The 142,575-nt window shown below is 36.6% G+C and overlaps 13 protein-coding genes, 5 long non-coding RNA genes, 1 other non-coding gene and 1 pseudogene across 22 annotated transcripts; 15 read left to right on the top strand and 5 right to left on the bottom strand.

The window, feature by feature from the left end:
* Positions 1-4,167: 4,167 nt before the first annotated feature.
* LOC108169748 (uncharacterized) lies at positions 4,168-5,268 on the bottom strand. Its single transcript, XR_011577260.1, has 2 exons — positions 4,557-5,268; positions 4,168-4,485 (listed from the first exon to the last, which is right to left on the bottom strand). It is a non-coding gene; the product is annotated as an uncharacterized protein (transcript).
* Positions 5,269-9,215: 3,947 nt separating this feature from the next.
* On the top strand, positions 9,216-12,069 carry LOC103416452 (uncharacterized). The gene is made up of 4 exons (XM_008354695.4): positions 9,216-9,613; positions 9,693-10,039; positions 10,150-10,192; positions 11,301-12,069. The coding sequence occupies exons 1-4, from the start codon at positions 9,496-9,498 to the stop codon at positions 11,828-11,830; spliced, it is 1,038 nt and encodes a 345-aa protein (XP_008352917.1). The 5' UTR covers positions 9,216-9,495; the 3' UTR covers positions 11,831-12,069.
* A 2,541-nt stretch (positions 12,070-14,610) lies between these two features.
* LOC103431814 (beta-glucuronosyltransferase GlcAT14A-like) lies at positions 14,611-18,668 on the top strand. The gene is made up of 4 exons (XM_008369983.4): positions 14,611-15,560; positions 17,333-17,408; positions 17,500-17,615; positions 17,715-18,668. The coding sequence occupies exons 1-4, from the start codon at positions 15,077-15,079 to the stop codon at positions 18,227-18,229; spliced, it is 1,191 nt and encodes a 396-aa protein (XP_008368205.1). The 5' UTR covers positions 14,611-15,076; the 3' UTR covers positions 18,230-18,668.
* Positions 18,669-18,850: 182 nt separating this feature from the next.
* Positions 18,851-19,809, top strand: LOC114821967 (pentatricopeptide repeat-containing protein At1g71060, mitochondrial-like; annotated as a pseudogene).
* A 1,810-nt stretch (positions 19,810-21,619) lies between these two features.
* LOC139192888 (uncharacterized) lies at positions 21,620-21,978 on the top strand. The gene is made up of 2 exons (XR_011577423.1): positions 21,620-21,778; positions 21,856-21,978. It is a non-coding gene; the product is annotated as an uncharacterized lncRNA (long non-coding RNA).
* A 432-nt stretch (positions 21,979-22,410) lies between these two features.
* On the bottom strand, positions 22,411-24,010 carry LOC103403216 (putative fasciclin-like arabinogalactan protein 20). Its single transcript, XM_070815400.1, has 3 exons — positions 23,919-24,010; positions 22,977-23,357; positions 22,411-22,930 (listed from the first exon to the last, which is right to left on the bottom strand). Exons 1-3 carry the CDS (start codon positions 24,008-24,010, stop codon positions 22,525-22,527), a joined length of 879 nt encoding a protein of 292 aa, XP_070671501.1. The 3' UTR covers positions 22,411-22,524.
* Positions 24,011-30,558: 6,548 nt separating this feature from the next.
* On the top strand, positions 30,559-32,125 carry LOC103402609 (heavy metal-associated isoprenylated plant protein 20-like). Its single transcript, XM_008341349.4, has 3 exons — positions 30,559-31,005; positions 31,181-31,256; positions 31,619-32,125. The coding sequence occupies exons 1-3, from the start codon at positions 30,934-30,936 to the stop codon at positions 31,909-31,911; spliced, it is 441 nt and encodes a 146-aa protein (XP_008339571.1). The 5' UTR covers positions 30,559-30,933; the 3' UTR covers positions 31,912-32,125.
* Positions 32,126-39,760: 7,635 nt separating this feature from the next.
* LOC103402610 (heavy metal-associated isoprenylated plant protein 37) lies at positions 39,761-42,003 on the top strand. Its single transcript, XM_008341350.4, has 3 exons — positions 39,761-40,176; positions 40,348-40,423; positions 40,721-42,003. The coding sequence occupies exons 1-3, from the start codon at positions 40,138-40,140 to the stop codon at positions 41,773-41,775; spliced, it is 1,170 nt and encodes a 389-aa protein (XP_008339572.1). The 5' UTR covers positions 39,761-40,137; the 3' UTR covers positions 41,776-42,003.
* A 3,851-nt stretch (positions 42,004-45,854) lies between these two features.
* On the top strand, positions 45,855-48,929 carry LOC103402611 (multicopper oxidase LPR1-like). Its single transcript, XM_008341351.4, has 3 exons — positions 45,855-46,179; positions 46,872-48,326; positions 48,490-48,929. Exons 1-3 carry the CDS (start codon positions 45,964-45,966, stop codon positions 48,541-48,543), a joined length of 1,725 nt encoding a protein of 574 aa, XP_008339573.1. The 5' UTR covers positions 45,855-45,963; the 3' UTR covers positions 48,544-48,929.
* A 1,628-nt stretch (positions 48,930-50,557) lies between these two features.
* Positions 50,558-54,009, top strand: LOC103402612 (uncharacterized). Of its 2 annotated transcripts, XM_008341353.4 has the most exons (10): positions 50,558-50,773; positions 50,857-50,985; positions 51,086-51,202; positions 51,282-51,410; positions 51,659-51,838; positions 52,454-52,594; positions 52,770-52,952; positions 53,065-53,136; positions 53,384-53,549; positions 53,701-54,009. In XM_008341353.4, exons 1-9 carry the CDS (start codon positions 50,654-50,656, stop codon positions 53,534-53,536), a joined length of 1,224 nt encoding a protein of 407 aa, XP_008339575.1. In that variant the 5' UTR covers positions 50,558-50,653; the 3' UTR covers positions 53,537-53,549; positions 53,701-54,009. The 2 variants fall into 2 exon arrangements, with proteins under 2 accessions (XP_008339575.1, XP_008339574.1); XM_008341352.4 differs by having other exon boundaries at positions 50,559-50,773; positions 53,384-54,009.
* Positions 54,010-68,440: 14,431 nt separating this feature from the next.
* LOC114822068 (uncharacterized) lies at positions 68,441-70,053 on the bottom strand. Its single transcript, XR_003770124.2, has 2 exons — positions 69,629-70,053; positions 68,441-68,687 (listed from the first exon to the last, which is right to left on the bottom strand). It is a non-coding gene; the product is annotated as an uncharacterized lncRNA (long non-coding RNA).
* Positions 70,054-71,229: 1,176 nt separating this feature from the next.
* On the top strand, positions 71,230-73,571 carry LOC103416449 (transcription factor MYB8). The gene is made up of 3 exons (XM_008354691.4): positions 71,230-71,712; positions 72,038-72,167; positions 72,601-73,571. Exons 1-3 carry the CDS (start codon positions 71,583-71,585, stop codon positions 73,052-73,054), a joined length of 714 nt encoding a protein of 237 aa, XP_008352913.1. The 5' UTR covers positions 71,230-71,582; the 3' UTR covers positions 73,055-73,571.
* A 12,595-nt stretch (positions 73,572-86,166) lies between these two features.
* On the top strand, positions 86,167-88,982 carry LOC103402608 (U-box domain-containing protein 11-like). The gene is made up of 4 exons (XM_008341348.4): positions 86,167-86,802; positions 86,905-87,021; positions 87,164-87,529; positions 87,656-88,982. Exons 1-4 carry the CDS (start codon positions 86,449-86,451, stop codon positions 88,706-88,708), a joined length of 1,890 nt encoding a protein of 629 aa, XP_008339570.1. The 5' UTR covers positions 86,167-86,448; the 3' UTR covers positions 88,709-88,982.
* A 4,787-nt stretch (positions 88,983-93,769) lies between these two features.
* Positions 93,770-96,165, top strand: LOC103402604 (uncharacterized protein At1g66480). Its single transcript, XM_008341344.4, has 2 exons — positions 93,770-94,534; positions 95,964-96,165. The coding sequence occupies exons 1-2, from the start codon at positions 93,911-93,913 to the stop codon at positions 96,030-96,032; spliced, it is 693 nt and encodes a 230-aa protein (XP_008339566.1). The 5' UTR covers positions 93,770-93,910; the 3' UTR covers positions 96,033-96,165.
* Positions 96,166-96,619: 454 nt separating this feature from the next.
* On the bottom strand, positions 96,620-103,943 carry LOC103402606 (putative 1-phosphatidylinositol-3-phosphate 5-kinase FAB1C). The gene is given in 12 exon segments (XM_029096167.2): positions 96,620-97,390; positions 97,576-97,842; positions 97,976-99,499; positions 99,625-99,789; positions 99,910-100,036; positions 100,117-100,448; positions 100,542-101,288; positions 101,457-101,801; positions 101,933-102,086; positions 102,181-102,975; positions 103,154-103,606; positions 103,608-103,943. Coding segments are annotated over 12 exon segments (5,268 nt in total). The 5' UTR covers positions 103,712-103,943; the 3' UTR covers positions 96,620-97,135.
* An 8,423-nt stretch (positions 103,944-112,366) lies between these two features.
* On the bottom strand, positions 112,367-116,794 carry LOC103402607 (quinolinate phosphoribosyltransferase [decarboxylating] 1a). Its single transcript, XM_008341347.4, has 11 exons — positions 116,582-116,794; positions 115,648-115,790; positions 115,365-115,498; positions 115,221-115,284; positions 115,067-115,149; positions 114,407-114,490; positions 114,140-114,292; positions 113,695-113,871; positions 113,273-113,340; positions 112,789-112,904; positions 112,367-112,712 (listed from the first exon to the last, which is right to left on the bottom strand). The coding sequence occupies exons 1-10, from the start codon at positions 116,686-116,688 to the stop codon at positions 112,808-112,810; spliced, it is 1,110 nt and encodes a 369-aa protein (XP_008339569.1). The 5' UTR covers positions 116,689-116,794; the 3' UTR covers positions 112,367-112,712; positions 112,789-112,807.
* An 8,376-nt stretch (positions 116,795-125,170) lies between these two features.
* LOC108171263 (uncharacterized) lies at positions 125,171-129,895 on the top strand. 3 transcript variants are annotated; one of them, XR_011577641.1, is made up of 5 exons: positions 125,171-125,246; positions 127,660-127,855; positions 128,006-128,081; positions 128,870-128,932; positions 129,524-129,843. It is a non-coding gene; the product is annotated as an uncharacterized lncRNA (long non-coding RNA). The 3 variants fall into 3 exon arrangements; XR_003769962.2 differs by lacking the exon at positions 128,006-128,081 and having other exon boundaries at positions 129,524-129,895; XR_003769960.2 differs by lacking the exon at positions 128,870-128,932 and having other exon boundaries at positions 129,524-129,895.
* A 2,329-nt stretch (positions 129,896-132,224) lies between these two features.
* Positions 132,225-132,888, top strand: LOC139193227 (uncharacterized). Its single transcript, XR_011577640.1, has 2 exons — positions 132,225-132,457; positions 132,615-132,888. It is a non-coding gene; the product is annotated as an uncharacterized lncRNA (long non-coding RNA).
* Positions 132,889-133,410: 522 nt separating this feature from the next.
* On the top strand, positions 133,411-134,033 carry LOC139193226 (uncharacterized). Its single transcript, XR_011577639.1, has 2 exons — positions 133,411-133,645; positions 133,776-134,033. It is a non-coding gene; the product is annotated as an uncharacterized lncRNA (long non-coding RNA).
* A 2,161-nt stretch (positions 134,034-136,194) lies between these two features.
* On the top strand, positions 136,195-138,469 carry LOC114822113 (uncharacterized). Its single transcript, XM_029096202.2, has 2 exons — positions 136,195-136,456; positions 138,011-138,469. Exons 1-2 carry the CDS (start codon positions 136,319-136,321, stop codon positions 138,317-138,319), a joined length of 447 nt encoding a protein of 148 aa, XP_028952035.1. The 5' UTR covers positions 136,195-136,318; the 3' UTR covers positions 138,320-138,469.
* The last annotated feature ends 4,106 nt before the right edge of the window (positions 138,470-142,575 follow it).

The following is a 142,575-nucleotide window of genomic DNA, read 5'->3' as shown; positions in this document are numbered from 1 at the left end:
TATTTCTTGATCTCCGATCCTCACCCCTAACTCGTTTTGGCCTCCATCTGCACTAAACTTGCACTCCATATATTCTGTCTTTGATCGGCTTAGGCGAAGACCTTTAGATTCCAACACTTCTCTCCAAAGGTTAAGCTTTGCATTTACCCCTTCCTGAGTTTCATCTATCAACACTATATCGTCTGCGAAAAGCATACACCAAGGAATATCATCTTGAATATGTCCTGTTAACTCATCCATTACCAACGCAAAAAGGTAAGGACTTAAGGATGAGCCTTGATGTAATCCTACAGTTATGGGAAAGCTTTCGGTTTGTCCTTCATGAGTTCTTACGGCAGTCTTTGCTCCTTCATACATATCCTTTATAGCTTGGATATATGCTACTCGTACTCCTTTCTTCTCTAAGATCCTCCAAAGAATGTCTCTTGGGACCCTATCATACGCTTTTTCCAAATCTATAAAGACCATGTGTAAATCCTTTTTCCCATCTCTATATCTTTCCATCAATCTTCGTAAGAGATAGATTGCCTCCATGGTTGAGCGCCCTGGCATGAACCCGAATTGGTTGTCCGAAACCCGTGTCTCTTGCCTCAATCTATGCTCAATGACTCTCTCCCAGAGCTTCATTGTATGACTCATTAGCTTAATACCCCTATAGTTCATGCAATTTTGTACGTCGCCCTTATTCTTGTAGATAGGCACCAAAGTGCTCGTTCGCCACTCATTTGGCATCTTCTTCGTTTTCAAAATCCTATTGAAAAGGTCAGTGAGCCATGTTATACCTGTCTCTCCCAAAACTTTCCACACTTCGATTGGTATATCGTCTGGGCCTATTGCTTTTCTATGCTTCATCTTCTTCAAAGCTACAACCACTTCTTCCTTCCGGATTCGACGATAAAAAGAGTAGTTTCTACACTCTTCTGAGTTACTCAACTCCCCTAAAGAAGCACTCCTTTCATGTCCTTCATTGAAAAGATTATGAAAATAACCTCTCCATCTGTCTTTAACCGCGTTCTCTGTAGCAAGAACCTTTCCATCCTCATCCTTGATGCACCTCACTTGGTTTAGGTCCCTTGTCTTCTTTTCCCTTGCTCTAGCTAGTTTATAGATATCCAACTCTCCTTCTTTGGTATCTAGTCGTTTATACATATCGTCGTAAGCCGCTAACTTAGCTTCTCTGACCGCTTTCTTCGCCTCTTGCTTCGCTTTTCTATACCTTTCACCATTTTCATCGGTCATCTCCTTGTATAAGGCTTTACAACATTCCTTCTTAGCCTTCACCTTTGTTTGTACCTCCTCATTCCACCACCAAGATTCCTTTTGGTGTGGGGCAAAGCCCTTGGACTCTCCTAATACCTCTTTTGCTACTTTTCGGATACAACTAGCCATGGAATCCCACATTTGGCTAGCTTCCCCCTCTCTATCCCACACACATTGGGTGATTACCTTCTCTTTGAAAATGGCTTGTTTTTCTTCTTTTAGATTCCACCATCTAGTCCTTGGGCACTTCCAAGTCTTGTTCTTTTGTCTCCCTCTTTTGATATGTACATCCATCACCAACAAGCGATGTTGATTAGCCACGCTCTCTCCTGGTATAACTTTGCAATCCTTACAAGTTATACGATCCCCTTTCCTCATTAGAAGAAAATCTATTTGTGTTTTTGACGACCCACTCTTGTAGGTGATCACATGTTCTTCTCTCTTCTTAAAGAAGGTGTTGGCTAAGAAGAGATCATATGCCATTGCAAAATCCAAGATAGCTTCCCCATCCTCGTTTCTCTCCCCAAAACCATGGCCACCATGAAAACCTCCATAGTTGCCTGTCTCCCTGCCCACGTGTCCATTTAGATCTCCTCCTATAAATAACTTCTCCGTCTGAGCAATTCCTTGCACCAAGTCTCCAAGGTCTTCCCAAAATTTCTCCTTCGAACTCGTATCCAACCCTACTTGAGGTGCGTACGCACTAATCACATTGATAAGTTCTTGTCCTATTACAATCTTGATTGCCATGATTTTATCTCCTACCCTCTTGACATCTACAACATCTTGTGTCAAGGTCTTGTCCACGATGATGCCAACACCGTTTCTCGTTCTATTTGTGCCCGAATACCAAAGTTTAAACCCTGAGTTTTCTAGATCCTTTGCCTTACTACCAACCCACTTAGTTTCTTGTAGGCACATAATATTTATCCTTCTCCTCACCATAACTTCCACTACTTCCATAGATTTTCCCGTTAAGGTTCCTATATTCCACGTTCCTAAACGCATTTTGCTCTCTTGAACTCTACCCTTCTGTCCTAGCTTCTTCACCCTCCCCCGTCTAATAGGATCAAAGTACTTCTTTTGTGTGTCCCGTGTAAAGTTGATAGGAGCATATGCTCCCAAACAACTTTGAGTGGAGTCGTTCGAAAAGAAGTTTCTACGGCCCCCTTGCTCATTTAACACTGCATCCGGGTGCCGATGGAGATACAGCGACCCTTGCTCACTTATCACTGTGCTCGGGCCACACAGCGCGCCACTTACGGGTGACGCCCTAGCTTTAGCGCGATTTTGTTCTGGATTCATTTTCATAAGTATTCGACGTGATCATGGAGTGCCGGCTGTCGACTACCTGACGCCCTCCCCCTCCTCCTTTATCCGGGCTTGGGACCGGCAATGTAAAATTACATAGGCGGAGTTATGTGTATCTATTTACATGAACTAAAAATGAATATTCCCACTTGCTAAGATCCCCTTGAAGATGTCCAGCAATGGGAACATCAAAGCAGCCGTGGATATTGGCACGCTAATTGTAACAAGAGCTAGCATTCCCAACGCCACGCTAGGCCTAGTGTTCATCAATTGGGATTGCAACAACCCCACGCCTTCGCAGATGTCCCAGTTGTAGTGTGCATAATATTGCTTCTCCCACCGCATCCAGTTCGACGGCGGTTGGTGATTGTCTTCCTCCAGCATCTCCGCGTCGTGAATTCGCATCCGAAGCACAATCATGTCCTCGTCCACAAGTCTACCGTCGTAATTGTCATGACCACGCGACGACGCATAAATCGTCAGAGGACGACGCCTACGCCGCATTTCCAGCAACCCGGTCTTTCGGTTAACGCCGGAAATGAAACGCTGCGGCGGTGGCGGAGCTGAGAGAAGAGCAGAGGTTAGCGTTGATGTAGACATGATGACAAAGCTTGCACCTTCTCGAAAGTTTGATGATTAAGATTTTGATGTGTGTTTTTGTTCGACAACGAGGTACGTACATGGTACATATATATAGATATAGAACCATAGATGCTACAAATCAGAGAGAGACCGCGTAGGAATGACACGTGGCAATTTGCGCGCGGCTTTTTCGGTGTTGGCATGTAGCACGAGCCAAGAGATGAGAGCGAACCCTCCAAGAAGTTATTGTGACGGTACGGCAACCCAAACCTAAACCTTTGATTTTAAAGAAACGGTAAGCGAACTATCTTAAAAATAGAATTCTCCATAGGTTTTTTTGTCGGCTCATGTTTTTGGATTTTTTATTAACTTGTATTTTTAGTGTAATTTTAATATTAATATTATAAAATATTATGTAAAAATACGAAACGAAAAATTCATACAGAATTTGACTTTAAGAGCGTTTATTTAGCATTTCTCTTGATTTGATACCTTCTGTGTAAGTTACCGCCGTTTATGCGTGTCAGCAGCCATCTCTTTTTTTCACAGGCATTGCTTTTCTTTACGGCACACTTTCGGGGTATGGTTGGTAGTGCCTGTGTCATATTTTAATGGTTAATATCACATGTTCCGAGGGTATTTTGGTCAATTTAGCAACGTGTTCTATCTTTTAATGATGTTTGAACAAATCTTCGAAGCTACAGAAACATACGGATTAGAACAACAACGTGACAAACGTTACAGGGATTTGCTCTCCACGTTTTATGTACCGTTGAAATAAATGCACGTTTTTTTTTTTCTAAACTTTTAACTTTTTTTTTCTTTCTTTTTGTTTTTAACTTTTAACTTTTTTATTTTATTTTTTATAATGAGATTTTTTAAACTATAATGACTACAATGTAGAGACTCGAATTTAAGTGCAAATGAGGTATTGTGCGATTTTACCTACCTCAGCTAACTGGCCTAACCTATATTTACATAAAAAACAATACTGAATAAGAAACACAACCGACGGCTACAAATGTCTAATAACATAGAAAAGCATTTGCAAGATGAGTAATTAACAAACAAAAGGATGTGCAAATCACGCCTTTCTCTGGATACAAAAAACTGAAAAAAATCCCAGTGAAATTCATGTCCAAGCCAGATTTCTACGATCAAATACGAAAGGGCATCTTCATTATACGTGAGATTTCTAAGTTGATTTGGATATACAATAATGCAACACGATTAAGCATCGTCAATCGTCTTGTTGCATAGAAAATATGGCTCATTGGGTCGGAAAAGGCACGACGCTCCCTTATTTGCTAAGATATCTCCTCTACTTATCACCTGCATGAAATAGATCAATTAACAGTGGCACGTCTCATAACAACACTACTAATGCCAAAGAAATCACAAACCTTCTAGGACAAAGTCAATTGGCGGTGATTCACTTGGTGGCTGGTTTAATTCGACTGTTCCAACTGTTACGGGTTGTTCATTAACTTCATTTGGCACGTTTTGTTCATCTTGTTCGGTATTTAAGAGCTCAAGCTGCACCGCTGGTTGGATTTGGTCAAGAGGTGCGGCCTCCAGCAGCTGGTATTGTGGTTTGTTTTTCTGAAGGAGAAGGTAAGTGGTGCTATACCAAAACAACACTATTCTACTTTGAGCTACCATTGTTTTCCTAATGTGACGTCCTCCGAAGGAGATGCGGTGCCTGCAAAATAAGGAGGAAACAGAGCCGAAGGTATTAGATATAAAATTATCTACCTCACGAGTAGTAAGAATATTCATGACATAGGATACTGATCGCCAAATCCCAACAACTATAGCAAGATATGGCCGTAGAGGAAGCATGTCTCAATCAAACGATAATACGTTTGTTGATGCACAAAACCGGGGTGGTCTTGGAACAACGTAAATCCGACCGTGAATCTGCAAGAAATGTAAATAACACAAGATATATCGTGGTTCACCCCAAGGTTTGGGCTACGTCCACACTGATTGTATTGTATTTCTCTGTTGAAGAGGGAGAGAGAGAGCTTAGAGCTTAGGGGGTGTGAGGAAGCTTTGAGAGGGGGTGAGAGGCTTCAGAAATGGCCTCTGAGAGTGAGAGTGAGGCCTCTCTCAATTGTTAGGGTGAGGAGTCCTTTTATAGAATAAGGGCTCCTCACTTATTACATATTTGCCCCTTCCTTTATCACATAATTACATTTAAGTCCCCCGAGTATTTGTACGAGATCTAAATACGAGGCCCTAAATATGGTATAAACAGTAGTCCCCTAAGTCTTCAGTCAAGAGAGTCTTTTGGCTGGAGACTTGAAATTCAGTCCATGTGTGGGCCGAAGTAACTAGATGTCGTCTAGAACTAATGCTTGATATGAGGCGGTGCCCAATCTGAAATGATGCTCAACTAGAAGTAGCACATGTTGCGAGGCCGCTTTGCTTGTAGCTTGTGTTGCCTTGGTTGGCTCGGCTTGTGGCGTTTGAAGGTGAGGGAGTCCCTTTTATAGAATAAGGGCTCTCTCCTCAATACATAAGTGATGAGTTAGAGTTGATGCTCGCAGTGAGACGGTTGCTCAGTAGGCGGCGATGCTCTCTAATGGTGGTGAGGGAGTCCCTTTTATAGAATAAGGGATCGCTCCTCAATACATAAATCATGGGTGATCTTCAATGAAAGTGAGGGAGTCCCTTTTATAGAATAAGGGTTCGCTCCTTAATACATAAATAATGGGCTAGAGTCCCCCAAGTATTTTTCATGAGGCCCAGTTGAGGCCCAATATGTGGTACATAATGTAGTCCCCCAAGTCTTCGGTCAATAGAGTCTGTTGGCTGGAGACTTCAAATTGAATCCATGTATGGGCCGAAGTGGCGGTTGGTCAGAGGCGGTATTTGTATACCCTGCACTGAAGTTTTGTAGGTGAAGCTTTGCAAGTGAAGCTTTGTAGCTAGAGCTCTGTAAATGAATCTTTTGAAGTTGTTTGACATGAGTGATGCTCATGAATGTTTATGTTGATTGACATGAGTGATGCTCATGAATGTTGTCATGAGTGATGCTCATGAATGTTGACATGAATGATGGTCATGAATGTTTATGTATGATTGTCATGAGTGATGCTCATGAATGTTTATGTATGAATGACATGAGTAATGCTCATGTATAATTTGGAGTACTGAGCGTACTTTTGATCACCTGGTTGAAGCTATTTTGGGCTTATGGGCATTTGCCCTACACAACATTCCAGCCTATTTATTTTGGGCTCTTTTTTTTTTTTTTTTTTTTGTTTTTTATGATTACCCTCTGATGGGGTTTATACAGATGTCTCCGAAAGATAAGAAAAATAAATTACATCGGTAAAAAAAATTAAATCCGACGATCAATGGATCAGACCCATAATTTTCTTTTCTCTTTTGCAAATGGCAGACAAGAAAATCATGTGGAGTGTCTCTTTTCCCCTTCTGCTTTTGCAGATAAAATCAGTGGAGTCTTCAGATTGCAGATGGCTTTTACTTTCTTAGAAATCAGAAAATGACTTTCCTTTGCTTTCTCAGAAATCAGGAAATCAGTGGAGCATTTTTTCCTTTTGCTTTCTCAGAAATCATAAAATGATGGCTGTTTTCTTTTGCTTTTGTTTTCCATGTGCTCTTGCAGAGCAAAACTTCTCTTTTGCATGTGGGTGGTCGACAATGGAGTGGGTGGGCAGCCACGCTTGCTTTCTACTTCCTTTCCATTATTCTCATACCTTTTCTCTTTTTCTTTACTCCAGTAAGATCGACTTGTCCTTGATTTTGCATTCTCAATCTCGGCATTGATTTCAGCCACGGTCATAAACCCGCCGGTAGCCGACCTTCAACATTAACTTCAATATTTGAAAGAACGGTTGCAGGAAGCTGCTTTGGATCCCTAACCTGAAAATGTGGATCATCTGCAACAACTGCACGTTCATCCCAATTTAAACGACCACCAAATATATTCCAAACACCATTTTGATTCTGATATTCTGCACAACGGTGATTTAGAACAGCATCTCCAAGAACTTTTAAACTGGTATCATGGAATGTCTTCACAGTCTCCTTTAGTTCGTCCATATTTCCATATCTGGAGTTCATATTGTATAAATCCCTCGGCATGTACCCTTGAGGCGACACAAAATCTGTAGGAGGTGGGACCCAAATCACAATGAAACATAGTGAAGCTAATTCTGCAACTTTACTTTTGAGTTCCTTGTACCGTCTTCCAAATTTACTAGATTCCCAGTTAAAACCTTGGCACAATATTTCAAAACCTGTTCTTGTCCCCGAGCATATTTTGGCAGGGGCGACTTTCACTCTTCAGTTTCTGCAATGATTTTCTCCGGTATCTAAGCATCTTCAGACCGAACCTCTCTTTGCCGAGAACATGTTCTTGAAAAACGAGCTTCTCGCCGACAAGACGCCCCGGTGTCGAAGTTTGAATCCCCGAAGTTGAAAACCGCCGGATAGCTGAACTTTATCGAACTCGCAGCCGGTAAAATAGTTGCCAGCAAGGCAAACATTCTGAGAATAATGTAGTTCTTGGCAGCCATGGACGTTGAAATATGAAAGCTTAGGACAAAGAAGCTGCATGGTGGTGGGCATGCGACGAATGGTTCGCTCATGGCTGGAGCCTAGAGGGAGAGAGAAGGAGATTGTGATGGTGCTATGCCGTTTTTCTGGGTGTCTGATCTCACAGAGGCGACGAGAGCTAGGAGCTGCGAAAAGGATCTCGTCTTCTTCGTTGGGGACGTCGACAGCGATCAGACGATGGAAAGATTGGGGTGCGGCGGAGGATTGGCGGGGCTGCGGAGCAGATGATGATGATGGTTGAGACGATGGAATCTCTTTCTTTTTCTTCTGGATTTTTTTTTTGTTTTTGCTGAGGGATTAGTTTAGAGAGAGAGAGAGAGACAAAGTGTGTTTGTGTATCGAGAAGTGGGGTTTTTGTTTAGCTTCAATGTGTTTTCCAGAGAGAGAGAGATGAGTGATTTTGAGATCTGGTTTCTGGGTTTTTGCAAATTTTTGCAGATTCACGACGGAGATGAAAAAATGAAAGAGAACCGACACAACTTTTCGTATCGATTCCCACAGACGACGCCAAATGTTGATGCACAAAACCGGGGTGGTCTTGGAACAACGTAAATCCGACCGTGAATCTGCAAGAAATGTAAATAACACAAGATATATCGTGGTTCACCCCAAGGTTTGGGCTACGTCCACACTGATTGTATTGTATTTCTCTGTTGAAGAGGGAGAGAGAGAGCTTAGAGCTTAGGGGGTGTGAGGAAGCTTTGAGAGGGGGTGAGAGGCTTCAGAAATGGCCTCTGAGAGTGAGAGTGAGGCCTCTCTCAATTGTTAGGGTGAGGAGTCCTTTTATAGAATAAGGGCTCCTCACTTATTACATATTTGCCCCTTCCTTTATCACATAATTACATTTAAGTCCCCCGAGTATTTGTACGAGATCTAAATACGAGGCCCTAAATATGGTATAAACAACGTTAATTTTAAGAACCATATACATATAAGTTTAAAATTGTAGATAATATCGTTTGTTCAAATAAAAAAAAATTTGAGGTGGTAGTGCTAAAGGGTTTACCCTATGCCTCTTACATGGTATTATATTGTATTAATACAGAGAAGACGCTTCATTTTCTTGAAAGTTCAAACAGGAATTCTCCTTGTACCTTATTTCCGTTTAGAATATCGTAAGAATGCTGATGATCAAATTGAAGACCCCTAAACTCATTGATGCAAAAGACCTTGGAAAGCCCTGAAAGTGTACAAGGAAATATACAACCGTAAGGTAAAGGAAACAATACTTAATTGTATCATTTGATCTATCTAAGCAATCAAAACTTCTCTTTCGGGCAAATGGCAAGTGATCTTTGATCTTACCATCTAATTCTCTGCATTGACATATAGCCTCCAAATACAAGAAAGCTGTCATAAGTGAAGGTCCCGGCCTACCCCGCTGCCGCCGATGCCCAAAACCATCTGGCCCACATTTTGCCCGCCTAACTGAACCATTTCATTGAAATCGCTCTTGAGCGACGCGTGTCCCTGTCGAGGATAAGAGGAGAAACGAAATAAACTTCTGGTTGGGCCAGCCCAAAACCGCATCCGAATCGGGTTGTTGCGAATCGAATTTAACAGTTGTCCCCAGTAGACACGCCCGCTGATCGTGGAGACCAGCCGTCGCCATCTCCTTCTCCCACGTTCCAGTTCCAGTCCCGACCCCTCCTGAGTTTCCATCGTCACTCCGATCATCTTACCATGTCAGCAAGGTGTGGGCCCCACCTCTGTCGTCCCACTTTCGCCTGAAACATTCTCCACAAACTAACAATGGCGAGCAACTCCAAGGAAGAGCCCAAGACCGGCCCCCAGTCCAATTGCTGGTACAACCTAACCCTCGGCCCCTCCTTCAGAGACGGCTCCGAGAACAAGTACTGCACTCTTCGATGTAAGTATTTATCCGATGTAAGTATCCTATCCAATCTGCCTCTTTTTTAATCCATTTCGATTTTTGATATCCATCGCAGACGACTTCAAGCCGGCGTCGATCGACAAGACTAAGCCCGGGGCGCTGAAGAAGACCAAGGACAATAGGGTTACGGTCGAATTCCAGAACAACCAAGTGGGGAAACCCAATGTCACGTTTAAAGGGAGCAGCGAGGAGTACAAGGGCAACGACGCCGTATTATTCTTAGACGGCCAGACGTTTCGGTTGGAGAGGCTTCACCGCTCCGTGAAGCAGCTCCGGCATGACCGCCAGCCTGGGGAATCGGCGGCTGGTATGGCCGTGGACCCGCAGCTTTCTCCGGTGGGCAAGGCGCCCAAGCTAACGCATCAGTATAATCCTGCTAGAACTGCATTCCCCGTCGTGCCGGTGAGTTTTGGTTATTAGAAATATTATGATTCAAGATTGAATCTTTTGTTTTTGGTTATTGAAAAGCAGCTGAAATTTGCACTCTTTTGGTTCCTTTTCTGCTTCATCAGGTTGAGGTGGAACGGATAGATGTTGGCGTGCCTGAGAATCCAGGTTTGTTTTTATGATAGTTCTTTTCTGTTTTGGTTTCGAAATAAAAATATACATCGGATTTTTCGCTTGTCAAAGAATGCTTTCCATTCCCTCGAGAGGATCGGATTCAAACTTCAGAATGCCATGATTAAATTAAGTAGACATTGCCTGTTCTTTAGTTGCATTTCACTCCGTGAAGCTCCGTATGCAAGTGAGAACAGTATGGTGTTTATTTACTTCCTCCGACAAAATCAATAGGATCACGATTTGGTATTGTAATGACAAAAACATTTTCACCAAAAGAGCTTTCAGTTATTTTAAAAGCACTTCCAAACGAGCCCTCAGCTCTAACAAACTAAAATTCAAAACTTTTTCCTGTAATGACATTTGGCTTGGAATCTGGAACCTTGACGAGTTAATTCTTTCCTAGAGGAAAGGAGGAGCGTATTTTGTCTCAGCTTACCTTCCTGTCAAGTGTTTTTTTTTTTCCCTTTCGTAAAGAATCTATTTCTTTTGTCCCGCAGAATGGGGTGCGTAGTTTCTCCATTCTCCGGTTGCAAACACTTTTGGTGCACAATTGTGATTTGATACTTAGATATGCACAATACCTTTCACTACACATTTGAGGTAGCCAAACCCAATGTAGATTTAATTGGGACCGCTCGAAGAGTCCACTCAGTCTAACCCCAATGGTTCTACCTTATATTACTATGTCTGTACTGAAATCATTTTACCAACTTGAATATTACTGTGCCAACCCCCATCCTAAATGTTAAAAACTTTCGAGCGCTGTTCTTGGGCTGAGCTTTTTCTGGACTCTAAGAAACTTCTTTTTACTTGTTTTTTACTGCATTAATCAAATGGAAGCAATCGAGTAGCTAGATTCTTGGTCACATGATTAGTCGCCAGTTGTCCGCCTGACTACTTTGGCATGCGTATGAATTTGCTAACATGACCTTCACCCCGCCTTTTCGAAGTCTACTGAAAACAATAAAGAATTTCATCTTGCAGATGTCTTCATTCCTCTATGCTGTGTCTTGTCCAAAAACTAATGATGCCGCTACTGTTTTTTTCTCTATTTTGTTTGTGCAGTTATCATATATCCTTATGTTTTATTCATAATCTACAGGTGCGAAAGCTGCCAATAAAGGTGTCGTTGATTACTCATCTGATCAACCAAATGTATCTGCTGCCTCGCCAGGCCCTAAGAATGAAGAAGTTGACAACAAACACCAGGATATAGATATTGAAGACCTTTTCGGTAGTATATCACCCGATGATGGGAATGCTGCCGAAGATGAAGCCAATCCTGGATTTGATACCAATGTGCCACATCAGAATGAAAGTGATAATGAGATTGCTGATGTAGATGATAGCGGTGATGAAGTTGACAAGGGGCCAAATGCCGCAGCAGCCCTTCGAGCCCAGGTGATGAATGCACAGGGGAGGGAAGCACACTCTGATATTTTTGGAGACGAGGGGAATGCAGAAGGGAGGAAAACCGAGACTTCTAGTTCAAGTAGCAGCAGCAGAAGTAGCAGCGGAGGTGCGAGCAGCAGTAGCAGAAGTAGTAGTGGGAGCAGCAGCAGCAGCAGCAGCGGCAGCGAAAATGGTGGTAATAATGCAGGCAGTGATGACGATTCAGTCAACTCCATCTGAGATGTCGGGCAATTGTAATCTTTCAGGAAAGTTTGTCGAAGACAGTCAACAGTCCCAAAGGATGATTACGCAGGCAACCGGAGCTTGAAGAAAAACAGAAGATAATCGTACTGTTATTTGTACATGCTGATATTTTGTGAGATTAGATAATGATGCCACATAAGTTTTGTCATAAGCCGATACCTTGTATGGGTTACAACGTAAAAGGAGAATAAAGTGTTTAGGGCTTTTTTAGTGTAGTGAAAGCTTATGAAATTTGGTAGAATATGAGGTATTTATAGGGGATGGGGTTGGCCATAGTGTTAGGGTTTTACCTTACGCATGGCGGCATCCTATTGGCCAATGTTTATAGAGAAATATTGTCAAGATATTAAACGAATTAAAACAGCTGAATTCACATAATAAAATTGGTCTCTATAGAATTTACATTAAGAATAGAGAAAATAGTATTTAATAAACAATTGATTGAATCATATTATTGCTATTGTGAGGCTAAGCTCATACCACTCCCTCTTAGTGTAGATAATATCGTTTGTTAAAAAAAAAAACAATCATTTGATAATTAATTTAATCACATTATTATCCGTATGCGAAATGTTTTTTTTATAGTTGGTATTACACGCCTCTTAAAATGTTTTAAATGTGTTTAAATATATAGAAATTAAATCACATTATTGTTAGCCTATTGTGAGGTAAAATACTCCTGCCTTATGTGATGCCTTTGAAGTTTTTTTGTCTTTGGGGTATTTTTGTCCAAATATTTTTGTTAAAGCTTGGTGACACCAAAATCACTATTTACAATTTCCATTGACTTTATATATAGATACCATTGGATTTCATGTTCTTTTGAGACACTCTTATGGCACGTTTACGTACCCGTAATCAGAATCAATTTACGGAATTGGATTCCGATTACGGGATACACATTTGTTTACGTAATCTTGGGGAATCAAAGTACATGTGGGGTCCACAAGCATTAAGTAATCCAACTCCTAATTTTGGAGGAATTGGACTCCCTACATAAGGGAGGTATTTCAATTCCTTGTGACTTGAGGAATCCGGAATGAAATTTATTTACCAATTATGCCCTCACTTGTTTCTTATTATCCCAACATTGCCCTTCATTTGATACTCATTATGCCATCTTTTAATAAATAAATAAAACCTATTTATATATTTTTATATAGATGAATTTTATTATATAAATTTAATTCAATTAATTAGTATGAAAATAATATATTTATGTAAGGGCAATGTAGTAATCAACCTAGTTTTCATTCCGATTGAAGTGAATTAGTAAACAACTTATATGGATTCAACATCATTCCTACCTTCTTTTAATAAATAAATAAAACTTATTTATATATTTTTATATAGATGAATATTATTATATAAATTTAATTAAGAATTTAATTTAATTAATTAGTATGAAAATAATTTATTTATGTAAGAGCAATATAGTAATCAACTGAGTTTTCATTCTAATTGAAGTAAATTAATAAACAACTTATATAGACTCAACATCATTCATACTCCGATTTCAGACAGTTGTATTAAACAACTTCAACAAGAATCTAATTCTGATTCCACCTCATTTCAATTCCTCATCAATCAAATTCCTCCTCAATTCATTTCTTCTCAATTTGATTATGGATTAGTAAATGCGCTCTTATTGGATTTATGAGTTATCTTAATCAGGTAGTCCTACAAAAGGTTGGTTCGCTGTTTTTCTAGAAGCATGATACGATGACGGCATCTTGTTGAACTTCAAATTCATTATTGGTCTTGTTTTAAAATTGAAAACCTAACTTACTAGTGTTATTATTGTATCATAAAAAAAATATTTTATTGTCAATGACTCTTAATTGCTCGTGACATTCCTTAATCCGTAAAATTTCATAAAATGCCCCTAATTATAAATAGCACTTAAAGAAAACAATTATGCTTAAGTCATCTCCATCTGTGGGCCCAATAAATCACCAATCTTGAATCTGCCTTTGAAAAACCCAATACATCACATTATTTTGACAAGAAAAATCGTATCACCTCATCACACACGTCACCCAATATGCAGATCTCTATTTCCACCCACCAAATTTGCTATTTACAATAAGAAACTCTTAACAGAAGTCAAGAGTTTTTATAGATTTTTTCTACTTTATATTTTCTTACACAATTATTTATAATGTTGTTAAGAGTTTGACGTTAAACGATGGAATGACAGAAGTTTATAAAGAGCTCCTTAGCATTTTTCATGTACAATTTGTACCTAGGAGAAAAAATGAGCAAAATCTTTTTTTTGTAAACAGGAAACACAATTAAATACGTCGAATCATACTACAATTAATTCAATACACCAAGTCGTACTGAAATGTATTCCCAGCAAACTAAAACATTTCTCAAAACGAAAGTGGCCCGCCGCCCCCATCTTCCAATGGAATTGGATCCTCTTCGAGGGAAAGGCTCGGGATCCTCCTGACCTAACAACACGGATCGTTAAATTTTGATTCAATGACTACAATTATTATAATTTTTAAAATACTTCCTATTTGTATCAGTTGGATCAAAATTTAATTACCTATGCTGTTGGGACAAGAAGATCCCGAAGCTTTGCCTCGGAGAGGATTCAATTCCTATGCCAATCGCCTTAAACACGTAGCCAAATCGCCAGTATGGTCAGGGAACGTGCGGTCACGCGCGTTTGACGAGCGTGGGATGTTTTTCAACCCGAAAGTTTATTATTTGGGGCCACACGACAAATTAAATTTAAAATTAAAGACAGAGAGTGTGAACATAAACTTTTATAAGATCATGTCAAACAAATCAAAAAATTCCGCAGGGAAAAAATCGATGAACTCTTTCTTCTTCTTCTTCATTGCAACAAAATCCAACTTGGAAACCCTAACCCTAGCTCTGTTACACAGCCAGAGAGAGCAAATTTTTTAGAGAGAGAAAGTGTGCGTTAGAGAGAGAAAGAGCTGAAATTTACGGTTGTTGATCCAACACATAACGAATAGTTGAAGACAGTTACTTTTTCTACAGCTCAATCTTTAAAGACCCAATCTTCAAACAGCTTCCCCACCATTTTTGCAAGATCCTGACCGACCCATTACCTAAATCCGTCTGAAAACCCTAATTCCATCAAAACCCACATCCCAATTTCCACTTATTTGACTCAGCAACCGACCCATATGCCCCAACTCCGCCACCAACAACCAGCTGAGCCGCCAACATAACCGACCCATTATGGGAGCTGAGAAGAAATGGCTCCTAACGCTCTTCTCAGCCACATTCCTCTCTCTCCTTCTCCTCCTTCTCTCCTCCATCTCCGCCTTCAGCTCCCCCAAACCCTTCCCTTCAATTGTCCAGCACGGCTCTCACTACCCGCCCGCTTTCGCTTACTACATATGGGGCGGCCGCGGCGATAGGGCTCGGATCTTCCGGCTGCTGCTCGCCGTCTACCATCCCCGAAATCGATACTTGTTGCATCTTTCGGCTGACGAATCTGAAGAAGAGCGCCGCCGCCTTGCCGCCGCTATCAAGGCTGTGCCTGCAATTCAGGCGTTTGGGAATGTGGATGTGGTGGGCAAGCCTGATCGAATCACTTACATGGGGTCCACAAATATTGCCACCACGTTGCGCGCGGCGGCGATTTTGTTGAAGGTTGATAGTGGGTGGGATTGGTTCGTCACTTTGAGCGCCATGGATTATCCACTTATCACCCAGGACGGTATGCTCTTTGTTTTATTGGCCATTTTTCCTTAAACTTGCTTGGGAATATAAATATGGTCTATAAAAAGATTGGATTTTGTTGGGGAATTCCATTTATTATTGAATATTTTGTTTAAATTGACTGAAGGAATCTGGCTCTTTGGGTTGGGGAAAGTGTTTTTCTGGGGAAGTACTTATATGTAGTCTCAATTAAAGCGAAAAGTTTCCATTTTTGCTAGAACCATTTATGTATAGGAGGGAGGCTGGCATAGCCCAGTTTGGAGCAACTGCGAAAAGTCAATACTTCAAATCCCCCTCCTCCAGATGTCCTAACTGATTCTTGTATAGGAACAACTGCAATTATTTTTCGTATACAATTGGGAAAATGGTATGTCGGATGTGCCGGGTATTGAGAAACTTGATGTTTTGGCATAGGAATAGAATGCTGTTTCTTTGACCTGGTAACACCAAATTTAGTGAACTTAATCTTGTCATGTCAGCTCCTTATGCTGAACCTCTTGGCTTCTGCAGCTGTCATTCTGAAGTTGACTTTTGAGCTAAATTGTTCTAACGTTTAGGTGGCTCTCGTCGACTGTCCTTTTTTTTAATGGATTGGGTATAGCCGACCCCACTTAGTGGGAAAAGGCTTTGTTGTTGTTGATTGGGTATAAGCTTCTGCTAGTATAGGCCAAAAAACAACCCAATTATCCAGGGACCAGATCCTTGACAAACAAATCCCCGAAAAGAAAACACGTATCAGGACAGATATCTAGAACACTTATTCGGATTTCACTCGAGAGGTTTGATGTATTTCAAGTGTTTGATTTGATGTATTTGATTAAAGTCTAGTTGATTTCACTTGTGATGAGAGAGTTTTTTGGGGATTTTATGGGGAGTTTAGTTGGTCACGATTTTATTTATGCAGAAAGATTGGATATTGGTTTATTATCTTTAGTAATTGCCCGAGTTTTAACATTAATAATCTGTACTGCAGAAAATGCTAAAGAACTTCTTTTTTAAGTAGAAAGTGTATGAAAGTGAATATCAGTCTTTTGGTCTTAAAGACATTTCCTGTTCATACTTGGTTCTAACTGCAATAGAGCATATAAAGAATACTTAGGTTGAAGGATTCTATTTATTGTCACTTCTTCCAATGAACACGAAAAATTGCATCGAGGTTGCATACAATCTACGCGGATAGTACATATGGAGATAAAAGGAATTAAAATGCTACGCCTAGGACGTTACCTGGGCCAAGAGCCATGGTTAGTTGCTATTTCCATTTGGTCGTTTTTCTTGTTGGTGATACCGGCAAGACCTAGCCAGACGATGTCTGCTGGTTGGTAGTGAGAAGACTCTTAGTACTTGCATACCCAAAAGGGGCGCTGATTAAAAAACAATCATTTGATTTAGTTTCTTGCTCCCCCTTAGCAATGCTTAGAGATTTTACCAAGGGCAATGCTTTTAATGTTTTACGATGAAGTTGTCCAGGCCACCAACTTTGTGCCCGCTTCTTGCCTTGGTACATTTCACAATGTGAATCAGTGACAATGCACATCATGTGCATCTTTGACAATTCTGTGAAGGTTATCTGTCCAAGGGAGACGATAATTCACTTATTTCTTGTTACTGTTACTATTCTTATAGCTTTATTCTCAGGCATTTCTTTTAAGTTGAAATATGTACTCTAATTTCACTGTGCTGTTTTTTTCGATAAATGATTGCATTATGTTGTTTTTCTTGATAAATTACACCAACTAATTCACTTCTGCTTCTGTTTTGTACTTTCAGATCTGTCTCATGTATTCTCATCTGTCAGAAGAGATCTCAATTTTATTGATCACACTAGTGACCTTGGATGGAAAGAGTAGGCAAACCCTTTCGCTAATTTTTCTTTAGCTTTCGGGGCAACATATTTCTGATTGAACCTGAACCCATGTTTTTAATATTTGATGTAGGTTGCATAGGGTCCAGCCAATAGTAGTTGATCCGGCAACATACCTAGCCAGAAGGAGCCAAATTTTTCATGCTACAGAGAAGCGGAAAACCCCTGATGCTTTTAAAGTATTCACAGGCAAAGTCTTAACACACATTTATATAAGATTACCCATATCGATATGCTGTCCAGATGTTGAACTGCTAATTAGAAACTATTTTTTTTCCTGATTTGCAGGTTCCCCATGGGTCACTCTGAGCAGATCATTTCTGGAATTTTGCATTCTTGGTTGGGATAACCTTCCCCGGACCCTGCTCATGTACTTTACAAATGTGATATTGTCGCAGGAAGGATATTTCCATTCAGTTATATGCAATTCACCAGAGTACAAGAACACAACTGTGAACAGTGATCTAAGATACATGATCTGGGACACACCCCCAAAAATGGAACCCCACTTCCTCAACACCTCGGATTTTGATCAAATGATTCAAAGCGGAGCTGCTTTTGCCCGACAATTCGAGAAAGATGACCCTGTGATGGACATGGTCGATAAAAAGATCCTCAAGCGTGGGAGAAATCGAGCTGCCCCGGGGGCATGGTGCTCGGGCTGGAAAAGCTGGTGGATGGATCCTTGCACTCATTGGGGTGACGCCAATATCTTGAAGCCTGGGCCCCAAGCAAAGAAGTTTGAAGAGTCGATTACTAACCTTCTCGATGACTGGAATGCACAATCAAATCAATGCCAATGACGATGTCTGTGCTGAAAATGTCTCCAGATACCCAGTGTGGTTTTCCTGTGAGCTAAACTTGATTAGTTTAGGAGACTGGCAACCGCGGAGATATATTCTTTGGCCCCCAAGAACACTTTTCGTTTTGTGGGTTCTTCCAGTCTCATGCTTGACTATTGTTTATAACGGGGCGTCGGGGCAGAGTAGAAGGGAGAAACATAGTGAGTTAGCTTGAGGTATTGCCACTTACCGTAGCATGGCGGGCTGTTACCGACGGTATTGCCACTTACCGTAGCATGGCGGGCTGTTACCGATGGTATTGCCACTTGTAGCTTTTGAGTAACTGGGTTAATAAGAGGCTCTCCCTCTTTTTGTGCTGCCATTGTATGTCTACTTCGGATTCGGATTATGTTCGGACATGTTTGAATGTTGGATCACAAATTCATTCTTTCACCTCTCATCTGTTGTATCTCGTTCTAAATTCATAGTGAATCTCTCCCCCTCTGGTTTCGAACTCGCCACTCATGATATTTGAATTTAAGAACCACGAGATTCGAACTCACCCATCACTTGTAATGTGTATTAACTTTAAAATATCATAATCTAAATCGTTCATTTTATAAGTAATAAGAATAAAATAAAATGGATCTCTCTCGAATTTTCCCTCGTGTATCAAAACTATCCATAAACTTCACTCGCAATCCAACACTCCCTACTCAAAATCCATCTGGGTTCCTATGTGTTCGCGCTGGTAGTTTTCACAGAGCAATCCACGACGGTCTGGAAAAAACCCGAGTGCTGGATGACGCCGGTGACAAAACCCCACTTCTCAAAAACCCCAAAGTCTCAGAAGGCGCTGATAAAATCTGCAAATTTCTATCCACCAGCAGCTCTAGTTCTCCAATCGAGAGCTTACTCAACGGTGCTTCAGTGGACGTCTCGCCGACGCTTGTGGTGGCGGTCTTGAAGAAGTTCAGCAACGCCGGCGTCCTCGCGCTCTCGTTCTTCCGGTGGGTGGAGAAGCGGAAAGGGTTTAAGCACAACACGGAGAGCTACAATGCGTTGATTGAAGCTCTGGGTAAGATCAAACAGTTCAAGATGGTGTGGGAATTGGTGAACGACATGAAGATCAAAGGGCTGCTGAGTAAAGAGACTTTTGCGCTGATTCGCGGCGATATGCGAGGGCGAAGAAGGTTAAGGAAGCCATTGATGCGTTCGAGAAGATGGAGAAGTTTGGAATGAAGGTGGAAGGGTCGGATTTCAATAGACTGATTGATACGCTGAGCAAGTCGAGGCAGGTTGAGAGAGCACAGGAGGTGTTTGATAAAATGAAGAAGAGAAGGTTTGAACCCGATATCAAGTCGTACACGATTTATTGGAAGGATGGGGCCAAGAACAGAACTTTTTGAGGTTGAATGAGATTTATGGAGAAATGAGGGACGAGGGTTTCGATCCAGATGATGTGACATATGTTGTGATTGGCTCATATTTTGAGCTGTTAACAATTAAGTGACTTTGTGTGTTATGCTTTCGGAATAGTGACCAAATGTGTCCATATCTCATTTTGGCTAATAGTGGAAGACAATGATGATGTTTCATTAGATTCTTTTGTTTTGGCCTTTTTATTGATTTCCCATTTGCATGCTACGAAAGTGGCTTTGGGTTTTGAGTAAAAGGCAAATGGAGCATGATGCATCATCATTATGTCTGTGCAAAAAATGAGAGGTTGATTCATTTTCTTTCCATTTAACTGCAAAGAGCCGAAGTGGAGAGAGAGATAGAGAGAGCATTCGGCTCTCTCCTAAGAAGGCATCAGAGAGCATCCAAAGGGAGAGAGCATTCGGCTCTCCCATGGGAAAGCATGGTGAGAGAAAATCAAGAGAGCTAGAGTGAAAAGTATTCTAGTGAAAGAACTCTTGGGGTAGAGTGAGGCTACTGAGAAAATTCTATGAGTGGGTGTGCAAGGGATTTGGGATTGGGTTATGTTGATTTAACTCATGTGTACTTGTACTGTTATTCTCATCGTGAAGAGCAATATCTCTCCGGGGACGTAGGCAGGATTTTTTGCCGAACCTCGTAAATTTCTCGGTGTCTTTATTTCTTGTATTTTATTCTGTTTAACTGAGTGTGATTTTGGTGAGGTTGTAATCTGAATCTCGTTTCCGCACTAACGAACGGACCAAGGCACAACAATTGGTATCAGAGCATCGTTGGACGCTTGGTTCGTTGAAGGTCCAGATTTGTTGTTCACCATGGAATTGTCAGTTGAGCAGTTTAATGGGAGGGGCTGTTTTACTCTTGGTAAAGGAGAGTAATGGAAGCCGTGTTCAGGGATGCTTAGATCAACTGCGAAAGTTGATGTTGAGGAAGAAGCCAAAGGCCTCTTTCTTCTTAACTCACTTTCAGATTTGTACGAGAACCTTGTGAAACTTTACTGCATAGAAAAATACAGTAAGTTTGGAGCAGGTGCAAACTTCTTTGGTGTGGAATGATACACAAAGGAGACCATGGATGATGGTGGGCACAAGACTGCTTAAGTTATTAAAGGTTGGAATCGTGGAAGAAAATTGGAAAGAGGATCTGAGAGAGACAGCAGGTTCAGATCTGGTTCCGGAGGCAAGAGTCCACAGTGCTACAAGTGCAAGGCCGGGTTGTAGCAAGTTTGTGGCGGAAGACTTTGAGTATGTCATCTAGGTACTCGAAGCAACACTTCTCCTGGTGATGTTTAGTCTTGAGTGTTGCAGGGGTTTTGCAGCAGGTGGAGCTATGGGATTCACAGGTGATGAGATGGTCCTGAGGTAGGAGGAAGTGTGGGAATTTTGTCTGGCTCGATGGGTTGTTGCTGGAAACGGGCGCGCTGACGAGTTTCCAGGTTGCAAACAATGAAGAGGAGGAAAACCTGCTGGAGGAGACGAGGATGTGTCGAGATCCTGTCTGAAGCTAAATGGTGATTTTTAGCTTGCAGCAGCTGCACATGCATTGGCAGTGACTGAATCGAAACAGGACCAAAGAGGTTGATTCAGGATGTGTATGCTGGTACGTAAGGCCAATGGACTTTGGTGATGGGTGCAAGGATTTTTGCACAGTATATTCGCCAAGGTGGAGATTGTTGTGATTGGCTCATATTTTGAGCTGTTAACAATTAAGTGACTTTGTGTGTTATGCTTTCGGAATAGTGACCGAATGTGTCCATATCTCATTTTGGCTAATAGTGGAAGACAATGATGATGTTTCATGAGATTATTTTGTTTTGGCCTTTTTATTGATTTCCCATTTGCATGCCACGAAAGTGGCTTTGGGTTTTGAGTAAAAGGCAAAGGGAGCATGATGCATCATCATTATGTCTGTGCAAAAAAGGAGAGGTTGATTCATTTTCTTTCCATTTAACTGCAAAGAGCCGAAGTGGAGAGAGAGATAGAGAGAGCATTCGGCTCTCTCCTAAGAAGGCATCAGAGAGCATCTAAAGGGGGAGAGCATTCGGCTCTCCCATGGGAAAGCATGGGCACGGGTGAGAGAAAATCAAGAGAGCTAGAGTGAAAAGTATTCTAGTGAAAGAACTCTTGGGGTAGAGTGAGGCTACTGGGAAAATTCTATGAGTGGGTGTGTAAGGGAGGGGTAGAGTGAGGCTACTGGGAAAATTCTATGAGTGGGTGTGCAAGGGATTTGGGATTGGGTTATGTTGATTTAACTCATGTGTACTTGTACTGTTATTCTCATAGTGAAGAGCAATATCTCTTCGGGGACGTAGGCAGGATTTTTTGCCGAACCTCGTAAATTTCTCGGTGTCTTTATTTCTTGTATTTTATTCTGTTTAACTGAGTGTGATTTTGGTGAGGTTGTAATCTGAATCTCGTTTCCGCACTAACGAACGGACCAAGGCACAACAACATATGCTATTCTGATCAATGCACATTGTAAAGCGAAGAAGTACGATGAAGCGATTGAGTTGTTTCGTGAGATGGAATCGAAGAATGTCAAGGCTACTCCTCATATCTTCTGCATTTTGATTAATGGGTTGGGTTCTGAAAGAGGTTGAGTGAAGCCCTTGAGTTTTATGAGCTGAACAAAGCCAGTGGTTTCGAACCAGAGGCACCCACGTACAATGCTCTTGTGGGGGCTTACTGCTGGTCGATGCAGATGCAGGATGCGTTTAGGGTGGTGGATGAGATGAGTAAATGTGTAATCGGTCCCAATGCCCGAACTTACGACATAATCTTGCACCACTTGGTAAAGGCTCGAAGAACAGAAGAAGCTTACTCCATTTTCCAGCAAATAAGTAGGGAGCCTGGCTGTGAGCCAACAATAAGTACACGAGATTAGTCCCACGAGATAACCGACACGTCGTTGAGCTTCAAGATGTCATCGGTGATATTGATCGAAAACCCCACGAGATTAGTCCTCAGAACCGTCCCATCATTCAAGCTCACCAAATCGGTCCACAAAAGCCGGCAGGTCACCACGTGACGATGGAAGATGGAGGAGTACTCGCTCAAGTTTCCGACCCGGTTCATAAGAACTTGGTCAAGCGGAGCAAAGGCAGTCAGCATCGTCTGGAACTTGAAGAAAGAACCATGAAATTGCAGCTCAAGAAACGACGCCATGACAGAGCACCCCTTGGATCTCAGCGCGGCGGAACCGTCTCTGAGCTCCATCCTCTGATCTGGGTTCTCCTTGGGGGCCAAGCAACCGAGGTTCTCGGGGGTGTAGCTTCCAATCGGATATCTGAAAGTACGGATCCAAGAACCTTTTGATTCCAAAAATGATCAGCGACCAATCGTCAAAAATTGGGGAAGCAGTGACGCTAACGTTGGTGACGGTGAGAGTGCGGTCGGAGAGTAAAGCTGCGATCTTGGCGCCGGAAGGGAGGGACTTTAGGGATCGGCGAGAGAAATAGAGCGGGAGGAGGTTCAGCGGCGGCTGGCCGGAGTGAGAAAATGTGGCGTCGTTGGGGGCGAAGAGGGTGACGGAAGGAGAGCGGGAATGGAGGAGGGAGCGGAAGGGGAGGTCGAGGGTCAGGGACATGGAGGTGTAGCCCGAATCCGAGAGGATTTCGACGGCGTTGGCGAGGGTTTGGGTGTGGAGGGCGGAGGGCGGAGGGCGGAGGGCGGAGGAGAAAGAGAGGAGTGAGAGGAAGATCTTGGAGGCGGCCCTTGACGAAGGTCTTTTCGTTTCTTGGTTGCAGAGTCGGGAGTGTGTGAATTTGTAAGGGTGTTTTTGGCGGGGTGAAGTTGGGACACGTGGAGGTGTGGGATATATTGAGGAAGGAAGGGAGTCAAAAAGTTAGTTAAGGGCGTAGGGAGTTTGTTTTGTGGATTAATTGATAAGTAATGGGCCGAGACCATAAAATTGCCAACGGCACAAAGTTACACAAAAAATGGTCCAAAGACAAATAAGTATAAACAAAATTGGACCTACAATGCTAACAAAAAATGGTCCAAACAAGAGTTCAGGTCGAAACTGGAAACAAACCAAAAGAAACTCGAGAGGTCTATTGCCACTCCCTACTACAATGCATCTCGACCAGCAGATGTCCACGTGCAACGCTGGCAAAAAGGTAGCTAGAGAGAAAGTGGTGGTGTTGTGAACACCCTAGTCGGTAGGAACACCAAAACTCTTAACTTCTCAATGCACCACAACAAATCGCGGTAAAGAGTGACTGCAGATCGAAGTGGAGAAGATCTAGGAGGAGGGACGCCCATAAAGGTCGTACCCAGTGCACAAGGCTCCCGCTTTACGCAGGGTCTGGGAGAGGAGGGACGCCCATGTGGTGTGAAAAACAGGCCAAACCAGGACGGAGAGCATAGGAAAAAGCTTCATAAGGAAAGAAAGGGGAATTTTGTGGATTAGGACAGTTCTCACGTTAGTTGAGATTACTTTGAGATTGGGTGGGATCAAAACATAAAGGATCTCGTATTTTTAGAAGAGTTTTCTTAATAATGGTGTGAAGTCGGTCAGTGGTAGAGTTGGAATTTTCAAATAATGGAACAATGATTTCGACCATTAAACTTCATTGGACCATTTCGTCGAGCATCTAGTGTAGGAACATGTTGATTCTTGTCAACATCTAATGAAGGCTTATCCCGACATATGTCAACAATAACTATGATATGTAAAGGCTTGTCAAGGGTGGATATAGGAAACTGTAGAGTAATGTTGAAGACTGTCAAGGCTTGTTAACTGAGGCATTTCATCGAGCATTTGGTGCAGACAATAGAGTCGTACACAAGAAGAGAGAAAACAAAGACAAGGATGATAAAAAAAATAGAAGAAGAGGAACTATGAGGAGGAAGTTCTAATTTAGTTTTCCCTAGCTGTTTATAGGGTCAAATACAATACCATTCAAAACTACAAATACTCATAGGTTTTGAAAGTTGCAAGTGGCCATTTACCACAGTAGTGGAAATATGTTAAGCCCTTATATAACGGCGTGGGTTTGAACCCCTTCTAACATCTAACCTAACAAATATGTTTGACAAAAAAAAAAAAAAATGTTTTGGAAGCTGTTGGGGCCATCAACAACCAATGATCTCATGCTGGCTCTGCCATTGAAGTCGGTGAGAACAAAAAAAAAAAAAACAGAAAATTTTGTATTTTTGTAAGAGATGTTTACGGATGGGGTGGTCCGAATGCCCCGATTTTGAAGGAAAATTTGTCTTCGTCGATCAATAATGCACGCAATTGCTTAGAAGCCACTTTAAAGAATGAAATAAATGAACATTTGATGGAAATTTCTTGAGTAGAAAGTCTCTAGGACTCTATATATAGCTGCTGAGTGCCAAGCATTCGAAAACAAAGGAAAGGAGACAATTTGACCACCGTTATTGCTACATATCTCTTGTTTTCAGCCCTCACTTACATAATTAAATGGTTTGATGTGTACTTAAATCTACTTAATGAAGTGATTAGCTTGTTTAATTCGATGGTCGCACAAGCAACAAATTATTTTATTTCACTCGCTATGTATTGACTTCCCGACGTAGACCCATCTTATATATTTATCTATCCATCATGCAGTTTTCTTCCTTAAATACAGATTCAAAATTAGCTTGAGTGTCTCTCACGGTTATATATGTTACCTGCATAATGTAATTGGTGACTAATCCAACGCGATCGTTCTTAGAATATGGCATTTCGATATTGTCATGGGGCATCAAATTTGAAATTTAGGATGCAAGGGTGAATTTTGTTAACTAATTAGTTACAAGCCTCTTTCGATATTGTCATATGATTCAGTGTATTGTGTATGTTACATCCATAATGTAATGGGTGACTAATTCAACGTTCTAAGGTTATATTTGTATCCAGCACCTTATAAAAATAATTGGTTACGTAGTTTTCATCTTCAACCCATCTGATCAAGAAATTAGTAACAGGAATTTGTATGGTTGTGTGTGTCCTAAGTATGACTAACCTTATAATTAATCCTGCTACATTCACAATATATTTACTGATACACAAAAATACACACTCAAATAAATAAACGGGAAAAATATACTTGGAGCTTGAGGTGATCAGCATCTTATATATTATGGGAAGGGAGGTTGTCACGTTGATCATGTGATGATCTCACCTGTATCAGATGAAAACGAATGCTGATCAAGTTAGAGTTTCTTGTACGAAAGATCAAACATTTTTTTTACAAAATACACACACACACACACACACACACACAAAATGACGGATGTACATGGGGACTAATGTGGTCTAGGAGGACCATTCAGAGTACAGAAAATATATATGTGAAGGTCTTCCGAGGATCATCCAAATGACGGCAACAAGTCCACCAAATGTTCGAGGAAAAACATAGACCTTTAAATATTGGAACCACCTAATGTTTGAATCCTGGATTAGCCAATATATATATATATATATATATATATGGGTGAACTGCTAATTTAATCCCTGAATCATCACATGAGTAAAAATTAGGTTCCTAAACTATTTTTTCAGAAAAATCAGTCATTGAATTATAAAAATCTGCCAATTACATCCCTAATATTAGATTCGAAGATACTATATTTAATTTTTAGTCAATTTAAGTCACATTATTTGCATGTGATACACATTGGAGGTTCAGAGACCTAATTTTTACTAAAGTGATAGTTTAAGGAATGAATTGGCACTTCACCCTAATATATATATATTATAACTTATAACGTTGTATGTACGTTACATAAGAAGTATAATCCTAATCCCATTCCATTCCCTCCCTTCCTCTCACACTTTATTTTTGTCTTATTATCTTTATAAAAAAAAATTAATATAAAATATTAACCTGATTTTATTGTAAATGTTCACATAAAAAGAAAAAGAATGAGAGAGAGACTAATGAGGGGAGATATTTCTTATCCATTACATAATGACAGTAGCAGTCTAGGGATCGAGGCGCGTACAAGGACGTTTACCAAAAAGTCCAACTAACCCAATCACCTCAACATTCGATCATGCATCATCACCTCCAGTTTGCATTGGCCGTACGTTGTTTCCAGTGAATTTCCAACATCTCTGGTCCCATGTTTTTATTTCAAAATTACAATTTTTTTGCAAGAGATTCCAGAAGTTGTTCAAAGGACTCGCAATTTGTACTATATTTTGTTGTTAGTGTTGTCACGATGATGGCAGTGGATCCTTCAAAAATCGAACAGCAAGATAACTTGCTTTTTTATTGTCAAAGATAACTTGCTCAAATTAACGATTCTTTTGCACTAAAATTAATAATTTTAGTCAATCTACAGCACGTAGTTCACAGATTGTCGTGGCCGTGTAACTATAAGTTGGTAAGACTTTATCTCTTCATGTTATAATTACACGGTTTAAAGCAACTTACACGCCCATGAGTCCTTAATTTCGAATTTTACTTCTCTAGCTAAATATCGCTTGCTTGCGTACCTAAAAAGTTTGAGAAATAAGAAACCAACATGCAAAGTCAGGATCAAATGGAAGAAAGAATCAACATTCCTGGGCTACCACCTACATAATAATTGAACAGCTAGCTTTTTATTTCCCTACTCGTTTTCATGCTTGTGTACCATTATAATATATATATACTTTTGTTCTTCCTAAATTGTTATACTAAAAGTAATGGAATAAAAGACAACCGATCATGAAAAATATGTAAGCAAATATTTCCTCAATAATGCATGTAAATTTGGAAATTTTAAAGAATCCCTTGCAAGGTAGGGTTTCCGTCGTGCCAACAATCATCACTGCATGTTGAGTTGACTCATGCCACTCACTCGACTGCATGACCCCAAGCTAATCAAGATCCCCGGTTTGCTAAGGTCGGAGAAAACGTGTATTGTACACAACATTACTCTTATTTTGAAAAAATACTGTTTTCATGACTCAACCTTTACTTTGCAAAGAGCTTTACCCTTTCCGATGCCACTCATTCGACTGCTTAATTTCTGAAAACGACATGCATGTATACATACATGAATTATGGAGCTGGAAGTCTGCAAACCATAAAAATTTTGAATTTCAGAAAAACAAAAAAGAAGACCATGAAAATTTCCCCTAGTGGATGTGATATAAGCCTACGTTTGGCTAGCGATGTCTCACCTAAACTCTTGACTAATTGGACCCGTCCCATAAATTCGATTGTTTTGATCGGCTCGTTCTCAAGAACCATACAAATTGTAGATTTTTGCATGACATTTATTATTGCAGGTTCGTTCTCTCACACTCAGCTTCCATTATTGTGTTTTTCGTCTTTGTGGAAGATATGTATTGACCGCAGTAGGCTCAGTTGTTTTACGTACTTGTGGTTTAGAGGTTTAAACTTTTATTTGAATAATATCTTTGCAAAGAACTTGGCATTAATTAATTAGCAATAAGGAGAGTAATCCAAGCTCTTATAAGCCTTGTAATGTTTCTCATTTCGCTATTGTAAGATTCATTTAGTTGAATATCAGAGTGCGCAACGAACAAGACTAACAAAATAAGAATATTATTAAACAAATGAGAATGCTGAAACGGTTACAAAACCCTAAAGGCTACATTGCGAATGACTTGTTATTCTATAGAGTTACAAAGTACCATGTATATAGAAAATTAATCTAACCCTAATAGGCAAGGTAACGAAATCCTAATACTAACGGGCTAAGCCCAAAAAACCAAACATTAAAATAAATCTAAATAATAATATTTTCCAACACCCATCTTCAAACTCATGGCGGTACACGACATGAGTTTGCCAACAAGCAGATGTGGATGCAAGCTTCATTATGCTAATTTCCGATGCCAATTTCTACGAAAATTTCATCGGTGCAAGTGCTAGATTCTAAATGCCAATGCCAATGTCAATACCAATACCAATGTCAATGCCGATGCCGATGCCGATGCCGATGCTAATTTTTTTCCTTATGTGCAAACCAACAACATCAGCCCCTTTTTTTTTTCGCGGGTGTACGGTTGTGGACAAATCCAGATGCAGCTGTGAGACTACACAATTTCAGACTTTTTCCTAGCCAACAATCAATACCAACTAACAAATCTAAAACGAAAACACAAATAGCGGAAGATGACTAAAACAAAACTGATACAAATAAATTGGCACCCATCAACAACAGATTAAATCTCGAATGATCCAACCTGCTCTAATACCAAGTTGAATATCAGAGTGCGCAACGAACAAGACCAACAAAATAAGAATATTATTAAACAAATGAGAATGCCGAAACGACTACAAAACCCTAAATGCTACATTGCGAATGACTTGTTATTCTATACAGTTACAAAGTACCGTATATATTTTAAACTAGCCTAACCCTGATAAGCAAGGTAACGAAACCCTAGTACTAACGGGCTAAGCACAAAAAACCAAACATTAAAATAAATCTAAATAATAATATTTTCCAACACTTTTACTTTCACATCCTCACATGCCTCCTCGCTTGAGGCAAATTTTTAAGTCAAATACGTGAACAACACAAATTAGGTGACATTAAATACGTGTGTCCCGTTGGCATTCACATGTGAGCCAACATGCTCTGATACTATGACAAAATTGACATTCAATTATAAAATCAAGCAATATAAAAAGTGGCATAACCTCTTATAAGCCTTTATCAGATTTCTCTTTTCGCCAAATATAACTTTTTAACCTTTACGTCTCACACTTTATATTAACTACGTGGTTCATTCAAAATTCTAGAAGTAGCCGCGCCTTGTATGATTTGAGAAAAAAGGTGGCTGATGTCCAGCAATTAACACTGGTTTCATCCTAGCAAATGATTCAAGACAGAGGGGCTCCAGATCATTTAATTTTTTATTCTTTGAAAACTCTTTTGGTGTCAGTGAGAACCGTCGCCATCTTACAGCAAACATCTGCAACAGGTTCATCAATCATCACCTCCATACCCATCCCCCAACCCCCATCCCCAACACCAACACCCCGCAATAAAACATGTGCTTTGATGCTCATTTTGACCTACTGGTATTTTCTTGGTATGTTTAGTTTATGTATTTATTAAGCTTTTCAGCAAAAGAGAATTGAAAAAAAATTAAAAAAATTATTTATTCTCGTACATATACATAATGTGCCTTAGATTCATATTGTTGTACAATTTCACTAGTTTATGAAAAAATTATATTAAAATACTGAATTAAGAAGTCTCGTTGCATTTTTTTCATAGGTCTCCTTTTGCAATGGGACTATTTTGTTCTGATTATTTAAATTGGATGCGCGTAAACCAAGTTCATGGTGGACATAAACATCAGTAATAAATTAATTGCCACATTTTCAAACCTTCTTTTGTCAACATTTATGCATGATTTGGCTTTAACTTTCATTTAGGAGGCATACACTGTATAGTAGGCCATTGAACAGAACAATCCCTTTTCTTTGGGCTCAAGAAAACAGCAAGACGACAGCCTCCAATTAAGCTGTCAAACATATACAAACCATCGAGTTTGCATCCTTCCAGATATCTCCCTTTCATTTTTCTCTTTTTCCTGTTTTTTAAATTAATAAAAAAAGTTGCTAATTTGATTTTTCTTTTTATTTTAGGTGGTGCTATTCATACACTTATTTCTATCTCTCACACATTCTTCTCAATTTTTGATTTTCAAATCGAATAAATTGAAGAAAATCAATTGACAAAAATTAATAATAATGTATGAGAAGTTAAAATAAGTTTGTGAATAGTAGAATACTTTATTTTTTTTCTAATTTTTGCCAAGTTGTTGAGCATGAGCGCGTGATATCTTGAAGAATAGCAGGAATTGAGGACACATGTCACTATCTTTTGCACTATGTGAACCTTTTGGTTAAGCTCAACTTGCACCGCCCATGAGCCTTAAAACTCATATTTGAGTTTTGAGGCAAAGTGAGATTCAAATTTCAGTTTTAATATGAGATTACAGTTTAAGGTGGAGCCATTGCCAACTAGAAATTTTTTTATTCAACCAAGAAAAATGAGATTAAACTTTGAGTCGAATAATCTTCAATAAACATAAATAAATTATTAAAACTCAAATATGAGTTTTTAGTCCAATATTTTCTTATCAATGCAAACACTCAAAAATGAGTTTTAAATCTTTGCATTATTAGATGAGGACCAAGTCGCACTACATTCTGATTATAAATATCTTTGTTCTCGCCCCAAACACAGTGCCTTTGCAGCAACACACTCCCTTTCCCTCTCTCTCTCTCTCTCTCTCTCTCTCTCACTAACAAAAAAAAAACTCAAAAACTCAGATCAGAATTATCAGAGTGGGGAGAAATGGGTGCTCTGGATGCTCTTTCAGACTATTTCACAATCTCAAAACCAAGGAAGAAACGAAAGCCAATGCAGGTATACTATACATCATCAAAACCTTCAAAACCAAAACAAAATCTCTGTTTGGCTTGTGATATTCTGCTCTATGTAGTAGTTTGCATGTGCCTTAATCTCTTCTGATTACGCTTTTTCATGGCTAAACACGTAACAAATCACATCTCTCTGCTCTTAATCTTGTTTAATTTTGCAGACGGTTGAAATCAAGGTGAAAATGGACTGTGATGGCTGTGAAAGGAGAGTAAAAAATGCTGTTACTAACATGAAAGGTTCGAACTTCTCCTTCTCTATACATGTTATTTACCCATACTCAACCCTAACTGCAGCATGATTAGGTACTTGATTAGGAACCCATGATTAATTTTTTATGATAAGAAAGAAAAAGGAAGCATATACACATGCATGTGATGATCATCAAAGCCTGGACACCCAGAGTGTCTGAGCATCCTCGTAAAGCAAAAGTTTTCTGCGACTGACAGAAAAATTTACTTTGACTCTCTCTTCTCCAGTACTCAAACATCTGACATAATAATTGAATCTTAGCTATAATATGTGGGACGGAACCCTTGTTAGTTAAACCTAGTTAGATTAATTAAATACAATATTAACGTGTTATTATGTATAAATTCAGGGGCTAAGCAAGTGGAGGTGAACAGAAAGCAGAGCAAAGTGACGGTGACGGGATACGTGGAGCCAAACAAGGTGTTAAAGAAAGTGAAGAGCACAGGGAAGAAGGCAGAGATTTGGCCGTACGTGCCTTACAACTTGGTGGCATATCCTTATGTCGCCGGAGCTTATGACAAGAAGGCTCCCTCCGGCTACGTGAGGAACGTGACTCAGGCACTTCCGGGCCCGAATGCGCCGGACGACAAGTATACCTCTATGTTTAGCGACGAAAATCCACATGCTTGTTCTATCATGTGAAGTGATTTAGAAGTAATTAAGAAGGGTTGAAATTCACTGGCTTAATTAGATTAGACTACTGTTAGTAAATTATTGTTGTATGCTTACTATGATCGATCTATGCCACGTTGTGCCTTGAGTTTTGTTTGTATTTAGGTTTGTTTGTGTTGTTTAATTTTCTCCTTGATGTTTAGGTTTGTACGTAATTAATTTGATGATGATCATTTTCGGTAAACTTTTTTAGTGTTCTCATGTTATCACGTAAAATTATTATCATTGGTGCTGTATTTCTTTTCTCTTGTTCTATGAGGGGTTAGGTTTATGTCCCCCCCTGTCTAGGTGTATCTTCTTTTTTCTTATCAATAAATTTCCCTCGTACCGCCGAGGTTCTCTAAAAAAAAAAAAAAATATATATATATATATATATATATCTTTGTGAAAAATATCTTTGAAATGGAGGAATTCTAGCGTGTGACATTTCAGATCATTGTCCATGCGGAACTAGTCACGCCAATAGAGAGCCTGTTGTATATTACTCACCCTAAATTCACCCTATTTGATGTCAAATACGGAAGGGAATACAAAAAAAACTCATCTTACAAATAAGGTGATCAGGTCGTTGTATGCAAGTTTTATCTATATTATTATCTTTCCGTGCTCATTAAATATTAGATTAGGTATGTTTTGTAACACTAAAAGGGTAAAATAATACCCAATTAACAATATAAAATCAAATCATTCGACGTATGTTTGCAAATGAAACAATTAAACAATCAAATCACTGTCTCTTAGATATGTGCAATAGAGTGGCGGAATCTTCAAGCCTTTTTGTGAATTTTTTGAAAATATTCTTTATGATTATATTTGATTATTTATACACTGATGTTGCATTTGTGCCCTACCAACACCAATCAACCATCTATTTTAAATTGTTTTATATCCAGCACTTCCATTGAAGATGGAAGAAAGATGCATCGGTACTTTTCATCCTCTTCGGTTGGGAACTTTGGGATAAGGTACAAGTGCTCCATATGCAGAACAAACTTCTCCTACATTTGGCATTATTGGGCAAAAATATATTGGGAAGAATTTGATCAAAGATTCATAATATAATATAGTTTTTTAGTCAAAATAGTTCATGAGATTAGTATAACTCTTTACTTTGGTTCTCAATATTAAAAATTGATAGAAGTGGTTCATGAGTTTGTCCACCATAAATCATTTTGATCTTTTTCATGAAAAATCTTCATTAAATAGAAAAGCAAGTAAATAGGTTGATTGAACAAAAATACCTTTAATTTTAGGGAACTTTAACGAAAAACACTTGGTACTGTTTACTTTAACGAAAAACCACATTTTTACACTAAAAAGTCAATCCTGGTACTATTCACTTTACCATTTATTTTGTCTTTATCATTAAAACTCAAAGTTTTCAAACCTTTTTCATTAGTTTTCCTTTAATTTTATACTAGTCACCATAAGCGTTCTAGATCTAGCTTCATAATAATTATAGCAAAAACAGAATACGAACTTTTAAAATTTGGTCATATATATGTGGATACATGTCCAGTAAATCGTACTATCCTAAGCTTCTGGGTAGTTTCCACGTGTAACATGTAATCGCACTTAGCTTATCTATAGTCCACTTCAAAGTTTTAATCCGAATTAAGAGTAAGATTCTATAAGAGTTGCCACCTGGTAAAATCACAACTCAAAAACAGCACTGAAAGGATAAGCTCCATGTAACTTTCACTACTCCACCTACTCTGATCAGAATTCATATACAACTATAAAAAGCATTGAGAAGATAAGCCTTCATGTAACTTTCACCCCCAAAATATATGCTTAGCTGCATGCATGAATCAATATGTTATTATATATAAAAAAAATACTCACTTTTTTGGGTCATACCATATATTTGGAACATCACCAGATTTAGAAAGAGCCAATAGTATTGTGATTTCGAAACCAATAGTCTTGTGATTATATTAGTTATTCCGAAAATACGAAATCAACATAATTGACCCTGTCAAAATGATAATTAATATTGTGTACTACATACCCTCTTTCGTTTGAGAAAATTTATATACATTCGTTGCATGCAACATCTTTATAGTGTATATAATCATGGGCAGCTTATATTCAATGTCGCAGAACGTGAGAGAGATGTTGCATGCAACTGCAACAAATGCGTGCGCGAGGTTTCTCTGCTTTCGTTTACTGTACGTGTTCTTCAAAAAGTGTACCTTCACCATCAGATGAAAAAAAAAAATGCTCCTCGGAAACTTAAGGGCAAAGACTTGATGCTCATGAATCAATTAGTTCCTTTATAAAAGTTTAAACGATGCTTATGGTGGATACTTCATGCTTGGTCAAGATGCAGGTCCTTTGGCATGTTATTTTGGTTGAAAAAAAGAATATCGATCACAAAGTATAAAAGGAAAGGGAGATTCCTTGCGTTAGTCGGCTTCATCGTCTTTGGATTTTGGAAGTTTGAATTCAAAAAAATGGGTACTTCATACATACTTGTACAACATGTTCACTTCATTTATGAATATTCTTTGAAGAATGGACCTGAACACGATATCGTTTTTAAGCTTTGCCATCTTGATTTCCTAGCTTTGTTTCTTAATTATAAGTTGTAAGCCAAAAATGGACTTTCTGTCATCTCACAGTTTAACGTTGATTCTCGTGCTAACATTTGTTCCACAAATATGAGGTGACAGAGAATTCATGGAGAGTCCAACTTTTGAGAGAATATTCTTAGCATTTCTCTAATCTTGATGGTTTGAGCTAATTATAAATTCCACTATTTTATGCCCCCATTATTGCAATTTAACTCCCGTTGTAGTATACTCATTGTTGCAAGTCAAATACAAAGTTAGATTTGCCATTTTTTCTCGAGTTACATACGTAAAAGGTAAATTAGACGTTTTTGCGGTGGAAAAACATCATATGCATGCCTGGACCTCAAGTGCTGAATCCGTAGAAATTATGGCGGAATTCAACCTGTTTCGAAATTATAACAATTAGTAAGCTACAACGATTAATTGCACCTAAACTACGACCATAATAAAACTTGGGCCTAAATCCTAGGTTCATTTCCTTATGGCCTAGAGTAACCCGGTAATAAATCTGGGCCGTTAGCATGGGCCCAAGAAAAAGAAGAAGAAAAATGGTGGTCGAATGGGACCTTTAAATCGATGCTTTAGGCATCACCAATATAGATTCTAAATGGAGTCTCAACAACCGTATAGTTTCTAAATATATAGACAAAAGGCTCTTAATAGGCCGGAATTGAATACCTCAAAGTATCTCAACATATAGAGACTCAAAGAGTGGACCTCCTACTAATTTTGAGTAGGAACGATGATGCTCTTTATGTTTTTTTCCTTGTATTTTGAACCCATCCACATGGGACAACTTCTCATTTAACCTTTTTCTTTCTCTTGAAAAATGAATGTTTATTTTTATCAATGGTCACAATACTCCAACAAAATAAACAATAATTTTTTAATATTTTAATCCTTACATTTAGGGATTATAATATAAGGATTTCTCATTGCAAACAATATTCTTTTAGGTATCGTTTGGTATGTAGACAGGACGGGACAGAACAGAATGGGACGGGACGGGACGAGATAGGACGAGACGGAACGGAGAGGGAGTAAAGATGCCCTCGGATGGAAACAAGGAGGAAGAAGAAGGAGATGGAAATGTTATAATTTTGTGTTCCACATATGTGGAACGAGTCGTTCCAGGGGGTGAGGAGGAACGAAAATTCACCCAAAATTCGTCCCGTGGAACAGTGCATTCCATCCGTTTTAAGCGCACCAAACGTGGGACATAACGCCTCGTCCCACTTTATTTCGTGTCGTCCCACGTACCAAACGGTACCTTAGGGACTCGAATATTTCTTTAAAGCCTCTATGAGTCCTCAACATTGGTAGTGGGAGTTCCTAAGTATGGACTCCCATTAAAGATGCTCTTAGTGTCTATGATAGTGTATTGCATTGAAAAATGGGTAGGAACAAGCACGACGACCTAAATATCGAAAATTTTTCTTATATAATAACATATAACGTACTGTTATGTATTATGGACACAATAAAAATTTCTGTTAGCAATTGCCCACGCACAAACGTTCTTTCAATTTGCTCACCCGTTCTTGAACCCTATTTATCGATGAATTTGCTTATTCGATTCGTAAAAGTTGCTCGGGACCAAAATATAGGGCGTGGAATTGAATGTGGAGGCAATGAGAGCCCTTACTTTCCTTCTTACACAAGAAAAGTGGAATACACACCTTTCACCTTTTGTCTGATTGCGTGCTGCTCTCTCTGTCTGGTTTAAAGCAACTTCAGGACTTTGAAAAATTGCTCAGAAATGGATAAAATATGACCAAGTGAGTTGGGAATTTGTGAACCATTTAAAGGGTAACAAAGTGAACTTTCCCTTCGTCTTTTCGGTTTTTTTCATTGCAATCCCTAGATACATGCTCTATTTTAGTAACTCCCCCAAAATAAACCCTTAGGGCATGTTTGGCATGCCGGATAACACACCGCATAGTACTATTTAATATTATCTGGTGTTTGGTGCTATTCCGTATTAAATTAGCACCGAATTATTTATGCAGTCTGGCCTATTTTATACGACGTACGCCGGATAACTTATACACTCCAAATCGTTGGTATTAATTAGTCTGATCGCTGAAAACAAAATCAAGCTGACTCTTTTTCCATCTCTCTTGCTAATTTTAAATTGTGAAAATTAGTGTCATAAAAGTTCTTCAATCTCCTTTTGAGGAAGTAAATGAACATGATAATCTTTGATGAATTGAGTTTTTAATCCGGTACCTCATCAAACGCCCGATTAAATAGTCAGTACACTCGATTAAATAGTAAGTACTATCCGATGACAAATTATCCTATCCGACTGAAATAATCAGTACAGTCTGAGCTGCCAAACGAGACCTTAGAGCGTCAAAATGACCACATCAACAATAACAGGAATAAAAGACAACGCAAGCATTTTTTAATCGATGTGCCAATTCCTATGTGGCATGATATGGAATGACAGCAAGACAAGATACTGTCAAATTTATTTTTAATTATTTAAAATCAAGATTTTTAATTACCACTGCATATCAGCCAAAAAGAAAACTAATCTCAAAGTATTAAAAACCATCAAACTGAAGATTAGATTACATCTTGCTGGAAGGAGCTCCTAATCGAACAAGCTGAATCCCATATCGTCATCACTCACTTCCTTGGGTTCTTCCTTCTTATACTCTGCTGCAAGAGCAGCGGCAGGCTGGCAGCTAGGGCAGCCCCACCGACACCTGAACCGGCAATGGTAACAGCAGCACTGCGGCTGCAAAACCTCAACACTTTACCATTTTTATTATGGCCTTATGGGTGGTAGAGAGGTGAGGGAGACGAAAGGAATGATGGGTGGTAGAGAGCTGCGCGGCTGCAAACCTCAACACTATCGTCTAGGGTTTTAATCTATTTTTAGTTATGAATAAATACTTTTCTTCATTATTAATTATTTTTACTCGTATTCACCAAAAATATGCTAAGTGATCGTTTTTTTTAAATTATATTTTGCAAATAACATAAGGTAACGGTTGATTGTGGACTCATTGTTTCATGATTTAAAAGAAGCAATTCGATCACCAATTACTAAACCATGTGATTTATATAAAAAAAAAAATTTCTTTAGCTTCACCATTTACAACAATGTGATGAGTTCTTAAAGTCTTATTCAAATTTTGCCGTCCTTTGGCTAACTACCCTTGTCCCTGGAATTAGGACCACTGTTATAGGAGCTCTCACAATGTTGTCAATGAGGTAAAAAATTACTTGGATATATGAATGCACTTCAATTGAAAGAGTAAAGAATCCAACTAACCCTAACTACATCTACTCTCCTCTTTATTACATTCTTAACAATTTCTTGCTTTTAGCAATAGAACGTAAAAGTATCGGCATTTTAAACCTATCACGCATTGTTACGTGTTTTGAATTTTCATATAAGGTTACATAATTCATTTGAAATATCACTATTTTAGCATTCTCGTTTCATATAGATTATTCCTTTTTTCTAAGTTTAAAATGTAAATTCCATTCAATAATTCTTTTGATTTTCATATTTAGATTGCATTTTTACACGTATTTGATATTTAAAGGCTCTACACCGTATGGGTTGAAGCACAAAAGTAGAAAATGTGAGGGAAACTTTCGGAAATAATGGTAAATGTGGGGATCCAAAAAGTGAAAAACCACTACGGTCCAATCCATTCCTCGTAACTGCAACCCTATTTGTCTTGCACCCCACGGTTCACCAACTGTGACCCCACCGCCTCCCCACTCACCGGATACGTGACCAACGGTTCAATTTTTTATTTTCAATATTTACTATTGGTGCCCTGTTTCTTATCATTTTACACAATTTCTCACACTATTTTTCAATTTCTCAGTGCGGTACTGTAACATGGGCCAGGCCGAAAACAATTTATCACGTTACGATTTATCGATGACTCAATTTGAATTTAAAATATTTTTATTTATGAGTGAAAATGAATAATTATTATACTTTTTACTCATATAAGTGAAAATAAATACAACTTAATTATAATTTTTAAATTAATATTTTATAATAAATAAGAGAAAAGAGTCGAACTCAAATAGAAAAGCCTTAATCATTATAATAATTAAAGAAAATTAATGAAAAATGTTTGAAAACTTTGAGTTTTAACCATAAGAACAAAATAAATGGTAAAGTTAATAGTATCATGATTAACTTTTTAATGTACAAATATAATTTTTTATTAAAATAAACAGTACAAAAAGATTTTCGTTAAAATTCTAAATTAATTAATCACTGACAACTTAATTTAAATTAAAACGTTTGACCTTTTAGAACCAGGTTTGGACATGTGTGTTTTTTACTTACAAAGCCCGATGGGACTTGGAATACATTATTTATTGTACCACAATTAAAATACAAATATATATGTATTGTTATTTCACAACAATTATGCCCTTTTTGAATAAAAATAAAAGAAAATTAATGAAAAGTATTTGAAAATTTTGAGTTTTAATTATAAAGATAAAATAAAAGGTAAAGTAAATAGTACTATAATTGATTTTTTAGTGTAAAAATATAATTTTTCGTTAAAATAAATAGTATCAAAAACTTTTCGTTAAATTTTTATAAAAATAATAGGTACATGTGACAAATGAGATATTTTAGTGTGCCTGCCTGATGCATGGTTATTTTTTCCTATAATTATTTTCAGTGATTTAAAAAAAAATCTTTGAGTACATTAATAATTTTTTACACTAAAAAAATATGAATTTGGACTAAAGCACATAATGAGTAATTTAATTTGATATTAAATTCGTCATTCATGAGATTCGAATCTAATATCTCTCACTTTCAAGGGAAGAGGAATACCACCAGACCATAGTACTAAGTGGCATTTTAAAACTACTTTTCAATGTTCTTGGTAAGATTTTTCTTTAAGTTTTCAATTACCTATATTATTAAATTTGATGTATCAAACTGTGTTCTTAGAAAGAAAGTATAGAAATTCAATCTGCCAAGTCGTCGTTCTTTTACTTTTTTTTAAACGAGGAGGATTATCTCCCTCCTCTTCACTCCCCTCCTACTTGAATGGTTACAGTTAAATCACGTTAATATCTTATATTAATTTTTTTATAAAAATAATACGATAAAAAATAATATGTGAGAGGATGAGAGAGAAGGGAATGAAAATATGAAGATAGAGAATCCTACTCATTTTTTTAATTTATTTTCTTTTCTTGTCCAGTATTTAACGTTAAATCACATCATTTGAATATTCAAACTTTTCTCTCCTTCTTCTTTTGTGTACCCTCAATGTTTTTCTCAAATAAAATATTGAGCTTCTGCCCTCTGGTGATAAGACCCATGTGCTTTTCTTTTGTTTGCTTTTGAGGAGAAATAAAAAAATAATTATATATAAATAAATTAAGAAGCATCTTTTTCTCTCTACTTCCAGTCTTCTACTAAAAGTTGCAGGAAACCCAAAAAAACAGTAAACTCACTCACTTACTTTTTATGTTTTATTTTGGTCAATACACGCCCAACCTTTTCAATTACGCTACCACTTCAAACCACGCAAGCTCCCAACACCTCAAAGAGTGAGAAGAAAGAGTGAGAAAGTGAACTTTCTTACCATCCAAACAGAGTTTTGAAGAAATGACCAAAGACGATGACTTTAAGCTCCTCAAAATCCAGGTCCTTTTCTATTAACCCACATTCTTTCCTTTCACTCTCTTATTTATTTATTTCTTACTAAATATTATTATTTTTATTCAGTCAACATGTTGGTCTTTTTCCGAAGGATCTTTGTTCTTGTTTTAGTTGTTTGGTTTTTATTTATTTATTTTTGTTGTTGCATTTTTACAGACTTGTATTCTCAAAGTGAACATTCACTGTGATGGTTGTAAGCAGAAAGTCAAGAAACTCCTTCAGAGAATTGAAGGTACTCACTTTTTGTAGTGTTCTTGTATTTTAATTGGTGACTAACTTACTACCACTTTCTCTTTCTAAAAGCATATTATTGTAAGACTTGTTTGGTTACTGAGAAAAGTAGAAAAAAGGGTAAAATTAAATAAAAAGATTTTACCATTGATGAATTTAGGAGTAATTTTTGCATAAATTTCTCACTTTTTCTTCAGGAAATGATTGAAATTTCTCACCCATTTCTGTTTAAAGTTTACCCTTATGTGCATTTCTTATTAAGTTTTCTTCCTTTTTTTGAAACCCAATTCTCCTGCAGGTGTTTACCAAGTGAAAATAGATTCTGATCAGCAGAAAGTCACAGTTTCTGGAAGTGTGGATTCTGCAACTTTGATCAAGAAACTGCTCAGAGCTGGGAAACATGCTGAGATCTGGTCCCAGAAATCTAATAACCAAAGCCAGAAGGGAAACAACAACTGCATCAAAGATGACAAGAACAACAACAACAACAAAGGGCAGAAACAGGGCATCCTCAAGAACTTCGAAGCCTTCAAAAACCAGCAAAAGTTTCCGTCTTTCAGCTCCGAGGAAGATGATGACTTCTTAGACGATGAGGAAGAAAGCGAGGAGGACAAGCTGCGATTTATCCGTGGGATGCTCAGGCAGCAGCAGCAGCAGCAAGCAAATGATGCAAACAATGCAAATGCAAAGAGAAATGCTGGAGTGATCAACGCAGCTGCTGCAGCTCCCAACAATGTGAAGATGATGAACAACATTGTTGAAAGTGTGAATCCCGGGAAGAAAGGTGGGCCCCCGAATCAGAACATGAAGGCGAATCCAGGCGGGATTGATCCGAAAACAATGGCCGCCCTGAAGCTGAACATCAATAACGGCGAAGCTAAAAGAGGAAACATGAATGACCTGAGTGCGATGATGAATTTGGCCGGTTTTCATGGAAATGCCGCTGCAAATGCTGCTGCTTTGGAGGCAAATCCCAATGTTCTTGGAGGGTTTCAGGCTCAGGCAAACCCTAATGCAGCAGGTTTCCCAGGTGGTGGATATACCACGGGGCAAATTGGTCAACAACACCCATCTTCTATCCTGATGAATCCAAATGGGTACACCCACCCATCACAGATGATGAATATGCAGGCTAGGCAAGCAGCAATGCAGCAACAGCCACAGATGATGTATCATAGGTCTCCCTTGGTTCCTCCTAGTACTGGCTACCACAATTACTATCCTAGCCCCGGCCCTACCTTTTCCCCTACAGCCGCCGCATACCCCTACGGCGGTGAGCCTAGTTACGGCAGTAATAACACTGCTGCTCACATGTTCAGTGATGAGAACACCAGCAGCTGTTCAATCATGTAATTTCATCAGCTAGGAAAAAACAAGCGTGTAGAGGTGTATGGGAGGGGAGAGTGAACTTCTCTGTTTTAATTGGTGGGGTTTTTAGGGCGACGAGTCGTTTGTTGGAGTGAATCTAATCACTTGTCTGTGTAATGTAATCTGTAGTTGTTGGGGTAATGTTTCCCCTTCTTGCTTCAGGACTGACTTTAATCCTACTATCCTAGTAAATAATCTGCATTGTTCTTGTAATTTCGACTTTGTAGTTACATTTCGTTTTCAAACAAGATGCGTACGAAAATAGGAGGCCGGGTGCAATGCTCTCCATCTCACTCAGTAGTACGAGTTTTATGCTAGATATAACAGTTGCAAGATCCCTTACATTGTTCGATGCAAGGTCTAAACAGTTAATTTTCCGGATCACATAGTGAACAAATGGCACTCTCATTGCATTTTGATCTGAATAATCCATTCTTTTGTGGAAGTGATTTACAAACATCGTTTTCTTTCTTTATATACTCTCGCTCACGTCTAGGTCGAAAAATCAAAAAAGAATAATCAGCCAGAAATAAACACGACTGTCCGAAAATCGTTTCCCTATTTCTAAGTCATCGGAGGTTGGGTTTTTAGGTTACGGTCGATTCGGAAATTGGATGAATTTTATGATGCCAATGGGGGGACAAATGTGGCATCGGATGGTGCATTTGTGGTCAGTGGGGAGGACTGAGGGGCATCATGGAATTTGCGCAGGGATAGGAACAGCTGGGTTGACAATGTCCAGTGGTATAAATTGTAAATACAGTATTTGCCACATGAACCAGATTTGCACGCGTATGTCACGTGCGTCTTACTTTTGAATTTTGATGTGTACAAAACTTGTTAACCGACAGGACCACAGGGCTTTATTTGCAATTCTCACTTGTAGCCTTGTGGGTGGTGCCCATCTGCAACTTGCGAAGGTTTGGAACGTGATCAATGTAAGTCAATACAGAAGTTAGACGTTTCGGTTTACAAGTGTTTTTAAAATAACAAAAAATATTTGTAATAAATTTTATAAAAAATGATAAAAAATGGCTACCTAACACAGATGATTATGGCTTAATTACCTAGCACCGAAGCTTTTTGAGATTAAACTTCACACATAGATGAACTTATTGAGCCTGACCCGCCCTACAAACCTAGATGGCTAAATTGTGGACGTATTTGGTCAGATTTAGTAGTGAGTCCATCGTGCAACACATTGTCTTTCTCTGTTGGCCATGGAAGCATATAAACTAAGTTGAAACGCATTATTTATTAGCTAACAACTTTGGTTGATATTGATGAGGCCTCCACCATCATATCATATAATATCATATATATACATTTTGGCACTAATAGTACTCACTGCCGTGAGTGGTAGCAGAAGTGCTTTTACACCCTGGAGGTCCACACTAGAAGAGGAAGGGCCCCTTGTTAATTTTTCCATTCAACCACTCAAGTCATACTCCCCCCCACTAAACATATATAAACTTGTGATATATTTGACGGCCAAAGAAAATAATAGAATGTAATGATGAGCAAAATATAATTATCAGCCAATCGTCAACTCGTGAGTAAGAGCCTAAGACGTCTTAGGGTCGAATTTCGTTTGTGGCGAGTTCAATAACAATTTATTCTTTCATCTTTTTATTATAAATATTTTTTTTATTAGTACATCAATATTTTTACATTAGGAGGATGAAGAGTTCGGCTAAATCACAAAATAAATAACCTAATTTGATATCGAATTTGTCAATCACGTCCAAATACGTTGTTGTATAAAAAATTAGACATAACTCATGCCTATTGTATCACGGACTGAATATCGATCTCGGATCTATATCATAATCAGTGGGGTCACAAAACCACTCTAGATGAGTTTCCAAACTAGCCTAGTTCAATCCAATGTCCACATCCCAATCCAAACCAGCCCATCAAACGTGTGCATTCCCCCATATCAATTTGGCAACCTAATGTGTCCAAACGAGGATAAAACTCGTGCAGCTGCATTCAAACTTCGCCTTATGTAAAGCTATAAGTTTTTTTTTATTTATTTATTTTAAGGAAATTAGTTGATAGTTTTGTCACGTCAATTCACTATTAAAATATCATTTGACAAAATTAAAAGGTAGCCAAGTATTATCCTAATTCTATTTATTCCTAGGAGAGAGTGGCATTGCACTATGATTATTTTCCTTTATTTGCTTTTCAATATATTTGATAAAAAATTTCACCTTTATAAAGAAATATATTAACATCCTAATTTTATTTTTCCATGAAAAAAAAAATTTAACATCCTAATCGAGATTATTTATGGGCCTCTTTGCCTTGGTCCTCATCATGATTCATCCAAAAATAACGTCATTCATTTAATTACAATATTAATTAAAGAATAAGAGCAAAGGATACAATAAATTTCTGTTCATAAGAAAAAAAAATTGTAATATAAATAAAAATATGATAAATAAAGAAATTCCTAACGCCTTTGTGAACACGTCCATGTGCTTCTTTTCTTTTCGTTATTTTTTTTTAATTTTCTGAAAACACTAAACGGAAGGCTCTCTTTATTGACAGCAATTACTTTGTTTATATATACAAGACCGTGGATTGCATTTGTGATAGAAAGAAATGAACACGAAAAGAAATCTATTGCCAAAGTTAAAACTTTTAACTCATTAATTACAGAAGTATCAGATTCAACAATTGAATTACGGAAAAATATTGAGCCATGACATGGTGAGTTAAAACTCCATTGGTAGCTAATCTAACATAATATATCGTTTGACAAAAAAGAAAAAAACAATTGAATTACGTGACAATATTTGATTTGTTTAATCTTGGTATTTACTTTATATTTTTATTTATTACTATTATGCAAAGTGTTGACACATTTTTGGTGAATAGATTTGGAAATAAATCTGGTGATTAACAAATAACAAAGTCCATAAAAAGAAATATGTTTATATTTATATATTATTTTTACTTGCCGTACAACCTCAATATACAAGAAATATTCTCAGACAATCAAGTACTATCCCAAAGCCAAAATGGCGACCAAAAGAGGAGGAGGGAAGAACAAACCCAGCAACCTCAAAACTCATTTACAGGTAAACCGTCACGAGATAAAACCATCACCAAAGAGGGAGGAGGCATTGCTGCCCATCGATATGAGCTCACGCTCAAATTGGCACAGAATGCAGAATCCAAAGGGGAAGAAGGGACCTACAGGAAATGCTGCGTATTTTTTAAGATAAACTAATAAAAATGGCTTGAAAACTTTGAGTTTTAATGATAAAAACAAAATAAATGGTAAAGTGATTAGTACCAAGATTGACTTTTTTAATGTAAAAATGTGGTTTTTCGTTAAAGTGAACAGTACCGAAAACTTTTTGTTAAAGTTCCCTATTTTTTGTAGAGTGATGTTAGATAGATTATCTACCTAAATTATTTTATATACAATGTGATTTGTCAGTTAATGATTTAATTTCTTTATTAAATTATTACAGAAAAACTTTGTATCTAGATCTACCAAAATATGGTTTAAAAAGATAATTTCTCTGTCACTGAGTATTATGATCTAATGATATTATTCTTTATTTGTAAGTGAGAGATTTTAGATTTGATTCTCACCAAAGGCAGATTTGAACCACATTATTGCTAGCTCATTGTGAGGTTAAACACACACACTTCCTTTTAGTGCAAATAATATCGTTTTTAAATAAAAATAATAATTTCCCTAACATTTTCCGTTCTGTATAACATTTTAACAATTTTTTTCTTCTTCCTTTAACATCGTATCCCAACAGACCAAATTAACCGAAGAAAAATAATTAACACGCACCTTATTTAATTTTGATCATTGATTTTATTTGATTTATTTAATATAATGGCCAAAAATCAAGAAAAACACGTGAGAAACAAAAAATAGTATGTGAAAATCATGTCCCTTAGCCAAATACTTTCCTTTTTTCTTCTTTTTTTCCATTATATTCCGAGTCCGACGAATCCAACACATCCAAACAAGAAAACGCTGTCCAGCCTTTTTGCCTTTAAAACAACAGACTCTGTCTGTCAACTCTCAACCTCCTCCTTTCCGCAAAACACCTACTCAGATAAATCACTTTTCCAATAAGCACTTATCTCTCTCTCTCTCTCTCTCCTCCATGCAACCGAGCTAAGACAGAGAGAGAGATGGTTAGTGCTCATCAGAGAGTTTTGGTGTTATTAATATCTTTTATCGGGGTGCTTTTGGAGACTTCAAGGGCGGCAGAGCAGCTTGTAAATCTGACCAGGCTGCACATGTTTGTGGATGAACTTCCCGATATGCCTCTACTCAAAGGCTTTGATGTTGTAGATGGTGTTCCCAAACCCAAGTCATTAAAAATTGGCATGTACATGAAAAAATGGGTAAGCAACTTAGCCATCATCCAATTCGCATTTTTTTTTCTAACTGTGTAATGTTAGTGAAACTGACTATTTAGATCAAATTTTGTAAACTGTATGACGTAATTGTTGATAATTAGATTTTTACATATATGTTGATTAACGCGTTTATTTTAGATTGATGATGAATTGCAAAGGTCTAAATTTTAGGTAGTTAGGTAGACTAAATTTCATATCTATTTTGCAAACTATCACTAATTAAAAATAAACACGTTAATTAACACATAAGTAATAATCCAATTATCATAGCTAAGGTCGGATCAAGTAATAATTTAATATGCACAGAAGGTCACAGAAGGTGGAACCAGATCCCCTCCTGAGCAAATCACACAGACAGTTAAAATTTAATCCAACAACTGCAATTATTATAACTTTTAAAAATGTATTTGTAGTTTTTAGATCAAATTTAAAAAATTATGATCCTTTGCTCTGACTTCCTAAGGTCAGGAGGGGATCCGGTTCAACAGAAGGTCACCAACCCAATTCCATATTCACAGTTGTAAAGCTGCTTCCCGTAATTTAATTATTAGTGAGCTCGTTTAGACCGCGACATAAATTCCGATGTCGTTATTTTGGTCTTTTCCCCATTTTTTATCCATTTTTAGCCCCTTTGTTTGTCAGTGTAATCTTTTTATATTATTTTATTTTCTTTGCAGAGATTCCACAGAGACCTTCCGGCGACGCCAGTGTTCGCCTACGGTACACGTAAGCGCACAGCAACAGTGCCTGGTCCTACAATCGAAGCCCTCCAAGGAATCGATACTTTCGTGACGTGGCGTAATTACCTCCCCTCCAAACACATTCTGCCTTGGGATCCCACCATTCCAACGGCCCTACCCGCTACCAACAAGGGCGTTCCTACTGTGGTGCACCTCCACGGCGGCATCCATGAACCCGCAAGCGATGGTAGCGCAGAAGCATGGTTCACCGCCAAATTCAAAGCCCGTGGGCCCTCTTGGCCGAAGCGAAGATATCGCTACCGCAACCAGCAACAACCCGGGAACCTGTGGTACCATGATCACGCCATGGGCTTGACCAGAGTCAACCTCCTCGCTGGCTTGATTGGGGCCTACATTGTCCGTCAGCCGGAAGTCGAAGACCCGCTTCGACTCCCAAGCGGCGAATTTGATCGAACGCTAGTGGTGTTTGATCGTAGCTTTCGCACCGACGGTTCGATATACATGAACTCGACCGGAAACAATCCCTCCATACACCCGCAGTGGCAGCCGGAATATTTTGGTGACGCCATTATTGTGAATGGGAAGGCATGGCCGCAGTTGAAGGTACGACGTCGTAAATACAGGTTCCGAATTATCAACGCTAGCAATGCGAGGTTCTTCAGATTCTTCTTCGCCAACGGTTTGAGATTCATCCACGTGGGGGCTGATTCGGCGTACCTTGGGAAACCGGTGGGGACCAAGGACATTTTGCTGGCGCCTTCTGAGATCGCTGACGTGGTGGTTGACTTTTCGAAGTCCAAGAATGCCAACGCTATCCTAGCCAATGATGCACCGTATCCTTACCCGTCGGGTGATCCCGTTAACACTGCTAACAGTAAGGTCATGCAGTTTGTGATTGTTGACCATTCAGAGCTGGACACGTCGCACGTTCCAGCGAGGTTAATTCAGTACCCCGTTCCTGATTTATTGAGTGCATCGCGCACACGATACATCGCAATGTATGAGTACACGAGTGACGCTGATGAGCCGACACATCTTTATTTGAACGGGAAATCTTATGAGGCACCGGCAACGGAGATCGCGAAAGCGGGGACCGGTGAGGTGTGGAACGTGATCAATCTGACGGAGGACAACCATCCGTTACACATTCACTTGGGACTGTTCGTTGCATTGGAGCAGAGGGAGTTGGTGAATGTAGAGAAGTTTAAAGATTGCATGAATAAATTAAACGACGCCGTCAAGTGCCAAATAAGCAAATATGCCGTTGGCAAGAGAGTAGAGGTGCCAGCTCACGAGAAAGGTTGGAAGAATGTGTTTAAGATGAGACCCGGTACTGTGACAAAGATATTTTTGAGATTTGCTTACATACACTCGAATGCATCGTATGAGTTTGATCCTACTGCGAAGCCTGGTTACGTGTACCATTGCCATGTAAGTATGGTTCTCTAAAATTTTGTTTCACTTACACTATGTGTGTTTTTATTTTATTTTCGTGTCAGCGATATATTTTGAACTACCTCTAATATGGTGAAAAATTGTTAATATTCATAGGGTTTGACATGTAATGTTAATTTTTTGTTCTATTTTTGTGCAGATCTTGGATCATGAGGACAATGCCATGATGAGACCATTGAAAATTGTCCATTGAGAAGATCGACTGGATACGAGAGACTCCCGGATACAAAGTGATATATAATCGTTTACACAACAAAATCTCTCCACCAAGATTCATAGACACAACTTTGAGTAATAAGGAACTCCCGCGGCAAGGCAATGTGGTATTTTTGTCACAAATATTGATTGTTACAGCTTAAGATAGTAAAAGAGTGCGGAAATCATTTTCATTACTGTTATTTTTCTACCTTAGCACACTCTTTAAAATGAACAGAAGCTGTATTTTGTAGGAACTTTGGGCTATCGCGAGGGGTTTTTTTTTTTTTTTTTTTATTTTTTTGTAACTTTGGGCTGTTGGCCCATTGCACCAAGAAAAAAATGGATGCAATCAATAAAAACAATTTGCAATGCTTCTTGATATAGATTTTTTCCTTTTTTGGATCTTTGAGGAACTTTTAATTTGGTGAGTCTGAATTTTTTTTCAAATGTGTAAACTTGTTGTACCCTACAAATTTTTCATCATAAATTTGCCGATTTGGAGTAAATGCTTCATAAATGAAAGTAGAGGAAGATATAACATAAGTTCGAGTTCATTTGCTGGTGATCTAAATCACTTTAGCACTAGATAGCGTTTTTTACTGTAATAGCGAAAACTAATTATTCTATAGAAAATTAATTTTGAAAAGATGTCGCTTTTAAAAAAACAATTTTGATTTAGGAAATTTACTTTAAAAGACGAGAGTCGACGGATAAAATTGGAAGTAGACCTGGCATTTTGGACCCGACCTAACCCGTTAATATTAGTATTTGGGTGAATGCTTAACAGGTGAACCCGTTAAATAACGGGTCACTTTGGGTCAACCCGTTAGACCCGTTAGTTAAGGATGTTTTTGTAATTTCAATAAGGTCTTAACAACAAAAAGTAAACTCTATGCAAAAAAAATAAGGGTAAATTGCCAAAATGGTCCCTGAGATTCCAAATCAATAAAAGTGGTCCCTGAGATTGTCCATCATCCATCATTTTGGTCATTCCGTTAAAAATTCTGTTAAGTGTCCCGAAGCTCTTGACCGGAAGTTTGTGCAATTTTCAAAGCTTCGTAACTCAATCATTTCATAACCAAATTCGACCCATAATATATCAAAATGAAGATAGAAAAGTGTAGAATAAGATTATACCTATTTCAAAGCCCAATGGTTGCGGAGGTGGCTGGAAAATAGCCTCAAAGTTGACTGGTCCGAGTGAAAATTTGAAAACTTCCCGAAAACCGGGTAAACTTTAAACATTCATAACTTCTTCAATACCCAACGAAATCAAGTGATTCAAAAACGAAAATCATACTTCTCAACGAGATGAAGAGAATGATATCTTTTGTAATGGCTAACTCGCCGTGGTTTTGCCGGAAAATGGCTCAAAAGTGGCTAACTCGAGACTAATACAGCAATTTTCAAGTTGTTTTTTGGCCAAATCACGACAAGTTAGCCATTAAAAGAGGTACCATTCTCTTTGTCTCGTCGAGAAGTATGATTTTCGTTTTTGAATCACTTGATTTTGTTGAGCATTGAGGAAGTTATGATCGTTTAAAGTTTATCCAGTTTCCGGCGAGTTTTCAAGTTTTCACTATGACCAGTCAACTTTGAGGCTATTTTTTGGCAATCTTTGGCAACCATTGAGCTTCGAAATAGGTATAATCGTATTTTACACATTCCTATCTTCATTTTGATATATTATGGGTCGAATTTGGTTAAGAAACGATTGAGTTACGAAGCTTTGAAAATTGTCCAAACTTCTTGCCAAAAGCTCTGGGACACTTAACAAAGTTTTTAATGGAATGATCAAAATGATGGATGGTGAACAATCTCAGAGACCACTTTTATTGATTTGGAATCTCAGGAACCAAACTGATGAGTTATGCAAATCTCAGAAACCATTTTGCGATTTACCAAAAAAAATAAAAATAATAATAATTGTTAACGGGTGATCCATTAGCTTAACGGATCGAATTCGGATGATTAGTTAACTTAACGGGTCGGATTGAACCCGATCCAAACCCGAACCGTTTACTGGTCCAATCACGGCCAGTCAGGAACAGCGTGAAATGGGATAACAGGGCTGCCTCCGAGTTCCGTCGACGGGGGGAAACGAGATGACAGTAATTCTGAGCCGTCCGTTCCTCTCCTTGCCCGTCCAAAACCGACGCTTCAACAAATCCCGACCGTCCGCTTCACCAAGCATCTCATGCTTCAATTCCCGGCACTCCTTCAAGGTCAGTTAATTACCACCAAACACTCCTCCCATTTATTTGAATTAAAACTAAAATTGTTGCTCTGTTTGGATACGGTGATTAAGAGAGACTACACGAGCGTAATGATAGTCCCCACCGGGATTGGAGCCGCCATCGGCGGATACGCCGGCGACGCCCTGCCCGTCGCCCGCACTCTCTCCTCCGTCGTCGATTGCCTCATCGCTCACCCCAACGTACGTATTTTAAACTTTCAATTCAGCGTTTTGAAGTCCCTAATTTGGCAGTCTGCGAGTCTGCCACTGTTACGTTGACTAACGTTGACCGTCGGGGCAGGTGCTGAATGCGGCGATGCTCTACTGGCCAATGCCGAATGCATTGTACGTCGAAGGCTATGCCCTTGACCGCTTTGCTGAAGGCCTATGGGGCCTCATGCCTGTTCACCAAAACAAGGTAATTTCGGAAATTGAAATTTAATTTTCTCGACACATTTTATAGGTTTATTTTACATAGTGTTTGATTTGTGAAGCAGGTGGGTTTGGTTCTTGATTGTGGCATCGAGGAGGAGCTTCGTGTTCGCCATTTGCAAGTGGCGGATGCTGCGAGGGCTTCCCTTGGCTTGCCTGTTGTTGAATATGTTGTCACTGACACTCCATTGCAGGTACTAATTTAGCTGTTGAAACTTGGATTTGATTTTGTATTGCGTTTATCTGGTTATTAGGTTTTTGATCGTTAATTGCACATTATGTATGCCTTTCAAGTTTCAATCTCATTCGAAGAAAGCGCTTGAAAACTCGGCAATTGAAAAGAGATTTGGTTGTTACCAGCTTCACTTTTCTTTGCTGCCAAGCATGTGTTTTCATCTCAATAATTGTGACTGCACGAGATTGAATGGGACAAGTTTTACAGGTAGAGAAGTGGGTTGATCCAAAAACTGGGCAATCAACAGGGAGGATTAAGCACCCTGATTCACTATTGAGGGCTGTGCAGGCTTTAGTTAAACGCTCGCAAGTAAATGCTGTTGCAGTTGTTGGACGCTTCCCTGACGATGATGATGTTCAAGACACAGACGATTATCGACAAGGGATGGTACGTTAAATTTTAACAACAATATAATGCATGTTCTGTATTTTTACGTGTAAACTTTCCTGAATTGTTGAACTCTCGACTACAATTTTATTATGCAATAAGTTGAAGCGAGCCAATTGCTTATTACACTTGGTTTACTTAATTTTGTTACAATGAGTCCGTTGAACATGACCCTGAACAATAAGTTTCCAAATTTCATTTTTGGGTAGTGGTCCGGTTTTATATAACATTGAAAATAGGGAAGATGCCGACGCTGCTAATATTTTTTCTCCTTCTCCCTCCCATTTCACCCTTCTATACTAACGTGCAATTCAGGATACAAGTGTAATAATAGGAATTGAAACTACTTAGACGCATCATGTGTTGTACAGGCATCGCTCTCTAGTATTTGTGGTTATCACATAGCCACGCACAACCATAAACATCAATTTACAGTTCAAAACTAATCAGGACCATGATTAATATAGGGAATGAGGTGATATTAATGATTACATACGAACGTTTTGGTTTGTTTGATATTACACTCTACTTCAGACATTACCTTCAGCAGCAAGACTGAAGGCATACTGTTTATTTGTATAATGTCCACATCTCATTTCACTTTGTACCTTACAGGGAATTGATCTATTGGCAGGGGTTGAGGCAGTTATAAGCCATCTAGTGGTGAAGGAGTTCCAAATTCCTTGTGCACATGCTCCTGCTTTATCACCCCTTCCCATGACCCCATCTCTATGCCCAAAATCAGCTGCTGAGGAGGTCAGTAAATTTTTGCATAACTCAAAGTCTCGATGGCCGGTCTATGAGCGTTAGGAGATAATACTCGTATGGAACATTGGAACATTGGAAAAAAAGAGTAGAAATGATAGAATATGATATCGGTGCTCTTCTGGAAGGTGATTTCTTTGTTCTCTCTTTGTCTATGTGCAAACAGTTGGGGTACACATTCTTGCCATGTGTGCTTGCTGGGCTTAGTAATGCACCACAGTACTTGGTAAAGAACTCTGAGTCGGAGAATGGTTGCATACTTGCTAGTGATGTTGATAGCGTCATCCTTCCTATAGATGCTTTTGGAGGACATGGCGCTCTTGCTTTTGCACGAAGCAAAAGAAACAAGGTATAATCTTGGAAACTGAGGATGTTTTGCCTTTTGCACGTATCAAAAGCAGATTTGACTGATATCATATGGTTACTTTTTCCCTGTGATACTAATTCTAATTTGATTACAGCCACTTATAATTGCTGTGGAGGAAAATGTAACAGTCCTTGATGATACACCAGATAAATTTGGGATTGAAGCGGTATGTATCCAAATGTGCAATCAAATGTGTGCACATCCCGTCTTCTCATTTTTCCCCCTTTGGTTGTTGGGACTTGGGAGTAACTTCTGGGATGGAAGAATTTCCATGTCTCTTGTTCTAATTTATGGTGTAGTGATCTGTAGATATCATTATTCATTTGTTCTGAACATACGTACCCAGTAGGAAAATGGCCTTGCTTCAACTCATGGGCTTTATGTTTCTGAGCTAAATGGAACTTTTCCTGCAGGTCAATGTCTCAAACTATTGGGAAGCAATTGGTGTCATTGCAGCACACAAGGCTGGAGTAAATCCGCATTCTCTACGAAGAAATAGGATTAAGAATCTTCAACAAACTTCTCTGTCGCCTGCCAATGGTTATGCCATTAAAATGCCACAGTAATCGGCTGATTAAAGTAGTTACATTTCCCTTTCCAACTAATTTTTTAGGCTTTAACCATTCAAAATTTGAAATATCATCGTTCAACACTTGAGAATTTTATCACGTTGGATTAATGGTTGAAGATTCAACCTGCTGTTCTCGTAAAGATGTTGATGATTTTTCAGTAGGTGGAACGGATGCAGCTTGGTGGCTTGTTGAATCCCCTATTGACTTTTAACCAGGTGAATCATCTGGTCACGAATTAAGCGCCTTTCGACGTGGATAGGCAGCACCGAATACCAATTCGTCAACCTAAATGTTGATGGAACGTGAAACTACAAGTCAATGGTTGTCTCGCATTTGTTTCGGTACGTTTTAGATCTTGATCAGAAGTAAATTAAATCAACTGGTGGTGAACAAATTTTGTACTGAATTTTGATGTGAATGCTGATATCCATATACATATATAGATATATCTGTTTGTTGTATACAAATATACATATAGTTGAACGATGACCATAGAATCTGTTGGTACTGTCCTTGTTCTTATCTGTTGGTACTGTCCTTGTTCTTATCTTCGTATACATTAGTTGCACGATGACCATAGAATCTGTTGGTACTATCCTTGTTCTTATCTTAATACCTGTCCTAAAAAAATTGGGACAACTCTCTCCACCCCCACCTGCCGTTCAAAACTGGGGTTATTGACAATACAGAGCAGAAAGTACAAGTTTGAAGTGTTTTGCGAGTTTTGATTTTTATGTTACAGTTTACAACAGGAGTCTTGACTCTTGAGAGGTTCAAATCTAGAAGCTGCCTTGACAGAGTAAATATTGTTCATCTTTTGTCGAAAAGGGCAGTCTGCAAGGATCATAGATTGTGCATGGACTTTTCCTTGTGCTGGTAAGAGCATTTTCAAAGGAGATATAAAAAATTATACGCATAATATTATGACAAAAAAGAGTAGTATTTTTATTTCAAATGAGATGTCAAAATCCTACTTGGATCGATATTTTCCACTTTGCTGCCAAATTTGAGGATGGTGTCAAATTTTTTGTTTGTTTGTTTTATTTTAATGCTAGGTCCATAGATGTCTTTATTTTTCTTCACTTGTTGATTATTTTATTATTAAATTTTGACTCACATAATTTTATAAATAATAAAAAAGCATTGGAGACTTTGCAAAATGTAATTTTGCCCATCAACTATAAAAATGAAATTTTGCATGCTTCTCGATAAAAACACTTTTGTGGCATAAAAGTACTATTGGATTTTTCTGCCAAATACAATGAATGATTTTGGTTGTCAAAAAACTATTTTTATCCGTTATAGTAGTAGTCTCAAACAAGCTCGACTTTCTAGAAAACCATAATCAATGCAAATAACTTTGTAGTTGATGCAAGATAAAGGGATTTAAGGTTGTGATTCAAGAATCCGGATTCTAGGATTCTCACAGGATTCTCTTTGTGAGCACAACCAGTACTTGACAAAAATTGATCGTACAATGCATGATAAACGGATACAATTCATGAATCTCTAGAATCCTCGAAAAAAAAATAAAGACCCAAAGAGAATCCTGTCTGTTATTTCAGAAAACCTTAACCTATGATTTCAGAATCCAATGTTTTGATTCATCGTAAATGGGTCCACGAGCACTAAAATATTGTCTCAATTCAAATACAAGAAAAACCTAATAATCATTAAAAGAGAGAAAATATATTATTCTATATGATGAGTTGAAAGGTAGATATTGAAGGTGGAGGTGCTTATCCCGTTATCCGTGACTTAGTACTGGCGGTGGCCCGCTGGGAAATTTTAGATAACATGCATGAATGACAACTGTGTTAGAAATAATAATAATACAATGTGGATTTGCAAACGTGAATCATATGTAAGAGCTAGCTTCACCATGTGATTGTTTATATTATTTCGTACAGAAACGAGTTTCTTTGTCTTTGTATACTATTTGATCTCACGTCAGTACAATAATTAATGCATTAAGTTTCAGATTTTATGAGAACCCGGTCTATGTTGTAAAACTCCTCTTCGATCAAACCAAAACAATCACCCAAAAATGAACAATGGAAGCTTACTTTATTGATTTATAAATTATTACAAGAAACTCAAACTCACACAACTTGTTTCTTGCCACATAAGTCTCTCGTACTATATTCCACTATCCTCACCCTAACGTTAAGGTTCTTTTATGGCTAAATTGGATTGTTCATCCCCGTGGTCATAGGACACTTGCATGATGACCCCCGTGGTGAAAAAACTAGGAATTAAACCCCTGTGGTCTAGAATGTTAGCAAATTTAGTCCAAAAGTAAGATTTTTGTTAAAGGACTGTTAAAAGTTGGGGTAAAACTGTATTTTCAATTCCAATTGACATTGAATTGTGGCTTTTTTTTAATTTAAAAAATGCTTATTTTTTTTGTTAATTGTTATAAAAAAAATTATTTATTTTAAATATCAATTGGAACTGAAAATACAGTTTTACCCATACTTTTAACAATCATTTAACAGAAATCTTACTTTTGGAATAAATTTGCTAATATTCTTGAACACAGGGGTTTAATTCCTAGTTTTTTCACCACGGGGGTCATCATGCAAGTTTCCTATGACCACGGGGATGAATAATCCAATTTGGCCTTCTTTTATATACTAGTTACAAACATAATCCTAAACTAAGTTGGAATCCTAAACCTATTTGAAAACTTGCGTCCAAGTTTCCCATACCTATTACAATTAGGACTCCTATCTCAGCTAGGAACCCTTTCTTGGATTCTATACCAATCTTCAACAAACTCCACCTTGGTAAGAAATCCATCTAGAGACTTCATCTGCTTCCACTGCTCCACCATTTCCAAGTATTAAATCTTTCTCACATGCACTAAATCCAGACAATGGTTGAATTTTGATGCACCAACTACCTTTGTTAACATATCTGCAGGGTTATCAGCCGAAGCAATTTTCTTTACAAGAATTTCACCTTCAGCTATAATTTCCCGAACAAAATGATATCTCACATCAATATGCTTGGTCCTTGCATGATGCACTTGATACTTAGCCAAGTAAATGGCACTTTGACTATCACAATGGACGTCCATCTTGCGCTGCTCTATTCCCAAATCTGATAGTAAACCAAGTGTCCAAATAGCCTCCTTGATAGCTTCAGCCATTGCCATATATTCAGCTTCCGTGGTTGATAGAGCAACGGTTGGTTGTAGTATTGACCTCCAACATATAGGACCATTAGCCATGGTAAACACATACCCTGTGGTAGATCGTCGTTTGTCTAAGTCAGAAGCAAAATCAGAATCTACATAGCCAGTAGAGAACTTCCCGATTCCTCTATCATTTCGCTCAAAACAGATTCTGGTGTTCCTTGTTCCATGCAAGTATCTTAGTATCCATTTAGCAGCTTCCCAATGCATTTTACCAGGATTATGCATAAACCTACTCACTAATCCCACTGCATGAGCAATATCAGGCCGAGTACACACCATGGCATACATCAACCCTCCAACCAAACTGGAATAAGGAACATCCTGCATCTTAGTTCTTTCTTCATCACACTTAGGGCATAGCTTCGTGCTCAACTTAAAATGAGGGGCTAGAGGTGTACTTACAGGTTTGGTTTCATCTAGGATGCCAAACTTGTGTAGCAACTTTTCCAAATATTGTTTCTGCAATAAACATACATGTCCTTTCTTTCTGTCCCGTGTGATTTCCATCCCCAAAATCTTCTTTGCTTCGTCGAGGTCTTTCATTTCAAACTCATTTTGCATCTGAGTTTTGAGCTTTGAGATCTCAGTTTTATCACTGGAGGCAATAAGCATATCATCCACATAAATCAGTAAATAAACATATGTACCTCCCCTTGCTTTCTTGTGATACACGCAGTGATCGTATTGGCTCCTGGTGTAGCCAAAATCCTTCATAACCTTATCGAATCTCAAGTACCATTGCCTCGGTGATTGCTTTAAACCATATAGAGATTTGTTGAGCTTGCATACCAGATTCTCCTTTCCTTTCTCTTCGTATCCTTCAGGTTGACTTATGTAAATTTCTTCAGATAGATTTCCATGCAGAAAAGCAGTTTTTACGTCCATTTGTACTAACTCGAGATCAAACTGCGCTACCAGTGCAAGTAGAATTCGAATGGATGAATGTTTTACCACTGGAGAGAAGATTTCATTATAATCTATACCTTCCTTTTGAGCGTAGCCTTTTGCTACTAATCTGGCTTTAAATCTTACCGGGCTTGCATTATTTATTCCATCTTTCTTTGCATATACCCATTTGCATCCAATGGCCTTCCTTCCCTTAGGTAGCTCCACCAGATCCCAAGTTTGTTTCTTTTTAGTGACAACATTTCATCATCCATAGCTTCATGCCACTTCGATGATTCTTCACTACTTGCTGCTTCTTTAAAGTTGGTAGGGATATCTGTTTCGATTACTGGCAATGCGTATGCCATACATGAAACACAATCTTGGAACTTAGCAGGAAGCACAACCTCTCTTTTCCCTTTTCTCTTGGCAATACATTCTTCTTGATCTTGGACATTATCAACCATACTGTCTTCTTCTTGCTCTTCTTCTTGATCGTCACATTTTTTATCTTCATTATCTATTTTATCTTCGAAACTTGATTGTTCAGTTTGTTCCTTTGATAGCTCCACCTCATGAACAACCTTTCTATCTTCTCTCAGTTTCATATAGGTTTCATTAAACGTCATATTTCTCCTTATGACAACCTTCTTGAGTTCTGTACTCCACAATCTGAACCCCTTGACGCCACTATTAAACCCTAGAAAGATAGCTTTCCTTGCTCTCGGGTCCAGTTTATTCTCTTTCACATGGTAATAAGCATCACATCCAAATACCCTTAGTCTTTCATAATCTTGAGCTATCTTGCCTGACCATACTTCCATTAGAGTCTTTCCGTTTAAAGCTGAAGACGGAAGACGATTAGAGATGTGACATGCATAACTCAATGCTTCTGCCCAAAAACGCTTTTGCAGTTTTGCCTGTGACAACATACATCTGACCTTTTCCAATAGTGTTCGATTTAACCGTTCTGCAATTCCGTTCTGTTGGGGAGTTTCCCTAACACTAAAATGTCGTGTGATACCTTCCTGCTTGCAGATTTGAAAGAAGGGATCAGACGTATATTCTCCCCCATTATCACTTCTTAAGACTTTCAACCTTTTTCCAGTCTTCCTTTCGACGGTGTTTTTCCATTCTAAGAAAATATCCAGTACCTCATGCTTATGCTTCATCATATAAATCCATGCTCTACGTGAATAATCATCAATGAATGACACAAACCATCTCTTTCCTCCCAGAGATTCATTCTTCGCAGGTCCCCAAACATCCGAGTGTACATAATCCAGGATACCCTCAGTTTGATGTATTGCAGTTCCAAATCTTACCTTTGTTTGTTTGCCAAGAATACAGTGTTCACAAAAATCGATCTTCCCACTTTTGGCTCCATCTAGGACCCCTTGTTTAATCAATCCTTGCAATGCCTTGTTTCCCACATGTCCTAGCCTCATATGCCATAGAGAAGATGTATCTGATTGATCACTTGCTGCTACCATAGCCATCTGAGATTCAATAGTGGTGCCTTCTAACAAATATAGCAAACCCTTTCTAGGTGCTTTCATGATCACTAATGCTCCTCTGGCTACTTTCAATGTCTGATTTTCCGAATAGAATTTGCAACCTTGAGAATCAAGAGTGCCTAATGAGATTAAATTCTTCTTAAGATCTGGAACATATCGTACCCCTTGTAGCTCTCGGACTACACCATCATGGTGTTTGATCCTAACACTGCCAATTCCTTTCGTGGCACATGGGTTATCATCCCCCATATACACCATTCCATTTAGGGTTTTGAACGAGGAAAGCCAATGACGTTGAGACGTCATATGATGGGTGCATCCAGTATCAAGCACCCATTGATTCATATAGTCGATGCCTTCTGATGCTGTTAGGGCACAGACGAAATCGTCATCGTTGGCTTCAACAATATTTGCTTCTGAATCTTCATATTTTTTCTCCTTGTTTTTGGCTTTGATTTTTGGACAATCCTTTTTCCAGTGCCCTTTCTCATGGCAGAAGGCGCACTCATCTTTATCCAAAAACCTCCTGTTGCTTGAGGCACCTCTTGAGCGTGACTTGCCTTTCTTCTTAGTTGCAGATTTTCTTTCCTTTGACCTTCCCCTTATCAGTAGTGCTTCGGAATTGTTCCTCTCTTGTCTATCTAGATTCCGAACTTCATGGTTCATCACTGCGCTTGAGATCTCATCAAACTTAATGGTTTCTCTACCATAAATCCATGTCGTAACAAACGACTCGTAGGATTCAGGTAAAGAGTTCATCAGAATCAATGCTTTATCTTCATCCTTGATCGTCTCTTCCAGGTTCAGTAGTTCAGCCACCATCTTGTTAAACTCTTCAAGGTGATCAATCATCTTGGTTCCTTCCTTGTACTGGAAACGATACAGTTTACTCTTAAGATAAAGTCTATTTTCTGCACTCTTCTTCAAGTACTTCGCCTCCAATGTATCCCATAGTTCTTTGGCTGATGAGATGTTCATCACACCATATTTTTGTGCTTTTCCAAGACATAGCCTAATCGTGGAACATGCATGTGCATTCAGCCGCTGCCATTCCTCCTTCTTCATCATTATCGACATATCTCCAAGCACAACCAGCAAACCTTGTTGAATCAGTACGTCCTTAACTTCACACTGCCACATAGCGAAATTATTGGTCCCAATAAATTTCTCGATCTCAAATCTAGCACTTTGCACCGAAGTTTTGGTTACCTCAGTACCCCTATCATCTCCACTTTCAGGTTTTGACATTGTTTTGATCTGACCCCGCAACCTATGGCTCTTGATACCACTTGTTGTAAAACTCCTCTTCGATCAAACCAAAACAATCACCCAAAAATGAACAATGGAAGCTTACTTTATTGATTTATAAAGTATTACAAGAAACTCAAACTCACACAACTTGTTTCTTGCCACATAAGTCTCTCGTACTATATTCCACTATCCTCACCCTAACGTTAAGGTTCTTTTATATACTAGTTACAAACATAATCCTAAACTAAGTTGGAATCCTAAACCTATTTGAAAACTTGCGTCCAAGTTTCCCATACCTATTACAATTAGGACTCCTATCTCAGCTAGGAACCCTTTCTTGGATTCTATACCAATCTTCAACAGTCTACACCGTTACGATGATGATTTATATGGACCGAACACACTGTCATGATGACAACTTATATCATAAAACAATCATGTGCATGTAAACTTCGCTTCACATAAAATCATATTACGAAATCCGGAAGTAATAGTGACGGTGGACGGGTTCATAAAAGTTGGTCTATACGTTGATGCTTCCCGTTTAAAACAGGTCAACTGATTAATGCCCTACGCTATAATGTTCTACAGTATATGGAAAGTCGGGTCCAAGAAAAACAGTGTTACTTGCATGCAGCTTGTCATGGATCGAGACCTGTAAAAAAAAAATATAGTAAACATGAGTTGAAGATCCAAGTACTGACATGCATAAAAATATTGCTGTAAAAGTCAACAAATAGTTTTCCAAATACTAGAAATTATGTCATTGCAAATTTTGAATAACACGGCATTCCTGCCCCTCGATCATCGTTGGACCAGTTTAAGCATAAGATTAAACCAGATGAATCCTTTGTTGATTTTTGTTTGACATAGGAGAGGGTTGGTGGGCATCTAAAAAACAAAAGGAGAAGGCTGGTGGTGCGAATACTAAGGATAATTAGTTGGGGTTAGGATAGGATCAGATTTGAATTCTTTTGGTGTGACCAAAACTTACAAATACAGTCGTTTGATTAATATTATAGTTTAGTGATATTGAGAGGTTTTAAGTTCGATTTCTATTGTTGAACCACATGCATTATTGCTAGCCTATTGTGAGGCTAAGCTCACCCCTCCTTAGTTTAGTTAATATCATTTGCCAAAAAAAAAGTTTGACTTCCATTGATGGCGAGCTCTATGCCACATTATTATGACTGATTCATTGTGTGGACAAGCCCATATCTCCACCCCTTAGTGTAAATATATAATTATATTAAGAAAAAAAATCAAAATTTAACGAATGAATCTTCTACGATAAAACTAATTGGTAATAAAGAGTGTTTATATTATATTTAGGGCCTCGTATTTAGATCTCGTACAAATACTCGGGGGACTTAAATGTAATTATGTGATAAAGGAAGGGGCAAATATGTAATAAGTGAGGAACCCTTATTATATAAAAGGACTCCTCACCCTCACAATTTAGAGGAGGCCAATTCCTAGGCCCTCTCACCCCCCTCTCAAAGCTCTCACTCTCAGAGCTCTCTCCCCCTCACTTCTCAGATAAATACATAATTATTGTGGACGTAGCCCAAACTTTGGGGTGAACCACGATACATCTTGTGTTATTTACATTTCTTGCAGATTCATGGTCGGATTTACGTTGTTCCAAGACCTCCGGTTTTGTGCATCAACAAAGAGAATAACCAAATTCTTTATTCACATTCAAGGTTGCTTAAATTTTTGAGGTGGGACTACACTTCACATCCTTAATTCTTCGTGTAACCATACTCAAGCCAAACGCATAAAAAACACATTTGAGTGTTGTGGAACACATGTAGTCCTTGAACTTCAAACATAAGACAAGGCAACCTGTTTTAATATTATGCAAAAAGAAGAAATTCCATTGTAAAATCAAGTGACAATAAAGAGAGTAGCAACCAAGAATTTTCCATGTAGTTGTATGCCATTCAATTATTCAAGATGTAGAATCGATCTTATTTTTCATGTATACCATTTTTCTTTTTAGACTTTTACGAACAATTCCTTGTCCACGCAAGACAAATGTTAACAATAAAGATGTTTTTTTTCCAGCTCCAAATTAAAAGACTAGCTTGGAATAAAAGTACATTGCAAACCAAAAGGAAGGTGGCATGCTTTCTTTACATACACAGATCATGCTGCAGCTAACACACATATCATTTGTTGGACAAATACATACACATATCATGCTGCAGCTAACACAAAAGGAAGGTGGCATGCTTTCTTTACTTTCAATCTTTCTAATATCCTTTATTAAGGGTTTTATTTCTATATATATATATATATATTGTATAGAAATAAAACCATATATATATATATATATATATATATATAATTTTAATTTTGATACCATCCAAATTAAATTGCCAGATAATGTATGTGCTATTTTTTGGCTGAAAGGTCGTACGCTCATCGATCACTTGCAGTTCAACCCTACCAAGATTTCTTCACAGCCTTGACGATATTGAATTATATGAGGATTTTTTATTTTCAAACAAGACTATCATTGAAGGTGCTTTCAAGATCTTAACTCAAATAATTAAAAATTAGATCTAGACTCTAACGGCGTATATTACTTGTTGTAAAAGACAACCCACTTTTTTTCTATCATATTTCTCATAAGTCTATTTATATATATTGCAAAGCAAATATGGTTGCGCATAAGGTTTGCAATTCTTGGATTTTGTTTACACACAACCTTGCATATGACTTAGTAATTTTTCTCAATTGTTACGCTTAAGATAAAATATGATCATATGTATGTCTATAAGATCTAAAGAAACCTGTTTGTTAAGAAAAAATGTCTGTTTTCCGTAGAGCATAAGGAATACCGATCAGAGATGTAGTTAGCAAACAAAGAAAAAGGATGAATCAGATCTCCATGTATTAATTTACACTTTAATTAATTATTTAGCTTTTTTTATTAGTACTCTTCTTGCAGTCATGTGTGTGTATATATATTATATAATGCACCTGGGCTCAGTGCCGAGATTTTACCAACAGACAATGATTGTTAGTGTTTAATTTGAAGTTAACAAACTTAATTCTTCACATTTTTTTCCCTTTTTAACGATAAAGTAACAAACTTACTTAGCTCCAATCATCCTAGAGCAAAAGGATATTACCCGTCCTACTATCCAGATCCGTATATTTTAGACAAGTAATATATAGACAACTATCTCTCTCTCTCTCTCTCTCTCTCTCTCACACACACACACACACACACACACACACACACACACACACATACACACACCCACACCCACACCCATCTTTCTTGCATGCACGAGAGACACATGCTCATCAAGAAGTCCAACAACCTAACTCCTAACTTGTTGTGGATACTGTGTGTGTATATATTGTTTGTTCTTGTTTCTCCTTCAATCAATGACTAGAAACGTACAAAGATGGGCATTAACTATGGTCCCCTTCTAGCTTTAGCAATTACTAATAAACAGGTTTACAGGTAGCTTAATTGTTGGTTACAACGCTTTGTAAGAGAAACAGTACTAATCAATTACATGCATGTGGGAGCTGGTTGATATATATATAACGTATGTAACAATTCAAGATCAGCGTCACCATCGGCCCTTTATATATAAACTTCAAACTAATACTTATAATATATATACATATATATATATATATGGGGTTTTAATAAATTAATTTCCTCAATATTGCGTATTAATTAACCTAAACTCTAGGTTAATTAATCTCCACAGGCTAGGAGTTTCGACAAATGTTGCTCACAAACAAAATCAGAGAAAAAGATTTATCAAACCCTAACGGTTAATTAATTGGACCCTAGCTAACTAATCTATCAATTTGTATACAGAAACCTTTAAAAAATTGTTAGTATTATTAAGTCTAAATTAACACGATCGATCCACCTAGAATCAGTTTTAGCATTGTCACTGGGCTTATTAAGTTTATAATGTGGTCAGAAAGTGAGAGCTCCAATCGAAGATTCATAGTGTAGGTAATGTGGACGTCATCATTACTTCATTACCAGAAAGGAAGGCAAGAACAGAGAGAGAATTATTTTTCGCAGTAGGTCAATCATTGAACACAATTACCTACGAACGAATACTGAATTGCTGCGCTCACTGTTTTGTTAATTCCATTAGCGAATAGTGCTGTAGATAGATACAAATTGCAATAAGCAGGATGCCACCAACTCCAATCCTCTCGTTGCTTTCTTATTTCATCTTTATAAACTTTTTTTTTTTTTTTTTGGGGTGGTTTTCGCTTTTTCGTCTTACAAAACTATTGGAGATTCATGATGATGAGAAACAGGAACTCTTATGATTTGGTAGCACATCAATTTTGTGTTTGATCCTTTGATTTTTGCTATCAAAGCCGATAATATTAATATATAACAAGAGAGAAGCACCAGTCTTACTCAACAATGGTGGGCTTTGGAATAAACTATAAACCCTACACGCACAGAGACACACACATATAATTGGCAAGCCACAGCCATGGCCTAAACTATAAACCCTACACGCACAGAGACACACACATATAATATATTATGTATACATATTAAATGGCCTATGTTTCTGAACATCAGATCGACAGAGACACACATATTGGTGAGCCGACGAAACAGCAGAGGTTATAGTCCACAATCCTTATCCAAACACTGAAGACTGTAGTGTAAGCGTTGGTGCATTTTTAATATGAAATAATAAATAAAATTGTTATTGTTTGATTGTTAGTGGGAAATTTATTGTTGTTAGTGAGAAATTTATTGTTGTTAGTGGGAAATTAAGATGGAGTCTTTTAGCCTTTCATCTTTTGTAACTTTTGTAACATTTTTCTTGTTAATTTTTGTTTATTACTATATTAACTATGGCTGATAATATTTGTTCAAAAAAAAAAAAAAACTATGGGAAATAATAAACCTACAATTAGTAGCATTTTCTCCGTCATCCTTTTATTTATTATCCCACTAGTAATTTCTTCTACAACAATTATTCTTCATTACTCCATCTTTTCCATTTTTACTTATTGGCCAAAGAAGGGTTTTCTTGTGGTGGAGCTTTGGACGCTTCCTTTTTGTGTGGATAGGTTTGAGTCACACAACGATTCAGTTGGGCTGTTGTATTCAGGGAGCGACAAGTCAATAGATATATTGCTGCTACACAGGTTCGTGTGGCTTGAATATCCTAATTAATAAAGAGATTGAGATATCCGTGCCTCAACCTAACTGTCTACGTGTTTTATATAAAATGGCATAATTTTCTTGTATTTTTTTCAACAGTAAGTGTGTGTGTGTGTGTATATATATGGGGGCTGAATCTAGTTTACTGGACTATCGGCTATATTTGGATGAATCCATGCTTATCTGAAAGGTGCGCACAAGGGACAAATTAACGCACGTAGGTAAGTAGGTAAAATTAGTACCAAATATTGTGGATAAAGGAGGAGGGGAGTGGTTATTTGTAAGATTTATATTAGTACTTTTTATGCTGATGAGGATGACAAAAATGGGAAGCTATCAGTCAACGTGCATGCGCATGTGATCACATTGTTATTGCTACCTTCCCCCCTTCATTCCTTCCATTTTCTCTATAACTATTAACTGAACATGAACCTACGTTCACCTAAATAAAACCATCTTTGAAACTGCTGGTGTTCTTGATTCATATTATCGTGCAATCACACCATGATCAACAGCTCACACGATGAATTCTTACCTACATTTTTTGTACCTACAGACTACAGTTGATGAAATATCTGCACAAGAATTGCACAAAACGTTATTAATGGATGTGATCAAACGGTTACAATATATGAATTCTACTTAATTAAGGATGAGTAAGAAATCAATAAACTTGTGTGTGTGAATATATGTGTGTATATACAGTTATAATTGGATGCACTAGTTGGAGATTCTTTTTCCTTTTTCTCTTGATCGATGTCTTCACCATTTATCTCTCTCGCACACATACATATATGTCTAATTAGGGGCTGAGATGCTATTGTTTAATTTAGCTACTTACCAGATCAATATTTTTTTTTACCCCCACCTAGTTTTAATCTTACTACAATTGCATGATTTTTTTGTTTTTTTTATTGTAAAAAAATCATCGAATTGTAGTAAGATTGTTAAGGTCATGATAATCATAGAGATTCAAAAACAATTTTGAATATATGGTATCTAACTGAATGGGGAGGAATCAACTCAGTTAGATACCATATATATACACACCAAACAAATTTTTAGAACTGAAAAATAAAAAAATTGTTCTTCAAAGATGTTTGAAGATATATTTTCAGAAATGATGAATTTTGTTAATAGAATATACCAAACAGATTTGACGGATATGAGAAAAAGAAAAGTATATGACTTGGTTAGGCTCGGGTTTTAATTAATTAGTTATGGTATAACAGGACCAATTTGGGAACGAAATTTTAGGTATTTGATTGATACAGAGAAAAAAGCCAAGTATACGACTCAGTTAGGCTAGGGTTTCAATTATGGTATATGGGTCTCTAGTTTGTATCCGTCCAGTATTCATTTTATAATATATAAGTGGTGAGAGGAATTAAATTCAGAATTTCAGATATAATGGTGAAAGATTTTAACCAACTAAGTTCACATTTAATCCCTCAAAAAAAAAAAAAGTTCAAATATTAAAATAATAATACGTACAACAATGTTATTATAGTATACATACATATATATATATATGTATATGTATGTATGTATGTATATATGGTATCTAACTAAATCGGGAGGAATCCAACTCATTATAAAGATATGCAAGGTCTTTTGATTCTCCAATACAAGACTCACAATCTTAACAAGCCCTCTCACTCATGTGTAAAGCCATTGTGCTCATGGGTCAATTTGACTCTACAACAACAACAACCAAGTATTATACCACTAGAGGGTCGGTTATATGAATTCTAAAATGCCGGTCATAGGATAAGTAACGAGATAGAGAGTGGGGCATACCTAACGAATTGACCATGCTTGTGGAAGATGTGGGAGCAACACGGGATGGGAGGGCCACCTTGACATGAAAGTCCTGAAAAAATGTGGAAGGTTTGGTTTGTCTGGTGCCGCGACGGGGTGGAGGGGTTTGGTCTGGTGATAGAGTGATTGGTAAGGTATTTGGTGGTGGAGTTGGATTGAGTAAAGGAGATGGAGGTGGGGTGGGGTCAACAAGTGTGGAAGAGTTGGTATCTAAAATGGCTTCCGTGTAAAACTTGGATGATGCGACTCAAGGTGAGAGTCCAAATCAAACTGAATAGGTGAGGGTGAAGTGTTTGATGGGGATGAGGCAGCAGAAGTGATAGGGTTTTGGAATGGAAAATGGTTTTCAAAAAACACAACATCCCTGAAAACAAATGTTTTATTCTGTTTCATATCAAACAATTTATAACCCTTTTGACCATAAGAATATCCAAGAAAAATGCATTGGGTTGCACATGGGTCGAATTTAGAGGGCCTTTGGGCGTGTGTAGAAGCAAAGCATAAGCTACCATAAACCTTTAAATGAGAATAGTTAGGTGCTTTGTGAAACAGTTTTTCGTAGGGTGTTCTACCTTAGAGAAGTGGAGTAGGTGTTCTATTAATGAGATAGGCTAAGGCTAAAATCACATCCCCCCAAAATCGTTTTGGCAGACAAGCTTGAAAAAGCAAAGCCCAAGCAACATTGAGCAAGTGCCTGTGTTTACGTTCAACAACATCATTTTGTTGTGGTGTGTTAACGCAATTAGATTGATGTATAATGCATTTGAGAGCATAAAATTGTTCAAGTTTGAACTCAGGGCCATTGTCACTTCGTATGATTTGAACTTTAGTATTGAATTGAGTCTCAACCATTTGAATGAATTTGACTAAGATGTCTTTTGTGTCGGATTTATGCTTCATCAAATAAACCCAAGTGCTTCTAGTATGGTCATCTACGATGGTAAGAAAATATTTGGCACCTGAAAGAGAAGCAACCTGATAACCACCCCAGATATCAATATGTAATAATTCAAAACATGATTTGGTAGAAATAGAACTTAATGGAAAGGGCGATCTTGTTTGTTTGGCCAATGGGCAAATTAAACATTTGTCCGAATCATAAGTCTCATTATTTAAAAATGGGAATAACAAAAAGGCTTTATGATATGGGTGTCCTAGGCGTTGGTGCCAAAGCTTTGCTCAGACGGCATGGATACTGTTGCATGTTCTTTTCTTCGATGGGTCGAGGTAGTAGAGTCTCTCCCTTTCAGTTCCCTTCCCAATCATCTTCCTCGAGCGAAGGTCCTGGATGACACAAAAACGGGTTAAGAAAATGGTGACATATAAGGAATCATAGGATAGTTTACTGATGGATATTAGATTGAGTCTAGAGAATGGCACACATAAGACATTATCAAGGATAAGGTTATGAGAGAAAAACAACTTGTCCAACATGAGTGACTTTGGCAATGGAACCATTTGGCAGTTCAACGGTATGATTATCAACGACTCGTGAGTTTGTAAGCAAACTAGGGCTGCAAACTATGTGATTCGTGGCACTACTGTCCAGGATCCAAATACTTTTGGTGCCTTTATATGGAAAAGATAAGGCTTTACCAGAAAGTTCTTCATGACTAGAAGGATTACCGACTTGATTAGCAAATGATGACTTATTCTTGTTCAACATTTGAAGGATTTGCTTGCAATCCTCCTGAGAGAATGAGAAACTATGCATTGTCTCTTACTTGTCATGTTGGGAAACTTGATTCCCCTTTGAAGAAAATGGGCGATTGGATTCAGTCTCAGCAGTTGCCTTCCATTTTCGATAGAACTTGAAAGTGTGGCATTTCCATCCACAAAAGGTGCACTTGAGATGTTCATGATAGTTTTTGGTGATGTGATTGGTTTTGTTGCACTTTCCACATCGCACCTCATTGTCTTCCAGCGCAGGTTCTCACGATGAGTTCTTCACTGCAAAGACAGCAGCCTCCGATCGTGTACTTTTCCCATTAGAAACCTCTGCCTGGCATTCATGTTGAAGGACCAACATATATGCTTTGTTCACTGTAGGTAGTGGTTCAAGGAGAAGAGTATTGCTTTGAACCGTATCATACGATTCGTTTAATCCTATAAGGAACTTTATGGTTTTTTGAGTTTCAACATACGAGGTCATCTCATTCTTTGTTCCAACAAAAAGTATCGCATTCATCCCATAAACTTTTAAGTTTAGTAAAGTAAGAACTTACACTCATATTGCCTTGGATACAATCATGGATCTTATTCTCAACATGGAATAATTGAACCATATTCATATGTGAGAACCTTTCCAGCAAATCGGTGCACATCTGTCGAGCATCCTTGTAGTTGATGACGCTCCCTGAAATCTCTTTCAACATGGAACCTAACAGCCATGTCTTGACCAAGTCCGAGTTTGTTCTTGACCGTTAAGGCCATATTCATGGATTGAACCCATATGTTGTTGTTGTCTTCCACTAATGGTTGTGGCACGATGATTGCACCAGGTTGGTCTGAGTGGTGGAGATAAAGCGGATGGTTGGGGTTTTTCCATTTTGAATGAACAATCGTGCCTTGAATGGTTGACCTCAAGTCTGGCTTGTCGCCCATGATCATGTTTGCCTTAGAGCTGTGTTTTGTTGCTTTCCCAGATCAATGTTTTAATACCATCTAAGAAATCAGATTATACTGAAGACATATCAATCAACACATTCCTATTCTATTGCCTACAATCAAGGTTGACCAAAGACTAAATAAGGAAGTAAATAACTAATTATCAATTTACAATATATGGTAAATCAATAAGATATTTCTTTCTTAATAGGTTCACGTGTTCAAACACCTTAACCGATTTTCTTATCTTCAATTGCGGCTACTTCTATTTACCTCAAATATCTTTGCTCTTAATCCTATCATTTCTCGTGTGCCCACACATCCAACTAAGCATTCTCATCTTCTTTACACTCAATTTTTACACATGTTACTTTTTGACCGCCCAACATTTTATGCCATAAAGCATTGTTGGCCTTCTTATCGTCCTATAATATTTTTCATTAAGCTTTAGTGGCATACAACAATCGCACAACATACTCGACGCACTCTTCTACTTCATTCATTCAGCATGTATTCTATGGTTGACAAATCTCCATCTAATTCTCATTTCTTTTGCAAGATAGATCTAAGATAACAAAAGTGTTCATTCTTTGGTACTTCCTGATCTCCAATCCTCACCCCTATTTTATTTGGATTCCCCTTCCCAGTGAACGTGCACTTCATAAACTCTATCTTTCACCTACTTAGGCGAATACCTTTAGAGTCCAATAGTCATGTCCAATGGTTAAGTTTCACATTCACTCCCTCATGTGTTTCATCTATCAACACTATATCCTCTTCGAAAAGATATGTTGCCGTGAGTAATAATTAAAAGGGTATGTAAATATATATTGTAAATATTAGGAATCCTTTATTAGGAAGGATATATGTTTGTGTCCTTTATTATTTATTGTTTCCTTATGGAACATGGATTGTATCTTGTATATATTTTCAGTTATGCAATACAATGAGAATTAAGCTATAAAATTCAAGTAGATACACCAAGGGTTATCATCTTGAATATGTCCCGTTAATTCATCCATTACCAATACAAAAAAATAAGGACTTAAAGCTGAACCTTGTTGTAACGCTATAGTTATGGGCCAACTTGACTCTGATATTATAAAGTAATTTGAAATTTCACTACTAAACAAAGTCCTTCAATTCTACAATATGACATTCGCACTCTTAATACTGATATACAGTAAGCATTATAATTTTCAAACACTAATATCAGAGTGTATCCACTTCTCTTCTCTCTATCTCTGACAAAAATGTTGAGACTCGCAGTCGTATCTATTGCCCACTGATTATCACGCATGGGCGAACCACCGTTCCAAGTCAACCCACCTTTTAGCTTCCGGCCATCCAATTCATTTGCAGCTACAGCTACCTACCTACCTGATAGTATAAACCATTACCCTCCCCTCCATTTGTTCCTCAACTCTCTACCCAATCCGCGCTAGCTTCTTGCAGTTGGCCCCTCTCTCTCAATCTTCCTCCCCCACCCCCTTCCCACCCCACCCCCCCTCCCCACCCATTTTTAGGTTATTAATTTCTTGGAAAGATTAAGGTTAGTTATAAGATTTTAGAATGAGGAAACCCTGCTGCGATAAGCAGGACACAAACAAAGGAGCTTGGTCCAAGCAAGAAGACCTGAAGCTCATTGAATACATTCGTAAAAATGGCGAGGGTTGTTGGCGTACCCTTCCTCAGGCTGCAGGTAATTAACTATGAACTTGTATATTTCTGGATTAACAAGTCATATATATGTATATAAACATCTTTTTTGGTAATATCATAGCAAAAACATTCATCAGAAAGATAAACTATTTACAAATTAAGGAGTTAATTCCTTGATTTCTTACATTTTTAATTCCTTCATTTCTTACATTCCTCGTCAATATTTTTCTGTCTCTTCTTTCTATTTTAACTAAGCCAACAAATGCTAATTGTTCCTTTTCTTCTTCTGATTAATTTCAGAGAACTTTAATGAGTATTAATTGCCACCTCTTTTTCTTTTTTCTTCTTTTTGCAATTTGATTCAGGCCTCCTTCGTTGTGGTAAAAGTTGTAGGCTGAGATGGATAAACTATCTACGACCAGACCTTAAAAGAGGCAACTTTGCTGAAGATGAAGAAGATCTCATCATCAAGCTTCATGCACTCCTAGGCAACCGGTACTTGCTAGCCAATTCTTTTGAGAGAACTGATTTATACACACCATGTTTTTACTTCTGCATATCTCTGTTCATTTCTATGAATTATCTTTTTTCTTTATCCAAGGGCAACCGGTCCTTACTAGCTAATTCTTTCAAGAGAACTGATTTATACACACAATATTTCTCCTCTACACATCTCTGTTTAATTCTATCAATTAATTCTTTTTTACTTCATTAAATCCAAGTGCTAAATTAAATTGGGTATGCATGAGGATAAAAGAAAAGTGTGTGAATTTTAGTTATCCCCCGTTGTCTTTTATTTCTTATGACAAATGATCCAATAAGAATAATCAATTATTACTGTATGCAATTGCACCATGCATAAATAAGTAGAGTTTACAGATTTGTTGGTGTAAACTAATTAATTTAACTATTTAGCTAATTTTTTTAGGTGGTCATTGATTGCTGGGAGATTGCCAGGACGTACAGACAATGAAGTGAAAAACTACTGGAACTCTCATTTGAGAAGAAAGCTTATGAACATGGGTATAGATCCAAATAATCATCGACCGAACAACGTCAATCTCCCTCGTCTTCATCATCAAAATTCACAAACTGTCAGTAGCACTGCAACATTGTCTGAAGCTTTAAAAAACCCTACCAATTATCAGCAGCAAGCAAGATCCGGTGGTAATAATAATTGTGACCATGAATCGGACGGTACAAGTTGCTTAGAGGATGATTCTTGTGGCCGGCTGCCTGATTTAAACCTAGACCTCACGATAACTGCTCCTTGGTCTAATCCAGTTCCTGATAACCTCAAGGAGGAGCAAAATTTCGAGTCTAAAGTGTCAAAGAAGTCATCAGAATTTGCTTCATCTACCATCCTTCCTCTCTTCAGATAATCGAATTTTCGTTCATGTGGATCGGAAGGTTTCCACAAGCATTAATTTTAGCAGAAATGGCTTATGAAATTGAAATTAATTATATTGATCAATTGGAGATATATAAAGGGTCTAATTTTGTAGAACCTACTTATCTGGGTAAAAATGCAAGATGCATATCTTGGAAAGTCAGCGTGAGATCCAAAATTACAATGCAGTTCCTTAAAAGAGCGACAAATGTACTTCCAAGAATCTCTCTTGCATGCATCTCACAATGTTGGCTTGCAGTTGCTCGGTATCATTGGACTTGAAGATAATCTATCAGTTTATAACAAGGCTTTGCAACAGATGATGATGGCTGAAGCTGAACGTATCAACAAGAAAGCATATTTACTTGATCGGAGATGCTGGCTAGATAGATTAGCCAATTTATTTATCATAAAGTTGGGTAAGTGATTAATAAATGTATTAGCTATGTAAATTTGTGAACATGAACATCCGAATATTCCATTTAATTACAGTATTTCTAGCTTTGATATATCTTTATTTCATTGAATCTTGTTTGAAATTGGGTTTAATCAGTAGTTCCTTCCCATAATTAATTATTGGTTATTCTCCTAATTGATTATTCTCTTATAACTAGCTAGGATCCAAAGAAAGTGATTGCACCCCACCAAATTTTAGATCCTGTAAAAAGAACTGCAGAAAGTGCCAGTTTCGCCTTAGAATGCTATCTTTTACAGCAACTATGCATAAGTAGAATACTTATTAGGCTTTTTATTCAAAATGGTCCCTGAGATTTGCATCATCCATAAGTTTGGTCCCTGAGATTTAAAATCAATAGAAGTAGTCCCTGAGATTGTCCACCATCCATGATTTTGGTCCTTCCACTGAAGTTTTTGGCTAGAAGTTTGGGCAATTTTCAAAGCTTCGTAACTCAATCGTTTCTTAACCAAATTCGACCCGTAATATATCAAAATGAAGATAGGAAAGTATAGAATAAGATTATATCTATTTGAAAGTCCAATGGTTGCCAGAGATGGTCAGAAAAAAGCCTCAAAATTGACTGGTCCGAGGGAAAACTGAAAAACTCACCGGAAACTAGGTAAACTTTAAATGTTCATAACTTCTTCAATACTCAACGAAATTAAGTGATTCAGAAACAAAAATCATACTTCTCGACGAGAAGAATAGAATGATACTTTTTTAACGGCTAAATCGCCGTGGTTTGGCCGGAAAACGGCTCAAAAGTTGCTGACTCGTTTTTCAACAGCCACTTTTGAGCCTTTTTCGGCCAAACCACGGCGAGTTAGCCGTTGAAAAAGGTACCATTCTCTTCTTCTCGTTGAGAAGTATGATTTTTTTTTTGAATCCCTTGATTTTGTTGAGTATTGAAGAAGTTATGAACGTTTAAAGTTTACCCAGTTTTCGGCGAGTTTCCGGCAAGTTTTCCAGTTTTTCCTCAGACTAGTCAACTTTGTGGCTATTTTCTGACCATCTCCGGCAATCATTGGGCTTCCAAATAGATATAATCTTATTCTATACTTTCCTATCTTCATTTTGATATATTATGGGTTGAATTTGGTTAAGAAACGATTGAGTTACGAAACTTTGAAAATTGCCCAAACTTTCGGCCAGAAGCTTCAGCGGAAGGACCAAAATCATGGATGGTGGACAATCTCAGGGACTACTTCTATTGATTTTAAATCTCAGGGACCAAACTTATGGATGATGTAAATCTCAGGGACCATTTTGAATAAAAAGCCTACTTATTATATAGGGTCATTTTGGTTCCGGTCCCTAGTCAACTCAATTTTTAGATTGAAATCTTATTGTTTTTCATTTTTTGATCAAAGTCCTTTGACTTTGTACACCGCAACATTTTAGTATTACTATATTTCCATGTCATCTTTTTGATATCTTAAATAATAAACTGTAATTTAAAATATTGATTGCAGTCCAACATTTAAGGGATTAAAATCCAAGAATTTATGTAATTCAAAATTCTAGTATCATGAGATTCAATCAATCGATCTAGTCTAAAAGAAATATAAAATTTTAAAAATTCAATAAAATTTATGGGATCATATATGTACAAATCTCATGAATTAAGAGACTTAAAAATAAAAAATAAAAACAATTTCTACAATAAAAATTCATGCAAACTGCACATGTTTTTGTGAATTTTATTGAGTAGTATTAAGGGAAATAATGTACCCCATGAATTCATACATACAAAAGCAATGTACCCATGAACTTAGACCAAAAATAATGTATGTACCCATAACATAAATAGCATATGGGTACATACCAAATTTACAAGAAAACTCATGGGTACATTTAAAAACTCAAGGAAAAGAATGTACATCATACCACATTGTTTTATAGACATGCATATGTGGGTACATAAAATGCAACAACCTTAAAAACCATTTTACATAATATTCTCCAAAAACTTTGCACCCATATATTTATGTAAAACGAATTTGAACCAACCAAAACATATTATAGCAATAGATATATTAGAACGAAACATGTAGATTAAAAACGTATCCATGGATATAAAGTGTAGCCAACCAGACATTGAATAATCAAGACTAATATATAATAATAAAAGGAAAAGAAAAAATATAAAGAACAAATGAAGATGACTTTAGAATGCTACAGTTTTCACATAGCCCACTCACTCTACAGTCTCTGCATGTTTGAATCAACTAGATTCCTTGAGAAAGTGATGCCTACATTGCCTTGCCTATGCCACAAAAATCTCACAAGCCGATAAAACCATTGATGCTAATTTGTATTTTAAGCACAATAGGTTTATTCACCATATATGCATTGGATCAATTCAAGAGTGGAGAAAAAGTGGAGAAAATTGGGTTTGGGGTGTTGTATATTCCGGAAGTGCATAGGGGAAGAAGATTGGAGGAGTTCAAGTGGATTTTCCTTGTTTTAAACTTACTCATATAGTTTATTTTACCTTAAATGCAAAAAGGGATGAGATTTCATTTATGATGATATGTAATATTTTATATACTAAAATGATGACATGGAATAAGTCAAATGACCTTGATCTAAAATAGAAAAATAATAAGATTTTAATCAATGTAATATGAAAATAAGGGATGAGAACCTAATTTTTTCTATTATATATCTTGGGCCAAGCTAAGATATGGTCTAGATATATATTGTAATTTGGTAACTAAACACATGGTGAAGATTCTATTATGCTCTGGTGTATGACATTGCATCAAACGAAGAGGGTGGGCAGTCAAGAATTCAATAGTAAGGATCCAACTGCCAAGGAGTTCGATATATTCTATCAGGTTCACCAAGTGTGCATACTAGAGAAACTGAACAAATAGTAAAGTTTCTTTCAATATGCATTCCAAGATGATAACATTAATAGCAACTCTGTTGAGAGTGAGGTGAGACTAAAACTTTAAGCCAGTAATAACCATGCCTGTTGATGTGGTGGTTTCAGCCACATAATGTGCCACTAGTTAGTCCGGTATTGTCAATTATTAATGACACGTTGTTGTGTTATGGTAATCCAATTGAGTTGGAATACGTTAGAGGGGAACCAAAAGTTAGAATATGAAGATTGATACATCACGCGCGCGCACGCACAGAGATACACACACACAGATATATGTTTGATACATTTAATAGATGTTGGTATGCGTTCAGATTTAGCTGCTGGATATAAAAAGAGTTAAAATACCGAACATTCAAAGGAGACAGATCCAGGACCAGGGCAGTAGAGAAATTACTGGATAGTGTGCGTCTAACTTGCGTTTTAGTACTTTCAGACGTTCACTTTCAGTAGGTAGTTGCATGCGCACCCCGCTACCGACCAATAGTAGATCTCGAAATGTACATGTATTTGAAATACATACATACATATATGACATGGAAGTTAATAATTGAATTATTACTTCAATATTGATTAACATGTTTATTTATTATTGTTAACACATCATTTAGTTTATAAATTCAGTCTATAAATTTGGTTTACCTAGAATTACTCATATATTATTAGACAGAAAACTAAATAGTACACATGATGCATTTTGTACATTTATCGTTGATATATATGTTGATGCCTGATATCGACCCATATCTGCCATTCAATATGGAGTACGTTCGAACAGATGGAAGAACTAACAGTCCCATTTTGGTAATCTTCCCATGTTAGTTATATATCTCTTTTGTGATGTGAGTGTTCAAGGTCTTAATTTCCTCATTCCGCTTAATTTGTTCTTCTCATTTTTGTTTTGTAAATGACCTTAATTTGTTCAAAGGACAACAATGTGGTATGTAGGTTAGTTGGGTACCATTGGATGCGCGCTAGATTCTTGTAAAGGGGCAAGAAACTTCATAGACACGAAATTGAAAACGCTCAACACAGTTTTGAATTCAATCAGTATTCCGATGTAATATTCATACTCTCAACACGAATAACTATAATTTATAACTAACTCGTAGTATAAAGTTGAGCTTAAGCTTTTGGGCATTGATATCGAGGTTGAAAGTGTGAGTATGTGAAGTATTGTCTCACATCCGAACGTATTTACAGTAGTTGCAATTATCAATTAGTTTTGTAGTAGAAACTCAACTTCCTTCATAGTACCATACACGTGAATGACCGTGTGAGAATGTGGAGATGTTATCCCATATAGAAAAGTTAAAGGGATCTTTATAAAGAGTCGAACTACCACTTTTATTGCTAATTGAGTTTATGTTGCAACTATAACTTCTTTTAGAAAGAAATATTATATTAGTCATTTTTTTTTTTTTTTTTACATAAATGGTAGGCTAGTGGTTGAAAACGAATATCAGGTCCATATTCGATACGGTACATCCTAGCTTCCATTCCTAACACTAGTGAATTACACAATTGTGGCCAGGGAAGGCTAACGCCTTTGTGAATCTTTCATGCCCCCTGAAAGGGCAAACTGTTATAATCAAACCATCAACTAGTTCTTTTACTCTTTTTTTTTGATAAAATCCTTAAGTAAAAGTTCTTAATAACTTAAACTACAAAGTTTTCATTATATTCAAATATATACTGAATAATCTCAAATGTTTTATTAATTACAAAACATACTCAAGAATCAAAAGACTTTGGGAAATATATTGTGGGGTCTACGATTGAGATTGTTGACTATATTATGTACTGATTGTCCCCCAATCTTGACATGGATGGCTAAGTAGCTCAACGTTGTCGTTGTCATGTAAATACAATAATGAGACTACTCTCGGTTTTTGTTGTTGTTGTTGTTGTTGTGAGGAGGGGGGCAGTGAGGGTTTAGGACATCTCCAATCGAAAGAGTTATATTTAGGCTCCGTTTAGATTATGGTTCTGCAAGAAATTATTTTTTCAATAAACAGTGTCATACCATATTTATATACAATCTCCAACATAAGGGGGCTAATTTTTCAGTTTGTGCTTTAATTTTATCGGTTAATTAAATTAAACTATCATATTAAAATAAGATTTTTAGACATATTTTGAGGGTCACTTGTCGCTAAATGTTGTTTTAAGTTTCATGTTATCAAATATTTTAATTTTACTTGCATGTTAACAATTTTGGACATTAAAATGAGGTAAGATAGTATGGACTGATGAAAATGGTGTATAAATGACTTAGGTATTTGTAGGAAAAATTAGAATTTTTAATTTTTTTTAATTTCGTCTTATAAAAAAAAAGGCTACATGACGTCAGCTAGTAGCACAGTTGGTACCAACTTTCAAGGCTGGCTAACTGGCTATGCCCAGCCCTCTAGCCATTTGGCTATATTTTGGTCTGGTGGGTCCCATATTTTTTTGGCGCAGCCCTCCATTGGAGATGGTGTAGATATGGCTTAGGTATTTATAGGGAAAAATTAGAATTTTTAATTCTTTTTTTAAATTTCTTCTTAAAAAAGAAAAGAAAAAAAGGCTACTTGATGTCAGCTAGCAACACAATTGGTACCAACTTTTAGGGTTGGCTATGCTTGCCTAGCCCTCTGGCCATTTGGCTATATTTTGGCCTAGTGGGTCGCATATTTTTCTGGCCCAGCCCTCCATTGGAGATGGGTTTTGTGTCAAAACGGGTTATGTTTTGGCCTATAACCATTTGGTAGGCTCGGTTGGAGATGGCCTTAACATGCAGTAGCTAGCTCGCTAGTTGAGAAAATAACTTCTCAGTTCCAAGCCTAACGTTGTAATTTTATTGAGGGTGATACTAGAGAGATTATCTATTTGAATATATTTGTAAATCACATAATGTGACACTTAATTGATGGTTGAATTCCTTGTTTATATATAATTAAAGAAGGTATCCAACTATCTTTAAAATATGATCACCCTCCCCTCGCATTTTCTTTGATAAATGATCCACGATTCTATCTGTGGGGATGTGATTATGTGTGTCCACTCTCCATCTAGCAACTTTTATATCCAATGATGTAAGTGGATATCACGTTCACAGAGTTTTCATTTTATAAATATATAGAGCCACACCAACACATATTTTAAACCATTATTAGAGTAGTGGGAGGAGGAGGAGGTTTGAGGAGTTCATGTTTTGAATATGATATTGAGAAAAGAGTACAAATAGTCATCATACACTTCCTATAAAGTGTTAATCACTTAACAAGTATTACTAATTAATACCTTATAAAAGGAAGCAACTATATGTTAATTACCAAATTAATCAAATAAAGGAACAATAATATACGTAGGTAAGCAAACCAATTATGAGCACATTTGATATACCATGATATATAAGATGCGATCTTCAAGATATTGTTAGTTGCAGTTTTTACCTTAGGTTGAGTGTGCGGTACTCTAACTCCGATCTCAGGATACTGTTGGCTGATGGAGATTAAAGCAAATAGTTTGTCCATTTGAGTGTGTGTGCACGCGTATATATGTATCGTGCATGTTAGTTGTTCCTTACAAGTTGCCTAACAAAAAATTAAGACTTTAATTTGTTTAAAAAAAAAATTAAACTTTAAAACAGAGGGTTGAATCGAACTTGTAAAAAATAACACCCTCTGACCCCCCCAAAAAAATAAAATAAAAAAACTTGTAAACAATACCACGGTCCATTTAAATTTCTTTTGCAATTATATACTTACATAAGATAACCATTAATTTTAAGTGGGAGTTGGAGAAGTCGAGATTTTAAATTATTCTAATGGTATTTAAACGCAGGAACAAAGGAGCGAGTATATTGTCCTAACAAACTGATATAACTCACATCTATGTAAAATTTACAATTTTTATTTTGCTGATCATTAGCAGGTTGAGTGTGAATTAATCTGTTGAAAACGAATGGCTCATTGTAATTGCCTTGCCTGAACACAGGCACTAGAGAGGCTGGTAACAATGGCTGCAGGTGATGGATTGGATATTCGTTTGAGGTTGAGCCCAAATACATGCATCTGCGAATATATACATATCTGACTTAGAAACTCAAAGATTTCTTCATCAAATGACCAAGCTAATCCTCTGTCCTCACTGTCACACAAACTATTAATTATGCATTTTAAATTAATATCCGCCACTCCCACTGATTGCATTCCTCATATATTTCCCTTCAAACCAAATAATATTGAATATAGTTTCTTTCTCCATATGCATAGACATGCTGAAAAGTTACAAATAATTTTTGTTCTTCTTTTTCGTCAGATAAGTCAGAAAAATTAAGAAGATGAGTAAGAAATCATTTGGGATGTGATATCCACACATTTCTTTTTACTTCTCTCACATTTTTTTGGTTTTCAGCCGTCGGATCAGATGAATTGAAGAATATCAACGGACAGAAATTAATAAGGGATGTATAAGAAGTAAAAATGGGTGTGTGAATAGCACACTCCAATCATTTTACCATCTTGTAAGTCGTATTTGTTACCGCGTGTATGATTGATGTTTTATGCATCCATGTTCACATTCCTTTTTTCTCTCTCTCTTTTCATTTGTATATATAATTCAGGCAATGGCGGATGCATTGAGGGGCAGGGGGGTCAGCTGATCCTCCGAATTTTGGTGAACGTCTATGGATATTTTGGGTGCTAACCCTCCGAATTTCAGTGAATGTCCCTAGATACCTTAGGTGCTGCTCTTTTGAAGATTAGAGTTGGCTTCATATACGCCCTTCAACATCATCATTTTTGGACAAATATATTAATGGGATGCAATGATATCAAACACTATTAATTTGTTTCTTTGTTGAGTATTCATATAGGAGCAGTCTCGGAATATGTGAGTTACCCTCGCAAATGAAGCATTAACAGGTGTGCAGTATGCCTTTCCAAATAACTTCAGGCCTACCAAGACTCGATGAAATGACGATATGCATGCTATTTCTGGTATAAAAAAATTTGTGCGCTACGGGAACTATTCTTGTTGATCCCTTAATATTATTTCCTGGATCCGTCACTGAATTTAGGTACCACTTTTGCAAGTATTTGTGTCCATGCGTTACAGATATAGCATATCACAGTAACCACACACACACATATCAATTCAAGACAGAAACATAGATGCGTGGTCGTGTAAAATACAGTTAGCATATATATAGACTGATAGATTGACAGAACGAGTACTACCTGATCATTATTGTTAGTCGTTTTCTGGATTCAATAATATTTGTGGAATTGTGGATAACCACGAAGAACAAATCAGCAAATCCATTTTTGTCTAAGTTCGAGTCAGGTCTGAGAGATATGATATATATGAATGATACAACCAATGACCGTCCAAGACACAACCAAAACAGACCACGAAGATGTTTTAAACATTTCAAAATATCAACATTTAACGAAAAGCTTTCGATACTGTTTATTATAACAAAAAATCATATTTTTACACTAAAAAGTTAATTATGGTACTATTCAGTTTACCTTTTATTTTGTTTTTATCATTAAAACTCAAAGTGTTCAAACTATTTTTATTAGTTTTCCTTTCAAAATATTATTGTTGAATCAATCTTTGACCTATGAGAAGATTAAAACAACAATTATGCCCAACAAATTGAAAGAAGACATATATTTTTCCCAAAAAAATATATAGCTAGATAAATACCTGTATCGGCAATTAGCTAGTGACAATATATTATACACACACAGACATAAAATCTTTATATGTGGATAGAGGAATTTTTGTTTCTCATATATATTCAAAGGGGTGTGATATCCACACACTTCTTTTTACTTCTCACACATTTTTTTTAATTTTCGGCCGTCGGATCGGATGAAATAAAGAAGATCAACGGACATAAATTAACAAGGGGTGTGTGAAAAGTAAAAATGAGTGTGTGGATAGCACACCCCATATTCAAATATGAAGATAAGGACACACACACTATGAATTTATGTGTGTTAACCACGCATTTTGTGTCATCGTCTCTCTGGATTTCTTATTTACTCTTTTGTTTTGGTGGTTAAAAGAATTCGAAATAAGTTAGGATATGAAAGTTAAAAAGTCTCACATCGGTGAAATGAGAAACCTTGTAAGAGCTTATAAGTTAGGATACTGCCAATTGATTTTATGGTAGATCCTCAACTTTCTTCTTGGTATTAGAGCATGTTGACTCACATGTGAAGCCCATCCGCCACACGTGATCCATGTCACCCAATTTGTGTCCTCCACTTGAGGGAGCGTGTGATAACATGAAGGCTAAAGAGTCTCACATCAGTAAAAAGAGAAACCTTGCAGGAGCTACTCCCTTAATTGCCAATTGAATTTATGGTGTAACCTTAACTTTCTTCATACATACATTAATTTTAGAGGTTGTAAAGGCGACGACTTGTAACACATTGTTGATCAATGAATTCATGAAGCAATTGAGCCGCCCATACCTCTTCATTTACATCGAAAGATCTACAAAGCTACGTGATACTCGATGGTTTAATTAATAAGTTAATACAAGAAATCAAAACTCTAATATTGGCTTAAAGCATGGACGTATGGTTAATCACAAGTCCCTCCCATGCTTATAGACTTCTAATATGTTCTTGATGAGATTATTTAGTAATGCTGTCAATATGTCGCTTGGCACTTGGCAGCATGTTCTTCTTCTAATGAAGCGGTCCATGTGGCTGCACGTCATTCGTTGGTTAAATTAAGGAATCCATACAAAATAAAGATTAAAGAAAAACCCCTCCTTTCCAATCGAATGACCTGTTGAAATACTAATATTTAATTAAAGGAAATGATTATTTACAAAAGGAATATTTTAAGCAAATTTCTGGTTACTTCTTTTATATTTTAAGCAAATTAAGCTAATTAAATCAGCCGGCAACAGCTCAATGTTGTCAAGGTCAAGCCAAGTTAGCATTTGACTTTCTTACATTAGACAAGATCACAAATTCATTGAACTGTAAAAAGCGAAAATTTTATGAAAAATCAATGGAAATATATATGCTCAAAAGAACTCGTTACAAATTCTGAATTAACATTGGAACCCTAGTGATATTACACCGACAATAAACGGCATTAATCTATGCATATATGATACGTTTTCTAATATTAATTAATTATAAATTTTAATAGGTTTTACTTTTACATAATTTTCCAAATTAATCGACGAGAAATTCATCTTGATGCAGGCTAATGTCAAATTTTATATTTGGAGTGCATGAATCAAGCCGTTTTTATTGCTTTATAACCATAGGGATTAGGGGCAGGGCTTGAGCTAATCGACTGTCTTATGGCATAGGCAACCCTAGCAACAAACCTTCTACTATTATTGATTAATTATATTATTACTATCTCCTATCCGCAATTAGGGGCGTCTAATAACGCTGTTACAATAATAATAAATTAAAAGTAAACCTTCAGACACCAAGAACAGCCCGAGTGCAAACCTCTTATAGTTTGAAGTGTTCACATACTTTTTTTTCTGGTGAAAGGATAATTCCATAAACACATTGAAAAGGTACGCATACTTGATTAAATCATTACTTTGTTAATGCTTTAATTAAGGATTTAAACAAACTGAGAATGCCGAAATGACTACAAAACTCTAAGAGACTACATTGTGGCTAACTTGTTCTCTAATAAATAACAAAGCACCCCATTTATAATAAACTAACAATAATCTCTTACAAAACCTAATTCTAACGGGCTAAGCCCATAAAACCAAACATTCAAATAAACTAAAATACTAATATTTTCCAACACCCCCGTCAAACTCATGGCAGTACACGACATGGGTTTGTCAAAGTAGATGTGGATGTAAAACTCCAAATTCCTATGCCAATGCCGATGCCAATACCAATGCCAATGTCGATGCCGATACCGATGCCAATGTTGATGCCAATATCGATGCCAACTTTTGAACAAACAAACAAAAAATCCAACCAATTTTTTTTTTTCCTTTGTAGCAATACAGACTTGCGGATACTCCTACAGGCTGCAGTGTTCAAAAGTGCAGAAGCAGAGTCACGGGACAAAAAACGAACGAACAATTTTTTTCTTCTTGCAAACAATCAATACCAACTAATAATCTGAACATGAACGACAACGGAAACGAGCAAACAGATACCAACCCGAAGCAGATTAAATCCCGAAGGATCAAACCTGCTCTGATACCAAGTTGAATATCAGAGTATGCAACGAACAAGACTAACAAATAATAAGAATATTATTAAACAAACTGAGAATGCCGAAACGGCTACAAAACTCTAAGAGACTACATTATGGCTAACTTGTTCTCTAATGAATAACAGACCATCCCATTTATAATAAACTAACCCTAATCTCTAACAAAACCTAATTCTAACGGGCTAAGCCCATAAAACCAAACATTCAAATAAACCAAAATACTAATATTTTCCAACAATTATTACTATCTCCTGTCTGCAATTAGGGGCGTCTAATAACGGTGTTACAATAATAATAAATTAAAAGTAAACCTTCAGACACCAAGAACAGCCCGAGTGCAAACCTCTTATAGTTTGAAGTGTTCGTATACTTTTTTTTCTGGTGAAAGGATAATTCCATAAACACATTGAAAAGGTACGTCATACTTGATTAAATCATTACTTTGTTAATGCTTTAATTAAGGATTTAAACTCATACTTGTTTAAATCCATAAACAATAATGCAGATGACAGGGGATATAATGCGGGAAAAAAAATGTGAAACCTTTACAGCCTTGCAACGAACAGGAGGCCCCTCTTTTTAATTTGTGTCAAGAAGGAAAAAAGGTGGCAATAACAAAGGGGAGGAGTGTTTTATTTATTTAATTAGGTCTGCAACTTCACAAATATACCGTCATCCACGTCTTAGCATGTTGAACTCTAAACCTCCTCCGACTAAATGAAAATAAATATATCACCGACTCTACTAATAGAGGAGTCCATCCATTATATATTAATGTATTATATATATTGCGCCTGAAATGGCTTTAGTTTCATCGTCAATTTTTTGGAAGAGAAGTGACTTTCATAATTTTTAGCCTCTTGCACTACTGTTTAATCTTGCTCATTGATCCGTTTATTTTATTTAATTTGATAACCATAAATAAAGACATATGTTAGAAACTAAAACGGGTGCAGAAATCATTTCTCTTCTTAACCCAAACTACTAAAATATAGCTCATTTTGTAATGTAGTTCAACGACCCGAATCATCTATCTTTTAATTCTTACTTCAAAAATTATCCGAAACCATACAATCGTTGGATTACGAGTTTAGAGTTTCTTTGTAGAACAGTATTCGTCCATTTACTTCACTACAAATGAATGTCTTAATTATTTTAGATTTGTCTAATTTTTTTGCAAGGATAATTTATCAATAATGTTCTAAAAGATACACAGTTCAAAAAATACGTTACAGAGTAAACTCTACAAAAATGTGTGTAAAAAAAACGTGTCACATATACGCCGCCATTAAACAATGTAATTTACAGTTTAGTCTCATGGAATTGTTAAAATCAATGAGAAATTTTTCATTGTGACGGGAACACGAATGGTACACCACGTGTTACTATAAAAGTGATGGAAAGTTTAATTTTTTAAGTTATTAATTATTTTAACACGCATATCTCACTATTTACATAATAACACGTGGTGTATCACTCTATATTCCAATTTTCTCAAAATCAATAACATTAAGCCTCAAATGTCCAATAATATTTTAATTGGAAACGCCAACTGTATCCTCTTGTTTTCTTTGCCCCCCGTTCAACACTTTTTCCTCACCGTGATTCTCGCCTTCTTCACTCACTCTCTTATATCTCTCCTTCCTAAATTCATTCCAATCTCTCTCTCTCTCAATTTTCTGATTAAATCCCTAATCCCATGACCGCCGGCCATTTCGATTCCACCACCTACTTTGTTCATGTCCTGCTTTTAGACGCAGAACCATCCTAAAGCCAAACAACAATCCCAGAGACAGATAGAAAACAGAAGGACCCAATGGCCGGAGCAGTAGCCGGCGGCATCGACCGTACATCGGAGCTACTGCAATTACTCAACGACGTCGTTGGTGCGAGCAAGTTCGGCGGCGGCGTTACCGGTATGTTTAAGAAGGACTGCACCGATCTGGTCCGGCGGATCGCCCTGCTGACGCATTTGTTCGAAGAGATAAGGGTGTTTAAAGGCAGTGAATTTGGACCGTTGGATGCGTCGACTTCTTCCAAGAATTCTGGTCCGACGGAATCCTGGGTGTCTGATCTGGTGGTCGCCCTCCAGGCCGCCAAGAGCCTCGTTTTGCTTGCTTCCAACTTCACTTCCAATTTTGCCCCTCCCCCTGTCCCCGCCAATCACAATGTACATTTTCTCTCTCTTTAAGTTCATAATTTTTCGCAAAATTTTGTTGATTTAATTTTGTTTGAATGAAAGTTTCGATCTTTTATTTTATATAATTAAAAGGACGAAGCGAGCAAGAAGATAAGCTTCCAGTTCCAATGCGTGACGTGGAAATTGGAGAAGGCGTTGGGCGACATACCGTTCGACCAGTTCGACATCTCCGAGGAAGTTGAAGAACAGGTAACTGACTTAAGCCTGTCAATGTCTACTACGTTGCTCATGTTTTTCACTACTTAATTATCATCATGTTAATAACCCATTAATTAGTATAATTTTATAATAAAATGAAACCTTTTTTTTTTAATTTCTTGGCGAATTTTAGGTTGAATTGGTTACAGCCCAGTTGAGAAGAGCGATAGAAAGATATGAGTTTTCCATGAAAGGGAGAACGATGTCGTTTGATTGCCTCTCCCAGTCTCTGGTGGAGTCTGGAAAATGGGTGTATGTAGAGAACAATGCAAAGACGATTGGCAATATTCCCAGAAGCTTTAGTGCTGATTCTACTGACGAGATGGTGATTCGTAAAACCGAAACCTTTCGTGCTGTTGACTCTGCTGATGACATCCATGTTGACGATCATGGCGATATCAAGAAGCCTGATGCCAATTCATCTGCAATTCCTGACGATTTTATTTGCCCAATATCTTTGGAACTCATGAGGGATCCTGTTATTGTGGCCACGGGTCAGGTATGTATGCTAAAAACGCTTTCTTTTATTCGTCTTGTCTTGTTTTCGTTCATCTGAATTCCGGGTTTTCCTTTTCATGGTTTGATCCCTAAAATACGATACTATGTTTGCGATATGTGTTTGTAGACGTATGAGAGATCTTGCATACAGAGATGGGTGGATTGTGGGAACACAACATGTCCGAAAACTCAGCAAAAGCTGCTGAATTTGACACTAACTCCGAACTATGTTTTGAGAAGTTTGATTGCTCAGTGGTGTATTAACAACAATATAGAGCAGCCCGCCGGGAAGATTAAGAAGAGTGATGGATCATTCCGTGACATTACTGGGGACATAGTGACGATCCAAGCCTTGGTTCGCAAGCTCTCCAGTCGATCAATTGAGGAGCACAGAGCTGCTGTAGCTGAGATTCGATCACTGTCCAAAAGAAACACTGATAACAGAATACTAATTGCGGAAGCGGGTGCCATACCAGTTCTGGTCAACCTATTAACATCAGAAGATGGACTAACGCAAGAGAATGCAGTAACTTCCGTCCTCAACCTCTCAATATATGACAATAACAAGGGGCTTATAATGCTTGCCGGTGCTGTTCCTTCCATTGTCCAAGTCCTCAGAGCCGGAAGCATGGAAACAAAAGAGAATGCAGCAGCAACCCTTTTTAGTTTGTCACTTGCTGATGAGAACAAGATAATAATCGGAGCATCCGGGGCAATTCCTGCATTGGTAGAGTTGCTTCAAAATGGGAGCACCAGAGGGAAGAAGGATGCTTCAACGGCATTGTTCAATTTGTGCATTTATCAGGGCAACAAAGGCAGGGCTATCCGTGCGGGGATAGTCACAGCCTTACTCAAGATGCTAACTGATTCGAGCATGATCGATGAAGCACTGACTATCATGTCAGTTCTTGCTAACCACCAAGAGGCAAAAGTCGCCATAGTAAAGGCAGGCACCATACCTGTTTTGATAGACCTTTTGCGAAGAGGTCTGCCTCGTAACAAAGAGAACGCAGCTGCCATTTTACTTGCCTTGTGCAAGAGAGACAAAGAGAGCCTCGCCTGCATAAGTAGGCTTGGTGCGGTGATACCCTTGACAGAGCTCGTTAGGAGCGGCACGGTGAGGGCCAAACGGAAGGCAACTTCGTTGTTGGAGCATCTTCAAAAAGTACAGCAGCTATAACAGGCACAGGGTGTACAAATTGTACTGCCAATAATTTCCCATTTGTTTGATTCCTCAAAAATTTTTTGGTTTCTCAATGATTGTTCGTTCCACTATATTCCATTTGTGATGTGAAACTGAGAATACGAGCTTGAGACGAATAAGCGATCTCAATGCTTTGTATATTTATTTGTTTCTTTTCTTTAATATTTGTGTAAAATGTAACATTTGATGCATTGTTTGCTGTAACATTCTTTACTTACTGAAACACTTGCTTTTCTGTTCGACCATAAAATATGAACTCCTAATTGTCTAGAGATATTCGATACTGATGGTCGATGCATGTATGAGAAAATATTCAATAGGGTAGCGTGCTTTTCCAAGTTTTTTATATGGTGATGCTATCTACTCACTCCTTCTTTCATGTCCTTTGAATCTTTGATTATTTTCAGTTTATTCGATCTAATGGTTGAAAATTAAAAGAGGTGAATGCAAGGTAAAAATGATGTGTCGATAGCACCATCCTATCTATAATGTAGCTCACGAGTATCAAAATAACAGTACAAATGATGTTGTAAGCCTAATTTTTATCACAAGGGCTAACTTCTAACTACCCTATATTGATAGGGACCATTAATCCAACTAAGCGCCCTAAATTATTATAATAGTACAAATGACGTTGTAGCTCACATGTGAGCTAACTTTATCTTTTTAGCCTCACATGTGAGCCTCATGTGCTAACAATTAATGGAGTGTTGACGAAATTTTTACTTTTGAGCTTAAATCCTAACGAACTTGGGCTTAAATCCTAATTTTTACCACAAGGCCTATCTTCTAACTACCCTATATCGATAGGGACCATTAATCCAATTAAGCGCCCTAAATTATTATAATAGTTTCGAACTCTCTTTCTCCCTCTAATAATAGTAAAAAATTAGTAAATAAAAAAAGATAAATATCAAATGTTAATTTGATGGCTGATATGGCAATGTCATATTTTCTCTTCCTTCACTATATTTTTTGTTTGTTATAACAATATTTGTAGTACCCATTTTTAAAAAGAAATCAATTAAAAAAAAATTTCATGATTTATAATTGGTGCAGTAACGAAACCCACACAACAAAACAATTAGAAAATTAACAAACATCACATTTTTTCATATGTCAAGATTTACAGCAAAACAATTAGGGTAAATCGCCAAAGTGGTCCCTGAGATTGTCCACCATCCATCATTTTGGTCATTCCGTTAAAAACTCCATTAAGTGTCCCGGAGCTCTTAGCCAGAAGTTTGGGCAATTTTCAAAGTTTCGTAACTCAATCGTTTCTTAACCAATTCGACCCATAATATATCAAAATGAAGATAGGAAAGTGTAGAATAAGATTATACCTATTTCAAAGCCCAATGGTTGCTGGAGATGGCCGTAAAATAGCCTCAAAGTTGACTGGTCCGAGTGAAAACTTGAAAACTCGCCGGAAACTGGATAAACTTTAAACGTTCATAACTTCTTCAATACTCAACGAAATCAAGTGATTCAAAAACGAATATCATACTTCTCGAAGAGAAAAAGAGAATGGTACCTTTTTTATGGATAAATCACCATGGTTTGGCCGGAAAACGGCTCGAAAGTGGCTGTCTTGGTCTCAAGTTAGCCACTTTCGAACGGTTTTCCGGCCAAACCACGGTGCGTTAGCCATAAAAAATATATCATTCTCTTCATCTCGTCGAGAAGTATGATTTTGGGTTTTGAATCACTTGATTTCGTTGAGTATTGAAGAAGTTATGAACGTTTAAAGTTTACCCAGTTTCTGGCGAGTTTTCAAGTTTTCACTCGGACCAGTCAACTTTGAGGCTATTTTCCGGCCATCTCCGGCACCATTGGACTTTGAAATGGTACAATCTTATTCTACACTTTTCTATCTTCATTTTGATATATTATGGGTCAAATTTTGTTAAGAAACGATTGAGTTACGAAGTTTTGAAAATTGCCCAAACTTTCGGTCAAAAGCTCCGGGACACTTAACGGAGTTTTTAACGGAATGACCAAAATGATGGATGGTGGACAATCTCAGGGACCACTTTTATCGATTTGGAATCTCAGGGACCAAACTGATGAGTTATGCAAATATCAGAGATCATTTTAGCGATTTACCCAAAAAATTATGATGTCAATTTATGTAAGATTAACATATTAATTGGAGTTGTTTTACCTTTAAATTTAATTGCATAACATTCCACTTAAAAATTGACATATCAAAAATTCTCTTTGCCTTAACTTCTCGGAAGACAACATATTAACCTCCACAAAACAACAAATTAACGAACACACATTTTATATTAAGCCGAATCCCTTGTTTTCTTCGTTGCCTTGTTGTGGACGGATGGTTGGTTAGAGCAGTAGTTCTTGGAAGTCATAAAGCACGTTTATTAGATGGTCCACAACCCCCTTTTTTTTTTAATAGAATTTTAGCGAAAAGTTTGTGTACTGTTTATTTTAACAAAAAATTACATTTTTACACTAAAAAATCAATCATGATATTATTCACTTTACCCTTTATTTTGTTCTTATCCTTAAAACTCAAGGTTTTCAAACCATTTTCATTCATTTTTCTTTTTTTTTTTAGGAAAACTAATAAAAAGTTCAAAAAACTTTAGTTTTAATGAAAAAAAACAAATAAATGTGTAATGAATAGTACCAAAGAAATATAGAAATGTGGTTTTTCGTTAGAAGTGAACAGTACCGAAAGAGTTTCGTTAAAACTTCCTCTCTTTTTTTCTTACTAAAATTGTATTTTAGCACCTTTTGTTCGATTAATCCGGTCTGAACTATAAAGCATGAACATGAATCAATGTGACCAAACTAGTCCACTTTGTGCCCAAAAAACAATACCAATCCCTACATTATAAAAACGAAAATCCAACAGTTACGTGACTTTTCTACTCTCTACTTTTCCTTTTTGGTCTTTTTGTTTCGGTCGGTCTAAATTCATAACTTTTAAAAGAAAATTGTTCTTAACACTTGACCATTATTAGCCTGTCCTTCTCTTAAGTTTTTCTTCAATCGAAAATTAAGAAAGGGAATAGCAACGGATGACTATTTTAGACTGATGCGAGAGCTAATAACTTTTTTTTTTGAATTAATATGTATATTAAACATGTACAAAGTAGTGAAGGTGTTCAGTCCTACCTAAGCTTTATGTTTCATTCGAATACAACAAATACTTCATGTCTTTTCTTGAAGTCTAAATCCAAGTTTTCCTTGGTCTTTATGTACCATTTTTCCCTTTAGCCTATGTCTCATAATTACACTTTCTAACCAGAGTATAGGTAGGTCTTCATTTTACATGCTCAAACCACCTTAACCAATTTTCACTCGTCTTATCTTTAATTGTGGCTACTCTTACTTTACCTCGTTCTTAATCATGTTCTTTCTCATGACCCACACAGCAAAAAAACGAAGCATTCTCATCTCCACCACACTCAATTTTTGCATGCGTTGATGCTTGACCGTTCAACATTCTCGGCCATAAAGTATTGTTGGGCTTGGTCCATTCTAATAAAAAGGAAAAAAATATCTGCCTTCTGCCGACAATTATTTTTTTGTTGTTATTTTTAATAATAAGGGGTTTGTAATGATAAGTTAACTGCAAATTTCAAAAATACATGGATATATAGAATAGAAGCCTCTGACCAATTATATTAAAACTATGAACAGAAAGAAGGCACATGCTCCTTTGAAGCTTGACTTGTCAATGTAGTTTAATTTTCCCATGTTCTACATTTCCAGGCAGTTTTCTTTCCTACAAATAATTGCGTGATTATTTCCAAATTCCAAATCGGATGGATAATGGCAGTTGAAATACGTACGTACGTAGCAACCTTTCTGCATGTGGAATTTGAATTAGAAAAGAAACCGCATGCAATCAGATATATACGAAGCTGCAGGAAGATTAGCTTTCTGTGTCAGTGGAGTGGAGTTTCAACATTTCCTCGTCTTAGATAACTTGTTGGAGATTACTAATTGCTTCCAAGTTGATGAATGGACCATCATTTTGGACACGGTATTAGACTACTAGGCCACATCACGCAAATGAGCTTAATCACTGATTACTGATCTCCTGATCTACCCTACAAGTTCATTGTAAGATGTGGTGAGTTCTATTCGAGCCAGGATTGGTTCCTAGTGCTAGTCATGATTTAGGCGTATGGTTTAATTTCGTGTTTTTGTTGTTCTAGGTTGCATGATCTTATTACGGATTAGGCTAGTTTTAGGTGATAATACCGATATTTCAGTTGTTTGTGGTAAGTTCGCTTTAATTTTGACTTTTTCGATTGTTGTTTTTATAATTTTGATGAATTCGTATCTCTACACATGATTAGTAGAAATGTTTTAGTTTTTAATGACTTCGTTAATTTGACAAAAACAAATCATCACGAGCTTAATCAAGGATTATAGTCCGATGGCGATGAAATCACGTTTTCCTAACACGATTTTCCGTAATCAACTTTTCACATGATCATTTCAATGGACTCCAAAGAAAAAAAATTTAAGTTAATTTGCACCGTGATTATCGTGTACTGTTTACCTTTGGAAATAAGAACAAAATATGATTATGCAATCACCTTTGTTCCACACATCACAGTTTTTGGCCAACATTATTTTCTAAAATTTGGAATATAAGGTCGTTGAAAATATATCTAAAAAGCATAAACTCCATGGGTGACAATTAACCAACTTAACATTATGGTCTGGTGATATTCCTTTTCACTTAAAAATGAAAGATTCTATGTTCGAATCTCATGATTGGCGAATTTAATATCAAATTAAGCTGCTCATTGTGTGACTTAGGCGAACTCTCCCTCCTCTTAATGTGAAAATATTGATATACTAACAAAAATTAGAAATTTAGGATCGAAAGTGAAACTATACGTACTTTATGCCATAGTCAAAATCCTAAAGTTATTGACCAATAAAAAGTCAAAACCCTAAAATTAGTCGTTTTACAACAACTACTGCCCTTAAAACAACGTCTCTTTCTTGTTCCCACCATCGTGAGAGCTTTAGGCTTTTGGCATATGATAAAAGGCCAATTCAAAACATTAGTTATCGATCCAAAAATAAAAAAACAAGCGTTCTTGTTCAGAGAATCCGAATATATATATATATATATATATATCATACCAGAAACAGAATCCAAAATTAATTGGTCAGTGAGCTATAGCTATGGGAAACAGCTTGGGAGGCAAAAAACGTGCAAAAGTTATGCAAGTTAATGGAGAGGCATTCAAGTTGAAGACACCAGTGCAAGCCGGTGAGGTTGTCAGGGATTTCCCAGGTCATGTTTTGCTAAAATCATCGGAGGTGAAGCATTTCGGGGTTCGGGCAAAGCCGTTGGAACCCCACGAACAGCTTGAGCCAAACAGGTTGTATTTTCTCGTGGAGTTGCCAAAGGTTGATGTGAAAAAAGAGAGTTTTCAGAGAAGGGTTCGATCGGGAATAAACATGAGTGCTAAGGACAGGCTCGAGAGCCTAATGCTCTCTCGGAGGTCGGTTTCGGACCTTTCGGTTATGAAATCATCGGCATCGACAGCAAGCATTGTGCCCGAGGAGGAGGCGAATGGGGCGGTGCGCGTGAGGATGAGGCTTCCGAGGGCAGAAGTGGAGAAATTGATGCGGCAAAGTAGAGACGACGGGGAGGCAGCTCAGCAGATTATGGATCTTTGCATGGTGAACACCAACAACGTGAAGGGCAATGATCAAGGTTTGGGTTTGAACCCGCAAATGCATTGGAAGGATGGAGGAAGATTGCTTGGGTCGCAAGGAATCAAGGGGCGTGATCGGATTCAGGTAGGGTTTCTGAGAGACATAGATCCTGTTTTTGTGCCATGTTGAGTGGTGGTGTTTGACATTTCTGGTTTAGGTTGGTTGCTTGAACCTAACGCATAGAAATGTTGGTACACCCAACTGAGTAATTTTAATATTAAGTCAATTTTAGGTACTGGATTTAAGGGACGACTTCCTTTAAGACTTGGTATGAGCTCAAAGCTCAACCCTTCCGTAAATAAGTTTTTCAGTTTGACAGTCATACCGTCACGTAATACTATTAACTGATCACTTGTTAATTATAAGTAGTGAAATTATTTTTAATACTATACTCTATATCAATTATACGTGAGCCATATTATCCACCTATATCATAATACATGAATTAGTAATATCATATAGTTGAACTCGTTATACCCAATTCTTCAACCTTCCCCATAGAACTTAGGTAGCATTATGCATTTCAAGCATAAGCCAAATCTTACCTTAATTTGCACCTACCCTTCATGTTCAGAGTGAAATATTTCCACAGTTGACAAAGCTATCATGATTTGGGATCTCATCTGCTGACCCTCTTACTCAATTTTCGTACCGACAGATTGGTAAAAACGGTAGCCAAATCTGTTCAAGTCATGGTGTTAGTTATTTTACAAGGTTTGGGCGATTTTGGAAATATGCGTAGATAGTCAAGCTTTTCACACTGACCAAATAGTTTACAACTTAATTACCGCTCTGTTTCCATCTAAACATGTTTCAAATCGAAATGTTTACAGCTATAAACAGAGATATATGAACTTATACTAAAATTTTAATGTATTTTTTAATATTGAGCGAGAAGATATGGACTAAGGGCTGGTTTGGTATTGCTGTGCTTTGAAAAAAAACTGCTGTGAGAATAAGTGGTTGTGCTGTGAGAATAAGCGGCTGTGAAATAAATCAGCAGAGCGTTTGGTAAACTTTTTTGTAAAAGTGCTTTTGGAAAAAAAAAAAAGCAGTCTGATAGTGGGTCTTTTCATTAAAGGAGCACTGTAGCCCCGTGTGCTTTGAAAAAAAGCCAGTTTTCCAAAGCTGCAAATAGCAGCTTCAGCTTTTTCCTTTGATTTCAGCTTATTCTCACAGTAGCTTCCAAAATAAGCCTTTTTTTTTCAGTTTACCAAACACTTAAAACTCTAACAGCTTTTGTTCATAGGTGCTTTTTTTTTAAGCACCTCACTCCCAAACTAGGTCTAAGTCTTACAAAATAGGTCAGCCATAATTAGACATCGAAGTCATTTATGGGAGTACAACTTGAGACCTTAGATTTATTAGTGGAGAAGAATACCACTAAATCATAGTACTAGTGACGATAATCTAATTTGTACACAAATGTTTATGTCTAAATTATTGTTTTAGAATAGTTAAGAGAAATATGTTGAAATATTCTTTACTAGTATTCTTGTATTTGATCCTGCAGAAACGAGTGAGTTTCCGACCAGCTAATGAAGGAGAGGTCTTAACCAGTAGAGATGAGCAGCGCCTGTAGCCGGTAACTCTACTTCAGTCTGCGCAGTCCCATCAACCGCACTTTTGAGGAATTGATTGAGGATTATCTTTAAGCATGTGTAGTTAGTTATTTATACTGTATAACTATACATAAATTATAGTCAAACTTTTTATCTTCTTGTTTCTTTGAGTCCTAACTAACTGATTTAACTTATATCTGCACTCACGAACGGTTTTGTGAAATCATAATCTTCGTAACCTTTATGAACTTATCTCATATTTCTCACAATAGGTACCAAGTAAACTTTTTTTTTTCAATTTATTATTATTAAAAAATGAGGAGAGTTGGAAATTATTACAAAAAATTATGAAAGGTGCTGCTTCAAACGCATGAATGAAAATCAACACCATATTCACTATTATATTGAACCACCACATGCAGTAACGAGCAAACTTGTTAAGCCGAATAATTTGGCATCAAAATATTAAAGAATTTCTTTATACGAAAAGTATTTTCCAAATATCACAATACACATGTGCTCAAGGAATTTCATCCACCAATCTTTAAGTAGAGATGCACGTGCTCAGAGCATTATAATTCAAGAGACTAATAAATAAAAATTGATATTTTGCTGATGAAGCACGTGGACAGAAAATCCATCGATCAAATATTTAATTGGAAAGGGATCCCTTCCACATAATCACCGAATTAGATAATTCGTACCGTTAAAATTTGATCCAACACCTGAAGTTAATATAACTTTTAACGTGAACTCCTGTTTGTAACCGTTGGATCAATTTTCAACGACACAAATTTTCTGATTTGGAGGATTAGAAGAAAGGATCCCTTTCCTATTTAATTTACATTTGTCTGTTACATCACATGGCTAATCCTACATTGTTGGTAACTATGACAGAAAATAAGAAGAGTTACCAACTCTTCACAATTACAGAGGTAACAAATCTCATGTGGGTTAATTTAACTCTACCCCATGTACAAAAGAAAGGGGAAGAAGAAGACGAAGATGGAGGGGTTTCCCTCCTCTCTGTGTATCAGAAATAATAATTCCCCTATAAAACTTATTAGTGAACACATCTTCTGTGAACGCGAAAAAATGCAGCTTGATGCGAAGTACGAACAGTTCATGACGACCATTGATCAGGCACGGTGAGAAAATAAGCAGTCATCGCCTTCCTGAATCGTTTCTTGTATTGCTTCGGGGAAATAATGGTCGGAGCAGCATTCTTCGGGCCTCCAAGTATTCCGGATGCCTTTACCCATGTCTCCAAATGCTTGTCCCATGTATATTGTCTCATGAAATCTATGATCCCCAAAACCAGCTCCTTCCGCTCATCGTCCACCCCGACGAGCAGCGAGTAGTCCATTACATCAACAGACTGGAGAGGCATTGGCAGAAATTAATAGCTATAACGTTCATAATAGAGCCGAATAAACTTTGTAAATAAGTGTCACTGAAGAAATTGAATCGAATAGATGCAACATGAAGAAAATTTGTTTTAACTATCTTGAGATTAACATCTAAAACTGAAGGCAAGCAAAAGGGAAGGGGGTGAAGGCATACCGCTAAAAAGGACGTATCATTCCAAACAGCTCTCTCCAGGCTTCTCTTTGCTTTGCTTCCAAGAAATATGGGTTGTGTACGTAATGATTCCAACAAATTCATATCTAACAGTACCTTGTCTACCCCTGTTGTATCAGAATTATAACGGGATCGAGTAGACCCCTTGAGATCATATACCCTTGAAATGTTTCTTTTGAAGAAAAGGTTCTCCATCACCATCAAATCCATTTTAGTTTCCTTCCCACCTTTCAGCTGTTTAACAGTGACCTGCCAATACACCAGTATAATACGATCACACGAATATTTAAGCTACTACTCACTACTGACCCGCACAGACATAACATAACAATGAAACAGAGTAAAAAAATATAAAAATAAAGAATCAGAGAAGAAGCCTTACCTGATACATACCAAGAACCTTGGCAAGACAAGTTGGACTTCCTGAGTTAAGGGAATCTGTCAAATAATTAAAATACTCAGGTGCATATTCCTGAAAGGATTCCAATTCCGTCTTTGTGACTTGTTTTATGATGAATCTATCATCCAGAGATTTAGCAAAATATACATTGCTCTTTCCCCCTTGTGCACTCCACCTCTGGCAGCGGCTCAAAGATCGTACAAAATCCACTTCACTGGGGCAGCACTTTTTCCTAAAAGAGTCAAACTGCTTTGCAAAATAACAAGTCACAGAAAATCTCACTTTTCCTACCCCATTTGAGGACTCGTCCCCGAAAGATATCCTCAAATGTGGAGATCTTTTGGCATCTGCAAACAGGTTGCCCATGGAACCTGAAGCATCTTCAGATCCATAATTTCCATAATGGATGTAATCCAAGTCCATAGAGCCAAAAGACTGCCAGGGTGAAAAGATAGAAGCTGCAGAATCTTCTTTAAAGCTTTCATGAATACTCCAGCCTGCCTGATGCTCGTTCAAATTATCAGCAACCCAGTCCTCATAATCCTTGGAACTAAGGGCATATGAGATTATGCTAGTGGGTTCGCTATCATAAACACCAACGACTATGTCATTGCTGCTTGTCTGGGAAAGCAGCAACCGAACCCCATCAGCTATTTGAGATGCAGAGGAGACAAATGAGGGTGTGGAATTGAGTATTGAATCCAACTTTTGTGCCTCGCGTGGCAATGCCTGGGAAAGAGTCCTTCTTACACTAGAAACAGGATCTCTCACCATACTCCTGTAATCTCCAGACGCGTGGAATGATCTAAGCGTCGACAAATGCAATGAAGAAGGGGGCAATCCCTTCCTAATCCTGTCTCGGAATCTTAGGGCAGAATCAAAAGAGTGAACTCTCACTGGCGACATTAGCCTCCTAAGAGGGGGATCATCATTTTGACTAGTATGCTTGACAGCACGAGCTTGAACTTCAGTCAAATGTGATGTACCAAGTGGTTGAGCTTTCACCACAAGTTGATCAGTCCCAGTCCATGCAGAATCTATTCTCTCAGACAGTGTAGATTTAAGGGAGGAAAAGCCTTTGCAGGATGTCTTATTAACAATTTCCTTATCTGAATGCATCTCGTCGTCTCGGCTATAATGGTGGGATACGTCTTCAGAAGGTTCAAGTGGTGGTACATTAGGTTCTTTATCTGTTGGTAGATCATTGCCGGGAGGCACTTGGAATTTTGAAGACTCAGACACATGATCTTCATGGCCATAGTCAAGACTGACATCCTTACCAGATGGATCACTTATCAACTCTTGCAGGTGGGCAAAAGATACATCCTCATCAGTAGCCATGGAAACAGGAGTCCTTTTAAGCAGTGAGTCCAATGAATATAGCTGGCGATCCCAAACATGAGAACCAATTAAAAGAGAACGTCTCAAGCGATTTAGCTCCAGAACGTCTACAACAGGCATTTGTCCTGGTTCAGAAGTCTCCACAAAAGCAGGTTGCAGAAAACCCTATTGAAAAAGCAAGTAGACTAGATTAGGAAAACAAAGATTCCACAAAGGGTAAACATGAACCATGGACCAGGAAACATGTGATACCAATCATAGTCACATGCGATACTCAATTTTGCACTTACAATGTAGTCATTTCTTTCCTTCTTAAGCAGATCTTTCAGCTCCAAGATGTGGTGCTGTAATTCAATTGTACCTGACATTTCACATCCAAAAGATCTATTTTTCTCCTCCATGCAGTCGAGTACATCAGATATCTCTGCATATATGGTTTCCATTTTTCCCATAAGCTGCAAAACAATCCAGGTTATTAGAATTGAAATCTCATAACCAGCAGTTACAAAACTTGTTCATCATTCACCACCCATCAAGAGATTATTCAAGAATTAGATTAAAATTCTTAAAAGCACCTCTGTTGCCTCTTTTCTTATCCACTCTGGTTGGACTTGGCCATTGAATTCAAGCACTGAAGGGGGCAAATGGACAGAAAGAATATCAATCGCGGAATATCGGAAGAACGCAACCATGCTTCCAAACCTGTAATACAAGTCATTTTTTCAAAATAAGATCATTTAGTACACTAAAAGTAATAACACTCCAAATCTATTAGTACTTACCCATAGTAACGAAGACAATCCCGTTGTAATGAATGGCCACAAGTAGCAACACGATTCGCAGTTGCATGATTTGAAAAGCTCAGTTCCAAGAACTTTCCAAAAGAAAGCCCCCAGGCAGCATCTGACATGACTACTCTACGTGTTGCTGGTGGAACTCCATCAATATGGGCACACCTTAGACACCGGTGCCACATCCATATTTTACCATCTCTCTCCCCAGGTAGCTTTAGTGAAGGAAGGCGTCTAACATTAATGGTAAGGTTTCCTTGCTGATGGGTGTAACATAGAAGATGAGACTCGGCTGTCTCTTTACAAGTCCGACAGGAAGATGTCTGTCAATTACAAACCTTATTATTAACTTTAATTCCATTTCATAGTCAGCAAAGCAAATTAAGGAGGGATGCAGTAAAGTAACAACGAATCACCTGATCAAATAGGTCATCACGAAGATATCTGCCCAGTGGCTTATCAAAGCAACCATAGAATTTTATGCGCAGAAGTTGGGAGCGTTCACAAACAGTTCCTTTCAGTACACAATAACTTGAAAAGGATACCAATATGCTCTGATGAGTGTCAGCAGAAGAGAAGTACTCACTTGAAACTTGATTGTGATCAATCCTTTCAGAGTTTATCAACTCATTATCCTCATGCTGACTCCAGTCATGAGGCAAGCTTTCTTGCAACTCTGGTTGGGAAAGGTCTTTTGTTTCAGAAGAATGGACTGTGATCCCATTTATATCCTTGTATTGATACGAGGATCCCAAAATCACATTATTTCCTATATCATCAGTATAAGCATCAGAAGATGTAGTTCCAACCACAGAGTCACCATAAGACACAGGAAAATCAAGTCCATGATAAAGATGTCCGGGCAAAGACTCTAATCCTTCAATTTCCGGCTTCAGACCCAAAATATTATCATCTTGAACAGAAGTAAAAGGTACAGCCTGGGAATTGCTCAAAGCAAGGGAATTAGGGATTACTGAATTCGCATCAGCTGTTGTCCTGTCTGGTATAGTAACTGGGTGTCTCAGAGTCGTCTTGGGCAGAGTAGCACCCTCATCAGCAAGGAAGGAAGTTTCAAGGGATAAATGGTAAGCTGCAAACACTGCATACTGGACAACATGCTTGATCTTCTTTAGTTCTTCAACACAAGCACCCTTCAGCAGAACCTACAACAGAAACTGACAAGATAAGAGATCACCCCACCAGGCACTAAATACCTTATATGCTTTATCAGAATGTAGATTATGAATAAATTGCAAGGAGCACAATTAAACAAACAGCAGAAACTCGAACTGTAAAAGAAATAACAAAATGCTGTATATGGAAAACATTACTGTGCAGCAAAGACGCCTTGGACACCCTTCGAAAAACATCAGGGTTTTCACTGGTTTCTTGTTAAACTGATTGGCTGGCTCATGCTGTTCAGAAATTTTTTCTAACCGGAACAGCTCACAATGCCCCAAACGAGTCTTAGGGATATCGTCAATTGATGGAGTAATAAGTGCACCAGTACATTGTGCTATACGCTCCAGTAATGACCTTTTAACATTCAATACTAACGATATTTCCTTTTCCAGCAGGTAGTCTTGAGCATACGAAGATACACTTTTTTCTACCAGCAGAACATTGGGGTGAAGAGCCTCTATCTTTGAGATAATCATCCTAAGATGATCGTTTTCCTGTCCAAAAAAAAGTAAGAAATATATCAGTTATAAGGAATTTAATGTTACAAAAAATTGTCATCAATTCTCTGAGAGAGAGAGAGAGAGAGAGAGAGAAACCTGTTGAATTGGAAAGGAGAAAAACAAACCTGATGCAGTAATGTGTCGAAAGATGCCAACTTGTTCGGAATTTTCTGATACTCAAGTGCTCCCCCTAAAATAAGTAATCTAGGATTTTTGTACTGTGAGGTCATGCGCTTATGCTTTATATTCTTTGTACAAACTACTCCTTTTATAAGGGTACTGCACAAATCCAAAATGTTTTAATTAAAGATATAAACCTGTCACTATCACAGAGATATGCAAAACGTCAAATAAAATTTCAAGGAAAATATACCTGTCACTTGGACTTCCTGATGCAATACATTTAACTTTCACATAATCACCAGGATCCATACTGCCTCCTCTGCTTGTATCTGGTTTAACAAAATTTGCTGCTTGCCATGCAATTGTTGTAACTATGTCAAGCCAGTCCTCATCTCCATCCCCTTTATCCATGAAACCCTCACCTTGTAACAGTTGTGATACAAGAGCTCTAAAATGCCCATGTACCACAGCTCTAAGTGGTTCCTTGTTACCCTCATTCTGTTTCTCCTTTGCAGGAAACATGCTCGAAAGGCTACTGCTTGATGAAAACACAGCACCGGAATCTCCAATATCATCATCTTCATCATCATAAGAAAAGATATTACACTCTGCCTCATCATTCTCATCATCAGGCGGAGGGGGATACCAGATGAGACCATTGTTTTCAAAATCCAGTGGCCGCTGTGACTTCTCATATTGACTACGGATAACTGACGGGTCATCAGAGCAATCATCAGTAATATCTGGATCTCTGCTCCCTCTCTCAGGCCTTTTGAAAACGGCCTTATTCTGTTGACCAAAGGGACCATCATTCTGAGACACAGGGATTCCCTCCTGCCCCTGCTGTACAGAATGCCCAACTCTACTAGAAGTATAATAAATTCTAGACGGGCAATCAAAATGATGGGATCCCAGTGACCTTGACCTGAAAAACTCTTTTCTAGAACTAACACTACTTAAATCTATGTCCGAATTGTCATCACAATATTCACTTAAAGGACTGCAAAAGTTCTTTCCAGAATCCTCTGCCTCCTCTTCGTCACTCCTACATCACAAAACAGAGAATTAATGAAAGGATATTTTGACATCAAATGAAAAAGATATATTTAAAATTTGAATAGTATAGCAGGTGAAGAGATTAGTTATATGCAAGAAATCCAATTAAACAATATTATATAAAAATGCATCATGATGCACAACCTGCAATCTGAATGAAAGCATACCTGCTAATAGAGTGATGAACAGATATTGGAGATGGGTGAGAACTAAGTGAGGTCATACTCCTCACAGCATGGGGAGAATAACTGCAATCATGGGCTTCCAAAATCTTTGAGAAATGATCACCGTGAATAGATTCATCATTATCCACAGAACACTTGACTGTTTCACCACTACAACAGGGTGATGGTGGTTCAGGGTTTTCTTGGGGAGAGGCAGACGGATGCACTTTCTCACTATTATTCCTTCCACCTTCCTTCCTTAATCCAGCCAAAGAACAAAACTTGCAGTACTTAATAGTACTCCCTCCAACCTCATCATTGCTCTTGATGCTATCCCACTCAGAGCCCTGAATACACTTTCCACAAATCCATCTGCCACAGCTCTGACAGTGATATCTAGAACCAATACCGGTGGTGTTTGTATTGCAATCACAACACATCTTGCAACCGTTACTATATATCAAACACGCTAGACAAACACCGTGAATCGCTTGCTCCTCCAGATATCGAGGACCTAACTTTGTCTATTAGATCTAGTAGTGAACGATCAGGTATTCCCATAGAATGGCAACAACCCAACAAATAACAAGGAAGCAGCAGCAGCTCTTCCTCCTCCTCCTCCTCCTCCTCCTCCTCAAATCTAAATTCTTTTACTTCTTCTAAATTTCAGTATAATCAACAAATATAAATAAAATCCCCCACAATAAAAATGGTGGGTGAATTGGAATTAAAGATGTATTTTTTTTCTTTCTTTTATATGATTTTGTTTTCCTTGTTTCTTGTTTCCTCTTTTTTCAAAAATTTGGAATGAAAACAGAAAGCAAATGCTCCTCCTCTCCTCCTCCAAGAATCACACAAAACAATATCACGGGAGGAAATCAGACGGCTCAGGATGCACAAAATCTGACAGTATTTACAACCAAAATACTATCACCAATGAAAGTGCTTAAAAATTAAGCAGCAGCAACAAACTCGAAGAAACTTAAAGCAGTAAAGAAACCCTAACCGATTCCAGAGTCCTCAAGAATGCATCCGGCGATCGATTGCAGCATATCAGGGCGATTCAATCGGAGCAGCTCCAAGTCCACCCAGTCCAAGCAGAATGAAAAACCATGAGAAATCCAAGAGATATGGAAGCCAACGACAGCATAGAAGAGCAGAATACGTATGAGTAAAGCAAAAGCAGATGAACAACCAGAAGTATGTATGTAGAGAGAGAAAAAAGAGGAGAGAGAGAGAGATTGAAGAAATTAAATGCTGGGAAGAATGAGGATCAAAAGGACGAAAAGGAGGAGTACGGAGAAGGTTCCCTTTCTGCCAGAATCGACTCGCATCTCAAGAAACGCATTTGCCTCTCTGTCACTTCTTCTTCTTCCTCCGCTTTCTTCTCCGCTTCTTCCACCGCCAACACCACCGCCGGTTGCAACTGCATCAACACTTGTTCTTCTCTTTTGTATCATCTTATATTTTGCCGCCTTCAGTTCATTTCGTTTCTTTTTTCTTTCAATTTCTGTTTTTCGTTTTTCTTCTTCTCTCTTTCTTTCTTCTTCGTTTCTGTTTCTTTTCCTTTCCTTCCTACGCACCCAACTGGTTATTGCTACTAAAATAGTGCTTTTCAAAAAGCACTTTCTCGCTCTCATCTCCTATTCCATTTCCTATTGTTTTATTTTTGATAATCTCCGCTCGTACCTAATTTGTAATTACCTACGGCCTTCATCGGTTAAAAGTACTTTTACTTATTGTGAATCATATTTTATGATTTGTTTGGAAAGTGTTTTTAAAATAGTTAAAAACGTTTTTGTTGAAATTAATTTTAGGTTTCAAAAGCACTTTAAGTGTATTTTTGGAAGAAACACCAGATATATGCTTCTTACAAGAAGCACTTAAGTGTTTTTCTAAGATTCACTTGAATTTTTACCAAGAAATAGTTTCAAAAACGTTTTTACCTTAATCTTTTTAAAAGTACTTCCAAACGAGACCTTATATATTAGCACCCATCTTCATATTGTTGACGATGAGACCTATTTATATTGATTGTATTAATACTAAAGAGATAATTTAAATATAGTTTGCAAAATGTAATTTTTCTAGCATTACCCTTATAATTCACCCAAATCTAATTATGCTTAGTATAAAAAATTTTATAATGTTTATCTGTCACATCCCGACCTAGGATGTGGTGGGGGCGGGATGTGACATTATCCGTCATAAAAGTGCTCTCTAAATAAGTTTTTGCTTGGAGTGTAGGGGTGATTGTTAAATACTTTAGTGTTTTTCAAAAAATAAATAAATAAATAAATCTTAAGATGTAGTCAAATAAGGATTTAGAAGGATTTAAAAGACTTTTTATAGTGATAGATTTGATATGATTGTAAGAATCCTTACAACATTAAAATGAATTTTCAAGGATTCTTATGGATTTTTAAAGATTGAAATAATTTTGAGAGATTTTATTGCCATTTAAAAAATTATTCGTTAATAGAAAATAAGTTTAAAAATTTATTTGTTAATATGACATTTTGAATACCTATAGATTTGTATCAACTCCTTAAAAGTCTTTTAAAATCTTAGTCGACTACACCTGGACTTCGATGCATTTTTTTAAATCCTGTTAAATTCTACTTTGACTACACGATGGTTTCAAAGTCTTTTAAAATTCTAGCTGACTACACCATGATTCTAAAGTCTTTTAAAATCAATCTTTCCAAATCTTAATTTAACTATACCCCTAAGTTTTTCAATTAAAATTTTCTACATGTTCCTTTCAAAGATACGCTTTTTACACAAGTAAAGAAAAAAATCTCGACCGAAAGAAAAACTTGCAACGAACGAGTACACCACTAATGTCGTATTTATATTTCAAAATTTCTTCACGTAACATTACATTACTAATTCAAAACGTTGCTATAACGATATAGTCGCACCGCGCTGTCCCTCTCGAATGGCCCCATAAAATAGTCTATGGTGCTTTTATTGAAGAAAATTTTTTCTTCATTAACATGGCATTCAAGACTGCGATTGGTCAGCGTGATAGTTAATTAGGGCTAAAGTCTTATTTAATTTTCTAAGTATTAACTTTGCTTTTTGAGTTTTCTTGTATGAGTTTGTACAACCACAGGAAGCACTCGCCGTCGATTGGTCAGCATCAGTGTGCAGATTAAAAACCGTTTTGGGCAATGAATTTTGGCGTCGGTATCACACGCTCCGTGACGGCATCTAGAACCGTATCCATATGGGCACGCGATGGGCCGACAGGGGTGTCAATTTTAGGTGGTTTGGTGGGTCAGGTTTCACGGGTTTTCTGTGACCCGAACACTTATTCCTTGAGCATCAAAGGCTTCTCGATTTACTAAGGTTGACCCGGTAGCTTGGCATCTTGGGTACCGAGTTGTAATGGGAAGATCGTGATAAATAATGTGACTAATTTTAATAGCGATGGTAATTACCACAAACTCACACAAAGGAGAGATCTATTACTGATGGGGATCATAATTAGCCTTGAACAAGGGTCACTTAAACAAACTCAAACTGTAAATTTTTATTAGTAAAATTTGTGTGTTGATGCACATAAGACTTGCATTATATCGACAATTAGAATCAGCTCATGTTTTCACCACGTGGCATAACAGATTGGTTTTATTTAAATCTCGATAAGCAAGAACCCAAATATCTGACTCGTGGAGAGACTTTTTCATGTATTTGGAGCACTAGTTTGTACACCATGGGGCGAAACGCATTAAGGGCCAGAGGGAGCACGTCCCCCTCCCCCTAAGTTCTTGGCCTTGAAAATGGTGGTATGAGCAGGAATTATGGCCCCGCTTATATAGCAGCCGCCTTTCGTTGCTCGATTTAACGTCGAATCAGATTACAACAAATAATAATCAACTCACCACCATCACCAACTTTGTCACTCGCTTCAAATCGAAAACCACCAGGAGGCGGATATAACACAAAGTTTAATTGTATAGTTGATTCAAGTGGCTCACGAAGAAGAATTCCTTCCACATGTCTAATAAATTTGACTTCCTAGCACTATGCATATATAATTTATTTATTTACTAGAACAATGTTGACCCTAAAAAAACAATTAAAATGTCTCAAATGATGGGGATGTACGCTAAGCACAAAATGCGTATGAGTTTTTTTTGGTCAACTTAATGGGTAATTATTGCCCAAGTGTTCAACAAAATGCCTAATTTGAAATTGAAATATCTTTTGGTGCTACATGCACTATGTGTGAAATTCTATGAGGACTTGCATCCGTCATTGCTTAATTGTGCTCTCCATGCATGTTATTTCTAGCTTCACCAATGCCATGGGTCATCATTTAAGTGGAGAGAAAATATATTTTTCAATATTCATCTTCTTATATTACAACACGTAGTACATCACTTATGTTCCGAGAACACTAAAAATCTCTTGTGCCCATGCATATTGTGCAGAAAAGGGAGATGCCAATTGTCATGTCCCCGGCAGAAGACAGCAGGGGAGGGGGATTTGGTAAGCTTTTCATTTGGTGGGAAGCCAACATCTGCAAAAGTGTTTTCTGCCGCCGAGGTCTACCGAAAGGAAGATGAAGCTTTTTATTATTTCATACTCTTTTGTTCTCCTTTTCTCCTTGGCGTTTTCTTTTGGTAGGTTATAGTTTTTCCAAATCCCCATCCTTCCCCAACCTTATTGACCAAATTGGGTTATATTTTCTTAAAAATATACTCAGCAATATAAAGTTCCATCATTCGCACACAAAAACAGTGAGTGATGGATTGGATAAGAGAATCAGAGGGACATACAGCCGCCCCTACCCAATTTTCCTTCATCATCATCGTCATCGTCGTCGTTCGTGACTCATGTCCATGTCATGGACATGTTATTTTGTTTGATTAATTACCTTTTCTTTTCTTTTCATGTATTTTGGATAAGACTACGATCAGGCCGTAACCGCCCCTCCTTTAGTCTTTTTCTAATGCTTTGTCAAATCAGGGTTACCAAAAGCCCACAGCTTCGTTTCCTCTATGTCTAAGAAACCCTAAAGTGAAAAGGAGAAGAAAGTTGGACTAGCGACATTTCGTTTTATTTAGGTAGAGAAGATTTTAGATTTGACACACACAAATGTCAGAATAATATGTGCATATATGAGTTTGATTATAAGTTGTGAATCATTGTGACTTGTTATAATACAAGTTAACAATACGTTATGAAAGTAGGTTTGTAAATGTCATATCATTTATCAAGAGAATAAAATTAGGAAAACCCCACATTAACGAGAGATTTTAATATGATTGATTGGAAATTTTAAGAAAAAAATTATAACCAATTGTATTATGACACTATGTATATTAAGCCGTATTCTCGGCACACTAAAAAGTTTATTCACATTAACCCATCCCATTGTACTTTGAAATCCCTTATCTTCGCTCTATTTTAGTAAGAACAATACTTGACTACTCAAAGATGAGTAGGAACTTCTACTAAAAACTCTTAGTGTTTTAATCACAAAGATTTGTGTTTATAATCAGAACCATTCATACTATGACTCACACTGTAAAAATCATCTTTGCAAAAAATAAATTAAAACTAAGGTCTTTTAGTCAATTTATTGTAGCAAATACATAGATGGTTCGTAATGCTTTTACCAATACCGTTCATTTGTTTTTAAATAGTTTGATGATTAAACCACCATAGTTTCAATTGATTTTTTTGCAGAGGCGATCTTTATATGGTGATTTATAATATGAATGGTTCTAATTATAAATACGAAGTTTTATAAATTGACAATGACTAAATTTGAGAAATTTTGAGTAGGAGTTTCTACTCATCTTTGAGTAGCCAAATATTGTTCTTTTAGTAATCCCTAAAGTCAATATAGCTATGAAAGTAATGCATTAGAAAAATGAATATTTAGGGCGTTTCCTAAACATGGTTTAACTTACAATACATTAAGGCATGAATTGGGGTGAAAAAATAAATATTTGAGTAGCATCTTTAGGCATGATGTTAACATATTTAAGGTGTGATGTTAACCTGTCATCGGCCACCCTTAAAAAACAATATTAGCCACCCTAAACCAGAATTAAACAAATTAAGCACTAAGATTCATGCGTAAAAATATAGGTACGTATCTTTCAACATCATCCTTGAAAAGTTTGGTGTGCTCTTACAAAGAAATGATTCGTTCAATGAAATTAGAGTGGCGTGTGTATTATATGTGCATGTATTTACCCTAATATATATGGTCGGCTACAACATCGAAATAACATTTACTATACGTGAGTCCTTAAAGACCAAGATTTAGGTTAGAGTTCAGTTACCTGCAATCTTTTTTGGTAGACGATCTGTAAAAATCAAAGAAAAAAAAACTAAAACCCTCATTATAAGTTTTCAAAAAGACTTATGATATGTCCCAACTCTGAAATGGAATAACCTCTTATTTCCCTAAACTTTTTGTTACCCTGATAAAATGACATTGGCTGTGCATGGATGGAAGTCCACTAACCCTATTTTCTCTCTAGCCGGTCGGTAAATGTCTCAATCAAACAGTGAAATAATTGGTGCTAATTCATCATGCTTGAAAAGATTTCGTATATTTGGCATTCAGCGTCGAACTTTGTTTGGTGATGAAAAAGAATAAAGCTATAAAATCTTTATGGATTTTTTACTGCTAATTAAGTAGGTAAAAAGGTGACCTTAGGGCTGGATTAGTAATTTAGTCCTCTAGATTACTAGGAATTAAAAAGTATACCATTGTTATTTATTCAAATGTTAGCTCCTATGGTCCATCAAATTTGTTATTTTATTCTATTTGCTTTTCCTTTTCCTAAGGGAACATTGATCCATAGTAACAGGTTGTCACGAGAAGATGTATTTTTATCTCATTTAACATTGGTTGTATATATTATTTGTTATTTGTTATTTGTCATAAACATGACTTCTTAGCAACAATAGTCTTTCAAATTGGCATAACTCATCGTTTTGGTCCATGAGATTTGAAATCGATAATAATGGTTTTTGAGTTTGTCAACCGTCAATTATTTTGATCATTCAGTGAAATTTTCTGTTAAATAAGGATCAAAATGAAAATACCCTTAATTTAAAAACATTGGTCCAAAATGATTTGACAAAAATTTAGGATATTTTTGTCATTTTCTCCTTATTTACGTAGATTTTTCACGGAATTACCACAATTATTGATAGTGGACAAATTCAGAGACCAATTCTATTGATTTTAAATCTCAAGGACTAAAACGATGAGTTATGTTAATTTCAGATATCATTTTAACTAAAAAGCTTAAAAAGATAGATAGGGTTAATGAACTGTGGAGATTGAATAAAATATTCAAATTAATCTAAAGTTAGTCTACTTTTTACATCGTGCGGTTTTGGAATGTGCTTTTTCTGATATGATAATGTGATTTCCTTAAGATTACACGTCAGAAAGATAGGAATTGGATCCCCTCCTGAGCAAATGGTGGGGATCCTTATGATTTACAAACATGAGCCGTTGGATTTTGATCTAACGGCTACAAATAAGGGATTCTTCTAAAATTTATAATAATTGTAGCCGTTAGATTAAAATTCAACAATCCCTATTAGTGGATCATGAGGATCCCACCATTTGCTTAGGAGGGGATTCAATTCTAGAACGATACGATTCATGTGCCGCAAAAAGTTAATAAAATACTCAAGTTAATTTAAAGTTAATTACTTTGATATAGCAAGTAGCAAAATGTTTTTTGGGTCAATGATGTAGTATATTGCTTGAGGAAGAGATTGAAACGTACTTCTTTTCCACTTCATATATCAAGATGGAACGACAGGTTTGGATTATTGTGAAATATATATGTATATACATTATTGTGACAGTCTACACTTGTTTTTGGGTAAAAATGAAGGTCTATTTAGAATTCAAACTTTGAGGGTCGCAGTGTTAGATACAAGTTTTAGATAGAAACAGAGCGCGAATTGTGCAAAAAAAAAAATTTAGTTTATTCACAGAGGTATTTCATTGAACATTTGGTGGGCTTGTTGTCAGCCAAACCAAGTTGCACACATGTTAACAAATATCGACATATGCCGAAGCAATCTGATAGGTGATACAAAGAAAATTTGTCGAGTGTTGTCGACACAACATGTTGAGATATCCTAGCAAACATTACATGAAACATACACAAAAAATACTCGTATCAAACATTCAGATGGTCCTCGAAAAACCTTCACATATATACATTATACTTTATGAAGTCCCCTTTGATCTCTAAGTCCATCCACTCCTGCCTACAACCACAAAACACGATGACAGTCACACTCCAAAGAAGGATCAATTCCTGCTAATTTATCTGCAACATAATTTCATTCACTAAAATTGGAAACTTTAATGAAAAGCTCATGGTGCTGTTTACTTTAACGAAAAATCACATTTTGACACTAAAAAGTTAATTATGGTACTATTCACTTTACCTTTTATTTTATTCTTATCGTTAAAATTCAAAATTTTTCTATTAGTTTTTTTTTTTTTTAAATTAAACAGTCCACATTTTCGGATAGTTGGTCGTCTCAATATTAATTTAACTAATCGAATTAAATTAATTAACGGCAGCATTTCATGCAGGTGGTAGGTCAGATCTCAGGCACAACTTAAATGCAACGTGCAGCTTTACCTGTAATTGTGTGAATCAAGCAACTCATTAATCCATGCTATAATTGTAGATTTAAATTAATACTTACCAAACTTCTGACTTTGCTACATGTAGTCATATGGCATGTTTCGACTTTTAAACGAGTGCAAATACAAAGAAAGTAAAGGAACATCGCCCCATAATTTGGAGAGACCTTACTTGCGGTTCCGATATATCACAATAGGTTTGTACCATTTCAAACGAATAACGCGATACCATGTATTTTTACGTTATCATTTAACATCACATTAACACTTCAAGATACGACGGTGACTTACAAGAGATGAAGAGAAGTCTTCTCCCGTAAAGCCGTGAGTAATCTCATGGACCACTTCTAACGATTTTAATTCTCAAAGATCAAAATGAAGAGTTACGCTAATCTCATAAACTATTTTAGCTAAAAACTCAATCCTTGTCTGCCAAATAGTATGTGCCATTGTTTTTTCCTTCTGCGGAATGCAAGTTCAAAAATAGCCTGTCTTAATTTTTTAGCTTAGTCTAAAAACTGACGTACTCACACACCAAACACAATTAAGAACTGAGCTTAGGATAAATGGATCGTATTGCATAAACTTGTCAAATGCTTTGTATATTTCCAAGCTCTACTGTATTTTGCAGTACAACAGCAATTAGGTAAGCAATACAGCAGCAACTATTTCTTATTTAAGTCGACAAATCAATCGCTATTATTCAAGGATGCATGCGCCGTCGTCGTCTTATCATTTGTCAAATGGGAATCAAAAACTTCAGAAATTGCTGCAGAATATATCTCAATTCATGACATGAGACTTGTTCAAATTGGGGTGGTAGTATAATGTTGAAGATTTGTTCAAAACTTCAAAGGGCGTGTTGCTCGTCTGGCGGCACGAGGTCAAGCGAAAGGGGCATGCCTGTCTTTAAGATACATTTGGCTACCATAAGAGGGTTTTGCACCAATTGTTGACAAATTCAAAGTCACCACCTTACCCGGCCGATAACTTCTCGATCATGCTCGTTTTGTACGCCGTCCGACTTGAAGGGCCAACTCCGTATCAATCTTGAGGGAGATGTCTAGAGCCTTTACAGAATGAGTCAGTGCACCGCTGCAAACATAAATAGCACTTGGTAAACCATGCCAATAATATACTAACGATGACTGAACCATAATATCGGTAAAATAGCATTTCGTATGTTGTCCCTGCCAGCCTATTTGCAATGAGATGCAATTTTCACAACCTCAAACGATGAGATGACACACTGCCACCGTCTTATTTCAACGGAGCAGCAGTGCACCCTATCTACAAGCAGCAGATGTGAAGTGAGGATGATCAAAATGGAACTATAAAATGGCCAAGAAGAAGAAGGCAGAATGATTTACTATTCATTTAAATAACTCCAGACGACAGACTAAACAGCTTAAGTCATGCCAAGCCAGCAGGCTTAATGACAGATTAGGAAGCTGCGCCGTTACCTAGAAATGAAGTCAACCCCTGTTTGTCCAATCTTGTGTACGGTTTCAAGAGTGACATTACCAGATGCCTGTTGCAGTGAAGCAGAGAAGTCAGAAATAAAAAGGGAAAAATCGAATCCATGCGATTAGTAGATAATTTCTTTAACCTAGATATAAAGAAAGTGTCCTTAAAAGAAAATAGTGAAACTACGATATAAGATGTTTATGGAAAGTTCCAAACAGCCTAACAATCTACATCATCTACATCATCTACACCAAGATTATGGAATGGCATGGCGAATGTATAAAAGAAATCGGATGCTTTGAAGCATTTTAAAGAAATACGCTTTAAGTTATATCAGTTTTTAGGACTAAAGGAAAACAAATTTAGCAGAACCATTGATTATAGATAATAGAAAAACTGAATAAATAATTTAAGCTACCTCAGTTTCGAATCTCCGATCAATCAATTTCACAGCTTGTTCGAGCATGGATACATCAACATCCCCATTTGGTAGTGGTACAACCATATTATCCAACATTATCCGCGTCAAGGAAGTCTTTGTTTGAGATGCATATTCCAATACCTTTTCTATCTCCTCAAACGTCCGGGTCTCAACCTGGGAATCAAAACGAAATACACCATTAATGATTTTTGCCCCAAGGAAAGCTGATCCTGTCCCTGTGTTTAGTCAGCATTCACACATGTGTCCACATGCACACACAAGAGATAATAGAGAGAGCGAAGGATTTTGTAACAGATTGCAACATCAATGCAGGACATATCAACACACAGAATGTCGGTGAAAAACTCGGAAATAACTAGGGATGTCATGAATAGTGATAGAAGCAAGATAGTGAAACTATGTGATGAGTTGCAAAAATTACCTCAACCTCCATCTGAAGATTCCTTTGCTCTAGATACAGGTCTACAGATTTCAGGGCATTTGTGATGCCTCCGGCAATTGATATATGATTATCTTTTATCATTACCATATCAAATAAACCCATTCTGTGATTCCGACCTCCACCAATGAGTACCTGCGGCAAGAGGTTTCTTTTCAAGGTCAAGCAAAAATTAATATACACCTGACAAGAACGTGCATATGTGTGTGTCCATGTGTGTTGGTTTGTAGAATAAGCAAGGATCCACACCGCCCACTTGTCCACCAAACGTAAACCCGGAGCAGTTTTTCTTGTCTCCAAAATACATGCAGGACTTGCAAGATCTGCCATTGCCTGCATGAAACACTGATTAAAAATCGTCCCTTTACACAGCTAACAAAAGATGCCATATTAATACACATATAGTAGGCATAACATGACTCAAATACTTTTTCTCTCTCATCTACTATCCACTTTTGATTTCTATTGTCGATTTCCTTTATGGTTTCTCAAAGTGGTCAGCGCTCCGTTATTAGCAAGTTGGAGACATATATCAGTAACAACTAACTGAAAGAAAACAATGACCCTCTTTTAAAGATTTAGACACAACTAAGTATTATACAGTGTTTTAATCTTATGATACTGAGGACTCCATAACAGGGAAGAGTTACTCCACTCTGAAATTCTTCCCCACCACCCCCCCCCCTCCCGCCCCCGCCTGGTAAATTCCAGGCCTCTTCTTTCATAGAGGAAGAGGAACCATCTTTTAATGAACTATAAAAGTGGTAAACAATCCCTTCAGGTTTCTAAACCATCACGATCCACATTGAAAAAATTGAGCCTCCCTTTTGCAATGGCATAAACCTGTTATGTTCTCTAATGTTACAGATTAAAAGTTGGCACAAAACATAAAAGGAAACAAAATATTACCTTAGTTAAAGTTGCTACTCCGCTCATCCTCTGCATAAAATTCAGAGCTACCCTCTCAGCCACAACAATACTGTGTGCCCGTCCTGCATATCAATTTGTTAAATTTTCAAGGAATTCTCAAAAGCTCCTAAAATTTCTTCAGAATCTGAATTACCATAAACTTTTCCAAAACCTAGGCCTTTATGTACAGAGTCTCCATCCTTTTGAGACCACTCAACCTGTATTGAAATGTAAATCAATAATGGAAGGATGAAAAGAACAAAAACTGTTGAGTACACAAAATTCAGTGCTTTTATACCTTCAAAGATGGATCAACTTCATAAAATACCATCTCCGCAAGTGCAATTCCGGCAATTATACCATTCTCCTTTGCCAAGAAATGGGCTTCTACTTCCATATCAGCTGGAATGGTAGCTAAACATGTCACATCACCTACAATTGAAACAACAATCTTGCTAAATAATATCTTTCGAACGTGAAGGAAATCTTACACTCGCCATTCAAAAATCGAACAGAGCAATTGGATCTCAGTACTAAAACCACTTGAAATGGGTTCTTAGAAACCAAGAAAAAATTCAAACCTCGATCCCCAGCATCCTCAGTAATGGCTGACTTGATGACACCCCACAAATCATAGGTCGGATGTGAAGGAGGTTTTATTGGCAAGGATTCAAATGATATTCTGGGATTTTCTGTTTGAGTAGCTGACATTCTAATAATCTTCCTGCACGGGTCCAGACAAGTTAAAATCATCGAACATCATCTGTCTATTATGTCATCAACTATGAACATTAACAGAACCTGAACTTTCATTATAGAGTTGGGACAAATGTAACTTAAGAACAGAATTAAGATGTCTGACAAAACCACACAGTTTCTTTCCTAGAGTCACGTTACGCATTAATGTGAGGAAAGAAGTTACTTTTGCGCTCGTCCTGAGCATGGCAAAAGGTTTTAGAGAGTACATTATTCAACATAAACTCATCAGGAAGTTAATGACCATTAGATAGAGACTAGACTAGTCGTAGTTGACATCGCTACCGGAAAATTTGTCAAAAGCATATTCTACTAACTTTCTTTGTCAAAATCATATTCAATTAACTTTCTCTTAACAAGAACAAAAACGCAATCTACTGACTCTGAAATCTACTACAACACTAAAAAATGGAGTAACCATGAACGGTAAATGGGCAGAGCAACACCAATTTTGTTAAACTGGAAGAGATAAACATACAACCTACGACCAAAAAATTATAAAGCCACAAGCAATGCAACTGAGAAATGCCCGGAATTTGATGATGCCAAAATCAAATTTAAACAACACACATCATATAATTCCACAATACAGCATGAACTAAAGCTATAAACTTTAAAGCAAAAATACACAAAAACCATGAAAACACAAAAAATTGAGTGATGGGTTCCATTAATTTGCGCACGAGAAACATTCATAAGACGAGAAAAGGAAACAAAGAGTATCGAAAGTAGGGTGGGGTGGAGGTTAGTGCTATTTACCTGACTGGCGATCGAAGGCGGTAGCAGAGGGGAGGAGGGTGGAGAATCGAACCAGTTGCGGCCGAGTTTTGGAGAGAGAAACAACGAGAGGCGCAACCCATCACCATAAACTTCCTTAAAATCAATACCAAGTCATCACTCAACTTATCACAATTCACCCCGAAATCGAGGCCGTAACAAAAGAGTATCCTAGTGGGCACGCATTTTTTTTCTTTTCAATTATTATTGTTTTTCTATTTCAATATACCATATCCTTAGAAGTAAATTAATAAGGGCAGAATTCACTTTTCACGTTTCGAAATTTAAATATAAAATTTCTCACTTAAGCGACTGATCACTTATATAATGTAAATCATGAGGCTGGAAAGCGCCATTTAAACGAGTAATAAAATATAATATAAAGAAAAGAGAAATTGTAATTTAATATCATTTTATATAAAAAGCTTTTTCAAAATAAATAAACAAACAAACAAACAAGATGAGTCTAAAAAGTTTGCAACTTTGGTATTCTTGGTATTCTTGGATTGTCAAGTAGCAATCTTTGGTGGTCAAAGTAAAAAAGTAGCAATCTTTTCTTTCGAGGAGGGTGGGGTATCCACATTCGAACGTCAAGTTGCAATGATTCAATATAATGAGTGGTGTCTTCAGCTGTACTTGTGTAGCCATTTACTCGAATTTAAGAAAGAAATAACAACTTGAAACGTGTCTGACAGTTTGATAAGATATCAGAGGATTTTTATTAGGAAATTGATCTACATTGATTATACAACATCAATAATTTCACTAAGTAAGTCGGTTGTATAAATTATAGAATATCACTGTATTCAGTTTTACGTTAAGTTTTTTGTTAACTCCAAATACTCTGTATCTTTTTTAAAGTCTTATTTTCAAGTTTTCATAAGTCTTTCTCTACTCCTTTTATCTTGAAACTCTACCTCATAATTGCATTTTAACTTGATAATTTGTAGGTTCTCAATTCACAAGTCCAAAAATAATAGGTTGCACTGCACCAGGCACATGGTTTAATTTAGTAAGTGTGTTTTGTTGCACTGGATTATCTCAGACCGAACTAGCTTTATAAACTAAGTTGTAATAGCTTAGACTATACTTAGTACTGGTTTGGCTTAGTGAAATGTTTGGTGCAGAGTCAGACTAAGAAGCTGAATAAGAATAAGGACAAAAAGGAAAACAAAGTTTTTGTTAACAAAACTTTCTCTAGAATTTTCTAATGCAAAGAAATCGAACCCAACATCAAAATTTTATGTAGAGTCCAACTACACCTAGCAACCAAATTTTACAATCTCTCAAAAAGCGTGATTTGAACCTTCAAATTTTACATTCTCTCAACCCAAAAACAAAACTTTCCAATAAATCAATGGAACCCAAAAGCCCAGCTAAAACCCTTGGAATTTTTCAATTGGGAACTCAACTTTCTATTGAATTACCACTCATATGAATTAGAAGAAGTCAGATAAAAATCACATTGATTTTTCAAACTTTCAAACTCACCTTTCCATTGATTTTCAATCTTTCCTCATTTTCCAAATTAGCCCTCCACTCCTCTCTCCCCCTCCCCCCCCCCCCCTCAAACTGTCAAATATGCCCCAAAAACTCAACCCCTTTTTGTTTGCCCCATTTTTAATATCCAACCCAACCTGCAAATTTCTCAGGGCAGCAAGAAGCCAAATATCTGCTTTCTAGAAAAGAGAGAGAAAGCACTTAAATTTCCACAAAGCTCGAAGACTTGTCGCTCATCTGAGTTCTTCAAATTCAATGCGATTTTTCAACTAGGGACTCGAAATTCGCTTCTCAGCTCATTGTAGGTTCTCCACTGGCACATCGATTTTGGCCGTAACGTCCACCTACAGCAGCGCCGCTTCAACTGTGAGCTGCAGTTGTCCCCCAACCCCCCCCCCCCCCCCCGGCGACTTAGGCCACGAAGGAGCAAGCACCGCAACGCCTGGTGATGGCACCGCAGAAGAAGCAGGGACCAGATGTTAGTGAGCAAAACTTGAGGATTAGATGTCGGCCTTCCTTTATAGTCCCCTTAATACCAAGCGAAAGCTTGGGATTAGGTAGCCTGCTTTAGCGAACCCTGGAAGGCCGAGGACATACCAAACACAATATTATAATCCTACTTAAGCCAGTCCCTCCTAAAGAGGTGAAACAAACTCACCCTAAATATCCTGCTTAATTAACCAATATTTGTATCAAATCTCTATAATTTCTGTCTAACTCGTGGATGATAGCGATTTCTCATTATTTTTCTGGGCAAAAAATAGCAAGATCCGAATGAGGACATTGTTAATTTGTAGGCACTTTCTTGGAACCCTGCCAAAGAAGCCGTTCATAGTTTACATCAAACAATTAATTGTCACGTTTTTCTATATGGAGCTGTTTTCATACAAACCCATGTGTAGAGTTGGTTCCGATTTTGTCTCTGCTGCAAAGCATAGCAAGTCAAACACTATTTCAAAGAATTTCCATACTATTATAATTTGGAGAGCATCTTTTAATCTTATAATGCCTCCTTTTCATTTCACATTTGTGCCTTGCAAAGGAAAAAAATATCAAGTGTGACCGTGAAACAGTCACGTTGTGTTACTAATTCACGTATTATATAAGTAGATGATAATATTGATGTTGTAAAACCTTATTGAATGTCGTTAATATTACCTGGCTCTCAGGTAATTTGAATATCGAGTAACTTGACCTAGTAGAAGAGTAAGAATCGTGAAGTCTTAAACTCTAGAGATACATAAATTGCAAAATAGAATAACATATATAGATTATAAAGTATTAGAACATATTGAAAACATGGGGAATAAGAATATAAGGAGTCTCAACTTAGACGGGTCTAGGTATGCACCTAACCTAACCTAGGCAGGTTTATACGTCATTTTTTAATTCTTAAACACATAAAAATTAATCGAAATGGTGGTCAGTCGCACAGGCTGAGATTTCATAACAGTAGGCGGTAAGACTATCGAACTAATAATTACTTGATAGGGATGAGTTTTCGTTTGAATAAAAAAAGGTGTTGTTACAATTTAAACTTCAATATTGTTTAATTTCTGTGTTTTCCAAAATGGCTGCTATTGCGTTTGTTCAACTTTTTGACAATCATATCTACGGCATTCAAAAACTACACATACACAATTCAACAGTTAAGAGCACCCTTGTTTCATTGGCGTTGAAACTCTACCAACAACAAAATTAAATAACATTCAAATAGTCCTATTAATTAGTTTTTTTTTAATCCCCTTATGTCAAAAATTCTAACAGTACCCAGTCCAATACAGACGGCACTCAACTTATTCTCTTATCATCCCTATAATTCTTTCTATATATATAAAAATATATATTAGAAATGAGCATGCTGATCATAATGTTATCTCCTCCAAAGAGCTTGTTAATCACTTATGTTATTTTTCTGCTTCTGCTTTTGAGAATGACATCAACGGGAAGCTGCAGCAGAGTTTTGAAGGAAGTTGAAGCCGATGAGTTTAAAAGATCGATTCAAGGCATGCTTCCGAGAGGCCTCATGCCTCCTTCTGGACCGTCGCCATGCCATAACAAGCTCAGCCCATTCCGGGACACCGAGCTCTCTTATAATCACGATGATTATGTCATGTGCCCGTAATATAAGTTAACCTTAGAAGAAGCAGAAGCAGAAGCAGAAGCAGAAGCAGAAGCAGAAACGGGACTTCTCTTATTTTATTTTATTTATTTGTTTTCATGACCTTGGAAGATTGATAACTCAATGCACAGTTATGTTTCTTCCTCATTATTTTCATTTCTTTTCTGGGAAATTAGTGTTGATTTTTGCAGAGTTGGATTAGAAAATGAATATAGTGTTCCAGTTCCCAGAAGGTTATTGGAATTCCATAGAAAATACAGGGAAAATTTCGAGCACCTTGTTTAATATCTTCTTGTAGTTTTACTTCTTGGAAGCACATACACTTTCTCAATCTGTATACCACGCATACTTGACAAAATAAAATAAAAGAGGCATTCGTATCGCTGGAGACACCAAATTTATTCATTAAATGATGCATTAGGGCTTGATTAATGTAAATTTAGATATATACATATTTTTTCAGAAAAAAAAAAGTTCTTTAGATATAGACCATGTAACTTTTATTTCCTATATAAAAACCCATCTGATTATAAACATTCAAATAAAACCCAAATTTAAAAGTGATTGCCATGTAGGAAAGTAATTGACCTATTAATACAAAATATTTACAACTTGTACCACAACATTCAAAATAAATCAATAAATATTATTACTCACCTTACCCCTAACACACACACACACACACACACACACACACACACACACACACACACACATATATATACGTTCAAATGTAACTAGTACTGCCACAAGCTCAATATATATATATATATATATATATGTACGTATGTATGCACAATACTACATATATGATCAAACATATTATACTAATTAATCTACCTATATGTAAATTTATGATGAGTAAATAACATATATTTTGTAGGTATACTATTTTGTATGTATCATCATATGTATTGGGCACATTTTATTATTATATGTACAAAATATTAGGTAAAATAGTATTGAATAAAATAATAATATTTTTTTATGTAGGTACATTATTTTGCATACATTGGGTTTGCTTTATTATGTAGGTAAATTATTTTGCATGTTTTTTACATATAGTGGAGAAATTATTTTGCTTTTTTTAAGCAATCTAACATTTTAAAATTTGAATAGTAGGTGCACTGAATCAAATAACATTTTTTGTAGGTAAATTATTTTGCATGAATTTTTACGTATACTAGGCATTTTTATTTTTATTTTTATTTTATTTTGTTATATATATGTGTGTGAAATAATTTACCTACATTTATATGTGAAATATAATTTGTTGACTTAACTAAGCATGTATTATTACATATATTAGGCATGTTTTGTTGTTATTATATATTAGGCAATAACTTTATTATTTATTATTTTCGTAAAATCATTAATTCTCCCTTACAATCTATATGTAACTAATTGTGTACATAAAACATAATTAATGAATTTGCTAATGTGGAATCTAGTTAATGGGTTTTATTTGAGTAAAAAACTTATGACGGGTTTTATGTGGAAAAAATTAAATTTCAGGGGCTAAAATCATATTTTCAGAAGAAAAAAATATGGGTTGATTTAAAATTTATTTATTACTAACAAATGCGTGGACACATCATTTGTGAACAAATTTGGTGACAAATGGTGACTCTAGCATTATTGATATATATTTATCTTATAACGTTTAAGTTTCTATATGCATGGTAGTAAATTAGTACGAGCAACTCCAATAGGCTTCTTAAACGAGCTCCTAAAGAAAATATAGGTAGAAGTTTGGAAAAATTAATCTCCAATCCCATCCCTACTATGCTCTAAGATGGCAAAACCTCTAGGAGCTCCTAAATCTAGCGAGTGAGAAAGGAGCTCCTAGCATTAATTATTACAATTTTAATAATATGAAGGTAGTCCAATATCCTAATAGATAGGGTATTAGGTTTATACCCATGCGTCCTACGATTGAAACTCCCCCTCCTCTAAATTAATCTAATAGTTTCGAACTCCTCCCCCTCCGCTTAAAATACAATTTTATTAAATTGTAAATAAAAGCAAGTGGCCTACCACAGTTGTGGAAAAGAGTTGAGTTCTTGCATGAGGGTGTGGGTTCGAACTCCGTCGATAACTAATCTAATATTTAATCTAACAAAATCTATCGTTTGACAAAAAATAAAAAATAAAATCATATAGTTCACAAAATCACAATTATCATGATTTTCTAAAATAGAGAGTAAGATCGGAGTTTAAATTTTATAAGGAGTTCAAAATAACTTTTTAATTTTTTTAGCTACAATTTAACTTAAAAATAAAACATGATTGGAGATGCTCCAATATAATCTGTCACTTTCAGCAAGTCCAAATCCAAATATCACAAATTTTTTTACAAGCCCAATATCATATTGTTTATCTGGTCTGGCAACCTTGATCCAGCCCAAATATTAACTAATCACTATCTGGGCCATTCTATTAGGACATGAATTGGCTTGTGTTGGACCTCTCAGAAATGACTTGGCCCATTCTATTTAACCCATAAAATGACGAAATATATCACCAAAACCAACTAAAAATTGCAAGTGCATGGATACAAAAAAAAGAAAAAGAAAAAGAGACAGAATAATAAGCTAATTGTTGTTCCCTATTTAGTGAGGGAAGAAAAAAGTTCCTTTTGTGTGTGTGTGTGTGTGTGTGTGTGTATTAAACAATATAAAGAGAAAAATTTCTCACAAAAAACACAAAGTCTAACGGAAAAGAATCACCTATATTACATAAGAATTCTATCATAACTCTACCTAGTATTTACACAAACACATAACATCAAATATTAATTAGAACACTTTCCCTGGAGTACTTAGAGAAATGTTGAGGAGATTCTATCAAAAGTGAGGCTCTAGACTCTATGTCACCTTATATTTTGGGCACAATGTATTATAATGTTGGCACGAGAATTGACCTTTACAATGTGAGGTGGTATATAATTTATGAAGAGATCACTTTTGAGAGAGTCCCTTTAGCATTTCTCAAATACTTAAATAGTAGTATCAGATATTCAGGTAGGACGTCATAATAGTTGATGAAGTTACCTTGCATGCACTTATATAGAATATGCGAGTCATACATAGAGAACTCCACCTGAGTAAATCTCACAAAATTTGATTATGGTAAAGCAATGTGGGACAAAACATATAATCTAAGAAGAAAAGTGAGTAACTGCAATAAGTCAAAACTAAAGTCTTCTAGATGCAAGTAAAACGCCCACAAGAGTAAATAGGCCTCGTAAGGCAACAAAAACTCAATGGGGCAAAATAATATTGATCATAGGGAAAAAGGTGCACTAAGGTAAAATAAGTATGCTTCAGAATACTCCCCTGAGTTTGATAAAACTCTCCCTAAGAACTACAAGCGTTGCAAATCAGAAAATTCACTCATGCCAATTTCAAGAACAAGCTTTTGAAAAGTAGACTTCCGTAGTGACTTGGTAAAGTTGTTTTGGGAACATAGAACATATCTGCTTGACTTCAATTAATTTTTGATGCTCTTACTACTGATAGGAGAAGAACTTCAGCGCAATATGTTTGGGTTGTCTTATTTGATGTATCCCTTCCTGGTTTGGTTGATACAAGCGGCATTGTCTTCATAGGTCATTGTCGGTACATCAATGACGGAAGGAAGTCAGCAAGTGTTCCGAATATACTCAACAATAGCTCTCAACCATAAAAATTCATGTGTGGCCTTGTGAAGGACTAGAATTTCAATGTTTTGAAGAAGTCGCAACTAAGGTTTGTTTGGTTAACCTTAAAGATATTGTGGTGTTTCCAACGTTAAAGACATGACTAGTTTGAAAACGTGCCTTATGCAGGTCATATAAATAACCTGCATCAGCATATCCAACAAAGCAAACATAATTTTGAAAAAAATAATGCTAGAGAAACCAAATTTATAAACTAAATTTGCAAACCAAATGATGTGTCACCACTATGAAATAGAGATATTAATCAATACTTAAGTAATAAACCAATCATTAACAACCACATCATTTGGTTTACAAAATTTAGTTTAAAATTTTGGTTTCTCTAGCATTACCCTTTCAAAAAACCAAGGGGGTGTTCTATATTTTGAGTTGCATAGGGATAGAATAAGCCCAATCCGTAGTACCATTGAGGTAACGACTGATGTCTTCAACACTATTAATCTCAGTGTCCATGTGTTGCCGTGTTGCTATATTTTACTAAAAGATTAACTGTGAAAGAGATGTCTAGTTTAACGCACTAAACTAAATACAATAAAGCGTCAATTACGCTCAGATATGAAACTTCAGCACGGAATGAGAGTTTTGAGTTTATGGGTAGATAAGACGTGACATCATGTGAGAGGTTGGACAAACACATCTTCGACCCTCGTATTCTATCTTCATTTCAGAATCACACGAGCACAGCTAACCTCCATCATGGTCGTCTTGTTTTCTTTCTTTATTAATGCTCTCTCTCTCTCTCTCTCTCTCTCTCTTTGTTGGGTGTTGATTACATAATCCCACTATCATACCCGGCTTGTTTACTCTATAAGTAAGGTTCTGACTAGTTACTTCTGGCCAATCAACACCAATCAGAAATAAGATACCGTAAGCCAAAAACAAGTAAAATGAACTTAAAAGGGAAAAATTAAGATAAAGGGAAAAAAGGGAATTTTTTTGTGTGCTGCATATTTCTTTACATGTTAGAATTTGAGTAGACGAGAAAGAGAGAGAGAGATAGGAGGTAGAGGGGAAGTTGTTAAGAATGAGAGGCACGTGACATGCACCATACCATTCACTTCCCTAATTTCTTCATGTGTGCAATGTGTCACCCGTGAGTCAAAGTCAAATCCCCTCTGTCACGTGTCAAATGTAGCTCAATCCCATATGTTCCCACTTTCACACGCTTCAACCCCTCTCATCAGATATTTATTTATTATTTTCATATTTGATCAATTAATATATCACCATCTCTATAAATTAAGCCCCTGACGCTTATGACAAAACCAGGCTAGGCTAACACATCCTCTCTGCTCAGATCAGAGGTACTACTTGCTCTTCTTCTTTTTATTATCTTCTGCGTTTTTTCTAATGGACGAAACATCTTCTGCGTTCTGCTATTCGTGTTTTACTTAATTTGGTTACTTTATAAGTTCTATGCATATTCTGAGTACAACAATTTTACACCAGATGGAAATAAATTTCCAGCCGTACAGAATCTGAAGGAAGAGATTCTATGCTATTTTTATACATGGATGAGTACTTTCCGTGCTGTGCTTGTCATGCGAGCAGCCCTTTCTTGGATTGCCCTTTGTTTCGTTGTCTGTTCGACCTTGATATATATATATATATAAACCCTAGCTCGAATTGTCTTGCATAGTTATAGGATTAGAGAATATTCAGCTTCCAAGACCACTTTCTTTTTTTCTTTCGTGAGTAACCAGATTTGTTTATGTGTCGATCAACTTTTTAATTACTATAATTGTTTTTGGCTTTTCTCATACATATTCTTAATTACCTGGAAAATGTGCCCACCCTCCATGAATTTCGTTACATGTGTGCATTTTGTTGTTTGGTAGATGTACAGCTTTGCATGTGATTTTCAGGTACAGTGAGAATTCCAAAACGCTAGTTGGGTGCATATCTATGTAGATATATAGCTAGAGTGAAAGAATATCCATTCAATTTCAGCCTCTAATAATGTTATCAACTTTAGTCTAATTGGAGTTTTGGTTCATGAACTACAAGGTCATGAGTATTGGCCCTTGAACTTGTCACAATATAGAGCAATGGTCCATTTGAGTAACACTATCAGAAATTTCATCCAAAATAAAGAGTTTAAAAGGTAAAATAATGAGAAAATTAGGTTCACATCATTCTTTTTGTTACTCCATTGATTAAAATCCTATTAATTTTCAATTTTTGATCAAGGTCCTTAGGTATTAATAACATCATTAATTATTCAAATAATAAAATATTTGTATTTTTAAATATATTCCTTTAATGTTAAAAATGTTACAATTAGTATATTTATATTTATGGCTAAATTTTTTATCATATATTTTTATTTTTAGTTTGTACCTATTTTTAATTTGCAAATATTTTTTAATTTGTACCAATTTTCTTTTCATTTTTAATTTGTACCCATATATTAGTTTCTTTTTGTGCCCATATTTTTTAAAGTTTTATTTGTGTTTGTACCCATGTATATACTGTCATGTGACATTGTATATTTAATCAATGATACAAAAATTACATATGGTATATTTATGTTTTATGCCTAAACTTTGTATCATAAATTTATATTTTTAGTTTGTACCCACTTTTAATTTGCAACATTTTTTTTTTAAATTTGTAGTATTTTCTTTTTAGTTTTATTTTGTACCCATGTATTAATTTCTTTTAGCGCCTATATTTTTAAAAAATTCATTTTTATTCATAATTTTTAATCTTTTATCTATACCCTAATTTATTTCTAATGTACCCATTCTTCTTTATTAATGTACCACTTTGTTATATGTGAAAGGTACCAAATTTTTTGTAAAATGTACCAATTTTTTTAACACTATGAATACATTCTTTTGCCATTTATTATTTCTTATTTTTACATAGTTTTTATACATTTATTCAATCAAAATATTTGAATTTTTTTATTGTAACCGTTTCTAATAGTATTATAATGAGGGATTTTAAATTTATAGGATTATAAATCTCATAAAATATCAAACAATTAATGTCAAAACTATAAAAATATAAATATTAATAGTAATATAATGAGGTGTACAAAGTCAAGGGACCTTGATCAAACTTTGAATACTATTAAGGTTTTAATCAAAGAATGTTAAGGGTTAGAGACCGTATCCAAAATATCCCGTAAAATAATGGATGGATATATTATAACGAAGTTACCCACAAAGACTTTTGCTACAAATCGTAATAAGTAATTTAGAGAGGAATACTCACGAGTTTTTAGTTTAGGAACATTTAACTAATTAAGATCCCGGGATCATTATTGCTCCAATTAAACCATATATTTGTGTATAAGCTAGTTTTAATAGGAATATGTTTGTATTTACTTCATCTTAAACAATATATAATTGAATTAATGGGTTATATTGTCTTTCTCATGACATATGGAGGGTAGCATATTTTTACACAACTGAAATATGGACTGCTAATTAACGTTGAAGGCAAGGTTAAGATTCTAGCACATATAGATGGCTAGAGTGATGCATGCAATTAGTTTTGGCCCTTTTACATGATCAAGGGTCAATGGCAAGGTGAAAATAAGGTGATGTTGGAAAATAAGAACTCTAGGTCTCCTCCTCCATACAGTTAAGTAATTTACCATACTACGGTTCAAATAACTTGATCGATTCCCTCTCTACCTTAAAATTTGAGAAGGTAGCTAGAAAATGGCTTATTGTATATTAGCTAATTAAGGGTATGCAATGCAAGGTTGATCTGACAATGAATATGAGGTTTATGCAAGGGACTGTTCGCTTGACAAGGTTTTGCATGGAATGTGACACCCCAATCGATCGCCAACCCTCTCTTATCTGTCAGTTTTCTAATTGTCCCCATTACTGCCACACCAATATACTGTCTTCACCGAACATGGCGTACACCAGCCCAGGCAGCACCTGCTATCCCGGTCTGATCTCTCTTTCTCTCTCACATAACTGAATGCTACTACTGAATTATATAAACCGACTATATTGGAGTGTACAATAACCGTTCCTACTTTTAACTACAATTGAGTATACAGATGAGCTTATTGTTTATCTTTATTTCCCGTATGTAGGGATGGCAATGAGGCGGATCGGGTTCGGATGTGCCATCCTCGTACCCGAACTCGAAACCGTAGAATCCCCAAACAGGTTTTCCCCATAACCAAACCCATTGGGTAACGAATTTTCTTTCAGGCAACGGTTTTTCCCATTATAATATTTTTATATTATTAATTAAATAGTAAATTTTAAATAAAAAATTAAATAGATTACTGATACAATGCATATACATCATATATTCAATAAGATTAAATATTAAATACTAAATAGTGTTATTAATACAATTGATACAAACAATGCATGTGATAAATGGAAGAGGATCCTCTCCTGAGCTCAGGATGGGGATCCTCCTGACCAGTCCATCTGGGCCGTTCAAACTTAATCTAACGGTTGCAATTATTATAACTTTTAGAGGGTCTGCCTGTTTGGAGCTGTTGGATTAAATTTGAACGACCCAGATGGGTTGGTCAGGAGGATCCTCATCCTGAGCTTAGGAGAGGATCCTCTTCCGTAATAAATATTGTTAAAAACGAGATTAATACTATTAATAATTGATAAGAATATAATTTATATTATTAATGATTATTGATAACTCTCTTCTCTATATAATAAATATTGATATTTTTGTATTAATTCAAAACCAGTTCGGTTTTGGGTATAGGTTCGGGGCGGATACCCCAATAACCATAACCAAACCCGAAACCAAAAAATTTACATGACGGTTACCCATAACCGTAAAATACCAGAAATTTAATCCCCAAAACCAAACCGTTCGGATCGATTACCTACAGAAAATGGGTTTGATGGGTCAAATTGCCATCCCTACCCGTATGGCTAAATATATAATAGCTGATTTAATTTGTTTTCAATGACCCAAGCAAAGCCCGTGGATGACACGATACAAGCAATCTGGTCTTGGCTGGCATAAACAGGCCAATATGGTAAGTAACTGGTGTGGAGCAAAAAATAATTCAGAAAATTCTGGAGCTGACACGTGGACTTTTATTCACAATTGACTAGAATGTTCTTTATTAAATTGGCAATGCCCACATCCGTTCCACACGCAGTTCAACTACAAACTAAAGATATAACTAATAACTAGTTAATTCCTACCTTTAAGCTTTCCTCATTGAAGACAGGTCAGCCCTAGCTATTCTACACGCTTAGGCATCATATGTTCATTGTCCCCGTCCCCCACCCCCCCCCCCCTTCCCCGTATGTGGAGCTGCTGCTACAACAAGTAGTTCATTGTCCCCATCCCCACCCCCCCCCACCCCCCACCCCCCATCCTCCTTCCTCCCCCCCTCCCCCCACCCCCACAAAACACTGAGGAATCATATGTCCCCGTATGCGGAGCTCTTTCTGCACACTCCCTCTTAGTTATGGTCTTTAATTGTCGTACAATCCATATAGGCCTCGTATGTGGAGCTGCTCTGCCTACTTGTTCTCATCATGTACGAGAGTTGTATGTATCAATCACAGATGATGATGCAAGTATTGTCCTTATTGATATGTACAATAATGATGTGCAGGAAAAGGAAGTTTCCATACCCAGATCATCGCAAGGCCAAGCTATATGATGACCCACTTCTGTTCCCTAGCTTGCTACATAATATAATCTGGACTGGAGTATACGTAGAACCTCATCAGCTTGGAGCCTGGCAAGATCTCTGATGAGCAGATTATATATATTGCTTATCCAGCTAATTAACTCTAAAAGAAACTTATTAAACAGCTCATGATCAAACTAACACAAGTAAAGCTATCTCCAGTTTTCTATCGTTGATCGAGATGTTTAAGGAGAATGCACATACAGTTTCCGTTATAAAAATGTTGGTTTGATTTCTAGCAACATATATAGTAGGAATATGATCTTCCAAGCCCTACATATGTAGGCTGAAGTTTTTCTTTGGGTTCTTTAGATATAAGCCCATGCAATACTTATTTTCTTGACAAAAACTCATTTCGTTTTAAACATCCAAATAAAACCTAAATTTGAAATAAACTGTCATGTAAATAAATAAATACCTATTATTTTCAAAATATTTACAATTGTGCCACAACACCCTAATTATGTTGATGAATTTAATTATCCACCATAATCATGGCAAATAAGTGCTTTATTATTACAAAAGTATATGCTTTATACTTGTCTTACCATCATCTGTTCCATTCGTATATTTGTTTGACAATCATTTTAGGTATGGTAAATTATTTTGCATGTATACATTAGGCACATTTTGTTATTATTATATCTGTGTGAAATAAATTACCTATGTTTTTAAGTAGAATATAGGTAATTAATAAACTTTGAATCAATTGGCTAAAAACATCCTTGCATTTTGTAGGTAAACTATTTTGCATGTATTATTACATATACTAGGCACATTTGTTATTATTATGTGTTGTTTGCAATCAATCAACATTCATTTATTCTGTAGGTAAATTATTTTGCATGTATTATTACATATGTTAGACACGTTTTGATATTATTATTGGTAATTTTGACTAAAACAACATTTGTATATTTGTGAAAAATACTAATTTACCTGTTACAATTATTTGAAAAGGAAAAAAAAATGCTCATTTTACATAAATGAGAAAACAACTATATAAGGAATCAAAACTCTAATATCATGTAATTTTTGTTATTAATATGCATTGGAAATCAAGACACTAAAATTTTTCTTTTCCAAATATGCATAAACGTTTTAAAATGTTTAATTGAATGAAATAATATAAAATAAATGTAGATAACAAGTAATAGACCCAAAGTCAATGATATTAGGGGTAATTTTGACATCCAAAAATACCAATTTTGCCAAGTCATACTTAATTATGGATATTGCTTGGTTGGAGCCTAGTCATTGGGTTTTTATTAGAAAAATTTTACAATTGTGGGTTTTAGTTAATAAAAATTGAATTCTAAGGGGTATACTCATATTTTCAGTATAGGTCAAATTAAGTTTATGTATAATGCAGTATTGAAGAAGTTGAGGTTCCATTATAAAACTACGTGGCAATATATGGAGAAGGCCAACTACTTATAAGCGCATACAATATAGAGAGAAGTCCAACAAAAACATGAAAAACCAAAAAAAAAAAAAAAAAAAAACCTCCAAAAGGCTAATTGGTTTTTTTTTTGTTCAAGTTGCCAACGAGGTGTCTCATCTGAAACCTCCAAAGCAAGAAATAAGCCAATCCCAACCCGATCAAAACGAAGATCCAAACACCGTCTTCCTTGCTCTCCTGAGTTTGACACGAGCACATCTAGTATTCGACCCTCGGATTCTATCGACATTTCAGAATCACACGAGCACAGCCTTTTGTAATAATACCCTAGTTCCCTTCCACATCAGCAGATATTTTTATATTGATGAATCCACATGGGATAATTTACCTTATTCAATCATGCATGCATCCTACAATATTTAAACAAACAAATTAGTTTGAGTGGTGTGATTTTCTTTCCACACGAGTTCGAACTCCTTTTTAATAATTTAAACGAGTTTACATCACTTGCATATATAAAAAAAATCTAGTGTATTTATTGTCCAAATATCATGAAATTTCGGCCAACCATCAAGGGGTACTTTCAAGAAATCTGTTAAAAGAGAACAAATTAAGGTGTATATATAATCATCCGAAGCAAAAAAGTAACATGAAACAAATGAGTGGAAAGTGAGCTAGCTAATGAATTAAAGGTAATTTTAGAAAGATTGATTATTTAAATTAAATTTTGTAAACTATATGAAGTGATTGTTGACGATTGAATTATTATTTGAGTGTGATTAATGTGTTTATTTACTATCCCTGACACAACATATAATTTACCAATTGAGAAATATTTAGGAAACTTTTTCAAAGTGAGACTCTTCGTGAACTCTCTATCACCTCACAGTTTAACGTTAATTCTCGTACCAATACTATCAAATATTGTATAAAAAAACATAAGATAAAAGAGAGTCTATGAAGATTCCCACTTTTGAAAGTTTACTTAGTATTTCTCTTAAAATTTAGTCCGAAAAACTAATATGCTTAGCATTACTTGTGAATTAATCAAAAGCTATAAAGTAAGTGGTCCACCGCGTTAAAAGTTTTACATGAATGTCGGACTATATATGTTGTCCTAAATCCCTAATGTGACAGCTGATACAATTTACACCGTCCGTTGATCCTATATCAATGAATCTTACCTATAATTAACTATTTATTATGAGAGGGAAACACAACAATTAAATATCGATTAGTCAATGATCTGTCACGTGTAAAGTTTTAGCTGACATGAAGATCCGTATAGAATTCGCACGCTCCACCAATGATTTGTAATTGAAAGTGATAAACCATGGAAAGGTTCCTTCTTATCTCTATAAAATGAAGCTCAAACCAGCAGCTGTATTGCACCTCCCAGTTAGGTCTCTTGCTCAAAAGACCACGTTCTTCTCCCTCCCTTCTTCCGCTTTGACGTACGTATACGTTCTTCCGTAGTTTTGCTAATTATTTAGTTTGATTTACGTACTTAGTCCAAATCAAATATGTTTGTTGTGTTGTGTTTATTTATTTTTTTTAAATTTTTTTAATTTTTTTTCAGATGGGATGATAACTTGTGTGAGATTTTTGCAGAAAATAAAGAAATCTAGAACAAGTCAACAAATATATATGATCGAGGATCGCGGATGTGTTGATGTGTTTTGATATGGGTGAGTGGATTTCATGCTATGCTTGTCAAGTGAGCAGTACCTTTGCAAATAATCTTAGTTTCGTTGTCTGTTCGACCTGAAACCTAAGGTAATTAAAGGTTAGGCATAGTACCCTTGAAAACCCTAATTAGAAAGTAATCATGTTTTTTCTCTTTCTAAATTAATCAACTTGATTGATCATCTAAGAAGTTAAACAAGGCAGCTTATTAGTAGATAACTAGCTATTTATTCTGTGTCATCTTGGAGTATGACCTAGTAGTTGATCGAGATCGACTGCAGTAACCTATAAATTTATTGAGTTATGCATAAAACAGTCATTAAACTAGAACGGAAAAAAAAAGCAAAAACTCCCAAGCTAATCCAGTTTATATATATGCGTTTATCAGATTCATTTGGGAAGTGGTTTAGGTATCTTTTGGCTTTCCTTCTTTTCCTTTTGAAATATGAAGAAGAAAGAAATTGAAAGAAATAGTAATAGGCTGGCTATAAGTTGCGAAGTACCACTTTTGTGGTAATTTAACATCATAATTTTGATAATCGTTGGAATTTTACCCTAGTTATTGCGGCTGCGGCCACCAACTTTCTATTTTCAGGTGTATGTGGGTTATACTAATTGAATTGGATTTGAAACTAATCTAGTTACCAAATTAGATAAAGCTACTTATTACACTAAAGTAGTATTTCCTTGGTTTCGAACTGTAGAATGTAATTAGCATGAGCCGTATAAGCAAGTCCTTAATTAATTAGAAAAATAATGTGGTTTAGGGTTTACCTAGTGGTGACTAGCTAGCCTGCTACCATAGAATGTTGATAGGTCGAAGAGACAGCGAGCCTGAGGAATAAGCAAGAGACTGTTCATTTGACAAGGGTTTGCATGGAATTCAACATCTTGATTCTTGACCTTATGTTTGCATATGAAGTTTATTAGGAAGCGGATCAACTTTCATCAGAAAGGTGATTATGCCCAGATAATTCACTTCGTCTCTCTTAGCCTAATCTAATCAACTTTTCTTTCTTTCTTCAAATTAATAAATTTAATGTTTCTTGACAAATTTCAACATGTGATTTGTGATGATGCATGGAGGCTCAACTCACAGTGAAGGGACGATGGAGGATCATGATCAGTTGCTACTTAGAGGCTCGATTTGATACAAATGCCAAGATTTGGAGCAAACAGCGAAGAGTCAACGGTTCACTACTATATAATTACATTGACATTATTTCCCAGCTTGCATTATATATTACTTGCATAACACAATAAATATTGTGGAGTTTGTATCATAAAATGTCTCGATGTAATTAGACATGAAACAACTAAACATAAGTCATTCGATTTTGTTAATATTCCAATGTGAAATTCTTGTATTTTTATTTTGTTACCAGTATATAATGTGAAATTCATAAACCTTTTTTATGCTAACTGAATTTATATGGTTTTGAAAATTAATATATTATAATTCATTCCCTATATATCCGATACAAAGTAAGATTTTGAACTGAATTTCCACTTTAATATTCTAGTAGATAAGATGTTGAATTTTTTTATCCATGTGTTATGAGTTTGAAACTTTCTCGCTCCCCTAAACTAATGTAATAGTTTCGAACTATTTTCTTCCTCTTACTAATCGTAAATTTATTTTCTAAAAAAAAGAAAAAAAAAAAAAACTCTAGCTAGGTTTCTAGTCTAGTTTTATCCATCTCCCTGCACACACTGATCACCACTGTACTCGCCGCAGTTTTAGATTCCTTGGTTTCTCTGATTCACTTTTATAACAAATTAGTAGAATTTGTTATCTGGTTTACCAATTAAATTAGGGATGTGCTATCTACACATCCCTTTTTACTTCTCACACACCCCTTGTTAATTTATGTCCGTTGATTTTCTTCATTTCATCCGATCCGATAGCCGAAAATTAGAAGGATGTGTGAGAAGTAAAAAGAGGTGTGTGGATATCACATCCTTTAAATTAACCTTCTTTCGTTTTTGGAGGGTGAACAAAGTGAAGTGGGTTTAAACTTGGTTTCCAATCAATCAAGATTTGTGGATGCCCCTCCATCCCCAAATATAAAAAAACACGGTACTCCACTACTTCCAGCTGGTTGTTTTGCAGTAACCAATTTTCCTATTAAATTAAAGAGTCATGCTCTCTTAAGGTCCTCAAATGAGAACTTGCGAATATCAAATGCAAATTAACCATAAGATTAGTTTAGTTTATAGACTTAAAATATTTGATAACTTAATAAAACAAAATAATAAAATGAGTTTTCTAAAGGTTCATGGATTTAAGTTGATTTTTCTTTATTAAGTTGTCAAATACTTTAGATCTTAACCTAATATAATCTTGTGGCTAATATGCATTTCATCACAGATCCTCAAAATTTAAAGTCATACTTACTACAGGGAGCTGCCATTTCCATTTCCAAATGTGGTTGTGTACTTGATATGCTTTTGGAGGAAACTCTTTTGCTTCAACAATATTCTATTAATGAGTCTTTTTTTCACCATCATAAATTATGATGTATACTTACTATGCACCTAATCATCTGCCACATGTTTTTTCATATAACTTTAGTTAACTTTCACATTAAATGTTACCTTTTTAATTTTGAAAAAAAAGTTAAATTAAGGTTAAATGAAATAATACGTGACAAATTTTTAAATGTATGCTGAGTATACACCATAATTGATAGTGTTAAGGAAAAATGCTCCTAATGTCAGATTAATGATTCATCTTTCAAGGAATTTTGCAAGGATACTTATGAGTAATGACCTAAAAGGTGATGGGCTCAAATTAAACAAAGTGAATAGTGTCATATGCCGTATTAAGTTACTAAACTACTTTAAATGGTATTAGTAAACCACGACTTGTAAAAACGTTTTGAAAGCTATGTTTCCAAAAAAAAAATATATATATGTCGTAGTCCCATCCAATTTATCATATACCATTTAGTCAAAAGGTGAGTGTGAAAATAGTATGAGTAGCGTTTCAAATTTTTTCGATACATTCAAAATTTCGTAAAAATATATAAAAGTTAGAAAAAGATATGTAAAGAGGGAGAAGTTTAGACTTCACCATAAATTGGAGAAACTTTTAAATTTTAGCTAAAATCGACAGTTTTGGTCTCTATTTTTGACATTTCAGTTAAATATCAGATAAATTCTTATATTTTGTTTAAACTAGTGTGCCATTCTCTAAAGTTTATTTTTGAATTTCCACATTTTGACCAAATTTCTATCATTTCTATTAAAGGCAACCGATATCGATATCAATATATCCATCAATATTTTCATAAATTTGCATATCTATATTTCTCTGATACCGATATTTTAAACATTGAGTATAAGTGAGTGAGTATAACATCACTCATAAATAAGAAGTTTAACTAAAACCGGTGGTTTTTTGTTAAAAAAAAAAAAAACCATTACAACCAGGCCGGATCAGTGAAAGATTGTTACCCAAGGCCCAATAACTTCAGAACCAAAAATTAAGTTGAGCCGTCAAAGACCAGCCCATCTCGACCTTTTGTCCCTCCAGCTCCACGGAGTCCGGTCTTCTTCCCCTTCGAACTCTGCAATAAATAACTAGTCCGAGCCTTGAGACCGTTGATCTTTGCCGAGAGAGACAGATGGCATTCTCTAGTTGCAGCAATGTGTTGGGCGGTTCGCGTCTTCTGGCGGCGGTCGGAGAAACCCAGTTGCCCACGAAGCGCTCGGTGTCGGTGTCAACCACCACCACCACAAAGAAGAGAGCTTTTCCTCTTCAGGTTGCTACTTGCACTGTTTCAACTCACTTAATATGCTTAAAGTTCTTTTCTTTTGATCTGTATTGTGTTTAATAATGAATATTTGTTCTCTGAATCGATTGACCCTGTTTATTCCAGCTCACCTCAGTCACAAAAAATCAAATTATTTTGTCATTTTTATAATTTATTTGTGAAGTTTTCAACTGGAAATGCATCTGGGTTTTCCTTTATTGGGTAATGTTACTAATTTAGTTCGCGTATTTACAGATCAAAGGCATGAGCAATTTCAGAACAATGAATGACTAGTTTAGTTTAGTATATTATGTTCCTTACAACAAGAAAGCTTTACTCGGTAAATGGGGTCGGCTTTATGAATCTTAGAACTTCATTACGCTTTGTTTTGGGCCAAGTATAGCATATTCTGTTCCTTATTTCCGGAAGTTTAGCGAGAAACTTAAACCGTAAGATGTAAGGTTTGCGTGCACTTTTTTGATGTTCTAATGTTTGTTATGAGGGAGGGTTAGCTGTTTTTTACTCGGGCACTTGGCTGATATGGCCTATGTTATGTGAGGCTACAGAGCTATTTGCAGTTAGTTCAGTTAGTTGGTTCAAAGGAAATAACTAATTTGCGTCATCGAGTGCAGACTGCTATGCAGTTGTTATGGGAAGCTTTCGTCTCGTGCCATGTGAAACTAAGTGTATCCTTTCATAAATGGTACCCCTTACCATCGTTGGTTGTATAAGTGTTGTTTCTAAGCAGCTGATCTGCTTACTTTTGTCCCTATCGAAGCAAGTTAAGAGCATGATGTTAAACCATGGGCCGTGGCATCCTTAAATTTCATAGTTGGCATTTTATTTCATTGTAACTCCGCATCCGCCTATCCGGAGTTTCACTCAAGCAGAGAAGAGATAATCACACTTATCGTCCATAGAATCTAGCAATCCTATGTTTTTGGTGGAGATAAGTTATGAAGATTTTGATACTAGGTCTCGGTTAGGCGGGCCACATGTTTTGTAATCTTTACCTTGTGGTTCACATTGCTAGAGTTAATTTCTGTCCACAATGTATGCTTAATAATTTATGTAATTAAGCTTATCTTGATGAATTCATGGTGATCTCAGTAAGAAGTACCGAACTTATGATCTGTTTTGTCATCTCCAGCTTCAATGGTTTCATCCCAAAGGTCTAAGCACTGATAAATTTTTCTTTTCACATATACAAATGGATCACGAATTAAGAAGATGGATTAAATTTGGCTTTGTAGTAGGATGAGTCTTTTTTGGTTTTATGTGCAGTTGTCCATTATGCTTCAGGTTATTAAGGTCCCTTTGAACTGTATTCTCGAAAAGTGATTAAGTTGTAACAAGCCAGATTTAATTGTTCGGTCTTGCAGTTTGATTCTTAATTGTCATAAGGGCCGGAGATGTAGGGTAAGTAGGCTGCAACTTGATTTTTCATTGTTTAGTACTTTCGAGCATCATCTTTTACAGAAACTGAAACCGTGATGGATTGTAGAACAATTACTTGTCTTTTACTTCTCAATTCATCTCTGAGATGTGATGTTATCTTTGCAGTTGAGAAGTGAGGGAAAAGAAAAAGTAGAGGCTCCGAAAGCCTTTGGAGTTTCACGAAGAGATGTGATGTTATCTGTGCCTGTTGGGACACTGGCAGCACTCACCCTTCCAATAGAACCTGTGGAAGCACGCGTTGTCAATCCCGAGATCAGGAAGAAGATTTTTGAAAAGTTAGAGAAGATAAGGGAGCAGTTTGGTTTGTCAAAGCCAAAAACCAATGACGGGAAAAAGGCGTACCCATCACCGCCATCGTCGGAGGAGAAAAAGCCTCAGACATTGCTACCACCTGTTGAAGTAATTCTCCCTTGAGATGGGTAATTGTCGATTCAGATAAATGGTCATCCCACTGTTGGGGTAGATCAAACTTTTTGTTTGGTGCGGACTTTTGCCCTGTTAGTTGAGAACTTTATGAACCTATGAGTAATAAACCTATGAGTGCGTGATCATTTTTGCTTCCTAGTTAACGACTTTGGACAATTCTGTTTTAGCTATCTGCACTCCAAATCAAAGTAATTTGGAATTTTCCTTTTCGACAGAGAGGAACAGCACTTTAAACCGAATATTTTATAATTTTGCAACGCATGAGGAGCAAATGAGGTTAAAAAAGCGTGTTGAACTTGACACTAGTGGTGGATTGTCTTGATGATTATGGTCTTCTTCAACTCATATCGACTCTAATTCTAACCCTCTCTCTCTTCTTAGTGTAGTTTAGAGTAGACATAATCACTTGTGTTTAGCTGATTCTTTTTCTTCAACAAAATATTATAATAATTGTTCCAATGTTGGTAAATGGCATTGTATTTTGGAAGATCAAATGTACAATAACAATAACAACGCCATATCTTACTAAGTGGAGTCAGCGGTATGAAATCCTAGAATATCATTGTACTTAGTTTTGCACAAGTATGATAAAAACTAATTTATTCTATTTCATAAAATGAGCAAACAACTGATAAGTGTCAAAATAATAATCTGCTAAATGAAAACAAATACAAAAAAAAAACCAAAAACATGAAAAACCCAAAAAAAAAAACAGCCTCCAAAGGGCTAATTGGTTTTTTTGTTCAAGTTGCCAACGAGGTGTCTCATCTGAAACCTCCAAAACAAGAAATAAGCCAATCCCAACCCGATCAAAACGAAGATCCAAACACCGTCTTCCTTGCTCTCCTGAGTTTGACACGAGCACATCTAGTATTCGACCCTCGGATTCTATCGACATTTCAGAATCACACGAGCACAGCCTTTGTAATAATACCCTAGTTCCCTTCCACACCATCAGATATTTTTATATTGATGAATCCACATGGGATGATTTACCTTATTCAATCATGCATGCATCCTACAATATTTAAACAAACAAATTAGTTTGAGTGGTGTGATTTTCTTTCCACACGAGTTCGAACTCCTTTTTCATAATTTAAAAGAGTTTACATCACTTGTATATAGGGTTCTTTAGAAAAAGGCTATTGAAACTCCTATTTTCCAAACAAAAACCCACATAATATTAAACATCCAAATAAAACCCAAATTTCAATTAGAGTACCATGTAGACAAATATGTAACCAATTATTATCACATATTTACAACTTATGCCACAAAACTCTAATTATGTCAATAAATATTATTACTCACCCTAATTATGATTAGCAATTAACCCCATATGGAAATTTTACCTTTCTTGTATGATAAATATTAGGAATATATATATATATATATATATATATATTTAGCCATGTTCATAAACAATTATGGGCACATTTTTCGTATGAAAAAAAAAAATCCTTTCTACAATCAGTTATTTTGCATCAAATAATAATATTGTTTGATAAAAACAACAAAGAACCAATTAATATTCTTTTATGTTGTAGGTAAATTATTTTACCTAGATTATTACATACATTAGGCATCTTTTGTTTGTTATCATATATGCTTGTTAAAAATAATTTATCTATATTTATATGTAAAATATAAGAAAATTAATTTTGAATCAAATAGCATTTATTTTGTAGGTAAATTAAAATAGTAGTTCCATTATTTTGGTAAAGTTAAATAGTGCCTAAATTATTTCGTAAAAATTAAACCAAGAAAAATTATCTCCATTAAAATAAAACAGTACATATTCGAAAAGAAAATAAAAATAAAACAGTAGATACATTATTTTCTTATAAGATTAAACAATAGGTAAATTATATTGTAGGTACATTACGTTTGTAATATAAAAAAAATTGAAATTCATAAAAAAAAGTAGTAGATATATTATTTTTTAATCAAATTTCCTTTATTTGTAGGTGAATTATTTTCATGTATTATTATGTATATTGGGCACATTTTACTACTAATATATATGTGTGCAATAATTTACCTATATTATTATATAAAATATAGATAAATTTATTTTGAATCAAATAACAATTTTTTTTATAAGTTTTTTTTTTTTTTTGAGTTGAAACGATAGCGATTTTATTAATGTCAAGAAGACAGCATACAATCATCCAAGAGGGTACCCTGGAGTAAATTATTTTGCATGTATCATTACATATACAGGGCAAATTTATTACTAATACACATGTCCAAATAATTTACCTATATTTTTTAAATATAGGTAAATTATTTTATAGTGCTCTTTCAGATTTTCATTTGGTAAGAAAATGACAAGATTAAATTAAAATTGTCTAATTTTATGCAAATTTGAAAAAACAATTACGAAATCTTAAGGAAAGTATAAAGCTTGTGACAAGATTAAATAAATTAAAGCAATAAGCGGTAATTCTAGCCATAGTAAATAAATTGCATTTAAGTAAATAAAGCTTGTGACAAGGGCTTTAATTCAGCACCATTCACATAAATCAAAACTTAAAGCAGTAGGCGGTAAAACCGTCCATGATAAATAAATTGCTTTAAAGTAAATAGAACTTGTGAAAGTGTTTTAAGCCAACACCATTCACATAAATCAAAACTTAAAGCAGTAGGCGGTAAAACCGTCCATGGTGCAGATGCATCATTAGAAACCTTTGTCCAAAAATTCCACTTTTCCAATTCTTTTTCACACCGTGCTTGAAACACCATTCCATAATCCCTCCTTCCTTTTTCTTATTTATCTGTCTGTACTAGTCTCAAACCCAGGGCCATATGGGTTGTTGTGGAGGTCACACAAAGCCAATTCAATCCAATAAGGCTACCAGAGACTAACGTTGTTCTTGCATGGCCCAGAGAACATGGCGTCACAAAGCAAGAATTTCCCTATAGGGACATAAATGATAGCGGAGTTCATGAAGGTATAAGAGAGGGATGCATTTGTGGAGTCAGTCATGCCATCACTATCTCAGACAACCAAGTATTCACGGGAGTTCTCGAGATTTATCGAAAACGATGCGATCTGGGTTTCCAAGTCTGATGAGATTTTTCTGGATCTCTGGAAACCAATTGTCAGGTACGAGTTTTCTTATCTCGTGACGACTACAGGTTGTTGTAAATTTCAATTCTCACCAGAATACGGCGGGGTGCTTCTGGTGCGGTGGGAGATACAGAAAATGGACATACCTTTTATTCTGTGAAATTTTTTGCTAGCAGAGGTGGGAGGTAGGTAATGCTTCACCGGATTTATGGCGTTGTGCTTTCCACGGACATAAGAGCTTTTTGTGCTGATAACGTGTTGTAAAATCGACGATGGGTGCAGTGGAATAAATGAAACAAGACACAAAATTTACGAGGTTCCTCTACAGTCAGTGTGACTGGAGTACATCCTCGGGGCAGCAGTGGTGCTTTCATTATAATTTGGAATAATAGGAGTACAAAGATAACTCTCTCTATTATCTCATCTCCTCTTCCTTTCTTTTCTCTCTTCCTCTCTTTTTCTCTCTTCCTTTTTTCCTTCCTATCTATCCCGTGAGTCTCCCCACCTTCTTCACCTCTCATTCATTTTATAAACAAAAGAAAGCACTATTCACTTTACAAATTTTCCACAAATGAATAGTGAAAATATTGTGCATAAATAGTAACAAACTATTCATGTGGCCCATCCATATATTATTCACAACAAATTCATCTTTCAAGGAATTTTGCAAGGATACTTTTGAGGAATGACCTAAGAGGTGATGGGCTCAAATTAAACAAAGTGAATAGTGTCATATGTCGTATTAAGTTACTAAACTACTTTAAATGGTATTAGTAGCGGGAACCGGATCCCCTCTTGAGCTTAAGAGAATACCAGGAACCGGATCCCCTCTTGAGTAAAGAATTCAGGCTGTTGGAATTTGATTCAACGACTACAAACAGATGGCCCCTCTAAAAGTTATAATAATTGCAACCGTTGGATCAAATTTCCACGGCCCGTGTGATTTGCTTATGAGGCTTAGCCTCTTAAGCTCAGGAGGGCATCCGGTTCCATTAGTAGCGTGGGTGGGGATTGAACCACAACTTGTAAAAACGTTTTGAAAGCTATGTTTCCAAAAAAATATAATGTCGTAGTCCCATCCAATTTATCAAATATAATGTCGTAGTCTCATCCAATTTATCATATACCATTTAGTAAAAAAGTGAGTGTGAAAATAGTATGAGCATCGTTT

This window comes from Malus domestica, chromosome 16, assembly GCF_042453785.1.
Source record: "Malus domestica chromosome 16, GDT2T_hap1".
NCBI classification, from domain to species: Eukaryota; Viridiplantae; Streptophyta; class Magnoliopsida; order Rosales; family Rosaceae; genus Malus; species Malus domestica.
Note: the sequence above shows the minus strand (reverse complement) of the source record. Positions and strands in the feature narration are given on the sequence as shown.

Coding starts and splice junctions, on each gene's coding strand:
- LOC103416452 (XM_008354695.4), top strand. CDS start 9,496: ATGGCGAGCAACTCCAAGGAAGAGCCCAAGACCGGCCCCCAGTCCAAT. Junction 9,614..9,692: donor CAAGTACTGCACTCTTCGAT/GTAAGTATTTAT, acceptor TATCCATCGCAG/ACGACTTCAAGCCGGCGTCG. Junction 10,040..10,149: donor CTGCATTCCCCGTCGTGCCG/GTGAGTTTTGGT, acceptor CTGCTTCATCAG/GTTGAGGTGGAACGGATAGA.
- LOC103431814 (XM_008369983.4), top strand. CDS start 15,077: ATGGGAGCTGAGAAGAAATGGCTCCTAACGCTCTTCTCAGCCACATTC. Junction 15,561..17,332: donor TCCACTTATCACCCAGGACG/GTATGCTCTTTG, acceptor TTGTACTTTCAG/ATCTGTCTCATGTATTCTCA. Junction 17,616..17,714: donor TGCTTTTAAAGTATTCACAG/GCAAAGTCTTAA, acceptor CCTGATTTGCAG/GTTCCCCATGGGTCACTCTG.
- LOC103403216 (XM_070815400.1), bottom strand. CDS start 24,010: ATGCTCTCCGTCCTGGTTTGGCCTGTTTTTCACACCACATGGGCGTCC. Junction 23,358..23,918: donor GCGGGAGCCTTGTGCACTGG/GTACGACCTTTA, acceptor ACCTTCGTCAAG/GGCCGCCTCCAAGATCTTCC. Junction 22,931..22,976: donor CCAATTTTTGACGATTGGTC/GCTGATCATTTT, acceptor CCGTACTTTCAG/ATATCCGATTGGAAGCTACA.
- LOC103402609 (XM_008341349.4), top strand. CDS start 30,934: ATGGGTGCTCTGGATGCTCTTTCAGACTATTTCACAATCTCAAAACCA. Junction 31,006..31,180: donor AGAAACGAAAGCCAATGCAG/GTATACTATACA, acceptor TTAATTTTGCAG/ACGGTTGAAATCAAGGTGAA. Junction 31,257..31,618: donor TGCTGTTACTAACATGAAAG/GTTCGAACTTCT, acceptor GTATAAATTCAG/GGGCTAAGCAAGTGGAGGTG.
- LOC103402610 (XM_008341350.4), top strand. CDS start 40,138: ATGACCAAAGACGATGACTTTAAGCTCCTCAAAATCCAG. Junction 40,177..40,347: donor TTAAGCTCCTCAAAATCCAG/GTCCTTTTCTAT, acceptor GCATTTTTACAG/ACTTGTATTCTCAAAGTGAA. Junction 40,424..40,720: donor ACTCCTTCAGAGAATTGAAG/GTACTCACTTTT, acceptor ATTCTCCTGCAG/GTGTTTACCAAGTGAAAATA.
- LOC103402611 (XM_008341351.4), top strand. CDS start 45,964: ATGGTTAGTGCTCATCAGAGAGTTTTGGTGTTATTAATATCTTTTATC. Junction 46,180..46,871: donor GCATGTACATGAAAAAATGG/GTAAGCAACTTA, acceptor TTTTCTTTGCAG/AGATTCCACAGAGACCTTCC. Junction 48,327..48,489: donor GTTACGTGTACCATTGCCAT/GTAAGTATGGTT, acceptor ATTTTTGTGCAG/ATCTTGGATCATGAGGACAA.
- LOC103402612 (XM_008341353.4), top strand. CDS start 50,654: ATGACAGTAATTCTGAGCCGTCCGTTCCTCTCCTTGCCCGTCCAAAAC. Junction 51,411..51,658: donor TCACTGACACTCCATTGCAG/GTACTAATTTAG, acceptor CAAGTTTTACAG/GTAGAGAAGTGGGTTGATCC. Junction 52,595..52,769: donor CAAAATCAGCTGCTGAGGAG/GTCAGTAAATTT, acceptor ATGTGCAAACAG/TTGGGGTACACATTCTTGCC.
- LOC103416449 (XM_008354691.4), top strand. CDS start 71,583: ATGAGGAAACCCTGCTGCGATAAGCAGGACACAAACAAAGGAGCTTGG. Junction 71,713..72,037: donor TACCCTTCCTCAGGCTGCAG/GTAATTAACTAT, acceptor AATTTGATTCAG/GCCTCCTTCGTTGTGGTAAA. Junction 72,168..72,600: donor CATGCACTCCTAGGCAACCG/GTACTTGCTAGC, acceptor TAATTTTTTTAG/GTGGTCATTGATTGCTGGGA.
- LOC103402608 (XM_008341348.4), top strand. CDS start 86,449: ATGGCCGGAGCAGTAGCCGGCGGCATCGACCGTACATCGGAGCTACTG. Junction 87,022..87,163: donor CCGAGGAAGTTGAAGAACAG/GTAACTGACTTA, acceptor GGCGAATTTTAG/GTTGAATTGGTTACAGCCCA. Junction 87,530..87,655: donor TTATTGTGGCCACGGGTCAG/GTATGTATGCTA, acceptor ATGTGTTTGTAG/ACGTATGAGAGATCTTGCAT.
- LOC103402604 (XM_008341344.4), top strand. CDS start 93,911: ATGGGAAACAGCTTGGGAGGCAAAAAACGTGCAAAAGTTATGCAAGTT. Junction 94,535..95,963: donor AGGGGCGTGATCGGATTCAG/GTAGGGTTTCTG, acceptor TTGATCCTGCAG/AAACGAGTGAGTTTCCGACC.
- LOC103402607 (XM_008341347.4), bottom strand. CDS start 116,688: ATGGTGATGGGTTGCGCCTCTCGTTGTTTCTCTCTCCAAAACTCGGCC. Junction 114,491..115,066: donor GAGTAGCAACTTTAACTAAG/GTAATATTTTGT, acceptor TGTTTCATGCAG/GCAATGGCAGATCTTGCAAG. Junction 112,905..113,272: donor GGGGTTGACTTCATTTCTAG/GTAACGGCGCAG, acceptor TTATGTTTGCAG/CGGTGCACTGACTCATTCTG.
- LOC114822113 (XM_029096202.2), top strand. CDS start 136,319: ATGGCATTCTCTAGTTGCAGCAATGTGTTGGGCGGTTCGCGTCTTCTG. Junction 136,457..138,010: donor AGAGAGCTTTTCCTCTTCAG/GTTGCTACTTGC, acceptor TTATCTTTGCAG/TTGAGAAGTGAGGGAAAAGA.